We start from the raw sequence: 115,496 nt of genomic DNA, 5'->3' as shown, positions 1-115,496 counted from the left end.
AACATTCAGACATCATTTACGGATAGCCAGGGGCACACTCCCAACATTCAGACATCATTTACGGATAGCCAGGGGCACACTCCCAACATTCAGACATCATTTACGGATAGCCAGGGGCACACTCCCAACATTCAGACATCATTTACGGATAGCCAGGGGCACACTCCCAACATTCAGACATCATTTACGGATAGCCAGGGGCACACTCCCAACATTCAGACATCATTTACGGATAGCCAGGGGCACACTCCCAACATTCAGACATCATTTACGGATAGCCAGGGGCACACTCCCAACATTCAGACATCATTTACGGATAGCCAGGGGCACACTCCCAACATTCAGACATCATTTACGGATAGCCAGGGGCACACTCCCAACATTCAGACATCATTTACGGATAGCCAGGGGCACACTCCCAACATTCAGACATCATTTCCAAATGAAGCCTGTATGTTAAATGAGTCCTCCAGATCAGAGGCAGTAGGGATGACCAGGGATGTTCTGTTGATAAGTGTGTGAATTGGACCATTTTTTCTGTCCTGCTAAGCATTCAAAATATGAGTACTTTTGGGTGTCAGGTAAAATGTATGGAGTAAAAAGTACAATATTTTTTAAAGGAATGTGGTGAAGTAAAAGTTGTCAAAAATACAAATAGTAAAGTACAGATACCCCAAAAAACAACTTAAGTAGTACTTTAAAGTATTTTTACTTAAGTACTTTGCACCACTGATACATAATCAGGATCTTCCTGGTGAAGAAACTAGACTGATATTTGACGGCGCTCCTTAAACTGACCCTATTAGTACATTTTACGTGATTTTTTCTACATCAAAACATCCTATTCAGAATGATCATAGTAATGTAGGTTCCTAAATGCCATTTGTATTTCACTATCAATTTATCACTTTGCACATTTCGTCGCCATACAGAAAAGCTCATAACCTCTTAGTTTATCTTGATGGGGTGAGTCGTTTTGTATTAATTGCAGAAATGGGCTAAACATTTTCATTCCGATTTTGAAAATGACCTAGCTAATTGAGCAAACTTAATTCCGTATGAATTGGTTCCAGGCCTGGGAAATGGTTAGTGATAAAGTAGGTAGTCTGCTACAGAGGCTGTGGAGTGGTTCTGTGTTATGTTCCTGGCTCTTTCTCAATTTATCTTGATTCCTTGCACCCTCTCTCCTCGCCTCCTTCTCAAAATCCATTGGAAGGGAGTGACGTTGGACCTTCTCCTCGAATGCTGTCGAAAAGGAGGCGCATGGATAGAATGCGAGGAACCACGGAAAGACATTGAGATAGCGCCCCCCAGTGTAAAGTTCACCTTCCTCTCCTGTTCCTTTCTGCTGAAGAGGCTCAATACGAAGAAGCTGGCCTCCTTGTCGTTGTGTCCTTGGGTACTGAAGTCCTCTGCTTTTGCTGAGCTCTAAAATGAGGCCCTAAAGACAAAATGATACGCTCATTTCCAAACCATGTAAATCCAACTTCTCCTCCCGCAAACACACACACACACACACAATCACACTCATTATCAGTCAATGAGATTCAAACTCATTTCCATAAACAGTCAAACAGAATGATCATTGCAATTGTGCCCCGGCTCCGACACAAAACGTTAAGGTAACTGATGATCAAAGAGGATTGCGGGGGTAGGAGGAGAGGGGGATAGATAGCGAAACCAAAGAGAAAGTACAGGGGAGTGTTAGCGATAAGGATGTTGGGTAGAGCAGGGAAACTTCGAAAGCACAACTCCAACAGCGCAGCATGGGGGGGATAATGTTTATAGGGAGCCTGTAACCCTAAACTCACTGTCTGAAAGCAGATACTCTGGACACTGCCCACCCCTATAACTCTCACTGACTGTCCAAGGAAAGTCCATAGGACACTGTCAGCCCTGCTTATACAGTCTAATCCTTCTCTTCTCTCCACAGTCGTGCTCCCAGGCCTGTAACCTATAACTCTCCTCATGCAGTTCCAGTGGTGTGCATTATGCAGGGCTTTGTTTGGCCCGGTGTGTACCCTGGCCTTGGTAATCTCTCTCAGTGTTGTTGTCAGTGCCTGTGGTCATCTGTTTTCCATCCGGTGTTGGTGTAATTGTGCTTATTTTGTGCAATTGTGCAAGAAACCCCCTCTCCTCCTCAGCCCCCAACCCCTAACCCCCCACCCCCTTTACACCTCCACCACTCACCAGTTGCCTGCAAATGAGTGTGAGTGTGGTCCCCCCTTTTCGCATTCTCCAACAATGTTAGGGTTTGTGTATCAGGAAGTTATAGATGGTGTGTTATTGTGATGGCAAGGACAAGTGAGTGAGTTTGTCTGTTTATGTGTGTAAGCTCTTCATTCTGAAAGACACCTCGGTCTGCCCCCCCCCCCCCCCCCCCCCCCAGCAGGATAGGACCTGTAACAGTGGGCCAGTTCACCCCCGGTACTCCCCCTCTCCTCAAGCCCGCTCCCAACCATCACCTCATCATTAGCAGGCTGATGACAGAGCCCTGAAACTCCACAGAGCCAACCACAGGAACTGACCCCAGATCAGCCATGCCAGAGACGAGGAACAGAGGAGAGAAAGAGAGAGGGAAGGAAGGAAGTTATCAAAGGAGCGAATTAGAGTGAGGAAGAGTTGGAGGGGTTATGGTGTGATAATAGAAAAGTGTGAGAGACAAAAAGGGAGGAAAGACAAAGGGAATGTGAGGAAAAGCGAGAGAAAGACAGTAGGGAGGTGAAAGCTAGGAAGAGTACTTCTCCACTAAGTATGATGTCATGACTTTGGCTCTCTAGAGCGTGGAGGGGAGGTCCTAAAGGGAAGTTGATATCATGGTGGAAAAGGGGACTGAAATCCGAGTGACCCCGACTAAAATTGAAAGCAGTTGCGAATCCTCTGGAGGGCCGAAGTGTTTGCGATCCAGACTCCGCTCCCATTTCCCACGACACCAAGCGACCTCCACTTCTCTTTTTTTCTCCACTTCCCCTCTATTTTCTCTTTCTTTCTCTCATTCTTTCGTTGGTCCCCGTGCCTATAAATGGGAAGTCTGGTGGCATTTTAGACCGTTGGTCATAACCAGTCACACTTAAAAAGGCAAGACGAAGAGGGGGGATGGGTTCACCGGGTTGGAGTGGAAGATGCTTATAAAAAAGCGACCTTGAGAAATATAAAATGGCTATGAAATGGAAAAAGGTTTTGGCGGATGGTTTAGGAGGCTAGACGACACCATGTCCTTTGACCCCTCCAAACACTTCCTGGTATGTGGCTCTATTTCACTGATGATTTTGATTTGTGAAAGTGTGAGAGAAACACCGAGAGCAGTATGATGATAGAGGGAATGTGTGGAGGAGGGAAAGTGTTGTCAAAGACATATGTTGGGCAAAGTGTTGATGGGTTTATACATGTTTGTAAGTCGAGGCCATGAGAACCTCTCAGGCCATGAGAACCTCACAAGCATAAAACAAGATTGACAAGATACAAGATATGTTACATAATGTTAATATCATAATAACAACATTTAACATTTAGCAGAAGCTTTTATCCAAAGCGACATACATTTTACGTATGGACACCGGGAATCGAACCCACAACCCTGGCGTTACAAGTGCCATGCTCTACCAACTGAGTCAATGAAGTGAAGTGAAGTGTTGTGAATGGGTATTTAGTCTATTTAACAGTATCCAAGTTAAATATGTGGCTACACCTGTATGAAGAGGTACGTACTGTGTATGTTCTCCCAACCTCTTCTTTTAGGACGCCCATTCTATGATAGAGGGCCATTGTCACGACTTCCGCCGAATTCGGCTCCTCTCCTTGTTCGGGCGGCGTTCAGCGGTCACCGTCACCGGATTTCTAGCCTTCGCCGCTCCTTTTTTCCTTAAATCGATTTGTTTTGTCTTGTTCCCCGCACACCTGGTTTACATTCCCCAATCACACTGCATGTATTTATTCCTCTGTCCCCTCATGTCTTTGTGTTAATTGTTGACGCGCCAGACTGGTTTGCTTATACCGTGTTGTTCACGAAGATGTTTATCGTTCAACATAAATCATTGTGACTGTTTTTCGGGTTTTGCACTTTTGCCTATGGGCTGGAGGTTTCGACGCAGTTGTGTCCGTCTGTTGATTTCTTCTGCCTAAATAAAGTGAGTGCCTGTTCACAACTCTGCTCTCCTGCATCTGACTTCGCTACCAGTACGCACACACCTGACAGCCATAACAAATATTGGTCATTTTTTTAATGCAAACTGTATGCTAAATGCCGCCAGACTCCGTGTCACATCAGGGATCAGTTTATAACCTATTGTTACCTTGAGATGAACACCAAATGGCCCTTGATGGCTGTACGTCTCTAAACCTCCCTTGCCAGGACAACAGACCAATCAGGGTCTTGTATCTACTGCGAGTTAAAGCCAGGTGAAATCTGTGTCGTGTTCCTCAAGGTAGCCAAGTCGATGTGTGTGGTAAACTTTACAGGCAATAAACTGTGTTGATGACGTTAGAGGAATGGGAGAGAGGCATTCTTAATCGAGCAGCTATTCACCTCCGAGGTAGGACTCTTCAGTTTGGTGTCAAACCTGAGGGAAGTTAAGCTGTTCTAAGGTCATTTCAGTTGTGGTGAAACTGAACGACTTGGACTTTTGTCAGAATGACCCTATTGTGGTATTACGAGATGCAATCGTCAGTGTTTAGGAATGTTTCGGTGTAGATTCCAATATGTAATTAACCGCTAGTCAAACAACGTTGTGCGTAGAGACTGGGAAAAAAGTTGAAGACATGCACATTTTTACTACGGTCAGTATTTAATACTTGTGGTTATACCGGTAATGTGGAAACCGTGTTAGTACTTTGCTTGTAACGACATGAGGTGAAATTAGGAATATGAAACGCTCTACCCATAATGCTTCTCCTCCTCCTCCTCTCTTGACGTCTTCTCCCAGACACATGTCAGTCACACCACTCAGACACAAACAGGGAAATACTCTGGAGTGAGACATGAGTGGGGTAGACACTTTGTAGTTTGCCAGCGATGATTACAGACCACATTGAGCTATTTCATTTGAGCCAATGAAAACAGAAATACCAGGGAGTTTACCTGGGGGGGGGTTGAGTGAGAAGCAACTGTACTCTCTCATTACCCTCAGAGACACTTCCATGGTGATCCTGCCGCAGGGAACAGATGAGTAATAGATAATTGTGCAGACATAATGGATGATTCATTGTAGGCAAAGCGACAAAGTTTACACTGGCACAGCCAGGAGTTCAAATGCGGCTCCATACATTGCACAACTATAAGATACTTTTTTTAGTCAGTCATATGAATAATCCATGTTTACTGTTCGAAGGTAGTGCCGCTGGTTTGAACGTGACTAGCTCTCTGTATGCATATGACCATGTTGGGTAACTGAAGTCATCTAAGAGCTGGCTTTTATTTTCCATACACCTGGAGGGATGGAGCTTCATCTGACACATATATTTGACTGAATCATTTTGTGGTTTGAGCTGTAAGGGCTAAGTGAAACCAGATGAGTCTCCCCAGGCCAGAGGCTCGGAGTGGGTCTTTCACCACGGTTGTGGAGGTAGAGAGAGGACCCACCGCAGGGGGAAAAGATGAGAGGCTTTTAAAGGTGTGCTGACAAAGGTATTATGAACAGGGACACAATAAGACAGTGTAACAAACTCTTCTCTCTCTCTCTCTCTCTCGCACTCGCTCTCTCTCTCTCTCTCTCGCTCTCTCCCAGACAATCATGAAGTACACACATTCCAGACTAACCAACACATCCTAGTAGGCTACAGAGATATTTACATAAATAACTTCCCAGACACATCATCGTATGCTACGGTCACAAGACGCAGGCCTCCTTACTGTCCCTAGAGTTTCTAAGAAAACAGCTGGAGGCAGGGCTTTCTCCTATAGAGCTAAATTGTTATGGAATGGTTTGCCTATCCATGTGAGAGACGCAGACTCGGTCTCGACCTTTAAGTCTTTATTGAAGACTCATCTCTTCAGTAGGTCCTATGATTGAGTGTAGTCTGGCCCAGGAGTGTGAAGGTGAACGGAAAGGCACTGGAGCAACGAACCGCCCTTGCTGTCTCTGCCTGGCCGGTTCTCCTCTCTTCACTGGGATTCTCTGCCTCAAACCCTATTACAGGGGCTGAGTCACTGGCTTACTGGTGCTCTTCCATGCCGTCCCTAGGAGGGGTGCGTCACTTGAGTGGGTTGAGTCACTGACGTGATCTTCCTGTCTGGGTTGGCGCCCCCCTTGGGTTCGTGCCGTGGGGGAGATCTTCATGGGCTATACTCGGCCTTGTCTCAGGATAGTAAGTTGGTGGTTGAAAATATCCCTCTAGTGGTGTGGGAGCTGTGCTTTGGCAAGGTGGGTGGGATTATAACCTGCCTGTTTGGTCCTGTTCGTGGGTATAATTGGACAGGGCCACATTGTCTCCCGACCCCTCCTGTCTCAGCCTCCAGTATTTATGCTCCAGTATTTATGCTGTTTATGTGTCGGGAGGCTAGGGTCAGTCTGTTATATCTGGAGTATTTCTCCTTTCTTATCCAGTGTCCTGTGTGAATTTAAGTATGCTCTCTCTAATTCTCTCTCTCTTTTCTCTCTTTCTTTCTCTCGGAGGACCTGAGCCTTAGAGCCATGCCAAAGGACTACCTGGCATGATGACTCCTTGCTGTCCCCAGTCCACCTGGTCGTGCTGCTGCTCCAGTTTCAACTGTTCTGCCTGCGGCTATGGAACCCTGGCCTCTTCACTGGATGTGCTAGCTTGTCTCAGACCTGCTGTTTTCAACTCTCTAGAGACAGCAGGAGCGGTAGAGATACTCTGAATGATTGGCTATGAAAAGCCAACTGACATTTACTCCTGAGGTGCTGAACTGTTGCCCCCTCTACAACCACTGTGATTATTATTATTTGACCCTGCTGGTCATCTATGAACATTTGAACATCTTGGCCATGTTCTGTTATAATCTCCACCCGGCACGGCCAGAAGGTACTGGCCACCCCTCATAGCATGGTTCCTCTCTAGGTTTCTTCCTAGGTTCCGGCCTTTTTAGGGAGTTTTTCCTAGCCCACTGTGCTTCTACACCTGCATTGCTTGCTGTTTGGGGTTTTAGGCTGGGTTTCTGTACAGCACTTTGTGACATCAGCTGATGTAAGAAGGGCTCTATAAAAACAATTGATTAATAGACGGTGTTGTAAACAGTCATTCAGACACACACACACACACACACACACCCTAACCAACTCGTACCCTACTATTTCTACAGTGTGAACAGGAACCGTGCTTATGCAGCAAATGCCACTTCACCTGATCCAGTCACACAAAGGTACGCACGCTCACACTCACACACATACAGAGACAGAAACACGTACACACAGATACATAGCTGCAGGAAGTAGGGGTGCTGCACCCCCTTAAAATCGTAATGAAATGAAAAAATATATATACATTTTTTTTAAATTTATTTTTCACAAAAGTAGTGCACTGGGCCTTTAAATGTCCTGTATTAGCGGACCGATATAGCCGTCTGCAGCGTGGACAAAACTTTTTTTCCAGCCCCCCCAGAGAGAAACATACACGCGTAGTATATGCCAGTACCAGGAAAGAGGGTGACAAACAGTTAGGGAATGTCTGCCACTTAGGGGGGCTTAAATCGAGGGCCCGCCTTCCGTTAGGGGAGCCTGCTATATTCAATTAGTGTGTATTCACCACATCATGAAAACACATGTCCCTTTCCCTGACCTCCTCTGGGTCTTTTAACCCTTTCCCTATCATGATGTAGGTAGTCACATGTTCTCCTCTGTGGTAGTGTCACACCCTGGTCTGTTTCACCTGTCCTTGTGCTTGTCTCCACCCCCCCCAGGTGTCACCCATCTTCCCCATTATCCCCTGTGTATTTATACCTGTGTTTTCTGTCTGTCTGTGCCAGTTCGTCTTGTTTGTTCAAGTCAACCTGCGTTTTCTCAGCTCCTGTTTTTCCCCCAGTCTCTCTCTTTCTCGCCCTCCTGGTTTTGACCTTTGCCTGTCCTGACTCTGAGCCCGCCTGCCTGACTACTCTGCCTGCCCCTGAGCCTGCCTGCCTGCCTGCCGTCCTGTAACTTTGCCCCACCTCTGGATCATTGACCTCTGCCTGTCCTTGACCTGTCTATCGCCTGCCCCTGTTGGTTTATTAAACTGTTGTTTATTCAATGTTGTCTGCATCTGGGTCTTGACTTCAAACCTGATAGGTAGAGCATGGCGCATGCAATGCCACGATCGTGGGTTTGATTCCCGCTGTGGGCCACCCAAACAAATAATGTTTGCATGCATGACTGTTAGTCGCTTTGGATATATAATAATAGGAGCTCTCCTATTGTCTGATGGGTTATTGCTGTCTCAGCGATTAGCAACCATGACTGCAGACCGTCTTGTTCTCCCAGACTCCAACATCTGTCGCGAGATTCTATCTCTGTCGGCCTCCCTTTCTCTCTCTCTCTCTCTTTCTTCATCCCAATGTTCCCATATCTGGTGAACTGGAGCCAGGATCCCTGCATGGTGAGAGTAGTAATCAAAGCATTGGGTTCTTATTCGTCCTAGTATGACATCAGAGGGTGATGTCATCTGCCAAATTAGACACAGTTAGAATGTTCTACCACAGCCCTCTCTTTTCCCCAAAGAGACCCTATAAAGTACACATCTTAATGTTTGTTCTAATAATACGGAACTGAGAGACAAAGGGAAGTGATGATGTGCAAAATAGTTTGGAGACACAGTTAAGCCATCTTGATAAACTAATCTGTCTGTCGCTATCTTTCCATCTCTTTGTTTTTCGCTTAGTCTCACAATCTTTCTCCCCCTATCTCAAATCTGTTCACTCCTTCTCCATCGCTCTCCCCAATTCCTTCCCCTCCTTCCTCTCTTCCCTCTCCCCTGCTCTCTCCAGCCTCATGCTAGAGGATGTGACAGTGTGTATGGGGTATGGGGTGGAGGCTGTTCATCTCTTCCCCCTAACCTCTACCCCACACCGCCCTCCCTATGACGCTACAAGCTTGGCACACCTGTATTTGGAGAGTTTCTCCCACTCTTCTCTGCAGATCCTCTCAAGCTCTGTCATGTTGGATGGGGAACGTCGCTGCACAGCTCTTTTCAGGTCTCTCCAGAGATGTTCGATCGGGTTCAAGTCCGGGCTCTGGCTGGGCCATTCAAGGACATTCAGAGACTTGTCCTGAAGCCACTCCTGCGTTGTTTTGGCTGTGTGCTTAGTGTCATGGTCCTGTTGGAAGGTGAACCTTCGCCCCAGTCTGTGGTCCCGAGTGCTCTGGAGCAGGTTTTCATCAAGGATCTCTCTGTACTTTACTCCATTCATCTTTCCATCGATCCTGACTAGTCTCCCAGTCCTTGCCACTGAAAAACATCCCCACAGCATGACGCTTTACCGTAGGGATGGTGCCAGGTTTCCTCCAGACGTGACGCTTGACATTCAGGCCAAAGACTTAAATCTTGGTTACATCAGACCAGAGAATCTGGACTCTCGTGGTCTGAGAGTCTTTAGGTGCCTTTTAGAAAACCCAAGCGGGTTGTCATGTGCCTTTTACTGAAGAGTGTCTTCCATCTGGCCACTCTACCATAAAGGCCTGGTTGGTGGAGTGCTGCAGAGATGATTGTCCTTCTGGAAGGTTCTCTCATCTCCACAGAGGAACTCTGGAGCTCTGTCAGAGTGACCATCAGGTTCTTAGTCACCTGTCTGACCAAGGTCCTTCTCCCCCGATTGCTCAGTTTGGCCAGGGCGGACAGCTCTAGGAAGAGTCTTGGTGGTTCATAACTTCCATTTCAGATCAGTGCCTCGACACAATCCTGTCTCGGGGGCTCTATGGACAATTCCTTCAACGTCATGGCTTGGTTTATGCTCTGACATGCACTGTCAACTGTGGGACCTTATGTAAGACAGGTGTGTGCCTTTCCAAATCATGTCCAATCAATTTAATTTACCACAGATGGACTCCAATCAAGTTGTAGAAAAATCTCAAGGATGATCAATGAAAACATGATTAGGCATTATGTATTAAACAGGATTATGTATTATTTCTTACAATGTTCAAACTGAAAAGGTCCACCCACACAGACAGTGTGGTGAAGAAGACGCAACAGTGCCTCTTCAACCTCAGGAGGCTGAAAAAATATGGCTTGTCACCTAAAACCCTGACAAACTACAGATGCACAATTGAGAGCATCCTGTCGGACTGTATCACCGCCTGGTACAGCAACTGCACCGCCCTCAACCGCAAGGCTCTCCAGAGGGTAGTGCGGTACAGGTGCATCAAGCTCGGACCGAGAGACTGAAAAACAGCTTCTATCTCAAGGCCATCAGATTGTTAAACAGCCATCACTAACATAGAGAGGCTGCTGCCTACATACAGACTTGAAATCATTAGTCACTTTAATAAATGGATCATTAGTCACTTTAAATAACGCCACTCTAATTATGTTTACATATCTTACATTACTCATCTCATATGTATAAACTGTATCTTATACCATCTATTGCTTCTTGCCTATGCCGCTCGGCCATCGCTCATCCATATATTCATATGTACATATTCTTATTCCATCCCTTTAGATTTGTGTGTATTAGGTAGTGGTTCCTCTCTAGGTTTCTTCCTAGGTTTTGGCCTTTCTAGGGAGTTTTTCCTAGCCACCGTGCTTCTACACCTGCATTGCTTGCTGTTTGGGGTTTTAGGCTGGGTTTATGTACAGCACTTTGAGATATCAGCTGATGTACGAAGGGCTATATAAATAAATTTGATTTGATTTGATAGTTGTTGTGGAATTGTTAGATTACTTGTTAGATATTACTGCACTGTCGGAACTAGAAGCACAAGCATTTTGCTACACTCGCATTAACATCTGCTAACCATGTGTATGTGACCAATAACATATTTTATTTTATTTTATTTTGACCTGAGCTCAATTTTGAGTCTCATAGCAAAGGTTCTGAAAATTATGGAAATAAGGTATTTCATTATTTTTTTTACATACATTTGCAAACATTTCTAAAAACCTGTTTTTGCTTTTGTGTGTAGATTGATCAGAAATTGTATTTATTTAATCCATTTTAGAATAAGGCTGTAACGTAACAAAATGTGGAAAATGTCAAGGGAATGCTATCCGAATGCACTGTACATGGGGTTCAAGTAGCTGTGAATGCTCATGTCAGAGAGGCTTTCCTTAGAAGCTCTTCCTGATCCACACTTTATGGGTGGTCAGTAATCATATGGCTCTGCACAGCTGCCCCCACCAATAAGACCTCAGGGACTAGATTACAGACAATTAGTACAACTCCACCAGGTCCACTTATGTAACTCTTCCCTTTGTAGACTAATGGCCACAACTGTTTGGGGAGTTATTTTTTAAAGTGTGTCAGTGTAGTGTGTCTTGGCCCTGTTGCTAATGTGTAGATTTATCCTCATTAAGGTTTGGATCCCATGTGGGGTGATACAATCCCCCCCCCCATGGCGCACCTCAACTCCAACATTTTCAGACACCATTTAAGAGTGTGAGGGTCTTGAGGTAGAGGAGAGAGGGGGGGTATAAGGACAGGGGTGCAAACACTGTAACTGCCACCAGCTGTGGCAATAGAACACAATTGGCAATGCACTTCTTATGCCCCCGTTGTCATAGCAATGGGTGAAAGGGAGGGCAAAGGGGTCATTTTGCTGAACTTTGGGGTCCTTGCCAACCCACTGCTGGACGGTGAGCATCGTCTTCTAGTCTCAAGATGCACGGGGCAGGAAGTTGGGGGACTGTTTTCTTGGCCAAAGGCTACAACCTTTTCCTGTTGTTGGTCTGGTCACTGCATGCTCAGGCCTGGGGTCGATGGGCCCTGTGTTGGTTACCGTGCTCATTGTCAAAATATAGTGTCAACGCTACAGTATGAGCCACACAAAAGCTGAAACTGTGAAAGCCCATGTGTGCATTACACTCTTAGAAATCAAGGTGGAACCAAAAAAGATAATTGAGAGCGATGCCATTGGGAACCATTTTAGGGTATCTGAAGAGCCATAAATGTTATGGTGCTTTGAAGAACCATACAAAAATCCAAAATGAGAAACATTTCAGCTCTCCAGGACTGGAATTGAATAGTCCTGCTAAAGGGTTTTAAGCCTTATTTGCATATATCCCAGGGTGCATTTTGAGTGAATTTTAGAGTTAACAGTGCCACCTAATACTGTGTTTGCTAGTAACAGAGACATGTTTGTTGCAGTCATTTTCAGTTCTGTGACTTTCGCCAAGTGAGATCCTAGGTGAATAAGGGTGTCATTAAAATGTTATTATTTAAGACTATACAATACATTTTTTCATAAGGCCTTCTTTTGGGGGCCTGGTTTTAGCCTAGCACAGTGACCTGAAACTCATCGTTTACAGGCAACATCAGGCTTGGAAGTCACATTATGCTGGCTCGCAAAATGATGTGTAATTCCTATTCAGCCAAAGTGTGGATATCCAACATTAGAAATTTTTATTCACCCAACCTGCATTCGAAATGACTGTCAGGGTCGGGAAAAATAACATATGAGAACGTCTTAAATATCTAAACTGGAACAACCATTTCAATAGCGGGTGCAATAAGTCCAGGTAACAGCTTGGAATAGTTTAGAAAAATGTACAAGACTAATTAGTCCGTCAAAATACACGCAAGAACATATGTATCAAAAACTAAAAATTCTAAAAAATCAACCTGCGATAGTGCATGCTGAGAAATATGATAATGATGGGCTAGCTTTTGGTTCAATTCTGGTTATTAACACCAACACTGAGCTTCTTTTACACAACTGCATATTGAATCATCATGACGATGTGGCTGTTGACACTTTGCTTCTTGAAAGTCCAATATCTTTAAAACTTGACTGCTGACACGCAAAACATTTTGGGACTGTATCAACAGTGAACTAATGACAAAAATGACCAAAATATTGTTTTTTGAGTGGAGTTTTCCTTATCAGGTAAGAGATCTCCAAGGAACCTTAAGAGCCGAGGAAGAACCATTTAAGAACCTTTATTGTTTTTCAGCGTAGGGAAAGGGGAGGGGTTACTTAAAAAAAAAAAACACATGGTAAAGTTTTTTCCAAGACCCAGAGTTCTCTCTGAATAAAATGATTACTGCTTGTTCTTATCTGCTCTGGAGATTCTAATGTGAAACATGACACTAATTATTTTACGTGCTTGGTAAGCTAGTTGTTGAAGGAACATGTTCTCCTAGATAGCATTCATTACATCAGAGGACAATGAAAAAACTTATCAGTTTTTTTAACTTCCATCTTGAGAAAAATGTTGTTCAGAGGGATAGGAATTTGGACACCGGTAATGTTAAGTAACAAGAACAGCCACATCTGAATTGTTACGTCACTTGTTCTTGAAATGACAAACAGCAGAGGACAAAATTACATGGCCGCTTCCACTGACACTGTTCCCCCATACTTCTCAAAATATCGGCCTAACTACAGCCTCTGTCGGAGGCCTGTAATTTCCTCCACTGAAACAGGCCTAGAGCTAGTGACTGGCAGCTGTGTGTGTTCCCTAGCACGTGCTCGGACTCATCCAGGTAACCTATGCAATCCCTCCTCAGGGATGTTCAGCTGCCATTTTAAAATCCAAAAACCCTTCCAGCAGCTCACTCACCTTATTACTCCAGCCAAACTGTCACACCTCGGCTGTTGCTACAAGTCTGACGTGATGACTGGTTTCCCACGGCAGGTGTCTGACAGGGTGATTAGTCAAAGGGCCAATCCCTGGCTTCCCAGGCTGAGAGCTGACCTGTGCTGCGAAAGCGGGTGTGTCTGTGTAAACCTCTGGGTACAGTAGTCACCTGAGGGCTGCCACTCAGTCACACATCATAGTGCAGATGGAGCTCTGTGCAGTTGAACAGCTACGGGTCAATGCCAATGACCAGGCAAGGGTAATTAAGAGTAACATGAGCCTGCTCTCCTCTGGGCCCGGACAGTGCTAGCTGCTAGTGGTAACAAGGCTCACAGGGCCAAGCAGGGGCTAAAAACCACCGCAGTGTATATGTAGGTCATTGGGATGCGTGTGGCTTTGGCTGGGCCCCGGGCCTAATCTACAGGCTTGCTCCAGTCAAGCACTTTCAGCTGTGGTGGAGATGAAGCGTGTGTTTTTTCCCCTCCACTCTGCGGCTGGTGGTTTACGTTTGGCAAGGCTGGCTGCAGAGACGCTGGCTGTAGTCCTGTGATATTTCAACATAGTGGAATGAATGATATTCTAACTCCGGGGGCCAGAGATTCCTCTCTTTAATCACCATTCCTGCTGTTCATTTAGATCTCGCTCTGTACTTTGAGGTGCATATTAAAAAGCTATATCTAAGACCATATGGACCTGTTAGAGTAGTATCGCTGCATGGTGAAATATCTAGCCTTTCCTCTCCTTCAACGCCTGTCCTGTACAATTCTCCTACCCTCTTTCCTCCTTGATCAGCTATTCAGCAGCTTCAGCGCAAGCAGGTCAGTCGTTGAAACAATGCTAAACCATATTACGACTTCTGTTTGGCTTCCCTCTCCGGACCTAGAATGGAATGCAGGATTCTCGGGATAGTTTTGACTATTGGGCTTGAAAGCCTCTACATGGTTAAAGCGCCAGTCACCCATCAGACATCTGAAGACCGCCTCTGGCCCAGCTTCCTGCTAGCTTCCTGTTTCTACCCAAGATTCACTGGAGTGGAGCGTCATGGGATGGCATTACATATCAGATATATCTGAACTCCAGAATGTTCTGTGGAATCACTTAGTTTTTAGCTGTCTGCTGCAAATTCCGTCTGGTCGTCAGAGTCAGACTGGGTCGGATGCGTCAATGTGACCTGCTGGGCCTTCAACAGTAATGATATGGGAAACGGTTCCACATGGCTGCAGTGTGTGATTATTATCAATGAAAAAGTATAGGATTATTGGTATTGCAATAGTAAATCAAAGATGGTATTTGATGACATAACAGATCAAGGAGCACAGAATATGGTCATCATGTGGAACTACAGTAGTTTGAGCTGTGCTTATTTTATTGACAAAGCACTGTAATCATTTGACATTCCGCGACTCCTGGCATGGGTATCCACTCCAATGTGTTACTGGCTCCTCATTTGAATGGAATGTTAGCAGAGAAAATGGGACTCAAAAATGTCTCATCTGTGGCACCAAAGACTCACATGAACGGAGCAAACATGACATTTCTCTTTATCTTCCCAAAATAAACCTTGTGCCCATGCAGACTGGTAAACTCCTGGTCAGTCTGATCCTTTTCAAAGCAGGGATGCTGTTTGTTTGTGTTGAAGTCAGATGTGCCTTTGGAATATCTTACACTTCCCCTCCTCGACCCTTTCTCCCCACACTCTCATTATGCTTAGTGGGTCTCTGGGCCATTGCACGTGTTTGTGTTCAGTTGTGCATGACAGAATGTGCTTGAGTGTCTAAGCGCATACAGTGTACAGTACGACAGAGTGTGCAAATATGGACCTCTAAAAACGTGGGTCTTTTGTATCACAACGTTCCATTGTGTAACGTTGGTCGTTGGAATGAGGTGAGGACCAAAGCGCAGCGTGGTAAGTGTTCATCATATATTTATTAAACCGAGAACACTAAACAAAATAGCAAAAGGAGAAACGAAACGAAACAGTTCTGAAAGGTGACATACACATAACAGAAAATAATCACCCACAACTCAAAGGATGAAACCGGGCTACCTAAGTATGGTTCTCAATCAGGGACAACGATTGACAGCTGCCTCTGATTGAGAACCATACCAGGCCAAACACAGATATCCCAAATCATAGAAAAAAGAACATAGACAACCCACACAACTCACGCCCTGACCATACTAAAACAAAGACATAACAAAAGAACTAAGGTCAGAACGGGACACATTGGAGATCTTTAAAGCATTCCAATGAGCGTGTAGTTCTGTGCATGTGCACACACAACAACAGTGGCTTGGCTCTGGATACCAAACAAACTTATGTCTCAGAATGTGTGGCTTCTGTACACTTGAGCAAGATCCTTCACCAGCACTATAGAGCAGACCTCAGGTGTGGGAATGAATATTTGTAAATCCCCCCAAAATTCTGGGTTGTGCTGCAAAACTGCACTCTATTGTTTGGAAAAAATCATGGCAATTTAGGGATATGAGGCAATTTAAGCTATGTGGGAATTTCAAATGTGTTAAAATTCTCATGTAGAATGAAAAGCTCATATGATTAACAATACATTTTCATCAGATTTCTATTTTTTTTTACACAGCTGTTAATTGGTCACCACTCTATTATAAAGGAGTAAAGACAAGTACAGTAAAATGACAGAGTAAGTAAATACAAAACTGTGACTGATGTTACTACTGTGTAAGTACAGGTAGGCTATAAGAGCAACTTAATGTTAAATGCTCCTATAGTGACCGTAGTCAAATTAATTCAATGGAATGAACTGTACTATTTCTATAGGCCAAGGCCACACTATCATTTTTACTAGGTGAACCCACAAATGGTTTCCTAACGTGTCCAAGACAACCTTCTGTGTTGTTGGTAATTAAACACCTGTCCAGATGTCAGAGTACATCAGTTGACTATGGGAACCCCAGGCTATGAGTGAGGACTCACATCGTTTCACCTAGCTTATGTTGCTATGTCTGAACCGTGACTGACTCACACCGTATTAGGGCGATTTTGCTACTATAGGCTTTTATGTGTTTCAGGGGTAGATTCTCTAAAACGACATTGGAGGTGGCTTATGGTAGAGGAATGAACATTACATTTTCTGGTAACAGCTCTGTTGGACAATCATGCAGTCAGCCTGCTCCCTCAAAACATGTGACATCTGTGGCACTGCACATTTTAGAATGACCTTTTATTGTCCACAGCACAAAGTTCACCTGTGTAATGATCATGCTGTTTAATCAGCTTCTTGATATTCCATACTTGTCAGGTGGGTGGATTATCTTGGCAAAGGCAAAATGCTCACTAACAGGGATGTAAACACATTTGTGCTAAAAATGTGAGAGAATAAGCTTTTTGTGCTTATGGAACATTTCTTGGATCGTTTACTTCATCTCATGAAACATGGGACCAACACTTTACATGTTGCGTTCATATTTTTATAGTTAAGGGCCTAATGAATTTATTTCAATTAACTGATTTCCTTATATGAAATGTAACTCAGTAAAATCTTTGAAATTGTTGCATGTTGTGTTTAAATTTTTATTCAGTATATACTGTATATAGTGTTTATTTACAGTCGGGCCTCAACTTACTATTGAGAGTAAAAATAGTCGCTAACAGTCATTCAATTAACAATTCTTTGATTGGCAGTTAGTCTAGCCAGCCTAAACAACAGTACTTTCCCTCTTTTCAACGCTTTTCTGTCAATATTTTTTAATAAACCGAATCAGAATTGTTGGCGCAAATGCCAGCTTGCCACACGTTTGCCGGTGGCCCTGCTGTGCCAATCTCTGCAACATGGATAGATAGAAATCACCACATAATGCTACAAATATAGAAACATATCCTATATGCATGTTCTATTATCTCAACATTTCAAGTTAGTATTTTGAAATGTTAAGTTAGTGTCTAAAAATGTCAACTTAATATCGCACATTTTTTGTCAGCATCTGGACATGTTGAGATAGTTTCTGGAAATGTTGAGTTAGTATCTAAAAAAAAAAATGTAGATAGCATCTCAAGATTTTTCGATAGTATCTTGACTTTTTGAGACAGTATTGATTCTTTTTTTTGTTTTCGCGGGCGGAATGGGCTTGAATAGCCAGGAGTTCTTCCAGGACCTGATTAGAAAAAATGACCTGATTGGAAAACCTCTGTCTATCAGTGTATCAGTGTTCTGTTACTTGTCATGTGTTATGTTTCCTTGTGGACCCCCTGCAAGAGTAGCTGCTGCAAAAGCTAACAGCTATCCAATTTAAACAAATACACATATTATATTATAAATAACCTATTATATTGAAACATTACATTCTAAAAATGTCTTACAGCAGATGTATTACTATGTCATACCCTTCAACCAAGGCCCAGAGTTTTACCTGGTTAGGTTAGCCTACCAGATCAGGAAAATCTCTTGGCCACACCACAGAAAAACAAACCCCCTCCCCCCCACCACCACTCTGGGATGCCACCTCTGAAATCGCCACACAAGGTTACAAATTAAAGAAACATATCTGTATGATCTACTGACAGGATGTTTACATACTATCTAATAATGTTGACGTAGTACCTTAACATTTAGACTTATGTGCCTCGCAATTTCAACTTTCTATCTGAAAATGTTGACTTGTGTATCTCAACAATTTGAGATAATATCACAAAATTCTGACACATAAATGTCTCCATTTTTTTTGCGCCTGAGTATTTTTCTCCGTTCATACAGGAGTAATAAAGCCCTAGTGCACTAATTTTGTGGGGGGATTTTTTTCAATATATATCTTTTTATATGAATGATTTGTGTATTGTGATGTATCAGGGCTCAGCACCCTTAATTACCGCGATTATTCACACAGGCCTACTGTTAGACACTATAATACTAATAGTGTATGTGTAATGTAGTACTGGTAATCAGAGACGTTCGCGACGCCTTTTCAAGGAGGAAAGAAAAGGAAAACCATATACGTGCATGAGTTTTCAGAGGCGGTGGGAAATCGGTATTTTCCTCGGACTCTGGGGGCACTTTTATCAAGTGCTGGGTGATATACGTTGGGAAGACCTAGAGCTGCATTGATGTGTCACATTTTCCCAGGATTGTCATACAATTGCGAACGCTCGCATGATGTGAAACCGTTACTTTGTGACGATGATCGATCAGGTGAAATAGTGAATCAAGCCAAATGGGATGGTTCCTGGCGTCAAGCAACAGGCGAGGCTTGTGCCAAGAAGGGGGAAGACCAAGAATTGAAAGCGGGGTTTAATTTCTCGTTTTTGGGGGGTCTTGTGTGCCGAAGACACCGAAATCAAACTGTTTTCCTGTGAGAGAAAGGCGTTATCCACCCCAAAGCGTCCGGACTGTGTGATAAATCAACAACATAGTAGAGTGACAAGGCACAGGTTGAGTCAAATTAGTTTATCGGAGTGCGGTGGGAAGAGGAACACTGATCAAGACAACAGCACAGCAGCATATGTTTTCATGTCTCCTCTCAACACACCTGTAAAGGTAAGTTTATGCTCTCTATAATAATGTATTATTAGATGATAATGCCAAGTGATTTATTTCGTTTCACCTCACTGAATGACAACGTCGCATGATTAACACCCCTGGACAAACCTATGATAAAAACATGTTTATGTTTTTTGTTTCTCTGTTTTATATAAATGTTATTAATAGCTATGTGCATACTCTATCCTCTCAATCTACATACTTTAAGCTATGTAGGCGTATTGTTTCATATTGATAATGGCACGTGTTTGTCTGCCACAAAGTGAATGGGGATAGCCTTTGTATAGTAGATAAGACACAGACAATGCCGTATATGTATTACTGATCATATAAACGATTTACTGGTGTAATAATAACAAACTTTCTGAGCCTGTCAAACAAAACGAATGAATGTGACTGATCATTTTGCGGCCGCGTTGAGTCATTGATAGCATATTCTAATGAGTACGCAGAGACGTGATCAAAAACCCACAGTTGAATCAAAAATGATTTATTTGGCCACAGTAACATTTCTGTAGTTATTCACCATAATCTTCACCACAATTTAAAGTGTTTAATAGAGTATTTATTTGCCGGTTTTGAAAGCCTGTCCCGGCCCTCTTGCCAAAACCGCAATGTAGCCTACAGTACTGCATGCAAGGGAATGTCCAAGATCTCACTCAGAGATGCTGAAGCAATGTTTTCATTGCAGACTTTTGGTCTGGTTTCCTGGACTATAGATTAAGCCTATAGTCCTGGACTGAAAAGCATGTTCCTTAAAGTAGCTCAGGAGGGCCCTTCTTGCTCAAACAACATGAAGTTCTCCAGCAAATCAGCTGGAAAGTAATCTATCCAGAGTGGACAAATAAAACATCTCAGTATCCCTTATGATCTTAATTAAAGCCGTAAAGATTCTCTTAAATTACTAGAGGGGCTGTGTCATAATATAACGGGGCAAAAATGTCAGCCATCTTGTTCAGGGAGAAATCCAAAACCAGTCTCATTGCAAATGAATTGCAGTAGAGGCTTTTGTGATGCATAGCTATCTATCTAGTAAACTGTAGCTATCTAGTAAACTTGCCTGCTACTTCAGTGGGTGTTGGACACATTTCTACCTGTCCTCCCCTTGTTCGGGCTGCGTTCGGCGGTCGACGTCACCGGCTTTCTAGCCATCGCTGCTCAGTTTTTCATGTATCCATTTGTTTTGTCTTGTTCCCTGCACACCTGGTTTTCATTCCCCAATCAATCTACATGTATGTATTCCTCTGTTCCCCATCGTGTCTTTGTGTAAGATTGTATGTGTTACGTGTATTTTGTCTATTGTTTTTTTTGTTACGCGCCAGACACCTGTCTATGTTCCGTGTTTTGGGCACGTTGTTTGTGCTTTTCTAAGTCCTCAACTGAATTGAGCCATTGTATGGCTGTGGAGATTGACTGCATTGTTAAAATAGAATGTTGGCATATTGGCAGTTGATTTGAAAAATGTATCATTCCTCTAAAACTGTCAGTCTAGCTAACACACATACAGTGCAGAAATTGTATTCACATTCATTGTTTTACACAATATCTTATAGCAGCACTGGCAAACCATGGTTGACCAACTCCCTGACCAACATGGCTGACCTATGGACCATCATAAGAAGGTTCATGGCCGTTCTAGTATTCTAATTCCTAATTGAGCACCCCTCCCCATTCCCTCTCTTCGCCCTTAACAGCATATTAGTCATGGGAGAGATCATGGCAGAAAAAGAGAGTGACGATTGTATTTGTGTAGTAATAGTTTAATCTGAAACAATCACAGTCATCCCTGGGTATATTTACAGTTGAAGCCGGAAGTTTAAATACACCTTAGCCAAATATATTTAAACTTTTCACAATTCCTGACATTTAATCCTAGATAAAATTCCCTGTTTTAGGTCAGTTAGGATCACCACTTTATTTTAAGCATGTGAAATGTCAGAATAATAGTAGAGAGAATGATTTATTTCAGCTTTTATTTCTTTCATCACATTACCAGTGGGTCAGGAGTTTACATAGACTCAATTAGTATTTGGTAGCATTGCCTTTAAATTGTTTAACTTGGGTCAGATGTTTCGGGTAGCCTTCCACAACTGTCCCACAATAAATTGGGTGAATGTTGGCCCATTCCTCCTGACAGAGCTGGTGTAACTGAGTCAGGTTTGTCGGCTTTTTCAGTTCTGACCACAAATTTTCTATAGGATTGAGGTCAGGGCTTTGTTATGGTCACTCCAATACCTTGACTGTTGTCCTTAAGCCATTTGCCACAACTTTGGGGGTATGCTTGGGGTCATTGTCAATTTGGAAGAACCATTTTCAACCCTTTAACTTCCTGACTGATGTCTTGAGATGATGCATCACTATATCCACAGAATTTTCCTACCTCATGATGCCATCTATTTTGTGAAGTGCACCAGTCCCTTCTGCAGCAAAACCCCCACAACCCCGTGCTTCACGGTTGGGATGGTGTTCTTCGGCTTGCAAGCGTCCCCCTTTTTCCTCCAAATGGTCATTATGGCCAAACAGTTCTATTTTTGTTTCATCAGACCAGAGGATATTTCTCCAAAATGTATTATCTTTGTCCCCATATGCAATTGAAAACCGTAGTCTGGCTTTTTTTATGGCGGTTTTGGAGCAGTGGCTTCTTCCTTGTTGAGCGGCCTTTCAGGTTATGTCGATATAGGACTTGTTTTACTGTTGATATAGATACTTTTGTACCTGTTTTCTACAGCATCTTCACAAGGTCCTTTGCTGTTGTTCTGGGATTGCTTTGCCCTTTTCACACCAAAGTACGTTCATCTCTAGGAGACAGAACGTGTTTCCTTCCTGAGCGGTATGACGGCTGCGTGGTCCTATGGTGTTTATATACTTACGTACTATTGTTTGTACAGATGAACGTGGTACCTTCAGCCATTTGGAAATTGCTCCCAAGGATGAACCAGACTTGTGGATGTCACGCCCTGACCACAGAGAGCCCTTGGTTCTCTATGGTGTAGTAGGTCAAGGCATGACTATGGGGTGTTCTAGGTTATATATTTCTATGTTGGTGCTCTTGGTATGGTTCCCAATTCGAGGCAGCTGACTTTTTGTTGTCTCTAATTGGAGATCATACTTAAGGGTTCCCTGTTCCCACCTGCTTTGTGGGATATTGTTTTTTTGAGAGAGTGCATGTTGCACCTCAGTACTGCACGGTCATTGTTTGTTTCTTGGTTTGTTTTAAGTTTCACTTAATAAAGATGTGGAACTCCAATCACGCTGCGCCTTGGTGCGTCTCTCCACACGATCGTGACAGAATATCCCACCAAAGAAGGACCAAGCAGCGTGCAACGATGGGGAAAGTAAGTTGGACCTGGGAGGAGATCATGGGAGGACACGAGACCCTTCCTTGGCAGGAGTCGCTGAGGTCGCAGGAAGGACAGCGACGACGCCGGGGACCACGGCCACAAAAACCCCAAGATTTTCTGGGCAGTGGAGAGTAACAGAGCCTGTTTGTGAGTCGGAGGAGGAATTTGATGAAAAATTCCAGAGAGAGGTGGTAGCGATGAGAATGCTGCAGCACAGGCGTGCTGAAGAGCGTGACACCAGTCTGGTGCCATCTGCACTGGTTTCACGCATCTGGCCTCCAGTGCGTCTCCCCAGTCCAGTACGTCTTGTGTCTCTTCCTCTCACTCGCCCTGAAGTGCGTGTCACCAGTCCGGTGCAACCTGTTTCGGCCCCACGTATCAGGCCTCCAGTGCGCCTCCCCAGTCCAGTACGTCCTGTGCCTGCTCCCCGCACTCACTCTGATGTGCGTGTCACCAGTCCGGTGTCACCTGTACCGGCTCTACTCATTAGGCCTCCAGTGCGCATTCACAGTCCAGAGCTTCCGGCGACGGTTCCCAGTCCGGAATCTCCAGCAACGGTCCACAGTCCGGAATGTCCAGGCACGGCGTCCAGTCCCGCTCCAGGGCAGGAGCCTTCCTTTGCGCCGGTGCCCAGTCCAGGCACGGCGTCCAGTCCTGCTTCATGGCGGGAGCCTTCTTCTGCGCCAGTGCCCAGTCCAGGCACAACGTCCAGTCCAGCTCCAGGGCAGGAACCTTCCTCTGCGCCGGTGGACAGTCCAGGCACGGCGTCCAGCCCAGCTCCATGGCGGGAGTCTTCCTCTGCGCCGGTGGCCAGTCCAGGCACAGTGTCCAGTCCTGCTCCATGGCCGGAGCCCTCCTTTGCGCCGGTGCCCAGTCCAGGCACGGTGTCCAGTCCCGCTCCAAGGCCGGAGCCTTACTCTGCGCCGGTGCCCAGTCCAGGCACGGTGTCCAACCCAGCTCCATGGCCGGAGCCCTCCTTTGCGCCGGTGTCCAGGCCCGGCTTCCAGTCCCGCTCCAGGGCAGGAGCCTTCCTCTGTGCCGGTGGCCAGTCCAGGCCCGGTGTCTAGTCCCGCTCCATGGCGGGTGCCTTCCTATGCACCGGTGGCCAGTCCAGGCACGGTGTCCAGTCCTGCTCCATGGCCGGAGCCCTCCTTTGCGCAGGTGCCCAGTCCAGGCACGGCGTCCAGTCCCGCTACAAGGCCGGAGCCTTACTCTGCGCCGGTGCACAGTCCAGGCACGGCGTTCAACCCGCGTCATGGCCGGATCCAGGATCTGGACGGGAGAGCCCCTGGTTCTCTATGGTGTAATAGGTCAGGGCGTGACTAGGGGGTGTTCTAGGTTATATATTTCTATGTTGGTGCTCTTGGTATGGTTCCCAATTAGTGGCAGCTGACTTTCCTTGTCTCTAATTGGAGATCATACTTAAGGGTTCTCTGTTCCCACCTGCTTTGTGGGATATTGTTTTTTGAGAGAGTGCATGTTGCACCTCAGTACTGCATCGTCATTGTTTGTTTCTAGGTTTGTTTTAAGTTTCACTTAATAAAGATGTGGAACTCCAATCACACTGCGTCTCTCCACACGATTGTGACAGTGGAGGTCAACAATTTTTGTTCTGAGGTCTTGGCTGATTTCTTTTGATTTTCCCATGATGTCAAGCAAAGAGGCACTGAGTTTGAAGGTAGGCCTTGAAATACATCCACAGGTACACCTCCAATTGACTCAAATGATGTCAATTAGCCCATCAGAAGCTTCTAAAGCCATGAATTAATTTTCTGGAATTTTCCAAGCTGTTTAAAGGCACAGTCAATTTAGTGTATGTAAACTTCTGACCCACTGGAATTGTGATACAGTGAATTATAAGTGAAATAATCTGTCTGTAAACAATTGTTGGAAAAATGACTTGTGTCAAGCACAAAGTAAATGTCCTAACTGACTTGCCAAAACTATAGCTTGTTAACAAGAAACTTGTGGAGTGGTTGAAAAACGAGTTTTAATGACTTCAACGTAAGTGTATGTAAACTTCTGACTTCAACTGTATAGTCAAGGTGGATAAATTCATATCAGCCAGGTCTTTAGCAGGGATCAACTGGTTGGAGCAATTTTCAAAGAACATCCCTCCTTCAATGTCACTCACTGCCAATATAAACGGACAAGTCATCCCCTGCAAACATGTTGTGTGCATATGCACCTATTCAATAGCAAACACAGATTATTCACTGGCACTGAACTGAACTGGAATAGAGTTACTTGTCTTCTTTGACAAGCCTTCTGAAGATCTTCGTTGGACGCTTTCCAAAAGCGTAATTCATCATTATTCTCTCGTCCAACACAGTCCGGACGAGATGAGCTTTTGAGTCAAGTGGCAAACACTTGACAGGCAAGGCCTTTGGTGTGGCAATCTTAATAATTCCTCTCTCACAGCAAAACATCTATGAAAACACGCAGTGAACTGTGTTTTTCCTGTCTCTTACTTATTTTGAACATGGCCATGTAGCGCGATCGTACACATCATCTTGGGAGCTGGGCTGAAGCCGGAGTCTTAGGGGAGAAAGGGTATTGTTTGGCTATTTGGACCATATCAAAGGGAAGAATGGGAATAGGAATTGGTCATGGAATTTGAACGGAGCAACAGGAAGCGTCCCAAACCCTCCCTCTCTGCCCTGAGTTTTTAGGCCCCTGCAGTCTGGAGCTTACATGCAGATAAGTCCTGTTTGCTTTGAAAGCTGGCATTCCGTTCCTTCCTCAGCCCAGTTCCAGCCATTTTGAAATAGAAAACAGCCCCCTCTCTTTCAGCAACTTGTCCTGTCTTCGTTCCCCCTGACTCCCTAACTTCAGGAGTGTGAGCCCCTTCCCCCAAATGCTCAGAGGGAATAGGCGTAATCCCCGTATCCTCCTGCAGCACAGGTCTCCAGCTCCAGGAATTTGGAGGAGTTTGGACTGATGAGCTTCCCAGCTCTGTGCAACTGGGTCCCCCAGCAGAAGCAAAGGCACAGCCAGCAAACACCAGCAATGCACATATGATTATACAGCACAGTCAGAAACCTGCACACAACAATGTACTCTTAGTTTGGCCTCTAGATATGTATAAATTCAGTGATGTATGGAAACAGAAGTATGCGTATGTCTTATTGGTCTATGTGGGTTTGCCTGCATATGATGAAAGTATATGTCTTTGAATGGCAAGATATGGTGATCTGTATTTTGGTCTTATGTCCTTTGAAGCAGACACACACGGCTCTGATTTGACGGTCACTTTTTAGGACTCTCTACATCCTAAATTAACAATAATTATAGAGCATTTGGCTGGGGCAGAGAAAGAGCTACCATATTCCTCTGAGAAGAGCAGCCTCTACGCTGCTCAAAATTTAGCGGCGACAGTGAGAGAACGGGATACCACAATATTACGGACCTCACAACTCACTTAGTGGCCTGTGGAGGAACAAGACCCTGGAAGCATTTCAAAAGGCAAGAGAGGGAAAGAGACAAGAGAGGGAAAGAGAGAGTGTGGAGAGAGACATTTTTCTCCTCTCCTCTTTCTCCTCTCCTCTTTCTCCCCTCCTCTCCTCTTTCTCCTCTCAGCTCCTCTTTCTCCTCTCTTCTTTCTCCTCTCTTCTTTCTCCTCTCTTCTTTCTCCTCTCTTCTTTCTCCTCTCTTCTTTCTCCTCTCCTCTTTCTCCTCTCCTCTATCTCCCGTCCTCCCCATTTCTCCTCTTTCTCCTGTCCTCTCCTTTTCTCCTCTCCTCTTTCTCCTCTCCTCTCGTCTTTCTTCTCTCCTCTCCTTTTTCTCCTCTCCTCTCCTTTTTCTCCTCTCCTTTTTCTCCTCTTCTTTCTCCTTCTTTCTCCTCTCTTCTTACTCCTCTCCTGTTTCTTCTGTTTCTCCTCCTCTCTTCTTTCTCCTCTCCTCTTTCTCAACTTCTTCTCTCCTCTTTCGTCTTTCCCCTCTCTTCTTTCTCCTTTCGTCTTTCCCCTCTCCTCTTTCTCCTTTCGTCTTTCTCCTCTCCTCTTTCTCCTCCTCTCTTCTTTCTCCTCTCATCTTTCTCAACTTCTCCTTTCGTCTTTCCCCTCTCTTCTTTCTCCTTTCGTCTTTCCCCTCTCCTCTTTCTCCTTTCGTCTTTCTCCTCTCCTCTTTCTCCTCCTCTCTTCTTTCTCCTCTCCTCTTTCTCAACTTCTCCTTTCGTCTTTCCCCTCTCCTCTTTCTCCTTTCGTCTTTCTCCTCTCCTCTTTCTCCTCCTCTCTTCTTTCTCCTCTCCTCTTTCTCAACTTCTCCTTTCGTCTTTCCCCTCTCTTCTTTCCCCTCTCTTCTTTCTCCTCTCTTCTTTCTCCTCTCCTCTTTCCCCTTTCGTCTTTCCCCTCTCTTCTTTCTCCTCTTCTTTCATCTTTCTCCTCTCTTCTTTCTCCTCTCCTCTTTCTCCTTTCGTCTTTCCCCTTTCATCTTTCCCCTCTCTTCTTTCTCCTTTCCTCTTTCTCCTTTCCTCTTTCTCCTTTCCTCTTTCTCCTCTCCTGTTTCTCCTCCTCGCCTCTCCTCTTATATTGGGGAGCCCTTTGGTTTTCCTTGAGGCAGCTGGGATTTTATTCCCATGTGCAGGTATGTATATTGTGGGTTTGTGTGGTTATGTGATTTTATTTCTGTGTGCCAGTGTGTATATTGTGGTTGTGAGTGGCTGTGAATGTGTTCATTTGTCTTTCAGGTGACTCAGGACCACACTGTCTCTTGGGAAGGTTTTCCATGTGTCATCAATCCCACCTCTCCCTCTCACGGCACACACACATAAATGTGTCTCCTCCCCCAGGTCCATGGCCCCCACTCTTTCCTTGCGACCCCTTCATTGTAAATACCCCGTCTCCATATCCTCACTCCTCCAACTTAAATCCCCATCTCTTTCCCAATACCTCTTCAGCTCTTTCTCTTCCAACGTCTCTCCCTCCCTGCCCCCCCCCCCCCCTACAATACAGTACAAAGACAGCAGACTGTGTTATCACCCCCTACAGTACAGTACAACACCACACAGACAGACACTTAATTCTCTTCTATAGTACGTCTCAGCATCTAGAATTGGTCCCGTGCATGCACAAAGAGAAATGGAATTTCCCTCCTGGCACGTGAAGCCATTTGAATCGCAGTGCCTCCCCCATTGCCTTTCCTTATGGCCCCATTCTTGACTACAGCCGATGACACTTTTATAGAGCTCCAGGAAGTTTGGATGTTACAGCTTTACCAGGCCAATTTGATGGATTTTTTCCCCCCCCCCCCCCCTTATGGAAGTTCTCTAGGGGATTGATGGCCAGAAAGGAGCAGAACACAGGATCATTCTAGTCTCTTTTCTCTGATTGCTGACATCACAAGGTCGATGTCAACTGCCCCATGCCATGCCGGTTAGTGTCCCTGTTACACCAACCTTTCCCTGGTGGTGTCGCCACATTGTTTCCGCTGTAATTGCTCACGTGTAGCCCGTTACTGAACAACACAGCTGTTATTGTGATGGAGCGGCTGCTTGAAAGTAGTTAACCAGAATTGCAACTTCTGCATAAACAGCATCCTTTCATAAAACGGGCCTACATAGGCCAACAGATGTTGACCCGAAGTCAACCCGGCTCAAAAAACTGTCCATCCCACCCAATTGAAAATCTTCTAAAATCACATTTTGTGTTTGTCGTTGGCCACAGCAGCACGACTGTGTCCGTCTGCTTCAAATAACTTCCGACGACTAGTCCAGATCATAAATAAAGTGTCTGCTATGAAATGACACATATTACATCTATATATATTTAGATCTCTGAACCTCTGAACCTACTGAGTCTACTGTAATTCACCATGACTCAACAAAACGCTATGTATTATCTGCGCCTGGTCAGCTGACTCGACAGAAGAATATTGTCTCTGACTAGACTTCTGAGGGTCCTACTAATTTAGCGGTTGGGACGACTGAGTGTTCAGCTCATTAATTGAGCGCCAAGATAACAAAAGAACAACTGTTGCACGGCAGGACCATGAGCGAACGGAGACAACGTACCGGGTGCCCTACATACAGTACTGTAGCGTATACTCCACCACTGGACCGGATCTCTTTAGACTAACACCCTTACCTCTCTTGACCAAACACTTTCAGTTTATTCTATGTACCTGTGTGTATGTTTCTTGGCGACTGTATGAGTTTGTCTATGTGTGTTAGTGTGTGTTCCACATGCGCGTGCCGTCCCCCTACCCAGCGTTTTCCATTAGGATCGTGAGCTTGTCCAGCCCTCCCTCCCCACTCCCTCCCTGACACAAAAGAAGCCCTTTGTTGTCTGAGAGAATAAGGAGGTGGCAGGAGAGAAGAGTCTGGGCTGTGGCCCACTATGGGCTGCTGGGCCTCTCTGATCCAGGGGGAACGTGGAGTCAGCTGGTCCTCTGACAATGGCCGCTGCCCGCTCTGCCTCTGGTTGGACAATGGAGCGGCCTCTCTGTCGCTGACGCACGCCCCCGTTGTTGTGGTCCCCAGTGGTCATCGTCCGTCTCGTTTTTGTAGCCCCCCCCATCCCCCTTGCCTCCAAAATGGACCCCATCTGTGACCCTGTCAACTGTTGGACATCCCAAGGTTGCCTCCCCTCTCCCTCCCCACACGCACACTGTGTGTTCAAGAGTACATTGTGTGTGTGTGTGTGTGTGTGTGTGTGTGTGTGTGTGTGTGTTCAATTGTTCAGTAGGTTGACCGTTTCCCTCATCACATCCTTGACACAGATTCCAGGGAAGTTTGATGAGGTCATAAACATTGCGCTGTGAATTTGCTTATCTGTCATACCCTGACCTTAGAGATCCTTTTAATTCTCTATTTGGTTAGGCAGGGTGTGTCTAGGGTGGGAAATCTATGTTTTCTATTTCTTTGCTGGCCTGGTATGGTTTCCAATCAGAGGCAGCTGTCTATCGTTGTCTCTGATTGGGGATCATATTTAGGCAGCCATTTCCCACCTGTTGTTTGTGGGATCTTGTTTTTGTGTAGCTGCCTGTGAGAAGGCCAGAACGTCACGTTTCCTGCTGTATTGTTTTTGGTGAGTTGCATATGTATTAAACATGTGGGGACTCTACGCACGCTGTGCTTTGATCCATTAATTCAGACGAGTGTGACACAAGATCCCACTACCCACGAACCAAGCAGCGTGCCCAGGAGGAGCAGGGATCCTGGGCTTGGGAGGAAAGCCAGGAGTGGAGGACATCCTGGACGTGGGACGAAATCATGGCAGGAGACAGAAGCAGAAGCCATGGAAGCAGGCGGAGGCAGCGAAGGAGCAACAGCGACTACGCCGGGGTTCCCGGCCACAAAGACAGCCCAAAGGACTGGGGGGGGAGCACACGAGACAACCTGGGAGGAGGTAGAGAGAGACAATCTGGGAGGAGGTAGAGAGGTGATCGGTCGACCCAGGGAGAGTGCCAGAGCCCGCCTGGGAGTCAATAGAACAGTGCGAGGAGGGATACCGGAGAATGGAGTTGGCGAGGAGTATGCGGCAACGCAGGCGTTTGGAAGAGCGGGTCACCAGTCCGGTGCAATCTGTGCCGGTCCCACGCATCAGTCCTCCAGGCAGCTGTCTATCGTTGTCTCTGATTGGGGATCATATTTAGGCAGACTTTTCCCACCTGTTGTTTGTGGGATCTGGTTTTTGTGTAGCTGCCTGTGAGCAGCCCAGAACGTCACGTTTGCATATTTATTAAACATGTGGAACTCTAAGTACGCGGCGCCTTGGCCCATTCATTCAGACGAGCGTGACATTATTTAAAACCACAATCTCACAAGTCCAATGTTACCTAGTGATTTTCCACAGGATCACTTTGTGTGTTTTTGTGACATCAGTTATCTCAAGTTAGTCGAGCTATAAGCTGTCAGCTCAGATGGTAGAGCTGAGGAACCTATGGCAGTGGGTAGAGATTTACAACAGTTCAATTGTTCTATTATTGGTTCTAGTAAATTTAGCTAGCTAGCTTTCTGGATAGCCAATAATTGTTTGGAATCCTATCTTGCGTCATGCCTATAATTTTGAGATGGGACATAACAGCCAGCCAGATGGGACCAGTCGGCTGGAATTGTTAATAGGAATCAACTATAACGGCTCGACTGACATCTGCATGGTTCTGTGGATTGGATCTATGTGTCAGGTTTCAGGTGAGACCCAAGTGCGGACTGTGAAGTAACAATGTTTATTGTAACAACAGGGGAAGGCAAACGACAGGTCAAAGCAGGCAGGGGTCGATAATGCAGAGAAGTGGCAAAGGTACAGGACGGCAGGCAGTCTCAGGGGCCGGCAGAGTAGTCAGGCAGGCGGGCTCAGAGTCAGGACAGGCAAGGGTCAAAACCAGGAAGATGAGAAAAAGAGAGACTGGGGGAAAAACAGGAGCTGAGAAAACGCTGGTTGACTTGAACAAACAAGATGAACTGGCACAGACAGACAGAAAACACAGGTATAAATACACAGGGGATAAGTGGGGAAGATGGGTGACACATGGAGGGGGGTGGGGATAAGAACAAGGACAGGTAAAACAGATCAGGGCATGACACTATGAGTTCAACAGCATAACAGACACTTGATCAATCAATCAATCAAATGTATTTATATAGCCCTTCTTACATCAGCTGATGTCACAAAGTGCTGTAAAGAAACCCAGCCTAAAACCCCAAACAGCAAGCAATGCAGGTGTAGCTGCACGGTGGCTAGGAAAAACTCCCATGAAAGGCCAGAGCCTAGGAAGAAACCTAGAGAGGAACCAGGCTATGAGGGGTGGCCAGTCGTCTTCTGGCTGTGCCGGGTGGAGATTATAACAGAACTTGGCCAAGTTGTTCAAATGTTCATAGATGACCAGCAGGGTCAAATAATAATAATCACAGTGGTTGTAGAGGGTGCAACAGGCCAGCACCTCAGGAGTAAATGTCAGTTGGCTTTTCATAGCCGACCAATGAGTTCAACAGCATAACAGACACTTGATCAATGAGTTCAACAGCATAACAGACACTTGATCAATGAGTTCAACAGCATAACAGACACTTGATCAATGAGTTCAACAGCATAACAGACACTTGATCAATGAGTTCAACAGCATAACAGACACTTGATCAATGTGTTCAACAGCATAACAGACACTTGCATTAGAATAGGTCAAAGTTCAGAGCATGATAGTTAAGCTGACTGCAGAAAATAAACTTTGGAGTGGATGACTGGAATTGGAACACAGTCATTTTTACTGGATTTTACGTGTATGATTAGACTCGTGGTGGTTTTGATTAGAGTCAAATAAACCTTTTGTTTAACTAGGAATAGAGCTTTATCTACTATGGCCTTAATGAGCCACATTATGGTTTTGTTTTTTAGTAACTGTTTTATGGAAAAGGAACACATCCGTTGCTAAAACTGTACATCCCTATAGAAAAGTACAGGCTGAGCCTAAACTAAGTTAAAAATATACAACTCAAGGCTATGGCCAGGGAAAAATGCACATCTAGTGCAATTTTATTTCGCTAACACAAACAGGCATACACTGACACAATCACACACAGACACACAGAAAAGGCACACAGAGTACACACAGATGCATGCCCATGCGCACATACACACACACACTCTGAAGCAGCTGTTCTCTCCGATAGTTGTGTTCTGTCAGCGAGAAGGTTGGTTTCTATCCGTCGGCCATGTCAGATAGCATTGCTGAGCTGAAAGAGCTCACGGATGCGACCGAAACGTGCCAAATTACAGGGTCTGAAGATGCCTCTCACAGGCTATCCTTCATAATGATGTACCAGGAACATTGTAGAGTGCTCAGAGAACACTACAGTACACACTGTTGTACAAGGGGGCTTGGGGGTGGCTGCTACGCTTCACGCTTCAGCAAAGTCCCTCTAACATCACTGTAATCCCCCCCCCCACACACACAGACAAACACTATTAGAAACAACACTTAGAAGGTTTTGTGGGGGAAGCAAAGTTAATTCTTACCACAATTCAGGAATTTCCCAGCAAACAAGCGGTGGAGCCAAGAAGATATATATGGGGTAGACCCACAGGGCCGAGTGGTGTTGTGAAGAATTCTGAAGGATTCATCGTAGCGCTTACAGGAAGAGACGTGGCTTTTAATTAGGTAATACAGCACTGGAAACAGGCCCTGGAAATGAAATGGGGGAGTTGGGGTGAGATAATTTTTTGAGGACATGGCTTGGAATAGCTCCAGGACAATTTCTTCATTTCTCATGGCTGCAAAAAGTCCAGAACAGATCATTGAACTTGGCTAATGAAGTAACGTTGGATTTCCATCGCAGACTTGAACCATTATGATAGATGGAGAGAGGCCTATGTGGCCTGCGTCATGCCAACACAAACACAAAGACACGGTTCTTTGTTCCCAATATGGAGGCTTTCGATTTGAACTCCTACACAACCCACAGAAAGGTCTTCAGTTGGAGGACAATGACAGATTAGAGGGATTGATTCATTCCCAGTAGATGAAGCCCTTTCCTTGCTCTGTCATGCTGTGGAATTCTTGGCAAAACAAGCAAGTTAGAAGAGTTCAAACAGAAATGTCAAATTTCGGTGTCAAGAACATTTCCCTCCGATACTGGACTTGGACTACCCTTAATCGCTGCCACTCGCCGTACTTCCTCAATGATGTTTTGGCGGTGGAGAAAGTGACGGCCGGGGCAGGTGCCGAGGAAGCGAGGGCCCTGTCTCCCGGACATAAACAAACACCTCACATCGACTGTAGCACGAAGCTCTGAACCTTCCATTGTCCCAGTCTGTAATCCCCAGATATTTTAGGATGACTTCCATCATTCCTGTTCCCAACAACTCTAAAGCTTCAAGCCACAGTGACTAATGCCCTGTGCTCACATCTGCAATCATGAAGTGCTTTGAAAGGCTGATTATGGCACACATCAACTCTAGCTCAGCGTTTAACACCATTGTTCCCTCCAAGCTCGTCACCAAGCTTAGAACCCTGAGAGTGAACACCTCTCTCCGCAACTGGATCCTGGACTTCCTGACGGGGTGACCCCAGGTAGTGAGGGTAGGCAACATCACCTCCGTCACGCTGACCCTCTCCATGGGGGCCCCACAGGGATGTATGCTTCAGTGGCGGTCAGTGCCCTTTAAGATGAGGGAGGACAATTTATTTTTCATTGGATGACTCTCATCCAAAATGCAGGTATGTTTACCCCCTGATCACGTGTAAACACAGTTCACCCTCATGACAGCCACGTTGTGTTCCTTCTCTTCCCTTCGCTTGTGGTCTTCAATGCACAACACATCAGCTGTATGTGACCAGGCGAAAAAACCTTTCCAAGCCAAACCATATCATAACCGCTACACACAGCCTACATCGTTGTCACCATATTAGCTAAAGTAACATCATAGTCAGCACAGCTAATAGAACTAAAGCATTACTAAACCTGCTACAATCATGCAGTAACGTTAGTATAGAGTCAGTAAGCAGTTACACCGGCGGGCCACGGTGGCAAAAAATGAGTAATACCAAAAGCTCCAGTGTTGTGTTGGAAAGTCATAGCCAGCTAGCTAGCATAGCATCCCTCTGTTTGAGCAGGGTGTTTCGTTAGGCTAAACTATCTAGCTGCATTTGCTAGCTAAGTAAGTGAAACTGAAAGTGAAAAAACATGACAATCTCTCTCTCTATTTCTCTCTTACTTCTCCTTTATTTTGGAATAAATACATTTCTTCAAAACTGGTCAACTATGCTTTCAGTACTAGATTAGTTCTCTGATCCTTTAATTGGGTGGACAACATGTCAGTTCAGGCTGCAAGAGCTCTGATATGTTGAAGAACGTCCTCCGGAAGTTGTCATAATTATTGTGTAAGCCTACAGAAGGGGCTGAGAACCATGAACCTCCTAGGCTTTGCACTGAAGTCAATTTATCCAGAGAAGGACGGAAGCTAGCTGTCCTCTGGATCCTCACTACTCTGGACGGTTCTGACTTAGAATATGTGGACAACTACAAATACCTAAGTGTCTGGTTAGACTGTGAACTCTCTTTCCAGACTCACATTAAGCATCTCCAATCCAAAATTAAATCTAGAATCGGCTTCCTATTTCGCAAAAAAGCATCCTTCACTCATGCTGCCAAACATTGCAGTCTATCACAGTGCCATCCATTTTGTCACCAAAGCCCCATATACTACCCACCACTGCGACCTGTACACTCTTGTTGGCTGGCCCTCGCATCGCACTCGTCGCCAAACCCAATGGCTCCAGGTCATCTACAAGTCTTTGCTAGGTAAAGCCCTGCCTTAACTCAGCTCACTGGTCACCATAGCAGCACCCAGCAGGTATATCTCTCTGGTCACCCCAAAAGCCAATTCCTCCTTTGGTCACCTTTCCTTCCAGTTCTCTGCTTCCAATGACTGGAACGAACTGCAAAAATCACTGAAGCTGGAGACTCATATCTCCCTCACTAGCATTAACCTGTTACGGATGATGCGAATTCTCGCAGCTTTTCGCAACTTTTTGTTAAAAATCGCGCAACATTTCAACGTCCTGCTACTCATGCCAGGAATATAGTATATGCATATGATAAGTATGTGTGTATAGAAAACACTCTGAAGTTTCTAAAACTGGTTATGTCTGTGGCTATAACAGAACGTGTTCAGGAGTAAAAATCCCAGGGAAAACTGTTCACCAAAAACACAAAAAAAATATATTCATCCGCCAGTCTTGGAATTGTCTAAGGCGATGGAAAATAGATGAGGTTCCGTTTACAACGCCTACAGCTTCCACACGATGTCGCCAGTACTGGCATTTCATTGCAAGTTTATCCTTGGTGGGATGACGTATAGGCACTTTCTGTCTTGGGGTGCACCCAGGAAATTATGAAAGTGAAAAAAATGGACGATGATTTCAAGACTTGCTGCTATCGAATACAGATCGCCCGTGATCAATTTGATCAATTATTAACGTTTATTAATACCTAAAGTTGGTTTACAAAAGTAGTTTGAAGTGATTTGTAAAAGTTTATAGGCAACTTTTTTAATTTTAAAAAGTGACGTTGCGTCTTGTAAAGGTGAATTTTCCTTGGATCAGACGGCCTTCATAAATGGACATTTTGGGCATACTTTGACGGATTTAATCGGGAAAAATACCCAAATGTGATGTTTATGGGACATATAGGAGTGCCAACAAAGAAGCTCGTCAAAGGTAATGAATGTTTTATGTTTTATTTCTGCGTTTTGTGTAGCGCCGGCTACCGCTAAATCTTTTGTTTAGGTCTCGTTCAGGTATTTCGGGGGGTGCATGCTATCAGATAATAGCTTCTCATGCTTTCGCCGAAAAGCATTTTACAAATCTGACATATTGGCTAGATTCACAACGAGTGTAGCTTTAATTGAGTACCTTGCATGTGTGTTTTAATGAAAGTTTGAGTTTTATCGAGTACTACAGGTGGCGCTCTGAAATTTCCGCTGATTTTGGTTCCTGTACAGGAACAACAATACAGCACCAGCTGTTAGAGCAGCTCACAGATCACTACACCTGTACATAGCCCATCTGTAAATAGCCCATCCAACTACCTCATCCCCTTACTGTATTTATTTATTTATCTTGCTCCTTTGCACCCCAGTATCGCTACTTGCGCATTCATCTTCTGCACATCAATCACTCCAGTTTAATTGGTATATTGTAATTACTTCGCCACCATGGCCTATTTATTGCCTTACCTCCCTTATCTTACCTCATTTGCACACACTGTATATGGACTTTTTCTACTCTATTGTTGACTGTATGTTTGTTTATTCCATGTGTAACTCTGTGTTGTTGTATGTGTCAAACTGCTTTGCTTTATCTTGGCCAGGTCGCAGTTGTAAATGAGAACTTGTTCTCAACTAGCCTACCTGGTTAAATAAAGGTGAAATAAATCCCAAATAAATGAAAATAAAACACCAAAATAGTGTGTTTTAAATCAGTTATTTGGTGACGTGGTTATATTTAGTATAGTTGTATCTAAAATTATAACTTTTTAAATGTTATACAATTGACATTTTAATGAAATTCACTGAGGAGGATGGTCCTCCCCTTCCTCTTCTGAGGAGTCTCCACTGGTGTGCTTAGTCCCCTCCTGCACTCTCTGTTCAAGTTTTCTGACAACATGACGGTGGTAGGTCTGATCACCAGTGATGATGAGACAGCCTACAGGGAGGAGGTCAGTGACCTGGCAGTGTGGTGCCGGGACAACAAACTCTCCCTCAATGTTGCTGACCGTGGACTACAGGAAAACGCGGGGGTGAGCACGCCCCCATCCACATTGACAGGGCTGTAGTGGAGCGGGTTGAGAGCTTCAAGTTCCTCAGGGTCTAAATCACAAAGGACTTTAAATGGTCCACACACACGTGCACAGCCCTAAGGAGGTTGAAAAAGTTTGGCATGGACGCTCAAATCCTCAAAAAGTTCTACAGCTGTACCATTTGAGAGCATCTTGACTAGCTGCATCGCCTCTTGGTATGGCATCAGCACTGCCCTCGATTGCATGGCGCTACAGAAGATGGCGCGAACAGCCCAGCACATCACTGAGGACGGGCTCCCTACCATCCAGTACCTCTATATCAGGCGGTGTGAAAGGAAGGCCCGGAAAAATCGTTAAAGACTCCACCCACCCAAGCCATAGACTGTTCTCTCTGCTTCCGCACGGAAATCATTACCGGTGCATCAAGTCTGACACAAACAGACTCCTGAACAGCTTCTATCCCTAAGCCAATATACTGCTAAATAGAGAACAAAATGTTTACACAGACTATCTGAGTTGACCCTTGCATTTATTTATTTTTTTGCACTCTCTATGCACTCACGCACACTGACACTCCAACACACACATAACATGCACACACATTTATATGGACTCTATACACACGCGCGCGCGCACACACACACACACACACACACACACACACACATATAGCTTCCAATACTCTACTCAGCAAACTGGATGTAGTCTATCACAGTGCCATCCGTTTTGTTACCAAAGACCCTTATACCACCCACCACTGCGACCTGTATGCTCTAGTCGGCTGTCCCTCGCTACATATTCGTCGCCAGACCCACTGGCTCCAGGCCATCTATAAGTCTATGCTTGGTAAAGCTCCCCCTTATCTCAGCTCACTGGTCACGATAACAACACCCACCTGTAGCACACGCTCCAGCAGGTATATCTCACTGGCCATCCCCAAAGCCAACACCTCCTTTGGCCGCCTTTCCTTCCAGTTCTCTGCTGCCAGTGCCTGGAACGAATTGCAAAAGTTGCTGAAGCTGGAGACTTATATTTCCCTCACTAACTTCTAACATCAGCTATCTGAGCAGCTAACCGATTGCTGCAGCTGTACATAGTCCATCTGTAAATAGCCCACCCAATATCTACCTCATCCTCATATTGTTTTTATTTACTTTTCTGCTCTTTTGCACACCAGTATCACTACTTGCACCTCATCATTTATCACTCCAGTGTTAATCTGCTAAATTGTAATTACTTTGCTACCATGGCCTATTTATTGCCTTACCTCCTCACGCCATTTGCACACACTGTATATAGACTTAGTTTTTTCCCTACTGTGTTATTGACTGTACGCTTGTTTATTCCATGTGTAACTCTGTGTTGTTGTTTGTGTCGCACTGCTTTGCTTTATCTTGGCCCGTTTGCAGTTGTAAATGAGAACTTATTCTCAACCAGCTTACCTGGTTAAATCAAGGTGAAATAAAATAAAACACACTCACACACACTCACACACACACTCACCACATACAATCTTAATTTATGCTGCTGCAACTGTTTATCATACATCCTGATGCCTAGTCACCTTACCCCTATACATATCTACCTCCATCACTTCAGTATCCCTTCACTTTGTAAATATGGTATTGGAACTGACCCTGTATCATAGCTTCTTACTTTCTTGTGTTCTTCTTATTTCAAATGTTCATTTCTTGTGTGTTTTTGTTCAACCTCGTGTGCTAATTTGATATTGACCACTGCGTTGTTGGGTTTAGAGCTTGCAAGAAAGGCATTTCACCGTACTTGTTGTACACGTGACATTAAAACGTGAAACTTGAACGCCGCTCCTAAAGACTTCCTGTCTGCCAGCGCCACAGCCCTGGTCCCCTTCCTCCAAAGCGCATGCTCAACACACTGCTATAGAACCAGAGAAGAGCACATTCTTGTTTCACAGCCAAACATTACATATGTTCTGTTTCCTCCGTTTTTGTGTGTGTGTGTGTGTGTGTGTGTGTGTGTGTGTGTGTGTGGAGAAAGAAAATAATTCTTCCATGCGGCTGTGTGTGCCCTCCTCCCCTCTTATTTCCCAAACAGCATCTCTCATGTTTCAGCCATTTAATTGCTTTGGCTCCAAGTTTTCCTTCCCCCCCCCCTCTCCCTTTCTATGCTTTCGTCTCCGAGTGAAAGGAGCGGAAGGCACTTCAGTGCTGATTAAAGTCTGCTTTTGGCTTCACTCTGTCTAAACCGAAGGGAGTGGGCTTCACTGGATTGGAATCATAGCCTGAGAAAAGGACCTTTTGAATTAGAAGCTCCTGCAACTCTGGTACTTTCTCAGGTATTTGTTCTGTGTCTTTGTTTAAGAGGCCTCAGAAGTGACACCCAACCAGTAGAGAGAATGTATCGCCGTAGAACATCCACTGTGTGTCGTGTAAAAGTGGTTTTAAAACAGCCACCTGAAAGCGGCGAACGGTGAAAGAATACATTCCTAAAGTCTGTTAAAAGATAGAGTGAAGTCATGTCCTAATTCTCTGCTAGTGCACATTGCAGAGGCCTTTGTTGTATTCCCATCAAAGGGACTGTGTAATTTGGGTCCAATTCAGATTTACACTGTAAATGGGGGTCCAGTTCAGATTGACTTAGGTACACACTCTCTTGTGGGCACTAGATGAAAAATAAGTTTCTTTGCAGAAATAACCATACTTTCATCGCAGTGCTGTCTGCCCTACAGTATGCCCTACAGTATGCCCTACCGTATGTCCTATGTTGCACAATGACAACTGTATTTTGCAAATTTCTTTCATTGTTGTGATGTTTTGGTTGATTGTCCTTTACAGGTTTCCACTTCCTGTGACACCATCACACCATGCCTGAGGGGGCGGGCCGAGGCAGCCAGAGAAAGCCCAGCAACCAAGGTCAGAGGTCAACACTGACACTGTCACACCTGTGACATTATTGTTGTGTGACGTCAGAGTATTCTATTCAACCTCAGATGTTTTAATATACTCTATGTCAATGTATGCAAAAAAATGTTACCTCAGCAGTTTCACACTGTAGCTACAACATAGTTAAAGATGCACTCCGGGATCTTAAGCACAATACATTTGTAACGAGTTGCACAAATTGGATTCGTAAAACATATCACACAAAATGGATGACGTCGTACACAATTGGATGACGTCGTACACAATTGGATGACGTCGTACACAATTGGATGACGTCGTACACAATTGGATGACGTCGTACACAATTGGATGACGTCGTACACAATTGGATGACGTCGTACACAATTGGATGACGTCGTACACTAAAAAACGGGGACCCGTTTTGGCTCTTGAGCACCACTTTCAAAACTACTGGCTGAAACTATACAAACGTTTGAGAGTGCATCTTTAATGATAAAGGAAGAGCTCAGTAATGAGCTAGCATTATGAAGAGCCACTAAGGTGGATTTCTGGTGTAACATTGGAGTTCTTGTTAACGGGATAGAATTAGAGTGCAAGTTCTGTTTCCTGTATGTTTCGTGGCCGCTCGCAAAGTATAATGTTGAACAATGTTTAGGGGTAAAAAGAGAAGAAATCTCTCTATTCAGATTATACAGAAAAAAAATAGGCTACAGAGCACGCCCAAGATAAGGGTGTCCAGTTAGCATAGGAATGACAACATGTCCAAATTGTCAAATTGACAAGAGGGAAGTGGTGAGACTATGGGAGGGCACTGCACGTGACTATATTTAGGCCTTAGTCTGCCCCTCTCCCACACCCCAAGTTTTCCCAACAAAGAGAGTGCTTATATTAACAGAGTCGATCATGAAATGTTGTGCAAATGCACATACAATGTGAATTGTTTAAGGGTGTTCACTTCTCATTGGAAAGTCCTCTGTAAACATAGGGAAGTTGGAAGGCCTTAGAGTGGCCTAGGTTTGGCTCAGTGTTGTGAAGGGTCACAAGATCAGATTTATGGGATTTATTGTACTGCATTGCAGGGTCATTTATTCCAACATAGAAAATACTGTTTCGCATAATGAAAAGTATGTTGCACTGCTTTTATAGGTGTTTTTATGGGTTTGTTTTTTCACCCTTTATTTAACCAGGAAAGCCCTTTAGTCGTTCCGGGGTCCTCTATAGTTTCACTCACTTCACGTGGTCTCCTTATATTATGTATTCTTTCAGGTTACTAGTACAGTCTCCTAACTCATTTGTACCGTCTAAAGCATTATCCTTCACTGACTGCCTGTCCCTCAGGTGTATTTAGCTCAAGTGAGAATGTTTTTTTTGCAGAATGCCCAGTGAGTTTCATCTAGATTAACACCCAGAAACACAGCGTGCTTGTTCGTCGTACTCACGGAGCCCAGTGGAGGCCCACCAAGCAGCGCACTGTACTTTATGTCAAACACATCTCACAGAGACTCACAGAGCCAGAGGAAAAGAGAGCTACTTTGTTGCCCTTTGAGCACTAGGTCAGTGTGACTTTGCCAGTTTGTGGTTAGTCGGACTCCCTACTAGTTTGTTGTTGCTGATGTTTTGGAATATGCAAATGACCCTTCAAAGTCCAGTTAACGCGTCTCCCATTGAGCTCATTTGCACTTTCCCCCTGTCGCCCCTAGCAACAGCACCGAAGTCAAGCGTGTTCTCAGCTTTAAACAGTGTGTTGTTGGTCCCGACCACATACTCTGGTGGGTTGTCAGGTGCAGGCCTCGTTCTACACACAACAGTCGGTACTGTTTTTGTCAGTTAGCAGAAGATCATCTTCCCCCTAAACTGTGTCATCTGTTTACTTTCTCTTTCCCAATATCAGACCTCAGGATAAGACCCAGATGCTGACAGTTTGAAGTAACAAAAGTTTATTGCAAAAACAGGGGGCAGGCAAACGACAGGTCAAGGGCAGGCAGAGGTCGGTAATCCAGAGCGGAGTCCGAAAGGTACAGAACGGCAGGCAGGCTCAGGGTCAGGGCAGGCAAAAAACTAGAAAACAGGGATTTGAGAGAAAACAGGAGGACGGGTTGAACGCTGGTAGACTTGATGAGGCAAGACGAACTGGCAAAAGACAAACAGAGAACACATGTATAAATACACAGGGGATAATGGGGCTGATGGGCTACATCTAAAGGGGGGTGGAGACAAGCACAAGTATAGGTGAAACAGATCAGGGTGTGACACTCAAAGTCTGTCTTTGACACACACACACATCAGCCTTGAAACTCCCCCAAATAACCAGTATTCTAAAACACCAAATAAGGCGAATGCAACATGAAAGGCCAGCATGTCCTTGTGGTTTTCTCTGCATGGTTCAGAGCTTTTTTTTCAGTTTCAGAAAGACCAGAAAATAGCAGCTGTGCCAAGCTCTCACCTCCTGTCTGCCCTTGCTTCATAAGTGGCTTGCACCCTGACTTGTACTAAAACAGGAAATCTAAAAAATACTCTCTCTCTCTCTCTCTCTCTCTCTCTCTCTCTCTCTCTCTCTCTCTCTCTCTCTCTCTCTCTCTCTCTCTCTCTCTCTCTCTCTGCATGTCTCTTGCTACATGTCTCTCGCTAACACTGACAGTTCCTGTCTCTGTAGTCTGTACAGTCAGACTCACAAAGTGCTCTAGACAGGCCATTGCCAGATGAACGAGGTGAGATGGTGGTGTGCTGTCGGGAAAAAAAACAAATCTATTGTAGTAACTGATAGTTGAGTTGGAGTGAGGTTGACGTAACTGAGTTTGGTTCAACGCCGGGCGGGCGGTGGATCCAGGCCAGAGGGTTCAGTGTGGGGTGTGGAGCTGGCTGGTCAGTGGTCTGAGAACTCTGCCTGAGTGGGACTGTCTGGGAGCCGAGCCCAAGTGTGTCAGTAGCAGCAGCAGTGTGGTGAATTAGTCGTTGGTTTGGATCCGGTAGATTAAACAGGCTGACCTCATGCGTTCTGGAGGGCAGGGGAGAGGCTGAGCTCACTGTTTAGCAGGTAGGTGAGTGTTGCTGTTTGCTGGAGTAGATCTCTAATGGGTTATAACCATCAGTAGATGAAGGCATGCCCCTTTTGGCACTGCAGGAGACTGTTAGTACTGGTGATTGAGTTAGTGGGGCTGTCCTTAGCCCTCATTGGAGCATTACTGGATAAATGGAAATAGTAGACTGTTCAAGTCCTGCACTGACCAATGCTTTATTTTACAGTAATATTTACCTGATTTGACTTTCTGGTTACATGGTCAATTGTTATTACACAATTCTGACCTAATAACTCATTCTTGTTTTTATGACATTAATGGCACTGTTCACCATTTTGTAGCAGGTAGTTAACAATACTGTGTTTAACTATTATATACTGTGCCAGAAAGTACCCATTGCTGCCACGTAATGTCTTAGCAAATACTAGGGAAATGGCAGCTGCAACAAATAAACCGCCGTTTATAAACTGTGTGGTTCCAGCACTGAACGCTGATTGGCTGACAGCCATGGTATATCAGACCGTATACCATGGGCATGACAAAACATGTATTTTTACTGCTCTAATTACGTTGGAAACAGGTTATAATAGCAATAAGTCACCTTGGGGGTTTGTGGTATATGGCCAATATACTGTAATTGTATATGCCTACCATGGCACAGCTTTGGTGATACGTCAAGTGTTCCACTTGAGCCCACATGGGTCTCTTGAGTTGATTTCATTATACTCTTACGACTCAATTGCCAGTTTTCCCCCCCAAAATATGTGATTACGGTGACATTACTGTATAAAAAATGATTAGTTGAATCAACAAAATCCTACTCATGCTAGTAGCCCAGATTGGCTACACTCTTAGAGAAAAGGGCTCTACCTGCAACCAACAAAGGTTATTCAAAGGGTTCTCCTATAGGGATAGCTGCAGAACTTTTTTAGGTTGCAAATAGCACCTTTTTTCTAAAAGTGTTAGTTTTTCTGAATGGGAGTGTTGGAAAACAACAGCTACCGCCCCGGCTTCAGGGTGAGGATAAAGGGTCAGGTATCATCTTTGACTAAAGCAATAAATATAGCACTGCGTATGCCCATGGAAACTCTGTCTATATACACATACTGCAAGTTTATAGTCTGTGTTAGCCTCGAATAAGGTCATTCCCAATTGGGCAGCCATGAGGTAGATACTCTTCATGGAAAACCACTCAGATTGGTTGTGAAAAATGTCTGCAATTAGAAAGTATAATATGAGTTTGGAGCAATTATACTGATTAATCCATTTTTCAAAATATAATTATTGGTTAACGATGCATCTGCCCTTTTGCACTCAAGTGTCTTAACATAAATATCCAATGTGTTTATGGGATAAGGGCTATTTGACCTCATTTTAACCCATTGTAAAAACAAAACAATGAAAAAAAGTAATTGAATCATTGTTTATAATACAATTCATTGGAATAGGATAGCTTATCATAATTTACCTTTCTGTTTCCCAAAGTGCTAAGATTTTTTTATGCACAGTGAGTCTCACCCGGCATCTTACTAAATAGATCACCACCAGTCAAGCATTCACATCTATGTTTAGCTGGAGGGCATATTCTGCTGTCTTTCTCTTTTTTCTCTACTGAAGCCATCCATATTTTCCATCCACATAAGACTGGAGTCATTCTACTGCTTTTCTTGGAACCAGGCCAACGTAGATAAACACTGCCCTTCAAGCGGCTCAAGATTTCGCTTAAATCAAATTCGGGACAATTCATTCGGCCAAAAGTTCTTCAGAATCTTGTGTGAATGCCCTCGAGCAAGGAAACCATAGTGAATGTCTACAACAGCTAGCTAATGGTTAAATGAAGCTTTTGATAGATGGGGGTGCACACCACGGTCACAGACGCACAATCATGGCTCATTGCAATTCATAGTGATTCATGATTACTTGGTGGAATATGGGTAACATTTGAACAAGAGAGGAACAATCCATGGAGGTTCTAATGAAGATTACGTACCTAAATAAGGAGTTGTTGTTTTCGTCGTTTAAGGGTTAGTGAGCTAGCGAGGCAAGTACCAGTCGTCTGAATTGAACAATTATGCCACAGGAAGTTATGGATTGTTCCTCTCCGTTGGCCCGAGAGGGCAGCCATTGTAGCACCACCACTTCTACATTTTACTCTCAACACAGTGAAAGTCTTTTTTTTTTGTAGCCCGGGCTTATCTCATGCTCATTTACCGTGACAACCAGTCTATTTTCTCTCCAATTGTTTGCTTTCAGACAGAACTGTTCTCTGTCTAGTGTTCTGTTCCCTGTGTTTAATTGGCCTTGCCTGACAATGCTGAGATGGTCCCAGTAAAGGGAGTCATTGGGACCTCAGTGAATCTACTCCACCGACCGGCGGATAAAGCTGGGGAGGGAATTGGTCTCTCTGTTTCCTGTCTGCCCTGATTTGGCTTTGTGTGTTTTTGCATAAAAGTGCAGGAGGTTGCCAGAACAAGAAGATTGACGGCGCGATTGTAGCAACCAAACTGTGAAAAAAAAAAGAGTTGTTCTCGTAGTTACACCTTTTTTTGACACCCCTTGGTTCCTGCATGGCAGCTTTGTGGTCATGTTCAGAGGAACACAAAGGAAGCTGTTCAGTCAGCCTGTTCTGAAGTTCATGGCAGAAATCAACCTGCACATTAGTCTTGTAGTACTGTAAGTCTTTTGTCTTATTGTTCCTCAAGAGAAGAAGTGTTCTGGCACCTCTTTCTGCTGATGGTTGGTTGGAATAGTTTGTGTTGATTTATGTTGACATGACATTGACTGTCTCATCCTTTTCTCTCCTCCTTTTCCCCATCTTCTCCCTTCTTCCCTCACCCAGCTGCCAAGCGCCCCTCCTCCGTGTCCTCCCTGAGCAGCATTGTGGGTAGGATGGCCTCGTCGGAGAGCGCCTGCCGCGGGAGCTGCACCTCGGTCAACACGGTGTGCTCGGACAGCGACCGCACGGCCAGCCTCAGCTCCTCTGCCTCCTCTGCCTCCCTGCAGGACGTACACTCTTCCTCCTCCTCCTCGCTGCCCTATGGGGCCGTGCCTGCCTACCCCTCCTCGCCGCAGCGCAATGGCTCCGACATCAGCCTGGACCTAACTCCTCTCTCCCTGCTCCCAGCGGGGGTAAGCCCTGCCACTGCCGCATCCCCGCCCAAGCTGTCTCGCTTGGAGAGGGTGGCGCTGGAGATAGTGGAGACGGAGCAGGCGTATGTGAGGGACCTGAAGAGCATCGTAGAGGTAAGAAAGAAGTCTTCCTCTCCCCTTTCCTCCCCTCCTCTCATTGCCTCTCCTCCTGTCCTCAGTACTGTCTGTGTGTCTCCTCTCTGAGATCTGGCCTGGTGCTGGTATTGGGCTGAGGGCAGCTACACCTGGCCAGTAAATCTAGCTACGGGAATTACTACCACCATTCCTGGTACTTGGCACCATATTGACATGGAAAGAATAGGGTTTAACATGATCATCATATGGTTTACATATTGGCATGTATACAGTTTACAGTATACATATTGAGTTGATTATTTCTGAATTGGAAATACCACAATGCCTAATGACTATAATGAAACTGGAACTCATGGATACTGTAGTTGTGTCAGCAGTTTTTCAACCCCTTTCTAAAGAAGAACTCCTCGACTCTCCCACCAGCTTCCTATTAGTAAAATGTGAACAATGCTTTCATCCCCTCCTCGTTCAGTGGCCATCTTAGAGCCCTGTCTGTCCTCCCCGTGTGCCTCTGTGGCGACATCCATCAGTGGCCCAGGTGGAACGCGAGGCGGGCAAGAGGAGGGCATGGCACAGGATGAAAGCAGCAGTAAATCCAAGTAATTTCTTCAAAAGGATGTTTCATACTCCTATCCGACAGGGTCAGCTGACTTGTGACAATGAGGAGTCTGTGACTGATCACTCACACACGCTAACGTATGCTCACATACTCACACACATACTCACACACACACACACTGATACCACACTCGTGCACGCACATTTACATGCACGGACACACACAGATGGATGATTCGTTTGAGAAGGAACAGAGTGTGGTTGTTGAGTCAGGGGCCCTTTGGGTGGACGACAGTCAACAAGTTTATCATATTGCCATTGGAAGCTGATGGAACTAAAGGATTTAGCTGTGACCTTTAACTTCTTATGGCTGGGGCAGTATTGAGTAGCTTGGATGAATAAGGTGCCCAGAGGTGCCCAGAGTAAACTGCCTGCTACTCAGTCCCAGTTGCTAATATATGCATCTTATTAGTATATTTGGATAGAAGACACTCTGAAGTTTCTAAAACTGTTTGAATGATGTCTATGAGTACAACAAAACTCATATGGCAGGCAAAAACCTGAGAAAAAATTCAACCAGGAAGTGGGAATTCTGAGGTTGGTCGTTTTTCAACTCATTCCCTATTGAAGATACAGCGGGATATTGGTCATGTTGCACTTCCTAAGGCTTCCACTAGATGTCAATAGTCTTTAGACTTGTCTGATGACTTGTCTGATGCTTCTACTGTGAAGTGGGGCCGAATGAGAGGGGAATGAGTCAGAGGTCTGGCAGAATGCCTTGAGCTCGTGACGCTCGTTCACGTGAGAGCGAGCTCTGTTCCATTGCTTTTCTACAGACAAAGGAATTCTCCCGTTGGAACATTATTGAAGACTTATGTTAAAAACATCCTAAAGATTGATTCTATACTTCATTTGACATGTTTCTACAGACTGTAACGGAACTTTTTGACATTTTGTCTGCTCCTAGTGAACACGCTTCGAGAGTTTGGATTTGTTTACCAAACGCGCTAACAAAAGGAGCTATTTGGACATAAATTATGAACATTATCGAACAAAACAAACATTTATTGTGGAACTGGGATTCCTGGGAGTGCATTCTGATGAAGATCATCAAAGGTAAGTGAATATTTATAATGTTATTTCTGACTTCTGTTGACTGCACAATATGGCGGATATCTTTTTGGCTTGTTTGGGCTCTGAGCGCCGTACTCAGATTATTGCATGGTTTGCTTTTTCCGTAAAGCTTTTTTGAAATCTGACACAGCGGTTGCATTAAGGAGAAGTGTATCTAAAGTTCCATGTATAACATTTGTATTTTCATCAACATTTATAATGAGTATTTCTGTAAATTGATGTGGCTCTCTGCAAATACACCAGATGTTTTTGGAACTACTGAACATAACGCGCCAATGTATACTGAGATTTTTGATATAAATATGAACTTTATCAAACAAAACATACATGTATTGTGGAACATGAAATCCTATGAGTGTCATCTGATGAAGATCATCAACGGTTAGTGATTCATTCTATCTCTATTTCTGATTTTTGTGACTCCTCTCTTTGGCTGGGAAAATGGCTGTGCTTTTCTGTGACTTGGCTCTGACCTAACATAATCGTGGTGGTGCTTTCGCCATAAAGCCTATTTGAAATCGGACACTGTGGTGGGATTAACAAGAAGTGTATTTTTAAAATGGTGTGAAATACTTGTATGTTTGAGGAATTTTAATTATGGGATTTCTGTTATTTTGAATTTGGCACCCTGCACTTTCACTGGCTGTTGTCATATCGATCCCGTTAGCGGGATCTCAGCCCTAAGAATTAAGGTAGGCCAGGAATCAGGAGTCTCTCTATGGGATTGAGGGGGAAAAGAGAGGAAAGACAGCCTTAAAGGAATAGAGGAAGTGACATCACTTTGTCTCATTTTTGTTTTGGCCAGCGCTCCCTTGAAAAACTAATTTGCATCTCTTTTCCTGGTTTAGTGTTATGATTAGGTTTAGGTTTACGTTTAGGGTTAGATTTAGGTTTATGTTTAGATATAGGGTTAGGTTTAGGGTTAGATTTAGGTGTAGGGTTAGGTTTAGGTTTAGATATTGTGTAGAGGTTAGGCTAAAAGTCCATTTATACTTGATCTGAAAATGTGGTCGGAGGCGCCGTTTGTGTGATGCAATTGCGGAGCATCCAGAGGCATGCAGAGACCAAATCAAGCTCCGTACCACATCGCCGTGCACCTCTCAAATTTTGTAACAATGCGGAGAGCTCTGCATTGACAGGATTGGCTGACAGTAGGTGAGGGTGAGAGGCCCTGTATAAACACAAACTCACTTCCTTGACAACTTCCTTCACAACAGCTCTGCTCCGTTAAGTACAAGAAGTATGAAAGCCCTGACGCCTGCGGAGGCCGCGTTGCAGTAAATGCTGTAAATCAAATCAAATCAAATGTCATTGGTCACATACACATGGTTAGCAAATGTTATTGCGAGTGTAGCGAAAATGCTTGTGCTTCTAGTTCCGACAGTGCAGCAAAATCTAAAAAGTAATCTAACAATTACACAACAACTACCTAATACACACAAATCTAACTAAAGCAATGGAATAAGAATATATCCATATAAATATATGGATGAGCAATGACAGAGCGGCACGGGCAAGATGCAATAGATGGTATAAAATACAGTATACATATGAGATGAGTAATGCAAGATATGTAAACATTATTAAAGTGACTAGTGATCCATGTAATAAAGTGGCCAATGATTTCAAGTCTGTATGTATGGAGCCACTTCACTGTGCTAGTGATGGCTGTTTAACAGTCTGCTGGCCTTGAGATAGAAGCTATTTTTCAGTCTCTCGGTCCCAGCTTTGATGCACCTGTACTGACCTCGCCTTCTGGACGTACGGCCACTTCATACATTGGATTGACCGCGCAGAGCCTTTAAGGGTTATGGTGGTATAAGGGTTCAGGTTAGGGGCATGGCTAGGGTAAAGGCTCATGGATAGTTTGTTGAACAGTTTGTTGATAGCTACTTGATCATCTTTAAACAACCTTTTTGGTTGTATTTTCTTTTTGGTTTTATTGTGAAAGCCAACCTGATGGACCTAGGGCTAGTGTTGAGGTGCAAGACAGTGTGGTTCATGCAGGTCAGGTCGGTGCTGGAGTGATCTGATTAAGGGGTTCTGCCTCTGCTTTGATGTGGAGACAGAGAGGGAATGTTGCCAATGGCACTCATTAGCAAGTGGAAGTCAGCAGGTGGTGCAATCAGCACTCTGGGAGAACGGGGCTGAGAGCAGAGGGTTAAATGTGTGTGTGTGTGTGTGTGTGTGTGTGTGTGTGTGTGTGTGTGTGTGTGTGTGGTTACGAGAGAGAGGAGGTGGGAGAAAAGAGAGAGGAAGAGAACATTTCTTCAGGACATGTGATGATAGGTGTGTGGGGTATGGGTTAGAATGGCTGAAATGGAACCCTTGTTCCTTTTGCTTGACAGTTCTTTTGAAGTTCAGCCTTTACAAGCCAATAAAAAGAGCAGGCATTTGACTGAGCTAGCCTGTGCAGGGATGCCTTCCAGATCAAATGTCCATACATTTGTTTTTGCGGACAGGGATTTGGGCCAGACCACGGCTGTTTTATCGATCTGTGGGCCCCTGAGTTGATGGAATGGAGTTCGGTGTTGGCTGATCCAGAGTGCTGACTGTGTGAGTTGCACATGTGATGTCTATCGGCTCGAGCGTTCGTTAGGCTCAGCCTTTACCAGTTATGGAAATCTGGTTTTGATCCAGTGATGATGTCAAAGTTGCTGGTAATAAGAACCAAGTATGATGATTGGAGTGTGTGTGTGCGTGTGTATGTGTGTGTGTGTACAGTTTATTAGCTTGCCTTCTGTATGTTGTGCATGTGTGAGCTCCCATATTGCTCCTATAGGTCTTGAATGTTCAACATACAGTGTTTTGGAAGACACAGGAAGAGAAAATGGGGAGAGCCGGGGCGAGCCGGGGAGAGCGAAGCCCCCTTTCATTCTCGCTGTACTCCTGCCAAATAGGACAGGAAATTGGGGGTGGGGGTTTGGGGGAAAGGAGCATTTTTAGCCTCTCTTTGGCTGTAACCCCCAGTTTGGGGCACATGAAGAGGGGATGGAGGGGCCCTTGCAGGCAGCACAGAGGGACAAACTCCTTTCTCCAAATTCCAACCTAGATTCTCAGACAAAGAGACCAAAACCTGCCGGCTGCTCTGGCCTCTCTCGCTCTTTCTCTCACCCTCTTTCTCTTTCTCTCTCTCTCTTTCCTTCTCTTTTTCATTCTAGCTGTCTTTCTTCCTTTCATAGTGAAACATTTATCTCTTTCTCAATTTCTTCTGCCTTTCTATTCTTGTGCTCTCTTGCGTTTAACCCTCTTATGTCTAAATTTTCCCCTCTAGTCTCTTCCTCATTCTTACTGTCTTCTCTCTTCTGTCAATTTCTCACGCATCTGTCTGTCTCTCTCTCTCTCCTCCTCTCGCTATGGGCCCTAATTGCCCTCCCAAAGGAGTGTGCGTGCGTGCGTGCGTGTGTGCGTGTGTGCGCGCGCGCGCGAGGGGGAATTCTTGTTCACCCCTGACTGCCTGTAAGTCGACAGTAATTACAGTGCCAGTGTACCCTTGCCTTTAAAAGGTGATGAGTGTGACGGGAGCCTCACTTATTTTCGCCTCATTTTGCCCTACCTCGGCCTGTTTGCTTTTCCCAGAGCCCCGGTGGCTCTGGGAAAAGCCCCAGTGAAAAGCCCCGGTGGAAACAAACACAACTGGAGACAAAGCAACAACATAAAACTCCACATTTTACCCTCCAAGAATGTACCCTAGGCGCGCTCCACTCTGCTCGACTCCGTCAGGTTTGGGGGCCATTGAAGCTCCCTTCCCGGTCTTAACGCCCTGCCATCCCCACCTCGTACCCCCTCCTACCTCCCTCTCTCATGCATACTTTGTCTGTTTGTTTATTCACACCCGTTTATTTTTGCAGTCAAGTTGGCTTCATGTTATTTTAACGTGCTTTGTTTTTCTGTTGTTGGCTTGTTCTCGCTGACCAGAATGGTAACTGGGTCTCTGGGTGGGCCGCAGCCACCCTCACGGCTACTCAGATCTCTCTGTTAAACCCAACAGAATGAACTGCAACCCTGGATAGGATCCTTTGTGGTTTCTCCACTGGGTTGGCATCTGGAGAGAGAGTTGTCTGTAGGATGTGCCGTTATCAGATGGGCTTGTTGGCCACTTAAAAAGCCAGCTGGTTATAAGACTATTGGGCCCTGGAGGGCTCTGATAAAGCGCTGACAGCTAGCCTAGATAAGGTCTTTTAGCCTGACTACTGATCACTACATTGGCGGTGGGAGACTTGGAGAGTATTGTGCTCTGGGCCTGTGGATTGGCCAGCCATATTTTGAAGCCCCCTTCTTTCCTAAGGCCCTTAGCCCAGCTTGGAGTGCTCTCTCCCAGGCTTCGCGGAGCAACGTGCCCTGAGGGTGGTGGTATTTGGGGATGTTAGTCTGTGTTTTTAGGTGGGACATATCATTTATCTCATGAGACTAGAGCATGGCTTTATTTCCCAGGTCAGAGAGAGGAGCACGAAAGGAAAATACAAATATTGTAACTGTCAGGCCTTTGCCACTTTTGTTAATTGCTAGGTTTGCTTTCTTGGGCTTCTCAGTGTGTTTACAATAAGGATCGGTGTAGGGCTCAAGTATACGTTTTTTTCTCACGAAGAAAGCCTTGATGATAATTCAATTACAAATGACCCTAAGACAGCTAACCGAGAATCATCTGGATGAAATGAAGGGACGACGCAGGGGAGGGACAAAGAAGGGACTTTTGTCCATTTCAGCAACTAGGCATTTTGTGTTATGAAGTCAGAAACAAATGAACATGAAGTATGAATGATGAGATTATGATGAAGATTGTATTTAGTTTATTTTGTCAATAAACATACTGACATGCATTTACAGTACAGAATCACATTCACAGTATCTCTCTCTCTCTCTCTCTCTCTCTCTCTCTCAGGACTACCTGGGTTGCATCATTGACTGTGGGGACCTGCCACTCAAGCCGGAAGAAGTCAGCACTCTGTTCTGCAACATTGAGGACATCTATGAGTTCAACAGGTGGGTTAGTGTGTGTTTTCTCTGTCTCTGTCTGCTTACGTGTTCGACCTACCTCATCCTCACTGGTCACCACAGCTGTTAGATTGCATCAGCCCTGAACTGGGGTCGATGAGATGTGTCCTCATGCTTTTGTGTAGATCTTAGCATGTCGCAGGTAGGCTACATCTTTCATCTCAGTGCAATGTCTTAATGGTGATCAATGTTACCACCTGTCAACGAAAATTGAATATTCTCCATTTCACTTGGCTCAATTTCACTCAGCTCTGATCCGTGTTAAATCCTACAACTATGGTGGTGAAATCTCTCCTGCAGCTGCTTTTAAACCCTCCTTTCTCCTCTGTTTCTCCACTTGTCTCTGTCCTCTCACTCTTCTGCTCCATGCTCTCACTCTCTCTTTCTGTGTCGAGGCAGCTTGTGTACAGGCTGCAGCCTGGGTGGCAGGGATGTACGTTTCATGTGCTGCAGACACAATGGCTGGCCCACCAGACAGACAATGTGCAGACACCGGGGCAGAGAGAGTATGAGAGAGGCAGAGAGAGTATGAGAGAGGCAGAGAGAGTATGAGAGAGGCAGAGAGAGTATGAGAGAGGCAGAGAGAATGAGAGAGGCAGAGAGAGTATGAGAGAGGCAGAGAGAGTCTGAGAGAGGCAGAGAGAGTATGAGAGAGGCAGGCAGAGAGAGTATGAGAGAGGCAGGCAGAGAGAGAGGCAGGCAGAGGCAGGCAGAGCGAGGCAGGCAGAGCGAGGCAGGCAGAGAGAGAGAGAGACTTGGAATAAGGGATACTATGCTCAAGGTTAAGGTATACGTCTTCTGTCTTGGTTCACCAGATTTTGCATACCACAAAGGAAGCTTGAGATTGATTATATGTGTGAGATTATGTTCCGTACACAGTGGCACGGCAGCGTATCTGAGCTGTACTCCGGCTAGATGTTTTCAGATTGCTGTTTACCCTTTTATATGTTTCCTGGAAACCGTTTACAAGAGAGCAAAGAGACAACCATTTGGCTCACTATAGTTGCTCAAGCAATTTGACTTTGTCTAACTGTAGCCTGATTTTCATACATTTCCCCGTTTCAGGAGTGATGCATTGTTTATGCCAGCAGCATACCACCCTGCATACCCCTGCTGGCTTGCTTCTGAAGCTAAGCAGGGTTGGTCCTGGTCAGTTCCTGGATGGGAGACCAGATGCTGCTGGAAGTGGTGTTGGAGGGCCAGTAGGAGGCACTCTTTCCTTTGGTCTAAAAAAATATCCCAATGCCCCAGGGTAGTGATTGGGGACACTGCCCTGTGTAGGGTGCCGTCTTTCGGGACATTAAATGGGTGTCCTGACTCTCTGAGGTCATTAAAGATCCCATGGCACTTATTGTAAGAGTAGGGGTGTTAACCCCAGTGTCCTGGCTAAATTCATAATCTGGGCCTCAAACTATCACGGTCACCTAATAATCCCCAGTTTACAATTGGCTCATTAATCCCCATCTCCCCTGTAACTATTCCCCAGGTCGTTGCTGCAAATGAGCACGTGTTCTCAGTCAACTTACCTGGTAAAATAACGGAAAAATATAAATAAAATTGGTACAGTATTTGTGATTATTTGTCTGGAATAGAGAATGTGTCAAGGAAAAACAGGAATTATTACTATGTCAGTATTGAGTTGAGTGATGGGAACGTTGGAGGAGGGAGAAATGGCAGGGATGAGTTTGGCCCGGCAGCTTCCAGTGAAGCCCTGGGAAGAGTACCGCTCATATTTTTCATATTTCCTCAACACTCCTCGCCCTGCCCCCCTGCTGACACTCTTGTTTTCACACTTCAGTCTCAGGGCCCGTGCCAAGTCGTCTCTTTTCATTACATACCCCCCCCCCCCCCCCCCCCCACATGAGTAAGTACTCACACCCTTCTCCAACTCCAATATGCTTCCTGCCCCCGGTTCTCATGGGAAATGGCCTCACTGTTGCAGAAAGAAACAGAGCGAGAGAGAGTTAGGGATTTCTCCCGTCTGCTCCAGGTTCTGTGCAGTGTAACTCATTGCAGTACAGTAAAGTATGTGCATCAGTGCCAGGGGTTTATCCCCATCGCTCGTTGCCGTGGGGCTAGCGAGGCCATAAATTACATTTGTTTGTAATGAACAGAATGAGAGCAGTCAGTTCCCTAACAGGCACCCAGGGAGAAAAAAAAAGAATTGTTTGCTAACTCTCTTTCTTTTTTTCATCACTCAAAGTAGCACACTGTTCATCTGTGGAAAAAAGGATTGACCTCATTTTTATCTTCTCCTCTCCCCAATAAGTAGAGAAAGAAATCCACCTTTTTCTCTCTCGTCCTTTTTCTTGTTCTGCCTTTTCTAAATCTCATCTCCTCATCGCTGTGGTATGCAGCCCCTGTATCCACACTGGTGTTGTTATGTCTACTTTCTTGGCCTGTTCTCCAGGCAGCATACGGATGTCGTTTGCCGTGCCGCGGTGGACAAAAAAACTGGTGTAGAGTTCTGGACCCTGTTGTGAGCAGACCGAACCGCAGCAAGAGACAGGGCACAGCCTGGTGAACAGTACAGCCATGACAGACAGCCATGACAGACAGACAGCCATGACAGACAGCCATGACAGACAGCCATGACAGACACTGTACTATTCTAGTATTCTACTGTACTATTCTAGTAGTTAGTCAAGTTAGTCAAGACAGACAGACAGACAGACAGACAGACAGACAGACAGACAGACAGACAGACAGACAGACAGACAGACAGACAGACAGACACTGTACTATTCTAGTAGTTAGTCAAAGACCAGTAGTGCGTTCAATCTTGTCCATCTTTATTAGATTCACGCTGAGTAGAAACTGTGGCTGAACAGGCCACTATGATAGTCAGATAAGTGCTAAATTGTCTAGTCTGTCACGGAAAAAGGATCCTGCATCACTGGCCTAGTACTTTAGAGATTTATCTCTATGGATACGTGACAAAGACGTGGAATCGTGACCTCTACCTTTTTCTAACCCAACTCCTAATGAGTGACCGAGAGACAGACACGGAGGCAGAGAGATCAGTCAGGCCTGAGCTTATCAAGATGACTTAACTGTCTCTTCCTTAGAATCCCTGCCCATCCTCTCTTTCGTCTCTCTGTTCCAAATCCCTCATTTGGAAAGTTTGCCAGAGACGATTGAATCCTCAGTAGGCTAACACAGAAACAAAGAAACCGAGAGACAGAGAGAGAGAGAGAGAGAGAGAGAGATAGAGACTTTACTACTGCACATGAAGATGTTTAATTGCATTGTTTGAGTGCCATGGTTTATCTCTTGCATCTGTCTAAGGCCTGGTGCAAAGTCAGCCACGACTCACGCGCAAAGTTCATTTCAACTAGAAACGTAGACGTTTCAAAATGAACACACATTTTGTTGTTGTTGTTGCGTGCAGCTCCTGTACAGTATAATGACAATGAGAGGTAGAGGATCTGATAGAATAGCCTAATAAGAAACACGTGTTCTGTATAGTATCACGGGTTTCAAAGCTGGCTATGGACAGCGTATTTTGATAGTTCCTGACGTTACAGTATAAACAGATCAATTACCTCCAGTGGCTGTGGATAATGGTTTTATAACCCGTTTGGTGTACCACTGCTATTTCTTATACTGCTGGTGGAATGTGGACGCGTGGCACCATAGAAATGTAGAAGTATGATTATTGCAATGGTCTGAGAGGCTTTTCCCCGTTCTAGAAATTCTATTTCTATGTATGTCTGATTCATTCAACTTCTTATGGAGTAGACGCGTTGCTTGTGGAACGTACAGTAGGGGGGGTTGGGCTCTGGGGCCCATCGCTCATGGTGGTGGCCTGTGTGTGGTGACATTTAGTCAAGCCTGGTTAGTTCCTCCACGATGTGTGATTTAGGCCACACTGTGACCCCTGCATGCTTGGCTCGGGTCACGGCTCCTATGAAATCCCGCACGATAGGCATAACCCCTTACCCTCTCACTCCTGTCCAGTCAGAGTCAGTCTGAGTGCTAAGCCCCCTCACCCGCTCACAGTCATCCCTGTGACCCGGAGGTCTGCCTGGGAGGGAATCTTCCCTCTTACCCTGGTTGGCTGGGATCCAGGAAGGGCCAGTCCCCCAAACCGTGCTCTCTGTTTTTATCTGCCGTGGCTTATGTGGGAGTGGCTGGTGTTGCTGAGGATGCGGTGTCACATGAAAGAAGTTCTCACTTTGAGAGAGGCGATGAAGTCGGCATGTGAAGATACTCAGGGAATGGATTGGGAACATAAAGCCAGCAAGGTTCAAGTGCATATAAACACTCTGATTTAGGGATGTAGATAGGTCTCTGTTGTTTTTGTCTGGCACTTACTGTGTCGTTACTCAAGAGGAAACAGATCTGCAAGGGCTTTAATCTAATGCAGAGATCGCACTCCATGAGAGAGGAATGCTTATTAAAGGAGAAAGGAGGGAAGTGAGGCGTACAGGAGGAAAGGAGAAGGGGGGGATACTGGCTGTATGGAAGGTAAATAAACTAGGGCTCCCCACAAGCACAGTGAAAAGAGAGGTTCAGAAGTGCGTCAACGGAAAGAATGAAACAAAGGGAGGGAGCGTGTGAGGTCATTGATGCAGTGCGCCTCGCAGGTGACCCCCCCCCCCTACCCGTTTGACTGTAACGCTTTGGGAAATATATGACTGTAGAGGGATCATCTGGAGGAGGCTCCTCTTTCCTCTCACAGTTCACCCTCTTATCTAGAAGAGGAGCAAATGCACATACGTTAATAACCAGATTGTCATGTGTCAGTAGGTTGTCAGTAGATTGTCAGTAGGCTTCATTTAAAACTAGTTTTCCACTGACCTCAAATATGGAGCGTCTCTGTTAAACGTCTATGGATGGAGTGTTTTAGTCAGGAAAAGCTGGGAAAGTAATTAGTAGGTTGGTTACAAGTATAACGCAAGTCCAAGACAGCCAAATACATTCCAGGACTTTTGTCTTAAAGTACGAGGCCCTGCTAGTAAGTGCCAAGCCTTAATTAAATCCAATGTTTGCAAACATGCTACAGCACTGCAGATGTAGTCTTGTTGAAAGCCCTTTGCTCTTGCAGATGGAGGGAAATGTCTCCGTGGTGGCATGTTCTTTGTTCCCTCTTTCCCTTTGTCTTTGTCTGTCAACAACAGGATTCAGACATCAGTCAGGGCCAGTGGCACGCAGAGACACCCTGCTCTGTGGCCATTTGATAAAAACCACCCATAATTCCCCCTTGCTTCCCGCAAAACCCTAATGACGCCCTCTCACCGCGGAGGGAAGCCGCGAAACAAGCCTCGTCTCCGAGGGAGGAGAGAGCGACGAGAAGGAATGGAGGGCTGCGGTTTCGCTCCAAACTTTTCACCCCGTCCATATGAAGGCGAACTCCGGGTGTTTACAGAGCGCCTCTCTGTTTTCCTTCGGAAGAGGGGGGATCCCGGGAGACAGACCAGTCCGGCAGCCCCGGGCCTCTCAGAGATGCGGGGAAGTTGGGCTTCGCTAATGAATTGAGTGCAGGTGGGATGCTCATCACGTCGTGTCACCTCAGATATGGGCTGATGGGGCTGCGGTGAATGACACCTTCAGTTTCAGCTCACTGTCCAGGAATGTGAGGCTAGTCGTCTCTGTTGAGATGTCCCAGTAACCACCAGAGACTGCCATTACAGCCATTAGTCACATCAACCTCCATCTTCTCCTAATCGGAGCCGGAATTCAAAACGCATCGCTGTCCCTCAACTCTCCTCACTACTGTTCCTTACCTTTTCCACCATCTCCAGCCAAGAAAATTCTGCACCGATAGTTTTGATTCATTCAGATACTGAAAGGAGAGACCCGCCGCTCTCTCCCTCCGCTGACATCCACGAAGTAGGAGGAGGTTAATCAGAAGTTACAGGCTCCTGGAGAGAGCTTGCGTATGTGTTTCATAAGAGTTCTGTCCATGGTGATGACGGGGCTGGGGTGTTAAAAGTAGTCTGATCCAGGTCTGTGTTTGTAAGGTGTGGGGGTTGGGGAGGCTGTAGTGGGACAGCTGGAAAGGGGTTCTGGTCGGGGTTGGCTGATGTGGGGATAGATGTGTCCCATCTGCATGCATTTAGGAGATAGTTTGGAAGGATCGGAAGGGGAGACATGAACGAATACTTTGTGGAAATGGAGTTGGGATTTGGGATCCGTCCCTGCCAGGATCGTCTTCGACACCAGCTCCAAGGGCCTCAGTGGAGACGGAATAACAGTCTCCAAACAAAGTTCTCATGAACTGTCCTAGACCTTGACAAACTCACATGCACTCATAAGCACTGCACAGTGTCTACCAAGAAATGTCTGCGCTGTCCATTTTATATAGCAGTGTATGTGCTCATCATTATGTGTTATGAGTAGTTGTTACATGGATGTTACAGTATTTGACAGTGTGAGAGCTGTTGTACTGATTTGTAGAGCGTGAGTCCCAGGGATGTAGACGAGTTACAGTGACGTTTCCATGACCTCTGTGTGTTGCAGTGATACGTTTACATTGCTGTACTGGTGTTCTCATGGCCCATAACTGACCTCTGTCTGTCTCTCCCACAGTGAGCTTCTGGAGGACCTGGAGAGGAGTCCTCATGCGGCTGCCATCGCTGAGTGCTTCGTTGAGAGGGTGAGTCACCACATTGCCGTGATAAAAGCACAAACAACCAGTACATTCACATTACACATTTTTTTTGTGTGGGTGTTCCGATGTTCTAAACCAGTGTTTCCTGATTGGTTGGTCACAGCCAGCCCCTCTTGGGTCATAGCTTAAGACAGGCTTGTTGTGTAGGCTAATAAAGGCTATGACAATATGGTGCTTGTACACAGCAGCTATTTTGTTCTCTGGATGCAGAGCGCTGTTAAAATGTCAAGCAAGCAGATTGTGTGAAACAAACTTTTGTTTCGGCCAAGTAGAGAACCACAGCTGTTTGAAGTGGGCCGCTGACATTGGGCAGTGTGTCAGAGGAAATGTTTGTACTTGGGCTATGTGAGTGTGCGCAGGCCCGTGACCAGAGAGGCGTGGTGATTGGTTCTGGTTCTGAAGCGGTGGTGGCGCTGACCCTTTAACCCATGTCCTCACTACAGTTGAGTGGGTCTGCACACCCGCATGGTGCCGTACTCTAGTCGCCTGAGTAATGACACAGAACCACCGCTGATAAAACAGGAACAGTGAAGGGTCCAATCGACCAGGGAAACAGGCTCTCCTTTGTGTCGGCTGGGAAAATGGCCAGCGTTTATGTCCCTGACTCCCAGGGTATGCCTCCATATGTGGGGCTGCAGACGGACACGCCTGGCCCTGCCAAAGCTGGAAAAAGACCCAAGAACCAGAATCCCATTTACGGTCCAGGATCCAAGGGTGCCTATTCTTAGTCCCGTCTCCAGCCTGTTCTTTCCTCTTTGGTGCCCAGACCCTCTTATCCAGCAGGTTGTTATGGTTCTCTGCTATTGAATGGGCTACTGTTGTGGCCAATTATAGATGGCTGGGGGGAAAAAAAGAGTACATTCGATTAAGCCATTACCGGCAAGGTTATTCTGGGTTATAAGATGCTGCTCTGAGCTAGACTAACCTCTCTAAACAGGGTGAGGACAACGGCCCCTCACTACTGCAGACTACGTAGAGGTGGCGATATAAGAAATAATCCGGGCCCGTGTGGAACGTGGGAAACACAGTCGAAACGTGACCGTTTCTGCTTGGAATGAGGCCGTATGTGCTCTTAGGTTAGGTGTAGTCAGACACTGGGTCTGTATGGAGTCAGCTGTAGCCTGTAACAATTCACCATCTGCTAAGCTATGAATCTCCAACCCTAGACCTGCTGGCTATATGTACGACTGAGTGGTAAAGACAAGTATACATACATACACAAGTGTTTGGAACATAATACTCAGTTGACCTCACAGAACCATTATCTAAACCTGTAGGAGCCATTTTGGACTGTTTATGAGTTGTGTGTATGTTGTCTGTCAAGGGTTATTTTTTTACTTGTTTTGTACACTGGAGGGGTCATGGGTCACTGGTCGCATGTGTATATAGGTAGCACAGGTGACCAGGAAGGGTTAGAACAGGTGACCAGGAAGGGTTAGAACAGGTGACCAGGAAGGGTTAGAACAGGTGACCAGGAAGGGTTAGAACAGGTGACCAGGAAGAGTTAGAACAGGTGACCAGGAAGGGGTAGTACAGGTGACCAGGAAGGGTTAGAACAGGTGACCAGCAAGGGTTAGTACAGGTGACCAGGAAGAGTTAGAACAGGTGACCAGGAAGGATTAGAACAGGTGACCAGGAAGGGTTAGAACAGGTGAGAGGAGAGGGCATACAGTTCTTATCGTATCACATATACACCTTATAGAGTGCCTCTCTGCACCTTTTGTACAGGAATGTGTGTGTTTCGGAGCTATTTATATTTATAGACGCCATACATGTGAACTTCACCCCAAAAGAGTAACGTTTTGTAAAGCTGATTTGTGGATGCTGACAGCTCTCTCCTGTGCCAGTGGCAGTCATAGGGAATCGCTACTACAAAGCCTACTTAAATGTAAAATGCAATTAACTTTCTTTAACTTTCTTAGATGAGCTGTTTTAGATGAGATGTTTCTTGGATGAGAATACATGTTTACATAAGTCAGGGAATGGGGTTTTGTAAGGAGATAAAAACAAAGTATTTATTTCTGAGTGAGACCTGGAGAATGATCCTCATGCGAGGAGAGCTGTCACACAACCATTAGGGGGGTTTGTGGCAGAGTGAACATGGAGACCAAAGCTCCGTGTCTCTGGTCTTTCTCACACGTCTCTCTTCTCTGCCATCTGTTTATTTTCTCTCCCTCTTGTTTAGAGCGAAGCCTTCGACATATATACCCTCTACTGTATGAACTACCCCAAGTAAGTCACACACACACACACACACACACACACACACACACACACACACACACACACACACCCCTGTACTGGTGTGCACTGTCATTTGACCTAGATCCTTGAATGATAGCTATTGTGAAGGGACCTGGGAATGTGAGAATGTAATGAGTTAAACACAGGGGACAAGTGAAGTTCAAAATACACATTTGAAATTGTTACAGTGGTATAAATACACAATTGTATATGATGGTGGGAGGGGGAAGAGTACAGTTGTAATCACCATCCTTTATAAAGAGACATGAGTGAAAGGGAAATGATTTCGGATGGTCATTAAGTGCGTTTACATGCACACAGAAAATGTGATATGAACTATGGCAGAAGGCTGAGTGTAACATTACTCATGTAAACCCCTTGCTGTGTTTATCTTAATCGGCGTAAGGTCAACATCGAAGTAAAGCATACAGTACACCGATTTAAAACACCCGTTTTTCTGAGCAATCTTTCAAATGATTAGGACATAAACAGCCTAATCGGCGTTCCAGCTGTGTATTTGATCTGCACATGTGCCAGCACCGGGAAGCGCAAGCCTCCCTCTTCAGTGAGTTAGGAAAAACTGAAAGTATGCATCTTCTCAATAGTTTTCACATTCAAGTGTACAAACTCAGAATCAAAAAGTCTTTGCAAAAATTACATGGTCACTGTGGTAGAACGTTCGTTGTGACTGTCGATTTTCTGCATTTATCAAAATCACCATCAGGCAACCTGATTTCAGGTGTGTCCATGTAAACAGGATTATTAGGGAAATCATTCTACTTGCAAGCATGCAAACGCTTTAAACAAACTCTTAGATTAACCTGACTATCTACAATAATCACATTATTGTGCGCATGTAACCGTACTCAGCGTCTTGAATAGATCTATTTGAACTCCTCAGTGGTCGGAACGACAAGTGAGACCATCAAAATAATTTCATCCAATGAAAGACTAAAGTGACTGATTTAATGACCGCGGTTAGATTCGGTCACTGGTCAAACAGGCGAACTCACAGTGTATTGTTCGTGTAAAACACAAACCCATCACAAGCATTTTAGAGGCGGCACCTTTCACGGCCCATCAATTCTAATCCCACGGGCCACTACAAATTGACTGGCAGATGTTTGAATAGGACTGGATCGCTGCCCGTCACCATGACGATGCGGTGTTCCACATGCTCCGTGTAAACAGCCTTTCGTGTGTCTGTCACAGAGAATAGAAACAGAATTATATGTGTTATGCGACATGGATGGTGCCCTGACCATGTACGTGAGCTGCAGTATGTGCATTCATCCGGTGATGGTCTTAAAAAGACCAGTTCATAGCTCATACCGAGATGTGCTGTTAGCAGATATCAGAGCTTTTGTCTGAGAAAGACATCCCAGTCGGACAGCAAGGGGCCTGCGGCAGAATGTTTTACTATATGTAAATAGTTGCGTTCAGACAAAAAAAGAGGCCCCTCTGAAGGGGGGACCGGAGGCATATGCTGAACACATTACTGTACGCTTCACCATGAGATGAAGTGCTGTCTGGCATAGCAATGAGCCAACTGATGAGTCTTACTGTGAACCCCCCCCCCTCTTCCACCAACAACCTCCACCTCCTCTCCTCTTGGATCTCTTTCCCCAGCTCGGTGGCTGTTCTGAGGGACTGCATGAAGAACAAGAGCCTGGTGGGCTTCTTCCAGGAGAGGCAGACCACCCTGTGCCACTCCCTGCCCCTGGAGACCTACCTTCTGAAGCCAGTGCAGAGGATCCTCAAGTACCACCTCCTGTTGCAGGTCAGAATAGGTCATGGCCTGGGTCAGAGAGACAATACGATGATACTGATCCAACACTATCAATGTCAAACTTATTCAGAGAACACGACTATATGTATAAACCCTTTATTTTACACAGAGGAATGGTACAGGGCCGTTGTAGACTGAGTTTCCCTTCAATCCAAAGCACCCTGTTTCTTACTCTGCGCTCCTTGCCTTTGTGTGATACTCAGCAGACCAGCAGTGCAGCTAGCGAGTAAATAAAGCATTGAGATGCTGTGAAATGGAACAAGGAACCTATCATTAAACGAAAGCCCCCAAGTCACGCAGACTCTCAACTCATGGCATGTATAACTAGCTGTGTTTGGACACTGATCACCTACCTAGGCTTCTCTCTCCAAGCCCACCTCTGTGGTGGTTATTCTCAAGTATGGGGAGCTGCAGCCCAATATGGCAAGTGGGTGTGTCGAAAGGAGTGGGTTTATGGAAAGTGAATCAGCTCATTTCAAAGTCGATAAACCAGTGCAAACGAGGGAGTTCCATAAACCTGAGCCAAGCACTACTGTCCCTGAGCTGGTCTACGGCCCCATTGCCTTGTGATGTGAACAATAATCTGTGCCACTCTGTCATGTTGTCAACAAGGCAGCATGGTGCATCATCCAGAAACATCTCTTTCCCATAAAATATACATTTGAATTTAGGCTTATTGGAATCGATCCCCTCATTGGCTAACGCACCGGTGTTGCTTGACGACCTGAGGTGCTTCCCACTGGGAAGCTGTATCCAATGTCGCCGGTGGTAGCGAACATGGCAACCGGAGCAACCGTGTTGTATCGAGGTGATTGCCGACCAGAGTTGCGTCCCACTGGCGGGTGTCTTATCACAGTGTCACAGGCGGTAGATAACGTAGCAATTTTTCCCTCCCATGATTTTATAAGATGGAAAGCAGCCTACACAAGAAATAACTAATATTGAAAACCTCAATGTCACTTTGGTACATAGAGTCCGCAACAACACTGGGACACAGTGTCCTTCGCTCTCTCCTTGCCAAGCACTACTGTCCCGCAACGTTGTGGGAAGTAGATACCTAGTAGCCAATATTAGGGTGACGGTCATGGTAAGAACACACGTACATCGCATACAAGCAACAATACACCCATCATCAGTACTTTTAATAAAAAAATTGTCCGTTTTACAACTGAAAATGCACAATCATTTGTGTAAACTAAACACTGAAATACAACTCAGACTCGTCCTCTGACTTCAGAACAGAAGTTCAAACTCTCGCTGTACGTTAGTTGCCTGGTTTCGACACACCCACTCGTTCGTTCTCTGGTCACCACCGTATTGGGCTGCAGCTACCCCTTTCTCGTTATACCGACCCTAATAGAAGCCTAACCTCACTATCACCCCCGTGTGGCAGGAGCTGGCCAAACACTTTGATAAAAGTGACCCTGGCTACGAGGTGGTGGAGGATGCCATCATCACCATGACAGCTGTGGCCTGGTACATCAACGACATGAAGAGGAAGCAGGAGCACGCTGTCAGGCTGCAGGTATGGACCACCACTCTGCCCAGTCACTCACTACAGCAGTTCTGAGGAAACTACTGTATGTGTTATCTATGGCTCTGAACTGGCAGTAGAGGTCAGAGGTTAAAAGTCAAGAGGTTAGAGATCACGGAGGTCTTTGGACATGTCAGTCTCCACTACATCTGTTTTTGAAGGTTAGAGGTCAACCTTTGGTCAACACAAACACTGCTTTTCTTTTGGCTCTGGCAGGAGATTGAGAGCTTGTTGACCAACTGGACAGGTCCAGACCTGAATGGCTTTGGGGAGCTGGTGTTGGAGGGCTCCTTCAGGGTCCAACGGGTCAAGAAGGAGAGGGCATTCTTCCTCTTCGACAAGATGCTGCTTATCGCTAAAAAGAGACTGGAGCTTTTCATCTACAGCACCCATATATTTGTGAGTGACGTGCGGACAGCGGAATGAATCGATCAGATTATTTTGTTTCTGTAAATGCTATGGGCATGTATCTTTAGAGATGACGCCTACACCAATCAAAAAAGTGAGATGTTTTCGTTTGTCGCTTGATTCTTTATCGTGTACTGATACCCTTATTTCCACTCCACTGCCTTTCCTCTCATATTTCACTCTCTCCTTTCCCTCATCTCTCCACCCTTCTCTCCATTCAGTGCTGTAATCTACTTCTGGTAGAAACCATGAAGGACCCCCTGTGTTTTAAGGTGTCCGATCAGACCATCCCCAAACAGCAGCACATTGTACAGGTATGAGTAAACCAAAGGACAGGACATTGTATTGTGTCAGACCAGTGTACCTAAACTACCCTCCTACCCATGTTACAGACCAAAAACCAGGAGGAGAAACGCCTTTGGCTGCACTACCTCAAGAGACTGATAGTGGAGAACCATCTTGCCTCTCTACCCCAGAAGGTGAGACATTACGGTCAATGCTGCCGATATAAACGGCAATACTTTTCAGCCAAATATAACACTGAAGGCTGTGGCTATACTGAAATTGAGAATATTGCATTCCCTCTGTTAGGTTGTGCTGCCACCTCATGGCTATTTAAAGTTAATGCAAACACTGTCACAAGTCATTGAATCATTGAAATACCATACATGTATTTTTCAGGCAAGGCAGGTACTCGGTGACAACTTCTGTCAATGTGAGATTCATTTCAAACCATCATACTTTCACACACCTACCCTTTTCACTTTCAATTTACACTGTAAATTTAATTGAATTTGATCGTGCACAGTTTACGGTCATGCACAACTCAGTAACTTGCCATTTCTATTTCACAGCTCCTCAGTTTGATCAGGATCATTTTAAAAAGTCATCTCCAAGATGCAATGAATACCATCGAGGAAGACGCCAATCAGGTCAGGACATGCCATTCTTACCTCTAATGCACCTAGTACCTCATTTGTGTGTGAACCACTTGTATTTTCTGTTGGATATCTTTACTGGTTTTAAGCACGTTCAAACCCCAAAGTCGGATGAGTGTGATGGCTTCTTTTTTGTCATAAATCTAGTAAATAACACAGGCCTTTTGCCATATGCCTGTCTGGTCTGTGTTTGCGGAGTTAACTGTGTGTGTGTGTGTGTGTGTGTCTGTCTAGAGCCCCCAGAGTTCATCTACACCCCAGAGAAGGCCAAGAAGAGCCTTCCCCTGCTTCTGGAGGGGAACCTGTCCTACCGCCGCGGCAGGAGGCAGTCTGGTGAGACTTCTTAGAGTAGGAGTGCTGATTTAGCCTCAGTTTAGCCTTTTAGATCATAATGAATAAGATTATATGGACAGATCCTAGATCAGCATTCCTACTCAGGAGGCAGTCTGGTGAGACTTCATGTCTATAGAACAGGGTCCACATTCATAAAGAGTCTCAAAGCAGAAGTGCTGTTGAAGTATCAGTTTAGCCTTTTAGATCATATTTGTTTTTGTTTTTTTATATTTAACCTTTATTTAAGTCAGTTAAGAACAAATTATACCGGGAACAGTGGGTTAACTGCCTCCTACTAGGGCAGAACGACATATTTTTACCTTGTCAGCTCAGGGATTCAATCTAGCATCCTTTCAGTTACTGGCCCAACGCTCTAACCACTAGGCTACCTGCCGCCCCAGTACTGAATAATTAACAGGATGACATGGACAAGTAGCACCTGATCCTGAGACGCTTTATGAACAAGGGCCCAGAGAGGAATCACCAAACAGCATTACTTGGACTAAACGTACAGTTAGCTAAGAAATGTAAATGCATAAATGTAATTATTGGAAATGACTAATTCTTGGATGCTTATGGGTGTTTCTTTCCAGCTCCAACTAAAGACTTGGAAACAGCATTTCATGGTGAGAGGGGTGAGAATGCTTCTTAAAGGATTTTTGTTATCTTGTTTCCTGGTAGTGCCTCGGTCAGTCGGGGCTGAAAGATTTGGTGTGTTTTTAATGGAAAGTAAACACGCATTTGTTTGTTTCCCACAAACCATTCCTATCGTCTCATTGAATCCAGTCTCTTCAAAGGTAAGCTTGATTCAGACTTGTTCCACACTTAACCACCCACACAACTGTCGTACACATAAATCAATCATCAAATGATATCTCATTGGAAATAATTACTTGGCAAGAATTACTATGAGCAATGCCTTGTTGGCGTTAGAAATGCTACTGAGTAACACCCTCCCTTCCTGACATTATCCGTCTCCGTGTTTATACGCATGTCCATCTCCATAGGCTGGCAGCGAGGGGGAGCTGTGTCCTGGGGCAGATAGCCTGGGATACTCAGGCAGCACCAAAACCCTGGCCTCCTCTGTGATGGAGGTGGAAGCTGAGACAGAGCGGCCGGACCCCTGCCTGGGCCTGGAAGATGAGGATCTATCCTCCCTGAGCCTCCCGCCCACCCTCTCCATCACCGAGGAGATCATGCAGTTCATTAACCAGAGCCGCGTGCGAGAGGGAATGGCCGAACTCAAGCATGACATAGTATGGGTGGGCTATATTGTCTTTCACAATTCACACATTGTTAAACAGTTGCCATGGATTTGAAGCAACCTGTGCCACTTGTCTAGTCACTAGACGTTAGTGTCTAGTTTTATGAGCTATCAATTCCTTCCTGAGTTAGTGCTGCATTACTCTACCGTGTACGTATTGCCGTGTACGTATTGCCGTGTACGTATTGCCGTGTACGTATTGACTCTTTTTGTTTTTGTTTCTGTCTTTCCACAGGATTCACCCCTGGATGAGTCTCTGGAGGACCAAACAACTGAGCCACCTCCATGTCCAGTTGCTCAGCAAGGAAATGACCAGCCGCAGCCTTCCCCTACAAAGGAGTCTTACAAGTCGCAAGACCCCCATCCCAATAGTCCAGAGGAGATAACAGTGCAACTGGAGGGGAGCAGAACCAAAATGGAAGACCAAACTCTTCCACCCCGTCTGTCCAGTGAGTCCTCAGAGGAGGGAGGTTGTGAAGGTGGAGAGTCAACACCTTTGCCATCTGATGTCAAAGAGGAGATGCCTCAGGAGGAGAGCACATCAGCCAAAGAAACCGAGACAGTTGAGGAAAGAACTGCATCAGAGGTGGAGGACGAGCAAACGGTCAAAACCGCGACACCTCTCTCTCCTGTAAGCCTCCCTGACAAAAGGGAGAGGGAGAAAGAACTCTGCTTTGACCTCCCCAACGAGGACAAACCCTCAGAAGCTCCAATCTCTCATCTCTCCGTCCCAGAGGACACTGTACAGAGCCCTCTGGCGCCCAAGAAAGAGACCCAGCTCACCAAGTCCGACAGGCAGATCATCGAAAAGATCCGCAGCTACTACGAGGCAGCTGAGGCCGAGGCAGGAGATGCAGGAGAAGGTGACAGCATCCCCACCCTCAGGAGAAACAGCTTCTCCCTCATCATCCCCACCGGCCTGGTCAAAGACTCTGTGTCCCGCTTTGCTGTCTTTGGCCACCAGGACAGCTTGTGTGACTCGGAGAGCGGGCGCTCCAATGGGGGGGCAGAACCAGAGCCTGAGTTAGAGCTGCCTGACCAGGGAGAGGGAGCCCTCAGTCCAGACTGTTCCTCCACTTCTGCTGCTGATTCCCAGGAAGATCACAGCCAGGCACCAGGTCAGGATGAGCCTGCTGTGGAGGAATGTAGCAGGTTTGAGCCAGGGAGCGATCTCCTCCCCTACAAAGAGTTGATGAAGGAGTGGAAAGATAAGGAGAAAGTAGGAGCCGCTGTTAGTACAGAGAAGGAAATCACACTTAACCTGTTAACAGACATAAACAAAGAGGCCTCATGCAGTGATGAAGCAGCCAAAGTGATCACAGAAGACCAGCAAGTAATCAACGGCCACGGACCAAGTCCAAGTGATCTGGACTCAGAACCTAAAGAGGCCCAGAAAGACTCCACTGTCCCTCCACTTACAGGCCTCCACGACAGTAAGACCGCCCCAGTGTCCCAGGCTGGGTTGGGGAGAATCAGAGACAGGAGCTCCCTCACTGGGAACCTAGAGGGCCTACCCAGCCAGATCAAGGTGGGCCGCTGGTCCCGCCACTGTAAGATGGTGTCCTCCAGCCAGACCCTGTACGAGGGGGCAGCGGTCGCAGACGTGGCAGGGATAGGCCTGTTCGAGGCCAGCCCCGGTGATCCATGTCTGGTGGAGAACTCGGAGAGGATCCTCAGTAAGGTTCAAATGCTGGCTCGCATGTACAGCGCCAAGGCCAGCATCATGAAGGTGCCTCTTCACCACAAGAGGGTGTGTGTGGGTCGTGCACCGTGGACCGGCACCACCAGGCACAGTGTCCCTCCTCAGGCCCAGCCGCCACAGCAGCATCATGGGGAGAAGATTACAGTAAAGAGAGCTCAGAGCCATTCCACTGGTCAGTACCTTTAACATCCTTTAGGAACGGCTATGATTTGATTTAATAGTGTAGTAATGATGAAATCTGAAGACTTGTTGGTGTCTTATTGTTTCATTTTCACTGAATTTGTTTTAGTGAACACTATTAATAATAGAATAACACTTATAAACTGTGATTTACCATTTTTGATAGTGAAAGTAAAGCCTTTATAAGGTTAGTTAGGAAACACTATGAATAAAACATGACATGTAAAGCCTCCATATTGTGTATCAGTGAATGACAGTGTTTGGGATGTTTTTTTGTGGGATTTACAGGTTGTCAGGAGATTACTTCAGTCTCCTCAGAACCCCAGCTCTTTGGCCACGTCCTTGTCAGTGAACAGCTGTCCCCCACCTACCGCCAGCAGGAGAATAGCTACGTCCTGGCCGGACCCAGGGACAGTGTTTCCAACCTGGGATCCACGTCCATTACCTCTCCACCCTCCTCCCCTCTGACCACCCCACCAAGAAACCCTCAGGTTGGGCCTGAGGAGGTAGTGACGACTGCTGTGGAGGGGAGGCTTATGGAGAACCAATCTGAGGAAGTAATCTCAGAAGCTGAGATGCAGAGGCCTCACTCCAAGAAGGGCTTCCCAGTCCAGGAAGTCCCCATCCAAGGGGTAAGGTTTGAGGTTCCAGCTGATGGTCATCCAGGGACCCCAGATATGACTGTGAATCTCAGCAGGACTCAGGCAGAGCAGAAAGGACATAATCTGTACTCCATCAGGGAAGATCCTTCTCTGGGGACAGCAACCTCTTTAGCAGGCCCATGTGGGAACAAGGACAGGTTTCCAGGGGTTGGCGCTGCAGAGGAACTGATGAAGACCATCCAACAGCAGGCTCCAACTGAACCAGAGACAAGCCAGTTGGTGAAGCCAGACGAAGACAATTTAAACACAAAGATAATGACGCCTTATGTGGCCAGTGGGGCTGAGAGGGGGAGTTCACCCCGGGTGGCCCCTGGTCATCAAAGTAAAGCTGAATCCACCAAAGAGAAACCACGAGATGCCACTCTAGATGATCGGGATGTTTCGCCTGCATCGTCAAAGATTTCCCCTCACAGCTCCGACACGTCTCCCACACAACAGAGGTCCATCTCTGGACTAACTGAGGGGTCAAACCCCTTAGTGCGGCATCCCACTCAGTCACCTATGACTGAACCCATGCAAGCAACACATACATCTGGTCAGAGAGTCAAGGAGAGTCAAGTCCCAGAGGATTCCAAAGAAAAAGAGGGGGGCATGGTTCCCCATCCGTGGTCATCGCTCCAAAGCCCGGCGCCTATACCTCCACCAGGGGTGCAGTCCTCTGACTGTCTGCCTAGGTTCACCAGCCAAAGACCACCCAACCTGCACCTGCCCACTAGCATGGGTAGAAGGAGCCTTCCTATCAATTGGAACGGATCAAACAACGCCACACTCCCCAGCCAAAGGTACAGTATTTAATAGGCCTAATAGTACAGTAGTAACACAATTTCACTGGTCTATTGCTTAATTCTTCCACGAAGAGTTCTTGTAGATAATAAGCAGAATCTACCACACACCCAAAACCGATTTGTGAAGGAGCTGGAGGCAAAAGGCAAAACTGGAGAAACATTAAAGAAATTTGCATCTGACTGGAAGAGTGCAGAGACTTTTTCCTGTTTCTCGACTAAGAGTTCTTAAAGAAATTCCATGAGTAAGATAAGACAGTACATTGTTATTCACAGAGTAGATGGAAAGGAAGCATTTTAGTGAAATGCTATATGCATTATGATTTATATTTTAATATTTTCTACATTGTAGAATAATAGTGAAGACATCAAAACTATGAAACGACACATATGGAATCATGTAGTTACCAAAAAGGTATTTAACAAATGTAAATATATTTTAAATGTTAGATTCTTTAAAGTAGCTAATCTTTGCCTTGATGACAGCTTTGCACACTCTTGGCATTCTCTCAACCAACAGTCTTAAAGGAGTTCCCACATATGCTGAGCACTTGTCGGCTGCTTTTCCTTTACTCTGCGGTCCAACTCATCCCAAACCATCTCAATTGGGTTGAGGTCAGGTGATTGTGGAGGCCAGGTCATCCGATGCAGCATTCCATCACTCTCCTTCTTGGTCCAATAGCCCTTACACAGCCTGGAGGTGTGTTGGGTCATTGTCCTGATAGTCCCACTAAGCACAAACCAGGTGGGATGACGTATCACTGCAGAATGCTGTGGTAGCCATGCTGGTTAAGTGTGCCTTGAATTCTAAATAAATCACTGACAGTGTCACAAGCAAAGCACCCCCACACCATCACACCTCCATGCTTCACGGTGGGAACCACACATGCGGCGATCATCTGTTCACCTACTCTGCGTCTCACAAAGACACAGCGGAACTAAAAATCTAAAATTTGGACTCATCAGACCAAAGGACAGATTTCCACCTGTCTAATGTCCATTGCTCGTGTTTCTTGGCCCAAGCAGGTCTCTTCTTATTAGTGTCCTTTAGTAATGGTGTACTTTAGTAATGGTTTCTTTGCAGCATATTTGACAATGAAGGCCTGATTCACATAGTATCCTCTGAACAGTTGATATTTAGATGTGTCTGTTACTTGAACTCTGTGAAGCATTTATTTGGGCAGCAATTTCTGAGGCTGGTAACTCTAATGAACTTATCCTCTGCAGCAGAGGTAACTCTGGGTGTTCCTTTCCTGTGATGGTCCTCATGACAGCCAGTTTCATCATGGCGCTTGATGGTTTTTGCAACTGCACTTTCAAAAACACTCAAAGTTCTAAATGGTTCAAACGCATTAAGAAGGAAAGAAATTCCACAAATGAACTTTTAACAAGGCACACCTGTTAAATAAAATGCATTACAGGTGACTACTTCATGAAGCTGGTTCAGAGAATGCCAAGAGTGGGCAAAGCTGTCATCAAGGCAAAGGGTGGAGAATCTCAAATATAAAATATATTTAGATTTATTTAACACTTTTTTGGTTACTACATGATTCCATATGTGTTATTACATAGTTTTGATATCTTCTATAATTCTACAATGTAGAAAATAGTACAAATAAAGAAAAACCCTGGAATGAGTAGGTGTGTCCAAACCTTTGACTGATACTGTAAGTATTCACACCCCTGAGTCAATACATGTTATAATCATCTTTGCCAGCTATTACAGCTGTGAGTCTTTCTGGGTAAGTCTCTAAGAGCTTTGCACACCTGGATTGTACAATATTTGCTAATTATTCTTTTTTAATTTCTTCAGACTCTGTCGAGTTGGTTGTTGATCATGGCTAGACAGCCATTTTCAAGTATTGCCATTGATTTTTAAGCCATTTAAAAAAAAAACTGTAACTAGGCCACTCAGAAACATTCAATGTCACCAGTGTATGCTTGGCCTTTGTGTTTTAGGTTATTGTCCTGCTGAAAGGTGAATTTGTCTCCCAGTGTTTTTTGGAAAGCAGACTGAACTAGGTTTTCCTCTAGGATTTTGCCTGTTCTTAGGTCTATTCCATTTATTTTTATCCTTAAAAAAATCTACCTAGTGCTTGCCTGCTGACAAGCCTACCCATACCATGATGCAGCCACCGCCATGCTTAAAAATATGTAGACTGGTACTCAGTGATGTGTTATGTTGGATTTGCCCCAAACATAACGCTTTGTATTCAGGACATAAAGTTAATTTCTTTGCCACATTTTTTGCAGTTTTACTTTAGTTCCTTATTGTAAACAGGATGCATGTTTTGGAATATTTTTTATTCTGTACACGCTTCCTTCTTTTCACTCTGTCATTTAGGTTAGTAATTGTGGAGTAACTACAATGTTGTTGATGCATCCCCAGTTTTCTTCTATCACAGCCAATAAACTCTGTAACTGTTTTAAAATCCCCATTGGCCTCATGGTGAAATCCCAGAGCGGTTTCTTTCCTCTCTGGCAACTGAGTTAGGAACTACGCCTGTATCTTTGTAGTGACTGGGGTGTATTGATACACCATTCAAAGTGTAATTAACTTCACCATGCTCAAAGGCATATTCAATGTCTGCTTTTTTAAAAATCCATCTACCAATAGGTGCCATTCTTTGTGAGGCATTGGAGAACCTCCCTGGGCTTTCTGGTTGAATCTGTGTTTGAAATTCACTGAGAGACTGAGAGACCTTACAGATAATTGAATGTGTGGGGTACAGAGATGAGGTAGTCATGTTAAACACTATTATTGTACACAGAGTCCATGCAACTTATTATGTGACTTGTTAAGCACATGTTTACTCCTGAACTTATTCAGGCTTGCCATAACAAAGAGGATGAATACTTATTAACTCAAGACATTTCAGCTTAAAAAAATGTATTCATTTGTAAACATTTCTAAAAGCATCATTCCACTTTGACATTATGGGGTATTGTGTGTAGGCCAGTGTCACAAAATCTAAATTTAATCCATTTTAAATTCATGCTGTAACACTACATAATATGAAAAAATTCAAGGGGTGTGAATACTTTCTGAAGGCACTGTCGATGCAAAGTATGTGAAAAGGCCCCTGAATGTCCACAGCTTTAGAGGTTATATCGAGTGGTAAACTTATCCACAGTTCCTATTTTGCTGTATAATAATAAATATAGAAATTGTTTAGTTTTATTTTGTGTACATCACTGCTAAGAGCTGAATTGTATAAATAAAAGTACACACGGACTGTCAAAGTAGTTTATATTCACAAGACTGAGCCATCGCTGCCTGCAGTCCTCTCCTCTCAATCCTGCTTCTCCTCAAGCCAGTGTTGTGGCATTAAACAGTCCCTCCAGGATTTCGCAGGGATTTTATGTGATATTTTGCGTGGCAATATGCAGTGATTTAGTCAAATTTGATGATTTAGTCGAATTCAATTTCATTGATGAGGATTTTTTTTTTTACGTGTGGCTTGATTGAACCATATTATGCAGTGATTGGTTGAAATTCCGAGTACTCTTTTTGTACTGTGCTGATGGGTCAGTTTTATGAGATAATATTGCGACGATTTGGGGATAGTGCAGTGATTGGTCAAATTTGCAAGCCCTCGCATATTATGTGTGAAATTGTTGATTTTGATCAAAAATGCTCAGAATCCTGGAGGGACTGCTTAATCGTCCATTCATTTCCTCTTCTCTTTCCTTTGGTTATAGACTACCACCTGCTCCACTGAAGTCCAGAGAGCCAGGCCAGGATCCTTCAGCCCCACCCATCCATGCCTCTGGGTTGTCCCCCATCAGACAGCCTTCCTCCCAGTCTTCACTGGAGAGATCAGCCACCCTGCCTCCAGGTATTGGCCATCCCATGGATGCCAAGCCTCCCTCCGCCTTCAGCCCCAGTCTCCACCATCGCTCTCCCTCTCCAATCAGGGGACTCCCCTGCTCCTCTCCCACCCCTTCTGCCTTGACCAAATCCCTGGCCGCCTTCTGCATCAGCCAGTCCATCAGCCAGAGTCTGGCCAAGAACAACGCTCGCCTCCAGGACCAGGCCACCCCTTCCCCAGGTAGTCCAGCCCCTCTGGCTCCCACTCCCACTGCCTCCCCACTCAGGATGAGGTCTCCCTCCCCCAAACTCACCTCTGGCCCTAGTGGCCCCCCTCTGAGTCCCCCTTCCCCACTCTGGTCTACTTCACTTCGCTCCAGTCCAAGCGCATCCCCATCCCTGTCCCCCCCACCATACCGCAGCCAGCACTCAGTCTCCCCAGCCCCCCCAGTCAGCCTGCATCACACCGCCTCTTCCTCTGCCTCCCCCCGGCCCAGGCCTGTTGCCCTAGCCCAGCCATGTCATATTGGTTTGAATGGAAATAGCAACAACAATAACAACACCACTAACGGAGGATTGGCCGTGAATCACCGGAAGCCACCGTTAGCGAGTAGCAAAAGTATACCCCATCCCCATGATTGTCACTGGAGTGGTTCTGCTCACACTTCCAACAGAGTGGCAAGGCCCTTCTCTGCCTCGGAGCCCAGCTCACGAGTGCAGTCCCCCTCTCCCTCCCCATCTCCATTCAGCAAGATCTGCTCCCCACCCCCTGTCCAGAATCATACAGGCCCTCTGATGAACAAGCCCCCCAACCCTAGAAGCACCCGGGCAGGAGGGGCTAGCCCCTTCAACCACCTGGGCCTCTCCCTAGAGCTCCCCAGGACCTCCTCAGCCTGCTCCTCAGGCATCACCTCCCCTCGTATTACCTCCCCACCGCCCATCGGGGTTCCTGCCAATGTGTGGGGAGTCGCCGCTCCTCAGCCGCGGCATGCCAAATTGGCATTCCCTTCCTCCTCCATAGCCTCACCCACATGGAGAGGTGGCTTATCCCCCTCCCCCTCCATTCAGAGAAGCTACAGCACCACCTCCCCTCCCCCATCTGGTTTCTCCTCATGCTCTCCAAACCCTTCTCAGAACCTGCGGAGGACCAAGGGGAGCAGCCTGCCCTTCCTCAGCCTGGCTGACCGACCACCCAGCCCAGTCAGGAATGGGAGAAGGTCATGGGTAGAGAGCGGAAGGCGCAGGGCGGTGGGTGCGGAGCAGGAATCTGGGCTGATGAGTCCCCGAGGGGGATCCTACTCCAACAGTGACTCCTACAGCGGCTCCAACAGCGGCTCCCCATCCTGCCCCAGCCCCTGCACCTTGTCCCCTGTCAGACTGGCCCCTGGGAAGAGCAACCACGGCGGGCAACACTTCACCAGCATTGCCTGGCCCGACGTACGAGAACTCCTGACCAAGTATGACAGTGGAGACAGCCCTGACCGGAGCGCTCCGACTTCCCCTGTCTGGCCTCAGGATGAGTGGGGTGACCCAGACCTTGGGGAGGACAGTTGCCGGAGCCGCCTGATCTGTGCCTATGTGCCTCGGGCCTCCCCAGCCCCAGACATGGGCGCACCCATCCAGTGCCCTCACAGGAGTGAGCCAAAGCCAGAGGACGCCTCCTCAATGCAGGCAGCCAGAAGGACTCTAAAGACTAGCTATGCTACCACTGTGAACCTGCAGATTGCTGGCAGTGGGCGAATCACTTCCTTCAGCAACACCCAGGTGAGCTTGAGCCAGACCTTAGCCCCTGTGGTAGACAGCCAGGGCAGACGGAGAGTCAGCATCAATGCCTGCAACCTCACCCTTCCTGTTCCCCAGAACTGCAACAGGCTGTGAGGGGCTGCAACTGGGCGACCTCCTCCAAGATGCCTTATGCCTCAGTGAAAGTCTAAATGGGCACTTTACCCTGAAACAGTGGTGTTCATAGGGATCCTATGAGATAGACTTAATAGACTTAATTGGACAGTAGACTGAATCACCTGTTCTTCCAGATGACAATCTGACAATGTCAGGGATTCTGCAACCAACTCCACGAACCACCGTCCGGCCACCTACATCACTGTCCAACAGGACACTGACTGAACCCACAGACAAAAGTTTTTCCCGGTGTTGTTTTTATTAGTCTTTTTGTTCTTGTTTGTTCTTTCAAAATAAATTCTGTTTATTCTGTTAAACAAAAAACAATGTATTGTGTACCAAACTCCTGTGTTTGTGCTTGTGGCTGTCATGGTCAAAACTGTCAATTATTTTATTTTATTTATGAAGTAGTCTTATTTTGTCTGCATTTCTGGCACTTAATTGTATGTCTTTATTTTGCACAATGTCCTCAGCTGTGTGTGCAGTTAAGACGTATCTGTGAAGGTAGGTTTTATTTCACACTAAAACATGACGCTATGTGTTCTAACCTATATAGTTTTATCAGTGATTCAAAAATATATGATTTATTTGATTACATAAGAGCTGAAAATAAGGGAAAATAAGGGCAACAAATTTCAGGGAAAACAAAGTGCAAGGAAATTAATGTTGTGAGTCATTCATGTGCATTTTTATTGCTGTACAACACAGTGTCTTCAGGCTACTATGTCACATTTTGATAGTATAGACCTAGCTACTTTTTTAAGTACCGTATTTAAATATCAGTTTGGAAATTGTGTGAGCTCCTGTGGTCAAAAGACTCAAAAAACAACTACTGTGTCTATTACTTTATGTGTATTTCAGTTATTTGTACTCCAATAATAATAAAAATATTAAAGACCCTTTGATGTTGTCTGTCTCAATCCTCCAAGTATACCTATTATTATTGATTAGTCAATATCCTGGAGAACATAGTTATTAACACTGAATGCCAATTTTTCCATGTCTACTTTTCCGAAGGAAAATAGTTCCCTGGACGTGGTCGTCGTGCCTGTGTCAAGATCGATCGGAAGTGGGTGAATGATTATGTAATTATGTAATGTTATGTAATGGAAGTTCGGCTCTTTTTACTGACTCTGATCTTTTCGACTCGTTCAGTCAAAATAACAGATCTTTCGACTCATTTCGTTAATTTGAGTCATTAATCCTGCTGTAGAATTAAGTCGCGTACAGTAGGTCAAACGAACGACTAAAATGAACGATTCAATGAGAAAAATGAATCGTGACCCTCGAGTCAGTATAAAAAGTACCGTTGAAAAATAACATCGTGCACTAATAAAGAACTGCGGTTGTGTTCGGGTTGGACTCTCTAGGCTACACTCTTGAGTGTAAATGAGCATTTGAAATGTCAGGATTTTGTTGCAGTACAAATATTATAGATTTTAGCTACACAATTTGAACTTCAACTGTGGATTTTAAAGTATCCTATGTCAAGTCATCTGCTTCTTGACGGAATTACTTTTGTTTTCACTTTGTACCTACATACGGTGCAAACTTCAGTAGTCTTTCAAGCTGATTTACCATGTCCGGGTAAGTTACCACTCACTATATGTGTGAACCAGTAGCCTACTGAAATAGAGAAGAATGCATTTATTTTGAGTACCTATCCCAAGTGCCACTGAAAAAAACGGAACAATCTTCTTTATCCCAAGTGCCTCTGAAAAAACGGAACAATCTTCTTTGCATAAATCGCGCGTTGACGTCATTCATTTTACCGTAGGCTAGGCTGTATGAAATTCATATTTTTTATGTATTTAACTAGGCAATCATTTCCCGTAAAATAGATTTCAAGAATCCTATGGTGTTTATTTTAGCCCTGGTATTGCACACGCTTTCAGGTGAATGTTCAAAGTGCAATAACGACCATGTCTGACATTGCTTACATACCTATCATATTAGCTTCTAAACTGCGGGATGATCTCAGAAAATCGATTTTCTTCACTACTACAATTTAGGGCCGATTATCCTGTCTTCACAACTTCTAGAGATATTTCAGCAAAACGATTTTGTGGTAAATGTATCACATTTTTTGAAATGTTGAAAAAAATATACAAGCAGGAAAGCCTTAAGATAAATAAAACAAGTTTTAGATCATTTTTGAATAAAGTAGTAAGTAATATGTTGAATGACTGTGTTAGGGGCAACGCGCCCCTCCCTCCCTAGTACACTACTGTTGCATCATGTCAATTTCATTATAACATAATTTTGCTCCCAAGTCAGGTTTGGTGTTCATAAATTCACTCCGAAGTGCCAGAGTGTGCTCGTAAATTCAGAGCCTTGTCAGAGTGTTAGGTCGCTTCGCTCTCGGGGGGTTCAGAGCGCACGCTGACACTGGACACTCACGCCGAGTAGTAGGGTTGAAACTCTTCAAACAACAGCTATGGACAAGTATGTCACACAAAGTATGCAATTTTAAATGAATCATTAGTAAGTGTACTGTCATGTACTAAAAACTACTAAACAAAATAACAAATATCATACTATACACCAGGGGTTCTCAAACAGGGTAGGTGGACCCCTAGTGGTCCCTGGTGTAATTGCAAGGGGTACATGAAATAAAAAAGTGTAATGAACATATTCAGCAGCACAAGGATTCCAGTAACTTTCCATATAATATAGAGGGGGTGGAGGTCCCTGAGGACCACTCAAAACCTTGCCTGCCTTGCCTCAAAATATGCAGGGGTTCCAGTACTCAAAAAAGGTTGAGAACCACTGCTATATACACTACTGAACAAAATAACTGAACATATGTTTGCGTGTTTAATTTTTTATTTTATTTTTTTACCCCTTTTTCTCCCCAATTTCGTGGTATCCAATTGTTGTAGTAGCTACTATCTTGTGTCATTGCTACAACTCCCGTACGGGCTCGGGAGAGACGAAGGCTGAATGTCATGCGTCCTCCGATACACAACCCAACCAGCCGTACTGCTTCTTAACACAGCAACGTCCAACCCGGAAGCCAGCCGCACCAATGTGTCGGAGGCTACACCGTGCACCTGGCAACCTTGGTTAGCGCGCACTGCGCCCGGCCCACCACAGGAGTCGCTGGTGTGCGATGAGACAAGGAGATCCCTACCGACCAATCCCTCCCTAACCCGGACGATGCTAGGCCAATTGTGCGTCGCCCCACGGACCTCCCTGTCGCGGCCGGTTATGACAGAGCCTGGGCACGAACCCGGGGACTCTGATGGCACAGCCCTTAACCACTGCGCCACCCGGGAGGCCCTATTTGTGTGTTTCAATGGATCCAACAAATTGCTGGCAGATATTTTCCCTCAAGACTGTCCAGCCTGTCTTTATGTACGTTACAGACAAAAATCTGATCAGCACCTCAACTTGGTCAACCAACCCCCGCACCTCCACTGGAAGCCTACTGAGGACCTCTGCTGCCTCTCCACTGCTGCTACAGGGGTATTTGTTGCGCAAGAGAGGCAACTGCACTGAAAGAGAATCCATGTTCAGCTCTAGGTACTGATCTAGAAACTCATCCAAGTCCCCCGTGAGTAGCACTCTTTCCAACGTTTGCAGAATGTTTAGACTGTCCTGGTCAAAACGGTCGCCAAACTGAACCTCCACACCATCCAACACTCTAAAATATTCTGCTCTATAGTGATCCACTGCTTTGCCAGCAAATCGTCTTGAGTGTGTCTCAATGAATTCAATCAATGTTGTTGCTTTGTCATACAGTGCAAGGTAGATTTCGTCATTTCTGCTGTTTATCCCACGCGCTGGATAACTGGACACTGATTGGATTTAGCTGGTGTGCTGTTACAGTTACACAGTGGCGGTGGGTTTGGCAGTTTTGATGTGCTGTGAATTTTAAAATGGCTTTTCTCCTGTTCCTCAATCCTGCACTAATGAAGGCAGCATCCGCTCTTTGGCCAAAAGATGGCTGGCTTGAAAACCCTTGTCTACAGTAAAAACACAACACTCCTTTCATTGATGGATTATAATGTAGGGGGGAAATCACGAAACCATCTCTCTTGAAACCTCAACACTCTGTTGGCAAGAGTTTGCGGTTCTATAAATTGTGGGTGTGGCTGATATGGTTTTGTACCATCACTGAGGTATCTGGACAATGCTGTGCCACTGTCATGCTGTGCCACTGTCCCCTATACTGGTGCAGCTGGCAACAAGGTTGACACCTGGTCCTGCCGTGGCTGTGCCACTGTCCCCTATACTGGTGCAGCTGGCAACAAGGTTGACACCTGGTCCTGCCGTGGCTGTGCCACTGTTGGACTGGATTAACCTCACGTTAGTTACGTGCATTGGGTGCCTTTCAGACGGTAGTCACAACCCCCCTGTTACCTTGCCAGCTAAGGAACACTACATTGCATTGCTAGCTTCTCTCATTGACTCAAATTCAAATAGCTGCAAACACTGATTGATGTTACTGTAGCTAGCTAGCAATCAGTTAACCGCTAGCTAACATAAAGAGTGACCTGTAATTTAATGCAGCGACAATTAAGACTGGTGACGGTTATAAATGTGTATTGTATTGAGTGGTAGAAGTACCCCTGTGACAACAATTTTGGACCCCCTAAATGTGGAGTATGAAATAATTTTTACATAACTAATGCCTGCAATGCAGTGAAGAAAACGATATGACAACAATAACGTCTAATGTAACTGGCCCCTCTAACAGTACAACTGGCCCCAGTTTATTAGATGGGGCCAGTTTTATTATTCGATGGTTATGTGTTTATTTATTAATTTAGTTATTTGATTTACAATTGTAGGATCCTGTCACGTTGTATAAATTATAGGAGACAGGCGCAGGAATACGAAATATGGTTTCTATTTACTTCATCCGAGATGGAATGTGACGGGGACGAAGCCAAAAACAAACACGTAAAATATAACACAAGGCTGTAACCCAAACAAAGAGCGAGGTGTAAACAACAAATATATATACACAGGACGAGATCCGTAATAACAAGAGCACAATAACGCGTAGTACCAAAGCCGAAACAGAGCACAGGTGCTCACAAGACCAACGGACATGGAACAATAACCGATAAGGACAGGGGGGGGGGGGGCAGAGGGCACCTATATGCGCATACTAATCAGGGGAAATGGGAACCAGGCATAAGTTATGAGACAAGACAGTCCGGGCTTGGTGGTAACGATCCAGTTCAGTGACTCCTAGAAGGCCGGTGACGTAAAAATCTGCCGTTTCCAGCTACAATAGTAATTTACAACATGAACAATGTCTCCACGAATAAGAGGCCATCCGTAATTTCAATTAAGATATTAATGAGCGAGCTAGGACGGACGTAGTCAATATAACTATTTGTTCAGCACATTTGAAACATAGAATTCAGAACATGGGTCGTTCTTACAGTATTCTCCCTGTACTCTAAGTCAGAACTATAGGATAAATAAAGGGGGCATATAAGCAGACAATGAAAGCTCTTACAATAGGCTACATATACACCACCAAATTCTAACAGCTTACTACACAACATACTGACAACAACATATTCAGAAAGTATTCAGACCCCTTGACTTTTTCCACATTTTGTTATGTTACAGCCTTATTATTAAATGGATTAAGTAGGCTTTTTCCCTCATCAATCTACACACAATAACCTATGTAAAAAAAAATTAAAAATAAATATTACATTTCTATAAGTATTCAGACCCTTTACTCAGTACTTTGTTGAAGCACCTTTGGCAGCGATTACAGCTGCAAGTCTTATTGGGTATGACGCTACAATCTTGACACACCTGTATTTGAGGAGTTTCTCCCATTCTTCTCTGCAGATCCTCTCAAACTCAGATTGGATTGGATTGGAAGCTTCGCTGCAGAGCTATTTTCAGGTCTCTCCAGAGATGTTTGATCGGGTTCAAGTCCGGGCTCTGGCTGGGACACTCAAAGACATTCAGAGATTTGTCCAGTCTTGGTTTCATCAGACCAGAGAATCTGGTTTCTCATGCTCTGAGAGTCTTTAGGTGCCTTTTGGCAAACTCCAAGTGAGCTGTCATGTGCCTTTTACTGAGGAGTGACTTCTGACTGGCCACTCAACCAAAAAGGCCTGATTGGTGGAGGGCTGCAGAGATTGTTGTCCTTCTACAAGTTTCTCCCATCTACACAGAGGAACTCTGAAGCTCTGTCAGATTGACCATCAGGTTCTTAGTCATCTCCCTGACCAAGGCCCTTCTCTCCCGATTGCTCAGTTTGGCCGGATGGCCAACTCTAGGAAGACTTTTGGTCGTTCCAATCTTCTTCCATTCAAGAATGATGGAGGCCACTGTGTTGTTAGGGAACTTAAATGCTGCAGACATTTGTCGGTAAACTTCCCCAGATCTGTGCCTCGACCCAATCCTGTCTCGGAGCTCTACTGGCAATTCCTTCAACCTCATGGATTGGTTTTTGCTCTGACATGCACTATCAACTGTGGGACCTTATACAGACAGGTGTGTGCCTTTCCAAATCATGTCCAATGAATTGAATTTACCACAGGTGGAACCACTCCTTTCAAGTTGAAGAAACATCTTAAGGATGATCAATGGAAAGAGGATGCACCTGAGCTCAGTTTCGAGGAAGGTGGTTTGGCGGTATTTCGTGTGCAAATTCTGTCATCAAACTATGGCATTCTCTGGATTTATGGTGCTTTCAAGACAACTGGGAACTCGGGAAAAAAAGGTTGAATCATGACGTCAGTGATCTTCAGGTTGGGGCTTTAGAAATTCCGAGTTGGGTGACCGTTCAAAACATATTTTCCCAGTCAGAGCTTGTTTTTTTCAGAGTCTGAGATTTCCCAGATCCATGTTTCCAGTTGTTTTGAACGTGGCAGAAGTCATGTTGGATTGATAGCATGGCCAAGGTTGAATATTTATCATTTCAAGCTTGGAAAAGAGACCCTTATACCCAGACTTGGACCACACACCCACTCCACTGAATAGCAGGCTAGTGGTTGCTTTGTATCGCTTACAGTTAGCCACTGATTCCTTCAAAACCACTCATTGTTGAATTTACAATTTCCAATTTGTTGTGTAATGTTTATGTCCAATGGCAGATGAGCATTGGTACATTTTATCTACAATTTATCTTCATATGACAAGAGTTGAAAATGATTTGACAGTAGATTGTCGACTTGATTCATGATGATGACTGCTAGCTTGCTAGTTAAGATTTTGAAAGTATGATGTTGACATGATCGGTCCAATCAAAGCTACGGTAGATATAACATGATTTGACGTAATTTTATCTGTGGCCAATTACCTTGAGCCTTCTTGGATGGGCACTTCTAACGTAACTCTATGGCAGCACCCAAGGGGCTTGAATTTTCGAGCTCTCCCCGTAGATTTTGCAGTGACGTATTGTCCCCATGAGTGACAGAACACTGCAATCACGGCACAACTAGAGAACATTACCAACCCCTACGCCCCATATTTTCCGCTGGCCTCCTCACCACCACAGAAAACACAGAGCTAGGCTGAAACACCTGCAACATCCAAACAGGCAACAATTATTATTATTTATTTTTTGCCAAGAGTGGGCAAAGCTGTCATCAAGGCAAAGGGTGGCTACTTTGAAGAATCTCAAATATAAACAAATATTTTGATTTGTTTAACACTTTTTTGGTTACTACATGATTCCATATGTTTTATTTCATAGTTTTGATGTCTTCGCTATTATTTAAAAATGTAGTAAATAGTAAAAATAAAGAAAGACCCTGGAATGAGTAGGTATGTCCAAACTTTTGACTGGTACTGTACATAGTTTTTGCTAAACAGGTGGGGCTCAAAACAGCCCTGAATGACAGGTCGCCACTGTGTAGACCTTACCGTGAAATGCTTATTTACAAGCCCCTAACCAACAATGCAGTTTTAAGAAAAATAAGAGTTAAGAAAATATTTACTAAATAAACTCAAGTAAAAAAAAATAAAAAATTACAATAACAAGGCTGTATACAGAGGGTACCGGAACCGAGTCAATGTGCAGGGGGACAGATTAGTCAAGGTAATGGAGTTAATATGTACACTACCGTTCAAAAGTTTGGGGTCACTTAGAAATGTCCTTGTTTTTAAAGTAAAGCACATTTTTTGTCCATTAAAATAGCATCAAATTGATCAGAAATACAGTGTAGACATTGACTATTGTAGCTGGAAATACAGTTGTACTTGACTATTGTATCTGGAAAGGGCAGATTTTTGTGCAATATCTACATAGGTGTACAGAGACCCATTATCCTGTGTTCCAATGGCACGTTGTGTTAGCTAATCCAAGTTGATCATTTTAAAAGGCTAATTGAAAACCTTTTTGCATATCTGAAAACTGTTGTTCTGATTAAAAAAGCAATAGACTAGTTGAGTATCTGGAGCATCAGCATTTGTGGGTTCGATTGCAGGCCCAAAATGGTCAGAAACAAAACACTTTCTTCTGAAACTCGTCAGTCTATTCTTGTTCTGAGAAATGAAGGCTAGTCCATGCAAGAAATTGCCAAGCAACTGAAGATCTCGTACAACGCTGTGTACTACTCCCTTCACAGAATAGCGTGACTCCTGGATACTGGCCTCAAACCAACAATGCAGATTTCCTCTGTCCAGTGTCTGTTCTTTTTATTGGCCAATCTGAGTTATGTCTTTTTCTTTACAACTCTGTCTAGAAGGCCAGCATCCCGATTAGAATACCCTGCTTTTATTTCGTCACACTCACAACTGCAAGCAGTTTTCTGTAATTAGCTCGCCATTAACTTGTGAGTAATGATTTTGTTGTGCGTTTATTTTCCTGGAATAATGAATACACATTTTCTAAAGTTAAGACGTTGACAGCTATGATATGATCATTATTTGAACTGACTAGCTACCAAGCCAGAAAATAATCAAAACATTCTTTAGAAAGTTACCTGGTTTGCTAGATTGACATATATTTAATTCATTTTTAAAGGATGAGTTTCTTGGTGTTAAAATACAGTAGTATTCAATCCACCGGTGGATTCAAAATGAGTAGCCTAACAATTATTTACATGGCCCCAGTTGCATTTGCATACAAATTAATTGTATGTATGAAATCAATACTATGTAACATGGGGTGACGGTTCTTAATTGACAGTGAGCAGTTAGCAAAGTAACCATAGATGAGAATTGACAATGACTTACTATTAGGCATACGTCCATACAAAACAAAGGTAATTTCTCTAGAACTTTTCAATTTGAAATGTGAATTGCACAGAATACTTTTTTTTAAAGTATCTTTTATAATCAGCGCTGAATGATGTATGACATGGCTTACATAAATGACAGTAATATTCTCTCCATAATCATTGTTCACTTAAACAGTTACTCTCTCTCTCTCTCAACAGTGAGAAGCCTAGACAAGAAAAAGGAGGCAGATGCTGACGGCTTGCCTCATCTCTTCTGCTGCGCTGCTTTCCAGGACACACAAGAGAGATGCTGCATAACAAGTCACCAGGAAGATAGAAGACAGAGTGTTTTACCCCTCATCCAAAAGTGGGGAGCCTACTGGCTAAGAAGGAGGCACATAGCTGGAGTCTTGCCTCATCTCTACTGCTTCTTCCCAGGACACACAGGAGATGTAGTGTCACTAAGAAGGCTGCAATTGACATGGACAATATGCTGAATCCCAAAACAATGGAGGATTTTAAAATAGTTATCTTAATTTTAAGCTACTTCTCTACTGATCTAAAGCTCATGTGAAAGAGTGGGCCCATGCCATGCTGAGGAGACAGAGGACTGACACTCTTCTAGCCCTTTTGCTGTGGTTTCTCTTCTTCATCGCCATGACAATGAAACAGGCATATGGAAAATCCATGTGCAGTAAAGAACTTCCCGGAATTGTGCGAAAATGCATTGAGGAAGTTCACAAGATGGTATCCAGATGTTTTCATTTTTTTTCTCTACTTGTTTTTCATATTACCTCAAACACTGAGTTTACTAAACATTAGGAACACCTTCCAAATATTTGCACCCCCTTTTCCCCTCAGAATAGACTCAATTCGTCGGGGCAGGGACTCTACAAGGTGTTGAAAGCATTTCACAGGGATTCCAGCCCATGTTGATTCCAATGCTTCCCACAGTTGTGTCCAGTTGGCTGGATGTCCTTTTGGTGGTGGCCCATTTTTGATACACACGGGAAACTGTTGAGTGTGAAAAACCCAGCAGCATTGCAAGTTTTGACACACTCAAACCGGTGCGCCTGGCACCGACTACCACGATTGAAGTGTATTTAACAAGTGACATCAATAACGAATCATAGACTGACCAGGTGAACCCAGGTGAAAGCTGTGAAAGAGCAGGTGTTCCTAATGTTATGTACACTGAGTCTATGATGGAATACAATTCAGCACGCTGTAGAATCAACATCAGCACACAATCACATGACTTTTTGACTGTTTGTTTTTGTGTTTACATTATCTGTGTTGTAGCCTGTTATTTTCTCTCTTACCAGGAATCATTTGATTGCAGACTGTACACCCCAACTTTGGCTGATTATCAGGTATGTGGTTTATTTGCGTTATTTCTGCATTAATAACACAGTCGCTAGTAAAAGTCTCTACACCCATTGCACAGCCTTCACATTACGCTGCCCTAAAATAAAATAAAAAAAATGTATTTTTCCTACCGATCTAAAAAAACATTTTATAGGAAATGTTCCAAATTAATACAAAATAGGAAATTAAAATGTCTTCATTGATCAAATCAAATTTATTTATATAGCCCTTCGTACATCAGCTGATATCTCAAAGTGCTGGACAGAAACCCAGCCTAAAACCCCAAACAGCAAGCAATGCAGGTGTTGAAGCACGTTGGCTAGGAAAAACTCCCTAGAAAGGCCAAAACCTAGGAAGAAACCTAGAGAGGAACCAGGCTATGAGGGGTGGCCAGTCCTCTTCTGGCTGTGCAGGGTGGAGATTATAACAGAATATGGCCAAGATGTTCAAATGTTCATAAATGACCAGCACGTCCAGTGAACAGGTCAGGGTTCCATAGCCGCAGGCAGAACAGTTGAAACTGGAGCAGCAGCACGGCCAGGGGACAGCAAGGAGTCATCATGCCAGGTAGTCCTGAGGCATGGTCCTAGGGCTCAGGTCCTCCGAGAGAGAGAAAGAAAGAGAGAATTAGAGAGAGCATACATAAATTCACACAGGACACTGGATAAGACAGGAGAAGTACTCCAGATATAACTGACTGACCCTAGCCCCCCGACACATAAACTACTGCAGCATAAATACTGTAGGCTGAGACAGGAGGGGTCAGGAGACACTGTGGCCCCATCCGATGATACCCCCGGACAGGGCCAAACAGGAAGGATATAGCCCCACCCACTTTGCCAAAGCACAGCCCCCACACCACTAGAGGGATATCTTCAACCACCAACTTACCATCCTGAGACAAGGCCGAGTATAGCCCACAAAGATCTCCGCCACGGCACAACCCAAGGGGGGGACGCCAACCCAGACAGGAAGATCACATCAGTGACTCAACCCACTCAAGTGACGCACCCCTCCTAGGAACAGCATGAAAGAGCACCAGTAAGCCAGTGACTCAGCCCCTGTAATAGGGTTAGAGGCAGAGAATCCCAGTGGAAAGAGGGGAACCGGCCAGGCAGAGACAGCAAGGGCGGTTCGTTGCTCCAGAGCCTTTCCGTTCACCTTCACGCTCCTGGGCCAGACTACACTCAATCATATGACCCACTGAAGAGATGAGTATTCAGTAAAGACTTAAAGGTTGAGACCGAGTTTGCGTCTCTCACATGGGTAGGCAGACCATTCCATAAAAATGGAGCTCTATAGGAGAAAGCGCTGCCTCCAGCTGTTTGCTTAGAAATTCTAGGGACAATTAGGAGGCCTGCGTCTTGTGACCGTAGCGTACGTGTAGGTACGTACGGCAGGACCAAATCAGAGAGATACTGTAGGTAGGAGCAAGCCCATGTAATGCTTTGTAGGTTAGCAGTAAAAGCTTGAAATCAGCCCTTGCCTTGACAGGAAGACAGTGTAGGGAGGAAGCCACTGGAGTAATATGATCCAATTTTTTGGTTCTAGTCAGGATTCGAGCAGCCGTATTTAGCACTAACTGAAGTTTATTTAGTACTTTATCCGGGTAGCCGGAAAGTAGAGCATTGCAGTAGTCTAACCTAGAAGTAAAAAAAGCATGGATTAATTTTTCTGCATAATTTTTGGACAGAAAGTTTCTAATTTTTGCAATGTTACGTAGATGGAAAAAAGCTGTCCTTGAAACAGTATTGATATGTTCGTCAAAAGAGATCAGGGTCCAGAGTAACGCCAAGGTCCTTCACAGTTTTATTTGAGAGGACTGTACAACCATTAAGATTAATTGTCAGATTCAACAGAAGATCTCTTTGTTTCTTGGGACCTAGAACAAGCATCTCTGTTTTGTCCGAGTTTAAAAGTAGAAAGTTTGCAGCCATCCACTTCCTTTTGTCTGAAACACAGGCTTCTAGCGAGGGCAATTTTGGGGCTTCACCATGTTTCATTGAAATGTACAGCTGTGTGTCATCCGCATGGCAGTGAAAGTTAACATTATGTTTTCGAATGACATCCCCAAGAGGTAAAATATATAGTGAAAACAATAGTGGTCCTAAAACGGAACCTTGAGGAACACCAAAATTTACAGTTGATTTGTCAGAGGACAAGCCATTCACAGAGACAAACTGATATCTTTCCGTGTAGACCAATTTGGGTTTCCAATCTCTCCAAAAGAATGTGGTGATCGATGGTATCAAAAGCAGCACTAAGGTCTAGGAGCACGAGGACAGATGCAGAGCCTCGGTCTGATGCCATTAAAAGGTAATTTACCACATTCACAAGTGCAGTCTCAGTGCTATGATGGGGTCTAAAACCAGACTGAAGCATTTCGTATACATTGTTGTCTTCAGGAAGGCAGTGAGTTGCTGCGCAACAGCCTTTTCTATAATTTTTGAGAGGAATGGAAGATTTGATGTAGGCTGATAGTTTTTTATATTTTCTGGGTCAAGGTTTGGCTTTTTCAAGAGAGGCGTTATTACTGCCACTTTTAGTGAGTTTGGTACACATCCGGTGGATAGAGAGCCGTTTATTATGTTCAACATAGGAGGGCCAAGCACAGGAAGCAGCTCTTTCAGTAGTTTAGTTGGAATAGGGTCCAGTATGCAGCTTGAAGGTTTAGAGGCCATGATTATTTTCATCATTGTGTCAAGAGATATAGTACTAAAACACTTGAGTGTCTCTCTTGATCCTAGGTCCTGGCAGACTTGTGCAGACTCAGGACAACTGAGCTTTGAAGGAATACCTAGATTTAAAGAGGAGTCCGTAATTTGCTTTCTAATAATCATGATCATTTCCTCAAAGAAGTTCATGAATTTATGACTGCTGAAGTGAAAGCCATCCTCACTTGGGGAATGCTGCTTTTTAGTTAGCTTTGCGACAGTATCAAAAATAAATGTTGGATTGTACTTATTTTCCTCAATTAAGTTGGAAAAATAGGACGATCGAGCAGCAGTAAGGGCTCTTCGATACTGCACGGTACTGTCTTTCCAAGCTAGTCAGAAGACTAACTCTATCCCAGAGTTAATAATTAGTGGAAGCACTTTTGGCAGCCATTGCAGCTGTGAATAATTGTGAATAAGATTCTACCAACCTTGCACAACTCTTAGGGCAACATATCCATGGTTTTTGTCAGAATTACTCAAGCTAATAATTTTGTTTGGGAATTGTTGAACAGCAGTATTCAAACCTTTTCACAGATTTTCATTAAGATTTAAGTCAGGAATGAGAATAAACCAGTCAGAAACACACAACACCTATTGGAAAGCCATTCTGTTTTGTTTTTGGCATAAACGTGTGTAATTGTGTAATGCTCCCCAGTCCCTGCCGGGGACAATGGTACCCAGAACATGATGCTGCTGTTGGGGTTCCTTGGCTCATTGGTGAAATTAGCATTATGACAATATATTTAATTAAATCATTCAAAACCTTTATTAATGCAATTGCAGACAGAAGTTGACAACAGGAACATAACGCATGTTTCCGAGTAAGTTCTGCATCAAAGAAAAGGTCCCAAGTTATTTTATTAACCCCAAAGTCCAGCCCTAGTGATGTCACAGCCTACGTCATTATCCTTTACTCATGAGGCCAAAACCATGCCTACTCAACATTAACTCTTGTTTATATAGCTATCTAAAAGCTTAGCAGTAAATATCCAAGTTGATTTATAGTGGAATGTCTGACTAATCTCTTATCTCTTACACTCCCTTGCAGAGTTCTGTCTTCACAGTCAGTCACACATTTCTCAGACATTTTCTTCATAAGAGGCAGAGAGCCTAGAAAAGTACTGTGAAACAATATTAAACCTCATAATGTATATATATTGTTAATCTGTAGTCTCGGACCCTATAAATGTAAGGAGGGTGGGGCCTTCTATTAATACAACATACGCATAATCAATTATTATAATACATCAAACATTTGGTACAGCCCCTATCATGACCCCTAGGTGAACCCCCTTCATTTCCTCCTTTGAGACTAATTAGTCTCACACCTTCAATCATAATATTTTCCTCTGAAATCAAATAGATTAGGCAAAACCCCCAGATCCAGGGATGGCCTTCTAAAAGGAGAAACAACTCCTGAGATTCCTGGAATGCTGGTGGGGGTGGGTGAGTCTGGCTATACTCCCATTTCCTCTTGATTCCTGGGAAAAACCACACAAGTTGAATAAACAATGGGATTAAAGAGAAACCAGAAATGCACCAGTACCCCCTTCAGCACGATTTGTATCAACTTCCAACAACACCATCATTCCAGCATGTTCAAGAGCAGTTACAGTCATTTTCTTACAAATATAAACAGTAACCAAAATCACCAAACCTCCTACAAATATAGGAGAAAACAATGAAAACAAAGTCAACACAACTTTTCCCACATTTCCAAATTTAGCATTAAACCAGTCACCAATTTTGTCAAAAAACAGATTTTTCAGATTTTGAGACAGTTAAGATAAGATCAGCAATCTTATCAGTTATTGCAGTCATATTCTCAGTGGAGTCAGGGAGGAGCATAACACAATTTTCAGGATCAATAATACCTAGTGCATTACAGTGTCCTCCTTCCTTTGCCAAAAGATAATCTAAAGCCAACTCATGGCGGCTGACGACTGCTTTCAGATTTTAGACATCTAATGAGAGTTGGCTAAATCCTCTGATTGTTAAATTCATATGGGCCTGGAAAGAGTAGGTTAAATTGTTCACCCACTTTCCTAGGACAGCCACACCCCAGGAGGGTATGATAGACATACCAAAATCTCACGCGGCTGTAGGACAGGATCATAGGCTTCCTGATTTTCTGGGATGAGTCGTTTGGCACGCTGCAGTACCCCAGAGTTGGTTTTACCTGTCACATTGAAAGGATCGGTGACCGGAATTCTTAACATGTATAATTTCTGTTCTCCCCAAATAACAACACCCCCCCCCCCATCCAGGAGGTAAAATGAGATACCCCTTTTCACTGCATACCCACATCCATCCAAAAGGTGCCCTCATGCCTTCCTCTATCCTAGAAAGTTGTTGTGTCTTTACTATCATTAAATTGAAGACTTAGTTTTTATCAAAGATTCCTGTAATTAGTATTACGCGATTAAACTGAATAATCATGTAACTGTAATTAACTAGGAAGTCGGGGCACCAAGGAAAGTATTCAGATTACAAAGTTATAATTTCCCAATATAACCTTTCAGATATTTTCATATCTGATCAATAGTCTTCTGATTAATGATTTATTTATAAATTGTTGGTTATCTGCACGAACCCAGTCTTCACTATGAGTCATCCATACATCAATTGTCTTAAATCATTTATTTATTACTAACTAAGTAATTCACAGAAATGCATAAACAAACAAAAAACATGGTAAATGTGTTTACATGAAATGATAGGAAAATGTGCCCTAGTGGGCTGAATCGGCATGGAGTCTTGTTAGACAAGAGAGAAGTGGGGGTCGACTTAAGAACTCACTACAGAGTTAATAATTATAACAATTGAAATGCTAATCCTTTACACATGAACGCTCACTCATTCGGGAACAATTGCAATCAATATATATATATTTATGCTCAGTGTGTCGTCTTGATCGGTGGTGAAAAGTCTTTATTTTATAGAATTGTCCGTCTCTCTCCCTCTCTCTCTCTGTCTTGGTTAGAGGGGATAGTTCAATGTGACATTTGTTATCGAATGGATGTTTCGTCGGTTGTCGTTCTTCGGGTTCAATGATACCGAATTCCAGCTGCAGACTAGTAATTAATATCAAAGACTTGTTCTTATTCTGTCGGTATCGATAGTCTAAGAGTTTAACCACGTGGTATGGTTAAAAAGATTCAGCAATGGTCTACACCTTTAGCCATCTCGTAATTGAGGTAAGCTTGGTCAACAACCTTTGTTTCCCTCCTAATGGAGAAAAACATGGTCTGGTGATAATTTCTCAAAGTTGGGTTTTATTCAGAATGGCAGGAAAGGGCTGTCCCAGGATGTCTGACCCTAACTAGGCTCAGGGGCGGTCCTCTGATTTAGTTCAAATCCAATTCCCTTTTTGAGTTTTCCTTCATTAAACAGTCCAATATCACATTGTAAAATTGTGTAAACTGTATCATACTCACTCATTCATCTTATACAACAATTAGATGTAAACCTTATATCTGGGGCTATTATATAAACAACGTTATGGTAATGTGGCCACACCGTCTCCCATGAACTTCCCAAGTCGTGACAAACGGACCAGTTCGTAGCTGGATTCTTCACCGATCTTTTACACTTTCTCCGGAACATGAAATTTGTTCGTACCTCAAGTTCTGTGAGGTGGAAGGATTTCCTTTGTCTCCATGAAAAACTACTCTCTATAACTGTGTGTCCATGAGGTCTTCTCAGGAATTTATGACCTCTGACCACAGCAGCCTAGTTGAAGGAGGCAAAGGGGGAGGAAGGGAGAGGGGGATGGGCTTGCTATACCCAAAAAGGCCAACGTCATGACAAAGGTTTACACCTGTTACTGTAAGTCTAACACACTAAAATCCACTTTAGCATAGTTTCTCCTATCACTTGTAATGCTCCGGGTGTCGTGGGTGTGGAGTCAAATGCAGGAGACAGAGAGTTCAATGCTGCGCGTCCTTTAATCGCACCAATGCACCACAGGGTGCTCACAAAAACGTTACGTTCCCAAAACACAGGGAATCAAAATGTACAAATGGGACACAACGTGCCTATACCACAGAGCCGAAAGTTTACAATGAAATAATCCCGCACAACAACCAGGCGGGCCGGCTGTCTAATAAAGACAAACTAATTACACATTCACAGGTGCTACCACTCAACATACAAGGAGGGGAAGGAAAAACAATCAGTGGCAGCTAATAGGCCGGTGACGACGACCGCCGAGCGCCACCTGCCCGGGAAAGGGAAACACCCTCGGTCGGACTCGTGACAGTACCCCCCCCCTGACGCGTGGCTCCCGCAGCGCGCCGACACCGGCCTCGAGGTCGCCCCGGAGGACGAGGCGCAGGGCGATCCGGATGGAGGCGATGGAAATCCCTCAACATGGAGGGATCCAAGATGTCCCCCACCGGTACCCAGCACCTCTCCTCCGGACCGTACCCCTCCCAGTCCACGAGGTACTGCAGGCCCCTCACCCGGCGTCTTGAGTCCAGAATGGCCCGGATCGTGTACGCCGGGGACCCCTCGATGTCCAGCGGGGGGGGAGGGACCTCCGGTACCTCACTGTCCTGCAGGGGACCAGCTACCACCGGCCTGAGGAGAGACACATGAAACGAGGGGTTAATACGATAATAGGAAGGGAGTTGTAATCGATAACACACCTCGTTTATCCTCCTCAGGACTTTAAAGGGCCCTACACACTGCGGACCCAGCTTCCGGCAGGGCAAGCGGAGAGGTAGGTTTCGGGTCGAGAGCCAGACCCTGTCCCCCGGTACAAACACGGGGGCCTCACTGCGGTGGCGGTCAGCACTCCTCTTCTGCCGTCCACTCGCTTGTCGTAGAGATTCCTGGACGGCCCTCCAGGTCTCCTTGGAGCGCTGTACCCATTCCTCCACCGCAGGAGCCTCGGTCTGGCTCGGATGCCATGGTGCCAGGACCGGCTGGTACCCCAACACACACTGAAAAGGGGACACGTTAGTAGAGGAGTGGCGTAGTGAGTTCTGAGCCATTTCAGCCCAGGGAATGTATCGTGCCCACTCCCCTGGCCGATCCTGGCAATACGACCGCAGAAACCTACCCACCTCCTGGTTCACTCTCTCCACCTGCCCATTACTCTCGGGGTGATAACCGGAGGTCAGGCTGACAGAGACCCCCAAACGTTCCATGAACGCTCTCCATACCCGAGACGTGAATTGGGGGCCCCGATCAGAAACGATGTCCTCCGGCACCCCGTAGTGCCGGAAGACATGGGTGAATAACGCCTCCGCAGTCTGTAGGGCTGTAGGGATACCGGGCAACGGGAGGAGACGGCAGGACTTAGAGAACCGATCCACAATCACCAGAACCGTGGTGTTCCCCTGAGACGGCGGGAGATCGGTTAGGAAATCTATGGACAGATGTGACCATGGCCGCTGTGGAACAGGGAGGGGTTGTAGCTTCCCTCTAGGAAGGTGCCTAGGAGCCTTACTCTGAGCGCACACTGAACAGGAGGAGACATAACCCTTAACGTCCTTAGCCAACGTAGGCCACCAATACCTCCCCTGAAGGCTCCCCACTGTCCTCGTCACCCCAGGGTGACCCGAGGAGGGTAGAACGTGAGCCCACCGAATCAGTTTGTCCCGAACACCAAGCGGCACGTACCTTCGCCCCGCTGGACACTGAGAAGGCGCGGGTTCAGCCCGTAACGCCCGCTCGATGTCCGAGTCCACCTCCCATACCACTGGGGCTACCAGCTTCGATGCGGGAAGGATGGGAGTAGGTTCGGTGGACCCATCCTCCGTGTCATAAAGGCGGGACAGTGCGTCAGCCTTCACGTTCTGGGAGCCCGGTCTATAAGACAAAGTAAATCGGAACCGGGTGAAGAACATGGCCCACCTTGCCTGACGTGGGTTAAGTCTCCTAGCTGCCCGAATATACTCCAGATTCTGGTGGTCGGTCCAGATGAGAAAGGGGTGTTTAGCCCCCTCAAGCCAGTGTCTCCACACCTTCAGAGCTCTAACCACCGCTAGCAACTCCCGGTCCCCCACATCATAGTTACGCTCCGCTGGGCTGAGCTTCCTTGAGAAGAAAGCGCAGGGTCGGAGTTTTGGTGGCGTACCCGAGCGCTGTGATAGCACGGCACCCACCCCAGCCTCGGACGCGTCCACCTCCACTATGAATGCTAGAGAGGGGTCCGGATGCGCCAACACGGGCGCATCAGTAAACAGCGCCTTCAACTTGTTGAATGCTCCGTCCGCCTCTGCTGACCACTGCAAACGCACCGGGCCCCCCTTCAGCCGTGAGGTGATGGGAGCCGCTACCTGGCCAAAACCCCGGATAAACCTCCGGTAGTAGTTGGCAAAACCCAGAAAACGCTGCACCTCCTTTACCGTGGTCGGAGTCGGCCAATTACGCACGGCCCTAATGCGGTCACCCTCCATCACTACCCCCGAGGTGGAAATGCGATATCCCAGAAAAGAGACGGCTCGTTTAGAGAACACGCATTTCTCAGCCTTGACGTATAGGTCATGCTCCAGCAGTCTACCAAGCACCTTGCGCACCAGAGACACATGCGCGGTGTGAGTGGCCGAGTAGATCAGAATGTCATCGATATAAGCCACCACTCCCTGCCCGCACAGGTCCCTGAGAATCTCGTCTACAAAGGATTGGAAAACGGCTGGAGCATTCTTTAACCCATACGGCATGACGAGGTACTCATAGTGGCCTGATGTAGTACTAAATGCGGTTTTCCACTCGTCTCCCTTCCGAATACGCACCAAACTATACGCGCTCCTGAGATCCAGTTTTGTGAAGAACTGCGCTCCGTGGAACGATTCCACCGCCGTAGCGATGAGAGGTAGAGGGTAACTATACCCCACTGTGATGGGGTTTAGACCTCTATAATCGATACACGGACGCAAGCCTCCCTCCTTTTTCCTCACAAAAAAGAAACTTGAGGAGACGGGTGAAATGGAGGACCGAATGTACCCCTGTCCCAGCGCCTCCGTGACATATGTCTCCATTGCCAACGTCTCCTCCTGGGACAGCGGGTACACGTGACTCTTGGGAAGCGCAGCGTCTACCTGGAGATCTATCGTACAATCCCTTCCCGGTCGATAAGGTGGTAATTTAGTCGCTTTCACTTTACTGAAAGCGATTGCCAAATCGGCATACTCGGGGGGAATGCACACCGTGGAACCCTGGTCTGGACTCTCCACCGACGTGGCACCGATGGAAACTCCCAAACACCTTCCAGAACACTCCTCTGACCACCCCTGGAGAACCCCCTGTTTCCACAAAATTTTAGGATTGTGCCGGGCCAGCCAGGGAGTCCCCAGCACCACTGGAAACGCAGGCGAGTCAATAATAAAGAAACTGATACGCTCCCTATGATTCCCCTGCGTCACCATGTCCAGTGGGACCGTGGTCTCCCTGACCATCCCTGACCCTAATGGCCGGCTATCTAGGGAGTGCACGGGGAAAGGAGAATCTATCGGCACCAGCGGAACCCCTAACTTAAGGGCGAGTCCGCGATCCATAAAGTTCCCAGCTGCGCCTGAATCGACGAGCGCCCTATGCTGGGAAGAGGGAAAAAAGCGAAGGAAAAAAGTTAAGACAAACATGTGGCCAACAGGGGGTTCTGGGTGAGTTTGATGCTGACTCACCTGGGGTGACCGAGAAGCGTTCCGCCTGCCATCTCTACTCCCAGACGGACCCCCCCAGCACCGATCAGACGTGTGTCCTCTCCGACCACAGTTGGTGCAGGGAAGGCCTCCTCCTCCGGTACCCCTCGGCGCAGCCCCTCCCAACTCCATCGGAATGGGAGCGGAGGGGCTGGGTGGTGGAACGCACAGGACCCTCTCTGAACGCCCGCGGGCAGCCAGCAGATTATCCAGTCGAATGGACATGTCAATCAGCTGATCCAGTGACAGAGTGGTGTCCCGACACGCTAACTCCCGGCGGACATCCTCTCGGAGACTACACCTGTAGTGGTCCATGAGAGCCCTGTCGTTCCACCCAGATCCGGCTGCCAAGGTCCGGAACTCCAGCGCGTAATCCTGGGCGCTCCTCCTCTCCTGCCTGAGGTGAAATAGTCGTTCTCCCGCCGCTCGGCCGTCTAGAGGGTGATCAAACACGGCGCGGAAGCGACGGGAAAACTCTGGGTAGTGCTCCCGCGCTGAGTCTGGACCATTCCAGACCGCGTTCGCCCATTCCAGGGCACGACCCGTGAGGCAGGAGATGAGGACACTCACCCTCTCTTCTCCTGAGGGAGTGGGTCTGACGGTGGCCAGGTATAGCTCCAGCTGGAGCAGAAACCCCTGGCAACCCGCCGCCGCTCCATCATAAGCCCTCGGTAACGTCAGACGGAGGGTGCTGGAGTCGGGAGATGGGGAGTCCGGAACCGTGGGTGCCGAAGGTGGAGAGAGGAGCCCACTCCTCTCCCATCTGTCCATTCTCTCCATCACTTGATCCATCGCGGATCCGATCCGATGAAGGACGGTGGTGTGGTGGAGAACCCGTTCCTCCATCGATGGGAGAGGGTTGGCTGCTGCTCCTGCTGACTCCATCAATTTGATAGGTGCGGGATTCTGTAATGCTCCGGGTGTCGTGGGTGTGGAGTCAAATGCAGGAGACAGAGAGTTCAATGCTGCGCGTCCTTTAATCGCACCAATGCACCACAGGGTGCTCACAAAAACGTTACGTTCCCAAAACACAGGGAATCAAAATGTACAAATGGGACACAACGTGCCTATACCACAGAGCCGAAAGTTTACAATGAAATAATCCCGCACAACAACCAGGCGGGCCGGCTGTCTAATAAAGACAAACTAATTACACATTCACAGGTGCTACCACTCAACATACAAGGAGGGGAAGGAAAAACAATCAGTGGCAGCTAATAGGCCGGTGACGACGACCGCCGAGCGCCACCTGCCCGGGAAAGGGAAACACCCTCGGTCGGACTCGTGACATCACTATACTCTTCTCTCAGTTGACCCATATATTCATGACAAACTCTAGTGTCTCCCATATCTTCCCTCTACCAAATTAGGTAAGTTTGCTCCCTTCTTGTGACCACCCCAACATACATGTGTCCCATAATCCCCAAATGTTCAACAATCTTTCTAGCTAAGCACTTTTTTATACATAAAGCAACAGCAAAACACAGTTGTCCTACCAGGAGTGGAACAATCATGGCAGACAGGAACCTTACCCATCACGTTTCCAAATACACCATTAAACCAGTGTCTAATTTGGTCAAAGATGGTGTTGTCAGCTTTTCCCAGAGTACAACCTGATTTAACCAGTTCATTTATAATAGCTGTCATGATGTCAGAGGAGTCAGGAAGCAACATGACACAGTAATCCTCATCGGTTATTCCAAGGGACCTGTAGGCCCCTCTGTCTTTAGCCAATATGTGCCATTTCGTCTCTGGTCATTACTGCCTTCAAATTCTGCACATTTAGTGACAACTGAGTAAAAACCCTGTACTTTCAAGATAGTAAGGACCTGCATGGAGTATGTCAAATTGTTTATCCCCATACTCTTTACTACAACTCCTGCACCTAGAAAGATTACTAGGGCTGCCATCGCTACCTGAGACAGCACATGTCCATAAGCTTCATTATTTTGAGCCACTGCACTTTTAGCGCTGAAATTCGAACTGAAATGAATTTGCAAAGAACTGTTCAGCAACTCAGAAGCAAGTAATGTTGCTACTGTCAGCTCAGTTTCCCCCGGATAATAACACCCAGACCATCCCATGGGGAGGAAAACGTAGCCATTTCAGTCACGAAAAACTTTGGCGGGCACATATCCTCTTCCATACCATGTTTTTGTATCACCATAATAATGGTGAAAAGCCCATACCCTGCAGGTGCCAGGTTCACAGGTGTGACAGATATGATTGTGGGGGAGCTGCAGGCTGCGGTTGTGGTGAGCCTGTAGAAACAACTTGAGCAGATGTCTAGGGTCTTCCAGTCTGTTCCTTTTTGTGGAGTGTGTTGGGGTGACGATGGGAAACTTCCTCCAGGAACTGTGCCTTGTTTTTCTTTCTTTCATCCAATTCTACTGTTCTCCTGTCACTTGTTGCTGCTGTTGTGCCATCCACCACCTTTGTGGTTGCTTCTCCATTTTCTTCTGTCAGTGGCATGAGAGGGTAGATCTGTGTATAGTCACCCAGGGGTCCTCTGGGTTGATTCTCATACGGCAGCGGGGAGGTGGGGAGTACTCCTGTTTTGCCTTTGTCCTGACCCAGTTCTTTCCTTCCACATTCTATTGTTCTCTCCATCTTCAGTTTGGTCACGCTAGCCTTGTTTATGAAGATCTGTCCTTCAGCATCATCATTTCAATCACAGTTTCTGATACAAGGGCACTCTTCTTTATCCCTTTATTATTTTTGTCAATTCTTCTTATCCACTTGACTAAATCCAACCTAGTCTTGTTGAATGAACACCCATTTTATTTTCTCCTGCCATCACTGTCCAGACATGCCGTTTCATAAAAGAAAAAGTCAATTCCACGGTAGGAAACTTCTTTTGCATATATTCAACAGGCGTGACAGGCTTCATTGCTCCTATCTCCTCATTCTGGTTTGACTGTGCCATGGTGCTCCAGCTTTTTATTTAGATAGTCTGGGTGTAATGTGTTTACCAATTTCGATAGGGTTATCCTACAGTGGGTGTAATATGGAGGAATATGCCTCTATAAATTCTTATCTTCTTTCAATGTGTGTTAAATAACAGTGGTTGCTACTGAAATCCTAATTCTACTCTCATTTACTCCAGGCTATAGTAAATGGTTCTACTGAACGCAAATACAGTGGGGCAAAAAAGTATTTAGTCAGCCACCGATTGTGCAAGTTCTCCCACTTCAAAAGATGAGAGAGGCCTGTAATTTTCATCATAGGTACACTTCAACTATGAGAGATAAAATGAAAAAAAAAATCCAGAAAATCACATTGTAGGATTTGTAATGAATTTATTTGCAAATTATGGTGGAAAATAAGTATTTGGTCAATAACAAAAGTTTATCTCAATACTTCGTTATATACCCTTTGTTGGCAATGACAGAAGTCAAATGTTTTCTGTAAGTCTTCACAAGGTTTTCACACACTGTTGCTGGTATTTTGGCCCATTCCTCCATGCAGATCTCCTCTAGAGCAGTGATGTTTTGGGGCTGTTCCTGGGCAACACAGACTTTCAACTCCCTTCAAAGATTTTCTATGGGGTTGAGATCTGGAGACTGGCTAGGCCACTCCAGGACCTTGAAATGCTTCTTACGAAGCCACTCCTTCGTTGCCCGGGCGGTGTGTTTGGGATCATTGTCATGCTGAAAGACCCAGCCACGTTTCATCTTCAATGCCCTTGCTGATGGAAGGAGGTTTTCACTCAAAATCTCACGATACATGGCCCCATTCATTCTTTCCTTTATACGGATCAATCGTCCTGGTCCCTTTGCAGAAAAACAGCCCCAAAGCATGATGTTTCCACCCCCATGCTTCACAGTAGGTATGGTGTTCTTTGGATGCAACTCAGCATTCTTTGTCCTCCAAACACGACGAGTTGAGTTTTTACCAAAAATTTCTATTTTGTTTTCATCTGACCATATGACATTCTCCCAATCTTCTTCTGGATCATCCAAATGTTCTCTAGCAAACTTCAGATGGGCCTGGACATGTACTGGCTTAGGCAGGGGAACACGTCTGGCACTGCAGGATTTGAGTCCCTGACGGCGTAGTGTGTTACTGATGGTAGGCTTTGTTACTCTCTGCGGGTCATTCACTAGGTCCCCCCGTGTGGTTCTGGGATTTTTGCTCACCGTTCTTGTGATCATTTTGACCCCACGGCGTGAGATCTTGCGTGGAGCCCCAGATCGAGGGAGATTATCAGTGGTCTTGTATGTCTTCCATTTCCTAATAATTGCTCCCACAGTTGATTTCTTCAAACCAAGCTGCTTACCTATTGCAGATTCAGTCTTCCCAGCCTGGTGCAGGTCTACAATTTTGTTTCTGGTGTCCTTTGACAGCTCTTTGGTCTTGGCCATAGTGGAGTTTGGAGTGTGACTGTTTGAGGTTGTGGACAGGTGTCTTTTATACTGATAACAAGTTCATACAGGTGCCATTAATACAGGTAACGAGTTGAGGACAGAGGAACCTCTTAAAGAAGAAGTTACAGGTCTGTGAGAGCCAGAGATCTTGCTTGTTTGTAGGTGACCCAATACTTATTTTCCACCATAATTGTCAAATAAATTCATAAAAAATCCTACAATGTGATTTTCTGGATGTATTTCTCATTTTGTCTGTCATAGTTGAAGTGTTCCTTATGATGAAAATTACAGGCCTCTCATCTTTTTAAGTGGGAGAACTTGCACAATTGGTGGCTGACTAAATACTTTTTTGCCCCACTGTATATTTTACACATAGGCCTCACAGAGACACCCGCATGCCAGACTTCAATTCCTAATGTTATATCTTATGGGTGTATAGTAACAGTAATATGTTATACACCAGTACTGTCCTATGGTAGGAAAGTGTCACTAACAAATTGTCACGACCTTAGAGATCTTAGAGATCCTTTTAATTCTCTATTTGGTTAGGTCAGGGTGTAACCTTAGAGATCCTCTTAATTCTCTATTTGGTTAGGTCAGGGTGTAACTAGGGGGGGGGGGGGGGGGCAATCTATGTTTTCTATTTCTTTGTTGGCCTGGTATGGTTCCCAATCAGAGGCAGCTGTCTATCGTTGTCTCTGATTGGGGATCATATTTAGGCAGCCATTTCCCACCTGTTGTTTGTGGGATCTTGTTTTTGTGTAGCTGCCTGTGAGAAGGCCAGAACGTCACGTTTCGTTTCCTTCTGTATTGTTTTTGGTGAGTTGCATATGTATTAAACATGTGGGGACTCTACGTACACTCTGCTTTGATCCATTAATTCAACCAACGATCGTGACACAAATACGTTCAACCTTTTATTCAAATAACTTCTGTCCTACTCCTAACTTTTTATTCCACTACCCATTACCCAGTTAACCCCGCCATAATCCACAGACAAACAAACAATGAAACATACAACAAACTTTTCATAAATAACTCAACTCATTCACTGGGTACCTCTTCAAAATAAACACTACAAAAATAAAATAACTAGTTTCCAGTAAAGATCGCCCGCATTACAACCCAAAATAAAATGGAAGTGATGAGTATTATAACCACCTCTCCAAAACCCAAATACCATTAAGTAATGATCGCTGCATTAACTCCCAATATATAATGGACGATTAACGCTGAACCATCTCTTCAAAACCCGGGCAATTGTCGCTCTGAATTACCTCTAACAAATAAACAAAGAACTAGTATTGGGTAATTGTCGCTCTGAATTACCTCTAACAAATAAACAAAGAACTAGTATGAGTAATTGTCGCTCTGAATTACCTCTAACAAATCAAATTAAAACCTGGGTAATTGTCGCTTTGAATTACCTCTAACAAATAAACAAAGAACTAGTATTGGGTAATTGTCGCTCTGAATTACCTCTAACAAATCAAATTAAAACCTGGGTAATTGTCGCTTTGAATTACCTCTAACAAATAAACAAAGAACTAGTATTGGGTAATTGTCGCTCTGAATTACCTCTAACAAATCAAATTAAAACCTGGGTAATTGTCGCTTTGAATTACCTCTAACAAATAAACAAAGAACTAGTATGAGTAATTGACGCTGAATTACCTCTAACAAATCAAATTAAAACCTGGGTAATTGTCGCTTTGAATTACCTCTAACAAATAAACAAAGAACTAGTATGAGTAATTGACGCTGAATTACCTCTAACAAATAAAATTTGGTGATTAACGCGGAATCACCTGTGCCAACTAGTATTGGGTAATTGTCGCCAAACTACCTCTAACAAATAAAATCAAAAAACATTCACCCTATATCGACATCATGCATTTCACCAAACTAGAATCCGACTATTTCATATTCAAAGTGTATGTCTATATTTTAGCTTGAGTGAGGTGCCACTTACTTGTTAGAGGGAAACCCCACCAGTGAATGCCAATTAATTACAGATTCAACAGGTGTCTGCTTACCTTTTTAAATTTGGAGCTCTGACACATGGTGTGGAATCTCCTCCAGCCGAGGTTTGACATTCACTCCTGGCTAGCTCACCAAATGTTGGGGTTCATTTCCTTGTTCCTTGTCAATCATTGGTGAAATTAGCATTATGACAATATCTTTAATTAAATCATTCAAAAACCTTTATTAATGCAATTGCAGACAGAAGTTGACAACAGGAACATAACGCATGTTTCCGAGTAAGTTCTGCATCAAAGAAAAGGTCCCAAGTTATTTTATTAACCCCAAAGTCCAGCCCTAGTGATGTCACAGCCTACGTCATTATCCTTTACTCATGAGGCCAAAACCATGCCTACTCAACATTAACTCTTGTTTATATAGCGATCTAAAAGCTTAGCAGTAAATATCCAAGTTGATTTATAGTGGAATGTCTGACTAATCTCTTATCTCTTACACTCCCCTGCAGAGTTCTGTCTTCACAGTCACACATTTCTCAGACATTTTCTTCATAAGAGGCAGAAAGCCTAGAAAAGAACTGTGAAACAATATTAAACCTCATAATGTATATATATTGTTAATCTGTAGTCTCGGACCCTATAAATGTAAGGAGGGCGGGGCCTTCTATTAATACAACATACGCATAATCAATTATTATAATACATCAAACATTTGGTACAGCCCCTATCATGACCCCTAGGTGAACCCCCTTCACTGCCACCACAATACTTGAAAATACAGAGGTTAAGCAATATTAATTTCACTTAACATTACTGGCCTGCATGACCAAGTGAAAAGACAGAAGGCTGTGATAAAGAATGTTTATCCCGAAGACACACCAGAAGGGCTTTCCGGTGGGGATTGAGCAATTTTGACAAAGTATTCACACCTTCACACCCTTGACTTTTTCCACATCCTGTCTTGATTCAATAACTATTCAACCATAAGCCTAAATAAGTTCAGGAGTAATAATTTTCTTAACAAGTCACAAGTTGCATGGATGATTTTTTAATGACTATCTCATCTCTGTACCCCACATATACAATTATCTGTAAGGTCCATCAGTCAAGCAGTGAAATTCCAACACAGGTTCAACCACAAAGACCAGGGAGGTTTTCCAATGCCTCACAATGAAGGGCACCTATTGGTAGATGGGTAAAAAAAAGCGGAGCATGAAGTTATTAATTACACTTAGGATGTTGTCCTTTCTAACTCAGTTGCTGGAGAGGAAGGAAAACGCTAAGAAATTTCACCATGAGGCCAATTCTGACTTTAAAACAGTCACAGAGTTTAATGGCTGTGAAAACTGAGGATGGATCAATAACATTGTAGTTACTCCACAATACTGTTATGTACGCCTCTTGGAGGATGGAACGTACCACCCTGCTACATTTCAACTCCCCGTGGAGTGAAAAAAAGTATGTGATCGTAGGTGCGGGGAAGTACGACAGAGGCAGAGAAAAATACAGTTTACAGGGATTTTATTATTCCTTAACACGGTAAGAGGGGTAAAGGGTCTGGACGGAAACAAAGCAAAGAAAGTAAAAATTAAAAGGAGTCCCCTCTCCTACCCTACCTGCCTTCCCACTACTTACCTAATCTTTAGCACCACCTGGCACGCTAACCAAAATACAGGGGTTGGTCCGCCCAGGTCTTGCAAGGGACGTGTAGACTGTGCAAGGGATGTGAAGACTGTGCAAGGGATGTGAAGACTGTGCAAGGGACGTGTAGATTCACTAGGCATTGTATTTGACCAAATTTTGGAGACATACAGTACCAGTCAAAGTTTGGACACACCTACTCATTCCAGGGTTTTTCTTTATTTTTAATATTTTCTATATTGTAGAATAATAGTGAAGACATCAACACTACTTCATGAGGTAGTGACCTGGAATTGCTTTACCAACATTCTTGAAGGAGTTCCCACATATGCTGAGGACTTTTTGGCTGCTTTTCCTTCACTCCGCAGTCCAACTCATCCCAAACCATCTCAATTGGGTTGAGGTCGGGTGATTGTGGAGGCCAGGTCATATGATGCAGCACTCCATCACTCTCCTTCTTGGTCAAATAGCCCTTACACAGCCTGGAGGTGTGTTTTGGGTCACTGTCCTCTTGAAAAACAAATGATAGTCCCACTAAGCGCAAACCAGATGGGATGGCATATTGCTGCAGAATGCTGCGGTAGCCATGCTGGTTAAGTGTGCCTTGAATTCTAAATAAATCAACTACAGTGTCACCAGCAAAGCACCCCCACACCATCACACCTCATCCTCCATGCTTCATGGTGGGAACCACACATGTGTGCCTTGTTAAAGGTTAATTGGGGGAATATCTTTCCTTCTTAATGTGTTTTAGCTAATCAGTTGCGTTGTGACAAGGTAGGGTTGGTATACAGAAGATAGCCCTATTTGGTAAAAGACAAAGTCCATATTATGGAAAGAACAGCTAAAATAAGCAAAGAGACCGATAGTCCATCATTTTCTTTCTTTATTTTTAATTTCACCTTTATTTAACCGGGTAGGCCAGTTGAGGACAAGTTCTCATTTACAACTGTGACCTGGCCAAGATAAAGCAAAGCAGTGCGACACAAACAACAACACAGAGTTACACATGGAATAAACAAACATACAGTCAATAACGCAATAGAAAAGTATATATACATTGTGTGCAAATGAGGTAAGATTAGGGAGGTAAGGCAATAAATAGGCGAAGTAATTACAATTTAGCAATTAAACACTGGAGTGATAGATGTGCAGAAGATGAATGTGCAAGTAGAGATACTGGGAGGCAAATGAGCAAAAAAATAAATAACAATATGGGGACGAGGTAGTTGGATGGGCTATTTACAAATGGGCTATGTACAGGTGCAGTGATTTGTGAGCTGCTCTGACAGCTGGTGCTTAAAGTTAGTGAGGGAGATATGAGTCTCCAGCTTCAGTGATTTTTGCAATTCGTTCCAGTCATTGGCAGCAGAGAACTGGAAGGAAAGGCGTCCAAAGGAGGAATTGGCTTTGGGGTTGACCAGTGAAATATATCTGCTGGAGCGCGTGCCAAGAGTGGGTGCTGCTATGGTGACCAGTGAGCTGAGATAAGGCGGGCCTTTACCTAGCAAAGACTTATAGATGACCTGGAGCCAGTGGGTTTGGCGACGAGTGCGAAGCGAGGGCCAGCCAACGAGAGTGTACAGGTCGCAGTGGTGGGTAGTATATGAGGCTTTGGTGACAAAATGGATGGCACTGTGATAAGCTGCATCCAATTTGCTGAGTAGTGTTGAAGGTTATTTTGTAAATGACATCGCCAAAGTCAAGGATATTCAGTTTTACGAGGGTATGTTTGGCAGCATGAGTGAAGGATGCTTTGTTGCGAAATAGGAAGCCGATTCTAGATTTAATTTTGGATTGGAGATGCTTAATGTGAGTCTGGAAGGAGAGTTTACAGTCTATCTAGCACGTAGGTATTTGTAGTTGTCCACATATTCTAAGTCAGAACCGAGAGAGGCATAAAGCAATCACAGGTGTTGATCAGAAGAGCTAAGACAACAACAGGTAAATGGAGGTGAATGGGCAGAGAGGGTTAGTTAGATATACACAGGACCTGAGTTCGATGCTGGGGCCAATAGATTACCACAATGAGGTACCATGTTAGTGAACATCCAGCAGGCATCAGCTGTGTAGCCGAGTGATCATAGGGTGCAAAGAGCAGCAATAGGTGAGTCAGGGAGCAGTTTGGTAGTTGCTGCTACGCTAGGTGAGTGGGAGACACGGCGTTCAGAAAGCTAGCGGGCCGGGGCTAGCAGATGGGTCTTCGGCGACATCGCAACAGAAAAGCCTGTTGAAACCACATCGGACGATTACATCAGCAGACCAGTCGTGATGGATTGGCGGGGCTCTGTGTCGACAATAAAGGGTCCAGGCCAATTGGCAAAAGAGGCGTTGTAGCCCAGGAATTAGCTGGTATTCTTTATCGGCTAGCCAGGAGATGGGCCTAGCTCGAGGCTAGCTCAAGGCTAACTGGTGCTTGCTTCGGCGTTAGCCAACAATAGCGACTCGGTTGCGTCTAGCTAGCTGCGAAGATCCGGTGTAATGGTCCAGAGCTTGCGGCAGAAATCCGGTGATGTGGTAGAGAAAAGCAGTCCGAAATGCTCTAAGTTGATATCGCTGGCAGGTATTGACTAGCAAGTATTGACCGAGCTGAAGCTGCTGGGCTCCGAGCTAAAGGTGAAGACAGCTAGCCGTGGCTAACAGTGACTAATAGCTAGTAGCTAGTTAGCTGGCTAGCTTCTGATGGAGGTTCCAGTTATAAAGTATAAAGATAGCAGATCCGTACCACATTGGGTGAGGCGGTTTGCAGGAAAGTATATTTAGTTCATAGATGGAAAGTGAGATTAAAATATATATAAAAAAACCCAGAAGAGACTATTTACACGGGACAAGACAAACACACGTCCGACTGCTACACCATTACATTACTTTAAGACATGAAGGTCAGTCAATCTGGAAACACTTTTTTTGCTTACTACATTATTCCATACATTCATGGCTTTGATGTCATCACTATGTTACGGCCTGACCATAGAGAGCTGTTTATGACAATGACTAGGGTGGGTTATCTAGGTGTTTAATCATCTATGTTGGCCTGGTACTTTTCCCAATCAGAGGCAGCTGTTTATCGTTGTCTCTGATTGGGGATCATGTTTAGGCAGCCCTTTGTGCTCTGTGGGATCTTGTGTTTGTGTAGCTACCTGTGAGCCGTCCAGAACGTTTTGTTTGTGCTTGCTTGTTTGCTTGCTTGTTTGCTTGCTTGTTTGCTTGTTTGTTTTGTTTGGTGAGTTTCGATTTATTAAAATATGTGGAACTCTACGCACGCTGCGCTTTGGTCCATTCATTACAGTGATCGTGACACACTATTATTCCACAATGTAGAAAATAGAAAAAATAAAGAAAAACCCTTGAATGAGTAGGTGTGTCCAAACTTTTGGCTGGTACTGTATAATAAATGACACTCATTGCGCTGAAGGTCCTGAGTTAACTGAGTTGTTTTGAGGCGTCCATGCTCCGGCCTGATTATTTATTTTTTAAATGTATATAATGGGATTATAACTCAAAGCATTTTACATGACTTGAATGTAACTCTCCTCTCTCATCACCAAAGAAAGAGACATCTGGATCTGTTATATCTGTTCTGGAGGTTCTCATTGCTACAAAACCCTCTTGACCCCCCCACCGTGTTGTGTGACTTTCTTACAGATGTTTTACATCCATTGTTTGAGTTTAATTATATCCCCTACTCTCTTCAGCAGAAGTGCCCCACGTCCACACTCATATGCTTTGAAAAAGAAGTGAATGTCCTGGTGTTAGAATCTGGGAATAAGTCCTCACCCATATACAAGCCAAAACTATCCATCCGGCTGAAGTCCTTGATCAAACAGGTAAGCCAATCAGTGTGAGGGAGACACAGGCCAGCTGCATTTGAGGTGCATTGGGATGTTTTTGATTCTACCTTGTCCTTTGGCTATCTTAGTACACTTTAATTCCAGCTATAGAGCTGTTTGTTGTCTTGGTGAAAATGATGAGAGTCTGAATAGCTGATTTGGACTCCTGCGTTAATGTTTGCTTATCCTATTGTTATTCTCAGACAGTTCTAACACATTTGTTTAACATTTTCCATCTGTGTTTATAAGAGAAACATAAGGTCCATGTCTCCATTGACTGATAGCATGTTGTGCTCATTACTCAGACATTGTTATTTTAAGATACAAACCATCTCAATGGAATAGTTTAGAAATCCCAGCACTACTAAGGCTGCTTTTACACAGGCAGCCCAATTTTGGACATTATTGATGAGAACAATTAGCACTGTGATTCAAACCGGTAACCGTCCGGTTTGAATTTCAACTGAAATTCCAAACTTTGAACAAGCATATCACCTGCCCCGTTTGAGCTACAGTCAATGTCAATTTGTACATACATGGACATTTGTTTCCCATTTTTGTTTCCCATAAGGACCTATAAACTCTGCCCATTAGATTTTCCGCAAATTATACTTTTTTATCCCCCACGATAATTATTTTTTTAAATAAAATGCTGCTACTCTTCCTTCTTATATGATTTGATGACACTAAATAACCGCCTGGTCTTTTGTCACGAAACTTTGCACAATGATAGAAAGTCACTCCAAGGTCACTCCGATTGACCACATGGTGGCTTGAATGTGAGTATGGTGTGCTTGGCCCCTGGAATTGCCACTTGCAGCTATATCTTTTTATAACTGATATTCCGATTTAGGCAAAAAAGTAATGCATAACTGTAACGATCGTCGTAGGTGGAAGAAGGAGAGGACCAAGGTGCAGCGTGGTACGTGTTCATGATCTTTTTATTACACTGAACAGTGAAATCAAAATAACAAAAACGGAACAAACGAAACAGTCCTGTCTGAGACAGAGACAGAAAACAACTACCCACAACTCAAGGGGGCGAAACCAGGCTGCCTAAGTATGGTTCTCAATCAGAGACAACGATTGACAGCTGCCTCTGATTGGGAACCATACCAGGCCAAACACATAGAACATAGAAACATAGAACAAAACATAGAATACCCACATCACACCCTGACCAAACTAAAAAATAGAAACATACAAAGCAATCTACGGTCAGGGCATGACAATAACACCACTTTGCAACAGCTCTGATTACATATCTGCCTGTTCAGTAAATGTATTTCAAATTGCATTCATTTTCATTGTTGAAATTGAAATTGGAAACCTTGGTTAATTGTTAAAAACACAGTCTTAAAATGTCATGGCTTGCGTTAGGCAAATGAACATAAATGTGCCTGCATTATAAATTCTCAACATAGTTTTTTTTTGCAAGTACTTGATAATAATTTAAGGTGAGTAACAGTGAAATAATAAAAAATCCCCTCGCAGCGTCTTACATGCCTACTGTAGAGACCGTTTGTATAAGTGTAGATGATAGACAACAGTGGATTGATGTGAATATTTAACTCTCAATTCATTGACATTGACCATTATGTTACTATCAGTATAGTCTAGCGAGACTACTATCAGTATAACTGTCCCTCGTCTGCCCATTCAAATAAATCCTGTTTTACAGCGCATTCGGAAAGTATTCAGACCCCTTGACTTTTTCCACATTTTGTTACGTTACAGCCTTATTCTAAAATGGATTAAATGTTATTTTTTTTGTCATCAATCTACACACTAAGGTCACATTTGACAAAGCCAAAACAGGTTTTTAAATTTTTTGCAAATTTATTCTGAATAAAAAACAGAATATCTTATTTACATAAGTATTCAGACCCTTTGCTATGAGACTCAAAATTGAGCTCAGGTGCATTCTGTTTCCATTGACCATCCTTGAGATGTTTCTACAACTTGACTGGAGTTCACCTGTGGTGAATTCAATTGATTGGACATGATTTGTAAAGGTGCACACCTGTCTGTATAATGTCCCACAGTTGACAATGCATGTCAGAGCAAAAACCAAGCCATGAGGTCAAAGGAATTGTCTGTAGAGCCCCGAAACAGGATTGTGTCGAGTTTCATATTATTATTTTTTCACCTTTATTTAACCTGGTAGGCTAGTTGAGAACAAGTTCTCATTTACAACTGCAACCTGGCCAAGATAAAGCATAGCAGTGTGAACAGATAACAACACAGTTACACATGGAGTAAACAATAAACAAGTCAATAACACAGTAGAAAAAGAGTCTATAGACATTTTGTGCAAAAGGCATGAGGAGGTAGGCGAATAATTACAATTTAGCCAGATTAACACTGGAGTGATAAATGATCAGATGGTCATGTGCAGGTAGAGATACTGGTGTGCAAAAGAGCAGAAAAGTAAATAAATAAAAACAGTATGGGGATGAGGTAGGTGAATTGGGTGGACTATTTACCGATGGACTATGTATAGCTGCAGCGATCGGGTTAGCTGCTCAGATAGCAGATGTTTAAAGTTGGTGAGGGAGATAAGTCTCCAACTTCAGCGATTTTCTCAATTGGTTCCAGTCACAGGCAGCAGAGAACTGGAAGGAAAGGCAGCCAAATGAGGTGTCTGGGGAATCCGGGGAAGGATACTAAAATATTTCTGCAGTTCCCAAAGAAAACAGTGGCCTCCATAATTCTTAAATGGAAGACGTTTGGAACCACCAAGACTCTTCCGGGAGCTGGCCGCTCGGCCAAACTGAGCAATCAGGAGAGAATTACTATAGTACTTGCATTATTATAATATTAAAATAATGACTTCTCTGTCTCTTGCTTTTTCTCACTCGCTGTATCATAGAGCCTCTCTTTTTTGACTATGTTATGCATATGTTGTGAGTGTTTTCCTCTCTATATTGCAGAAAGAAGGTGCCAACTGTCCAGACTGTGAGGCCCACAGAGAAAGGGCAGCAAAGGATTTCTTAACAACATTGCAAACAATTCTGGAGTGGATGAACGATCAGGGGTGTCGGAAGCCATCCAGCCATTGAGATGGACACATCCATAGACAGGGACATCCAAGGACTCACATAAGTGCAGAAGGCTACCTGAACAATTGCTATATGTAGAAAATACTATACATGTATTGTAATGTACCAGACCACCGCTATCTTTCCCAGAGAGAGTAGCTGAGGATCTGCCGGGGACATCATCTCCTTCACTTAGAATAAAAGTCTGTCTGATCTATGTTGTACATTGATGCACAAGGCACACACCAGTGTTTGAATACAGTGTGTCATATGTTGTGTAGATTACTTGAGATTAAGCTCTTTATTTTAACATTTTTTTATTTGATTTAGAATTTTAGGACCCCTTTAGGTATCAAAATAAATATACAAATGTTTTGATAAAATATTGAATTTGGCTTTTACTACTATAGCCCATAGAAACGCATTGACTAACGCATTTATAAATGGCAAAACAATACAGTAAAATAAATAAGGTTTTGAAGTGTCTGTCCTATATCTAGGAGATATAAGAAAGCTCAGGAGATATTTTTGTATTTTTTTTTTACACATATTTAACCCCTTATTTTTGTTGGCACAAAACTACCTCCATACTTCCATTAATTTGTATGGGTTACCTTCAGACGAGTCTCGTAACACTTGTGGGGGTAGTACAGCAAAACTGAGGGCACCATCACGTTCGTGAGAATCTACCAAATCCATAGAGTGGTCATAGTTTGTAGGCCAAACTGTTCAGACGCTGTAGACGTTTTCTTGAAATGACAGAATTTTGTAGCTCGGCCATCTTTCAACACTGATGTGGAAGGCTGACATAGGCGGATACAGTGGATTGAGACGCAGCACATGCAAAAAACTGATATCTCTTAAACTGACGGATTTGGATGGGAATATTTTAATATGTTGCTTAGATTGACTCACGGTTGTGTCAAGGACTGTATTTTTGTGTTATTATGTTTAAAATGCATATTGATTTGCGCTAACCTGTGCATCTTGCACATCTTCTTGGATTGAAAAAAGGCCTATGTGTTTACTTTTTACCCTCTCGTTTCATGGTCAATTGACATCCTCATCAAGTTGTCTATCCAGGTCTCTTTGGAATGAGAAATGATTTACCTGGGCTGTGTGTCTAAACATGTGTCTTGACTTGCTGTCATGTCTGTTCCGTAAACCTGTAATATTAGTTGTAGTTTTGATACACTTTTCAACATTAACAACAGTAAAATTAACAACATATAAACTGTAGTCAAATGTACTCAAATGTTAACCCATCAGAGTCTAAGCCCTGTCTAACCCGGAGGAGGGGTTCCACTAGTCTATATGGAAGTAGTAACTGCAGATTGCCCCTTTAAGCACAACCGTCTCATAGCTTAAGTGTATGTGTGGGCGTGAGAAGTCAGTATAAAATGAATTGTTTTGTATTCTTGATTTTAGAACATTCCCGTGAATAAACATTTAACTATTTTTAGCTGGACCTCCGTCTGTTTCATTCGACCAGGATCTTACAAATTCTGGTGTGCAGACAGAGTAATATAATTAAAAATGGTTATGTACCTGGAGAACATAATTCTCTTATCAAGAACTTTAGGAAATGGTTCTTTATAGCACCATACAGGTTCCATTTTTAGCCTTATGAGCATGGTTCTTTATTGAATATTCAAATAAAAGGTTCTATATAGCACCAAATACGGTTCCGCTATGTTTACAAGACAAAGAATCCATATTTTTCACTATTTAGAACCTTTTTCTGTGTGTAGCCAGTAAGGATGGGAATTGCCAGGGACCTCACGATATGATTTTAATCGATACTTGGGTGCCAATTCAATATGTATTGCGATCTCACGATTGTAACAATATTGCTATAATAACCATCATATTGAAGTAAACTTGGAGTCACAGATGATGTTCCACTATGACTTAAGAAAGCATGCAGTTTATTAGGCTACAGATAAAATAGGCCCTGTTATGAACTTCATAACAGGTGCATGGTGTTCCTTTCCAATAATTAGCGAGGGTCTTTTTCTGGTGAGATGATCAATGCTTGACTGCCATTTGACAAATAAAATTAGTTTCCATCCACAGTTTTTAATTCTTGAGTAAAGTGTGGTGGTTAATTTCTTTACTATTAAATGAAGAGACAAACTTATCAAAACAAGTCAAGAGTTACTTAAACTAAATCTTTAATAGTGAGAGCTTTGCAATAGCTTGTCGACGAATCACCGTTGAGAGCACCATGACAAATGTACAAAGGTATTTTATAGCCAAGATACACCCCTTTCAACCAACATGACGAACAGATACAGTCAAGAGAACAAGTATTTGATAACCTGCTAAATCAGCAGTGTTTCCTACTTACAAAGCATGTAGAGGTCTGTAATTTTTATCATAGGTACACTTCAACTGTGAGACACAGAATCTAAAACAAAAATCCAGAAAATCACATTGTATGATTTTTAAGTAAATAATTTGCATGACATAAGTATTTGATACAGCAGAAAAGCAGAACTTAATATTTGGTACAGAAACCTTTGTTTGCAATTACAGAGATCATACGTTTCCTGTAGTTCTTGACCAGGTTTGCACACACTGCAGCAGGGATTTTTCATACAGACCGTCTCCAGATCCTTCAAGTTTCGGGGCTGTCGCTGGGCAATACGGACTTTCAGCTCCCTCCAAAGATGTTCTATTGGGTTCAGGTCTGGAGACTGGCTAGGCCACTCCAGGACCTTGAGATGCTTCTTACGGAGCCACTCCTTAGTTGCCCTGGCTGTGTGTTTCGGGTCGTTGTCATGCTGGAAGACCCAGCCACGACCCATCTTCAATGCTCTTACTGAGGGAAGGAGGTTGTTGGCCTAGATCTCGCGATACATGGCCCCACCCATCCTCCCCTCAATACGGTGCAGTCGTCCTGTCCCCTTTGCAGAAACGCATCCCCAAAGAATTATGTTTCCACCTCCATGCTTCACAGTTGGGATGGTATTCTTGGGGTTGTACTCATCCTTCTTCCTCCAAACACGGCGAGTGGAGTTTAGACCA

General features: G+C 44.7%; 2 protein-coding genes across 9 annotated transcripts; both read left to right on the top strand.

The window, feature by feature from the left end:
- Nucleotides 1-18,624: 18,624 nt before the first annotated feature.
- LOC110507505 (nascent polypeptide-associated complex subunit alpha, muscle-specific form) lies at nucleotides 18,625-77,627 on the top strand. 6 transcript variants are annotated; one of them, XM_021587536.2, is made up of 20 exons: nucleotides 18,625-19,172; nucleotides 39,566-39,643; nucleotides 45,491-45,894; nucleotides 52,451-52,551; nucleotides 59,098-59,164; nucleotides 61,365-61,411; nucleotides 63,053-63,203; nucleotides 64,606-64,737; nucleotides 64,963-65,145; nucleotides 65,376-65,468; nucleotides 65,547-65,633; nucleotides 65,836-65,869; nucleotides 66,009-66,086; nucleotides 66,327-66,425; nucleotides 67,019-67,051; nucleotides 67,212-67,222; nucleotides 67,433-67,687; nucleotides 67,925-69,563; nucleotides 69,860-71,015; nucleotides 74,718-77,627. In XM_021587536.2, the coding sequence occupies exons 2-20, from the start codon at nucleotides 39,595-39,597 to the stop codon at nucleotides 76,702-76,704; spliced, it is 6,606 nt and encodes a 2,201-aa protein (XP_021443211.2). In that variant the 5' UTR covers nucleotides 18,625-19,172; nucleotides 39,566-39,594; the 3' UTR covers nucleotides 76,705-77,627. The 6 variants fall into 6 exon arrangements, with proteins under 6 accessions (XP_021443211.2, XP_036820605.1, XP_036820604.1 ...); XM_036964710.1 differs by having other exon boundaries at nucleotides 67,019-67,060; nucleotides 67,433-67,681; XM_036964709.1 differs by having other exon boundaries at nucleotides 67,019-67,060.
- A 204-nt stretch (nucleotides 77,628-77,831) lies between these two features.
- On the top strand, nucleotides 77,832-113,928 carry il15l (interleukin 15, like). Of its 3 annotated transcripts, none has more exons than XM_036965409.1 (5): nucleotides 77,832-78,312; nucleotides 86,094-86,621; nucleotides 87,200-87,247; nucleotides 109,294-109,422; nucleotides 112,359-113,928. In XM_036965409.1, the coding sequence occupies exons 2-5, from the start codon at nucleotides 86,466-86,468 to the stop codon at nucleotides 112,485-112,487; spliced, it is 462 nt and encodes a 153-aa protein (XP_036821304.1). In that variant the 5' UTR covers nucleotides 77,832-78,312; nucleotides 86,094-86,465; the 3' UTR covers nucleotides 112,488-113,928. The 3 variants fall into 3 exon arrangements, 2 of the variants coding, with proteins under 2 accessions (XP_036821304.1, XP_021443210.1); XM_021587535.2 differs by having other exon boundaries at nucleotides 109,291-109,422; XR_005040048.1 differs by lacking the exons at nucleotides 77,832-78,312; nucleotides 86,094-86,621; nucleotides 109,294-109,422 and having other exon boundaries at nucleotides 86,948-87,247; nucleotides 112,359-112,489.
- The last annotated feature ends 1,568 nt before the right edge of the window (nucleotides 113,929-115,496 follow it).

The sequence above is a fragment of the Oncorhynchus mykiss genome, chromosome 27, assembly GCF_013265735.2.
Source record: "Oncorhynchus mykiss isolate Arlee chromosome 27, USDA_OmykA_1.1, whole genome shotgun sequence".
NCBI classification, from domain to species: Eukaryota; Metazoa; Chordata; class Actinopteri; order Salmoniformes; family Salmonidae; genus Oncorhynchus; species Oncorhynchus mykiss.
The sequence above is the reverse complement of the archived record's forward strand: the minus strand, read 5'-3'. Positions and strand labels throughout refer to the sequence as shown.

Excerpts from the sequence above, each read along its gene's own strand:
- LOC110507505 (XM_036964709.1), top strand. The coding sequence starts at position 39,595 with ATGCCTGAGGGGGCGGGCCGAGGCAGCCAGAGAAAGCCCAGCAACCAA. Across the intron at positions 63,204-64,605 it reads AGTACCACCTCCTGTTGCAG|GAGCTGGCCAAACACTTTGA; the intron begins GTCAGAATAGGT and ends CCCGTGTGGCAG. Across the intron at positions 71,016-74,717 it reads GCCACACTCCCCAGCCAAAG|ACTACCACCTGCTCCACTGA; the intron begins GTACAGTATTTA and ends CTTTGGTTATAG.
- il15l (XM_021587535.2), top strand. The coding sequence starts at position 86,466 with ATGCTGAGGAGACAGAGGACTGACACTCTTCTAGCCCTTTTGCTGTGG. Across the intron at positions 87,248-109,290 it reads CAACTTTGGCTGATTATCAG|CAGAAGTGCCCCACGTCCAC; the intron begins GTATGTGGTTTA and ends TACTCTCTTCAG. Across the intron at positions 109,423-112,358 it reads TGAAGTCCTTGATCAAACAG|AAAGAAGGTGCCAACTGTCC; the intron begins GTAAGCCAATCA and ends TCTATATTGCAG.